The 137,441-nt window shown below is 50.7% G+C and overlaps 7 protein-coding genes across 13 annotated transcripts in view; 3 read left to right on the forward strand and 4 right to left on the reverse strand.

Moving 5' to 3' along the window:
• The first annotated feature begins 23,228 nt into the window (after positions 1–23,228).
• On the forward strand, positions 23,229–26,224 carry HYI (hydroxypyruvate isomerase (putative)). The gene is made up of 8 exons (XM_084787094.1): positions 23,229–23,489; positions 23,584–23,695; positions 24,892–25,006; positions 25,142–25,220; positions 25,343–25,392; positions 25,473–25,542; positions 25,823–25,957; positions 26,070–26,224. Exons 1-8 carry the CDS (start codon positions 23,291–23,293, stop codon positions 26,141–26,143), a joined length of 834 nt encoding a protein of 277 aa, XP_084643220.1. The 5' UTR covers positions 23,229–23,290; the 3' UTR covers positions 26,144–26,224.
• Positions 24,046–96,233, forward strand: ELOVL1 (ELOVL fatty acid elongase 1). 3 transcript variants are annotated; one of them, XM_084787092.1, is made up of 9 exons: positions 24,046–24,060; positions 93,499–93,561; positions 94,139–94,198; positions 94,439–94,629; positions 94,788–94,868; positions 94,957–95,013; positions 95,091–95,196; positions 95,277–95,413; positions 95,523–96,233. In XM_084787092.1, exons 3-9 carry the CDS (start codon positions 94,153–94,155, stop codon positions 95,742–95,744), a joined length of 840 nt encoding a protein of 279 aa, XP_084643218.1. In that variant the 5' UTR covers positions 24,046–24,060; positions 93,499–93,561; positions 94,139–94,152; the 3' UTR covers positions 95,745–96,233. The 3 variants fall into 3 exon arrangements, with proteins under 3 accessions (XP_084643218.1, XP_084643217.1, XP_084643219.1); XM_084787091.1 differs by lacking the exons at positions 24,046–24,060; positions 93,499–93,561 and adding an exon at positions 91,800–91,959; XM_084787093.1 differs by lacking the exon at positions 24,046–24,060 and having other exon boundaries at positions 93,431–93,561.
• On the reverse strand, positions 26,216–72,335 carry SZT2 (SZT2 subunit of KICSTOR complex). Of its 3 annotated transcripts, XM_084787079.1 has the most exons (72): positions 72,210–72,335; positions 68,183–68,308; positions 66,778–66,951; positions 66,272–66,442; positions 62,774–62,905; positions 61,874–62,015; positions 61,375–61,481; positions 57,254–57,464; positions 56,881–57,051; positions 56,304–56,538; positions 55,990–56,119; positions 55,088–55,230; positions 54,757–54,909; positions 54,513–54,627; positions 54,102–54,319; positions 53,806–54,021; positions 53,410–53,488; positions 53,131–53,225; positions 52,714–52,882; positions 52,462–52,576; positions 52,252–52,365; positions 51,865–52,035; positions 51,626–51,720; positions 51,281–51,404; positions 51,035–51,199; positions 50,742–50,946; positions 50,199–50,314; positions 49,829–50,075; positions 48,891–49,032; positions 48,629–48,721; positions 48,427–48,505; positions 48,032–48,325; positions 47,736–47,877; positions 47,517–47,624; positions 47,368–47,431; positions 47,010–47,195; positions 46,519–46,686; positions 46,356–46,443; positions 46,180–46,251; positions 45,791–45,992; positions 44,349–44,448; positions 43,079–43,208; positions 41,357–41,509; positions 41,174–41,276; positions 40,979–41,084; positions 40,783–40,894; positions 39,761–39,879; positions 39,489–39,653; positions 39,281–39,365; positions 38,969–39,133; positions 38,698–38,865; positions 38,200–38,333; positions 37,398–37,564; positions 37,015–37,112; positions 36,799–36,931; positions 36,495–36,625; positions 36,278–36,375; positions 36,026–36,202; positions 35,640–35,907; positions 35,468–35,547; positions 35,258–35,383; positions 34,955–35,154; positions 32,478–32,568; positions 32,222–32,302; positions 32,069–32,143; positions 29,751–29,964; positions 29,324–29,477; positions 29,053–29,175; positions 28,544–28,949; positions 28,283–28,399; positions 27,204–27,272; positions 26,216–27,053 (listed from the first exon to the last, which is right to left on the reverse strand). In XM_084787079.1, exons 1-72 carry the CDS (start codon positions 72,234–72,236, stop codon positions 26,910–26,912), a joined length of 10,296 nt encoding a protein of 3,431 aa, XP_084643205.1. In that variant the 5' UTR covers positions 72,237–72,335; the 3' UTR covers positions 26,216–26,909. The 3 variants fall into 3 exon arrangements, with proteins under 3 accessions (XP_084643205.1, XP_084643206.1, XP_084643207.1); XM_084787080.1 differs by lacking the exons at positions 61,375–61,481; positions 61,874–62,015; positions 62,774–62,905; ... (2 more) ...; positions 68,183–68,308; positions 72,210–72,335 and adding an exon at positions 61,232–61,357; XM_084787081.1 differs by lacking the exons at positions 61,375–61,481; positions 61,874–62,015; positions 62,774–62,905; ... (2 more) ...; positions 68,183–68,308; positions 72,210–72,335 and adding an exon at positions 61,232–61,357 and having other exon boundaries at positions 56,881–57,133.
• MED8 (mediator complex subunit 8) lies at positions 72,354–78,961 on the forward strand. 3 transcript variants are annotated; one of them, XM_084787098.1, is made up of 7 exons: positions 72,354–72,435; positions 74,126–74,244; positions 74,891–75,035; positions 75,711–75,851; positions 76,030–76,111; positions 77,585–77,833; positions 78,585–78,961. In XM_084787098.1, the coding sequence occupies exons 1-7, from the start codon at positions 72,430–72,432 to the stop codon at positions 78,647–78,649; spliced, it is 807 nt and encodes a 268-aa protein (XP_084643224.1). In that variant the 5' UTR covers positions 72,354–72,429; the 3' UTR covers positions 78,650–78,961. The 3 variants fall into 3 exon arrangements, with proteins under 3 accessions (XP_084643224.1, XP_084643223.1, XP_084643222.1); XM_084787097.1 differs by lacking the exon at positions 72,354–72,435 and adding an exon at positions 72,684–73,491; XM_084787096.1 differs by lacking the exon at positions 72,354–72,435 and having other exon boundaries at positions 74,103–74,244.
• A 309-nt stretch (positions 96,234–96,542) lies between the features above and the next one.
• CDC20 (cell division cycle 20) lies at positions 96,543–100,744 on the reverse strand. Its single transcript, XM_084787090.1, has 10 exons — positions 100,333–100,744; positions 100,077–100,225; positions 99,889–99,985; positions 99,621–99,749; positions 99,321–99,517; positions 98,919–99,013; positions 98,574–98,802; positions 98,287–98,412; positions 97,098–97,215; positions 96,543–96,788 (listed from the first exon to the last, which is right to left on the reverse strand). Exons 1-10 carry the CDS (start codon positions 100,511–100,513, stop codon positions 96,610–96,612), a joined length of 1,500 nt encoding a protein of 499 aa, XP_084643216.1. The 5' UTR covers positions 100,514–100,744; the 3' UTR covers positions 96,543–96,609.
• Positions 100,745–106,191: 5,447 nt separating this feature from the next.
• MPL (MPL proto-oncogene, thrombopoietin receptor) lies at positions 106,192–120,949 on the reverse strand (the record flags this gene model as incomplete). The annotated part of the gene is made up of 12 exons (XM_084786776.1): positions 106,192–107,467; positions 107,839–107,926; positions 110,392–110,488; positions 110,717–110,876; positions 113,128–113,270; positions 113,508–113,692; positions 118,074–118,200; positions 118,597–118,759; positions 119,281–119,579; positions 120,153–120,331; positions 120,591–120,723; positions 120,871–120,949. 12 exons carry the CDS (start codon positions 120,947–120,949, stop codon positions 107,216–107,218), a joined length of 1,905 nt encoding a protein of 634 aa, XP_084642902.1. The 3' UTR covers positions 106,192–107,215.
• Positions 120,950–130,705: 9,756 nt separating this feature from the next.
• TIE1 (tyrosine kinase with immunoglobulin like and EGF like domains 1) overlaps positions 130,706–137,441 on the reverse strand; it is a 19,915-nt gene continuing 13,179 nt past the window's right edge. Inside the window, exons 15-23 of the mRNA XM_084787827.1 lie at positions 136,733–136,943; positions 136,458–136,568; positions 136,058–136,248; positions 134,715–134,828; positions 134,535–134,605; positions 132,976–133,016; positions 132,792–132,888; positions 132,558–132,657; positions 130,706–131,303 (exon numbers count right to left, since the gene is read on the reverse strand). Coding sequence (XP_084643953.1) covers positions 131,232–131,303; positions 132,558–132,657; positions 132,792–132,888; positions 132,976–133,016; positions 134,535–134,605; positions 134,715–134,828; positions 136,058–136,248; positions 136,458–136,568; positions 136,733–136,943 — 1,008 coding nt within the window. The 3' untranslated portion in view covers positions 130,706–131,231. The remainder of the gene's footprint in view (positions 131,304–132,557; positions 132,658–132,791; positions 132,889–132,975; positions 133,017–134,534; positions 134,606–134,714; positions 134,829–136,057; positions 136,249–136,457; positions 136,569–136,732; positions 136,944–137,441) is intronic.

The following is a 137,441-nucleotide window of genomic DNA, read 5'->3' on the forward strand; positions in this document are numbered from 1 at the left end:
CCCCCAAAACTATTAAGGGAAGTTTCCCTCTGGGCATGGTGGCACATTCCTGTTGTCTCAGTTTGGTTTCTATTTCTGTGAAGAAGATGCCATGACCATACAATTTTTGGTTTGTTTGTTTGTTTGTTTGTTTGTTTTTCAAGACAGGCATTTCTCTGTGTAATAAGAGGCCTGGACTCTCTTTGTAGACCAGGCTGGCCTCGAACTCACAGAAATCCGCCTGCCTCCCGAGAACTGGGATTAAAGGCGTGTGCCATCACCGCCGGGCTAGCTACGGCAACTCTTAGGAAGGACAACATTTAATTGGGGCTGGCTTACGGTTTCCGCGGCTTAGTCCGTTATCCTCACGGCAAGAAGCACACAGGTGGACATGGCGCTGGAGAAGGAGCCGGAAGTTCTACATTTTATCCTGCAGGCTGCCGAAGGAAACTGGGTGCCACACTGGGCATAGCTTCACCGTCTAAGACCTCAAAGCCCACCTCTACAGTGACACACTTCCTTCAACAAGGCCACACCTACTCCAACAAGGCCACGCCTCCTAACAGCGCCACGCCCCCCCACGGGTCAAGCATTCACACACAGGAGTCTGTGGCCGCCATTCCTGTTCACACCACCACACTTAATGCTCTCATGCTATACAGAGGCTTAAGGCAGGGGGATTGCTTGAGCTCAGGAATTAGAGACAAATATAGTGAGGGGAGGGGAAAGGGGATGGGGAGACAGAGTGGGATGGGGGGGCAGGGGAGAGGAAAGGACAGAGACAGAGAGGAAAAGAGAGGGAGGGAAGCGGTGGAGGCTACTTAAGGTAAAGTAAAACAATCCTAGAATTCCCTGAGGGGAAAGCCTTCCCTGCTGAGGAGGAGCTCCAGGGGCCAGGCCAGGCTGCTTCAAGTTTTGCATCTCGGCATCCCCCTCCATCTTTCCCCGGGTAACCCTTCTTCGGTTCCCCTGGATGCCACCCCCTGTGGTCACTGAGAAGGGTGCTCAGATCTTCAGCCTCTCTGCGCCTCCCAACAGCAACACTTCAGGACTCCAGAGCAACACTGAGGCTGAATCTCCACAGCCCTGGGACCTGAGATCAGACACCTGGAGAAACTCAGCCGCTGAAGGCACGGAGAAAGCAGCAGCACCTCAAGTGATGGCAGCTGCTGACAGGGCACTCCGGGGGAGGGGGGAGGGGAGAGGGGGGAGGCGTGTGTAACCGGAGCTAGTCTGTGAGCTCCAGTACCATCTTTGTGGCAATAATGTATAAACCAGCCATTTCCCCTGAGGCAGGGAGCTTTACATGGTTGCACACTGCCAGCTGGGGGCCAGAACTAGAAACTGGACCCCTTAGTATGAGTTTTGTTAAGGAAAAGTGTTTTTTGTTTTGTTTGCTTGGGTTTCAGTTTCGGTTTCTGTCTGTAGCCTTGGCTGTCCTGGAACTCATTCTGTGTAGACTAGGCTGGCCCCCGACTCAAGAGATCTTGCCTGTGCCTCTGCCTTCCGAAAGTTGGTGTAAACCCCTTAGGGCATGAGCAGGCCCCTCCCCCACGCCTCTCTAACTGTCAAACTGGCAGTTCCAGCCTCTAACTGTCACAAAGCCTATCTCCAGCCCCTCAGTGGGACCCTTCCCAGATTTATGCTAATTTTAGGTGTCGGGCTGAACAAAAACCCACCAATCCCTAAGCTTCCCCCAAGCTCAGGACTTGAAATCCTGCCAATCCTCACTCTGGAAATCTCTGCCCTAGAAAGCGCCACCCCCTAAAAATTCCTATAGAAAGGTTGTGTTTGCCCAGTTCTCTGCTGTCTTCACATAGGAGCAGAGGGAGCCCTCCAATAAATCAATCTCTCTCTCTCTCTCTCTCTCTCTCTCTCTCTCTCTCTCTCTCTGATTTGAGACAGGGTTTCTCTGTGTAGCCTCGGCTGTCTCACTTTGTAGACCAAGTTGGCCTCAAACTCACAGCGATCCACCTGCCTCTGCCTCCCGAGTGCTGGGATTAAAGGTGTGCGCCACCACTGCCTGGCCCAATAAATCTCTTTTACAAGATTTACTGCCTGGAGAGACTCTCTCATCAGAAGCAGCCCAGGAGAGACATGAGGGAGGGGAGCTCCTCATCTCCTCAAAGTTTGGGGATACCCCTCCCCGGGAGGTGCAGTGTCTCTGCTCAGGAGGCTTCCCCTCATAGCTGTGTGGTTCCTGGGTTCTCATGTCTCAAGATACCCTTGTGACACTGACCCACACCAGATCTGTGTGGTTCCTGCACTCCTGTGTCTCAGAGTACCCTTCCCTGGGGACACTGTCCAACCCCAGAGCTGGTATACCTTCCCAGGCCTTGGAGTTGTGGATTTCCTGGACACCTTCCCACCAGATCAGGAAGGCCAACAAACTGTATACAGATAACTACTCTTACATTTATCACATATAATAAGTTTATGCACTCATTTAGTACATGTGTGTTTAAACAACTTTTTAAAAAAATATTTGTTTATTATGTATACAGTGTTTTTACCTGCCAAATCTCTTCTAGATGGCTGTGAGCCACCATGTGGTTGCTGGGAACTGAACTCAGAACCTCTGAAAGAGCAGACAGTGCTCTTAACCTCTGAGCCATCTCTCCAGCCCCATTAAACAACTTTTTAAATACAGCAAACTGAGGCTGAGGATGTAGCTCAGGCAGTCAAGTACTTACCAGGTAGGTATGAGGCCCCGCGTTTGATTCCCAGTAGTGCCTAAGCTGGTGGTCATGGTGCCTGACTATAATCTCAGTATGCAGGGGGTGAAGACAGGGGAATCCAAAGTTCAAGGTCATCCTTGGTACACAGTGAGTTCCAGGTCAGCTTGGGACACTTGAGACCCTATCTTGAAAACTCATGAAAACAACAAGGACTAAGCTGGGTGCAGTGATGCCCGTCTGTAAGCCCAGCACTCAGGAGGCAGAGGCAGGAGGATCACAAGTTCAAGGCCAGTTCAGTCTACATAAGGAGTTCCAGGCCAGCCAAGGCTACATCATGAGAAAAATCTCAGAAAAATCTAAACCGGGGCTGGCAAGGCCACTCAGTCGGTAAAGTGATGGCTGCGAGAGCCTTGGAACCCATGGAAAGATAGAAGGAGAGAAATGACTCCACAAAATTGTCACCCACAATAGTAATATACAAAATTAAAAAGAAAAAAAAAACCAACAAAACACACCAATAAATAGCGCTCTACGGAATTTAAAGTAGACACAGACATAAAACAGATGACAAGACTTCTACAGAGGGCAGTAGGGAGAAACAGAAGTGAACAGTTGTAAAGCCCTTTATTGTTTGAGACATAAACAAAAATGCTAATCTAAAGTCGTGAGTCCAGCAGTAATATATTTTTAAAATATTGTTTGAATTGCAGAAAAGTTGAGGCGACAGTATGGCGAGCTCCCATGGGTCCACACTGAGTTTTCCTCCGTCACCACCTTGCGCTTTACCACATGTCTGTCATGGATTAATGAGCCAACATCAGCTCTTTTGAGACAGCATCTCACTGTGTAGTCCTGGTAGGCCCGGAACTTTTTATGTAGACCAGGCTGGTCTTGAACTCACAGAGATCCAATGGTCTCTGCCTCCTGAGTGCTGGGATTAAAGGCATGAGCCACCACAATAAAAAGCTTCAATATTGGCCCTTTACAAATATGTGTTTTGGGGCTAGAGAGATAGCTCAGTGGTTAAGAGCACTGCCTGCTCTTCCAAAAGGACCTGGGTTCAATTCCCAGCACCCACATGGCAGCTCACAACTGTCTGTAACTCCAAGATCTGACACTCCCACACGAACGGACATAAATTAAAATTAAATAAAATATTTTTTAAAATATGTGTTTTATCATTTTTATTATTTGCATATGTGTGAGTATATGTACTGGAGGTCCTGTATCTTTGGAGGTCAGAGGCATCGGATCCCCTGGAGCTGGAGCTACAAGTGGTTTTGAGCCGCATGACATAGGTGTTAGAAGCTGAACCTGGATCCTCAACAAAATCAGCAAGTGTTCCTAAGCATTGAGCCATTAGGTAGCCCAGTCTAGTTTTGAACTTTCCATGCATTTAAGAATGACCTTGAATTTCTGATCCTCCTGCCTCAGCATTGAAATTATAGGCATTGATACACTGGGTCTTTTTGTTTGTTTGTTCGTTTTGTTTTTTGTTTTTCCAGACAGGGCCTCTCTGTGTAGCCTTGGCTGTCCTGGACTTGCTTTGTAGACCAGGCTGGCCTCGAACTCACAGCGATCCACCTGCCTCTGCCTCCCGAGTGCTGGGATTAAAGGCCTGCGCCACCATGCCCGGCTTGATACACTGTTAGGTGAGTATTTTATCTTTATTTAATTCTTACCTAAGGACATTTCCAGTTCAGGACCTGAGCTAAGGTCCTCTGGTACATTTCCTTTGGTTTTTCTTGGCTATGGTAGCTTTTCAAGCTCCCCTCACTTTTACATCCTTAGCAGTCCTGAGAGCACTGGCGCTGTCCCTCAGCTCGGATTTGTCTGATATTTTTGTCAAGACTAGATTGGAATCATATGGACGTTTTTCCCCTGTGTGCACCAGACCTGGGTGATCTGTTTCTGAGGGGAAGATCAGTGTGTTAAAGTCTGATTTCATCACCGGCCATCAGGGCAACGTTATCACCCCACTTATGTCTGTTGACACTCACCTTGGTCCGAGGCAGTATTTGCTGGGTTTCTTCACTGTGAAATTATTCCCCTTCCTCTTTCCCTTATGGTATTCCTTTGAAAGAGTCATGATGGTCAGGCCGTACTTCAGTAAGTAGAGAGTTACATTGTGGCTCCTTGGGGGCACAGCGTCTACATCCATCATTTGGACCTGATGTGCAAGAGATATTTCTTTCCCATCGATGGCTCTACGTTTTTTTGTGGGTTTTTTTTGTTGTTGTTGTTGGTTTTTTTTTTTTTTTCGAGACAGAGTTTCTCTCTGTAGCCTTAGCTGTCCTGGACTTGCTTTGTAGACCAGGCTGGCTTTGAATTCACAGCGATTCACCTGCCTCTGCCTCCTGAGTGCTGGGATTAAAGGCGTGAGTCACTGAGCCCAACTTCTGCTTACTCATTTCTATTGTGATGGTTTCTTTCTTTCTTTCTTTCTTTTATTTTATTTTTATATTTCGGGGGGGGGGGTTCGAGACAGGGTCTCTCTGTGTAGCCTTGGCTGTCCTGGACTCACTTTGCAGACCAGGCTGGCCTTGAACTCACAGTGATCAGCCTGCCTCTGCCTCCCGAGTGCTGGGATTAAAGGTGTGGGCCACCACTGCCTGGCATGATTGTCTCTTTTATACCTGGGCTTATAACTCTGCAGCCCAGGCTGGCCAGCCCTTTATCTCAGTGTCCCAAGTACTGAGATGAGAGGTGTGGAGAGCCATGTCTCTGTCCCTCCTCCCTTCCCCCCCACCCTGTTCCCTCCACCCCCCCACACCCCGAGTGCTGAGATTAGTACTAGGCAGCCTTCCACCCAGCACAGCTTTTCTTGTTTGTTTCTCTGCTTGTTCTTTTGAGTTTTGGAGACCGGGTCTCACATGTCCCAGGTCATCCATTATTGGCAGAGCCTTATTTCCTTTGAGAGTGGCACTAGATGTGGGCACTAACACTGATGTGCCATTTCTTCTAGATGCTTAGGTGACAGAATAAGAAAAAAATATATATATGTACTGTAGCTTATGTTTACACATATGAATGCATATGTCAGGTATGTGTGTTCATATATATAACCATCTATGTCTATAGAAACCACTGACTAGAGGCCGGGTGGTGGTGCATGCCTCCTTTAATCCCAGCACTTAGGAGGCAGTTGGATTTAGTTAATACCTGAGAAATCAAGCACCCTTTTGGGCACACCCAGAGATAGTTGCCGTGCTGGGCAGCAACTGGAAAGGAATGATCGCTCTGGAATGTGGGCAATACAGTCCAACAGCACGGGGCCAGGCTAGGACACAGGTAGATGCAGCGGCCCTCGGCACAGGCGTTTTCTCTCTCTCTCTCTCTCTCTCTCTCTCTCTCTCTCTCTGCTTCCCACTCACCACAAGGTGAACCCTTGGCTTCCCTGAATTCTTCTTCCATGATGTTCAGTCTCATCTCAGGCCCACAGTGTTGCCAGCTGACCAGCTACTGTAATATATGACCTCGCGAGCCAAAATAAACGTTCTCTAGAAAGCAGTTTCTCCCCCTACCCCCCCCCACCCCGCCACCACCCCCGCCCCCTGCAGCCATCTCAGGTTTTTGTCAGTGCAGTAAAAAGTTTGATTAACACAATAGAGGGATCAATGGAATAATGAAAACCAGCCTGTCCCAAAGAAGACAGGGGCAGAAAGTTGGACAAATAACTAGCAAAATTAGGCAAGACGAAAAGAAAGCAAAGAGCAAGGCGGTGGCAGTCCAAAATGTAAGAGGGATGAACAGTAAGTGTGTTAAAAAAAAAAAAAAGCCGGGCGTGGTGGTGTATGCCTTTAATCCCAGCACTCGGGAGGCAGAGGCAGGCGGATCGCTGTGAGTTCGAGGCCAGCCTGGTCTACAAAGTGAGTCCAGAATGGCCAAGGCTACACAGAGAAACCCTGTCTCGAAAAACCAAAAAAAACAAAAACAAAAAAACAAAAAAAAAAAAACCAAACAAACAACAAAAACAAACAAAGACAGTCCACGGCTCTCTATTTACCCTCTCCATCCAATTCTAGCCTCTTCCGTCTCCTGCTCTCTGCCTAGGCCTGTTGACCTGCATGGCCTGGGCCAAAGCCACTCCTTCCCTGGGACTCCTCTCTAGGCTCAGCCGTACAGATTCACACACACAGCCCACGTGGGCTGGCTGTGCCTTCTGACCAAACTCACTGCTTCCTTGTAATTGGTTGGCTCTACAGACATTTCCATGTTTATTTAAAAAAAACTGTTCACTCTCTTCATCCCTTCAGGCCTAGCAGTATTGACAGTGCTGTGGCTATTAGCTCCGAGTCACTGCGCTATCTCTTGTCGGTTCCCTGTGTCCTGTGCAAGCCTTCATAAACAGTCCCTGCAGAAAACCTTCCAGGAGTTGTTTTAATTTCTACGCTGTATCATCTTTCCTCCTGTTTGGACTCACACTGAGGTAAAACTTGTGGAATGTGGAAACAGTCCTTCAGGACCGGATTCTGGAACACGGTGGCTGCGTGTTTGAGGGAGGCGGCGCTACGGGTGGGCAACGGGTAGGAAGTGGGTCCCCTGCCGTGTGTATGTAGCACACCGCCACAACGCTGCTTAGCAGTGGTGGGCGCATGGGATGACAGGCAGCTGAGGGAGAGAGCCTCACAGGACCAGCACTCACCGGCTCTGGCAACCAGCGCGGTTATGGAACAATAGTACCTAAAGAATTCTTCTCATCCCCCTTTGACGTTTAACATGGGGGAAAGTTGCCATGGAAAGAAAGAAAAGAAAAGAAAAGAAAAGAAGAAGAAGTAAAGTCTAGAATGATCCAATGGCATCTCTAAAGGACGCCTTGGTTTCTGGTGATTGCAGGGTAGATACGTATGCCTGCAAACCAAAGGTAGGGGCTGATTGTCTGGGCTGTGGCTTTGCAGCGTCTGGTAAATAAATAGCCCCAGGAAGTCTCTTACATCATGACAAGGTTATTGTGGGAGGAGGAGTGGGACTCTGAGTTATGGGGAGGCAATACAGGATGCTCCCAAGAAAGATGTGAAGATGTAGTGGGGCTGAAGACTTTCTATTGATGGAACCAGCTCTCCTCGGGATAAGAGCCGTATGCTAACTGTACCCAACACAGTTCCTAAGACGCCGAGCCTTCCTCTCCTCATATTCCGTCCCTTTATTTCTTTTCACTCTCAGGACCACACTGAGGACCAAGTGTAGAACTACACGGTGTGTTTCAAAAGAGACTGACAGTGTACTTAAAGTGTTTCAATCCCGGGCCGAGGAGAGGCCTCCATTGGCTAAATGCCTGCACACAAACACGAAGACCTGAGTTTGGGTCTCCGCCACCCATGCTAGCACCCTGTGTCTGTAACCCCCGGGGCTTTGGGGGACAGAGACAGACAGGCCCCTGGGGTTTTTGGCCAGCCAGCTGGCTGACCAGATGAGCTCCAGGCTCAGTGAGAGAGACCTTGTCTCAAGCATAAGGTCAGTGAGAGGACTCATCAGGGAAAGATGCATTTGATGACCTGAGTCTGATTCCGTGAACCCAAGTGGTCAAAGGACAAACTCTATTTGTTTGTTTTTTGAGACAGGGTTTCTCTGTGTAGCCCTGGCTGTCCTGGACTCACTTTGTAGACCAGGCTGGCCTCGAACTCACAGCGATCAGCCTGCCTCTGCCTCCCGAGTGCTGGGATTAAAGGTGTGGGTCACCACTGCCTGGCTGAAAGGACAAACTTTTGCTGTTAGCTTAATTAATGTTTATTATTAGGCTTATAATTATTATGGTGGTAATATCTAACCTGCCATCATAATCAATAAGACACAGACACCTGCTGCATTTTAGAATAAGTCTTTTTTTACCTAGGGCTGGGCAGATACTAACCCCCTAAACTACCTGTCAGCATCGTCATCTTCTATCCCACGCCATCTGTTCTAACAAATCCTGTCTGGGCTACTTCCCATCCATAATCCCAAAACACTTGCTAAGGTTGTTCATCTGGGCCATTTCTTTCCATGTGGAACTTCAGAGTTCCTCCCCCTGGGCCCACATGGCTCTTTTTTTATTTTTATTTTTTAATCCCATGGTGATTCTCCTTTCTCCTCGGGTCCTGTCTGCTTTTCCTTCCCAAGATCCTCTCTGTCCTGAAAGCCTGAGAACCTTCACCACGCCTACTTTCCTCCCAACCCTGGCCGGGTTTTGGCTTTCTTTCTCAGTCAAACAGGGAGGCAAGGTTAAATGACAATACTTGGGGTACAGTCTGCAGTAAGAATCTGGGGAGGGGGCAACAATTAACAAATACAAAGCACCAGACCACTCTCCAACAACAAACCATTTCCTGTAAGTTTTCTTCTGACTTCCACATATGCCCCATGGCATGGACACACTCCACACTAAACCAAAAACTACATGCAATTTTAAAATGTGAGAGTGGGCTGGGTGTGGTGGCATACACCTTTTAATCCCAGATCTAGGAAAACAGAGGCAGGCAGATCACTGTGAGTTCGAGGCCAGCCTGGTCTACAAAAACGAGTCCAGGACAGCCAGGGCTGTTATACAGAAAAAGCCTGTCTCAACAAACAAACAAACAAACAAAAGTAAGAGTGACTGAGGAAGACATCCAACATCACCCTTTGGTCTTCACATATACACACATGCACATACACCACTCACAGGCACACAGACACACAGACACACAGACACACACAGGTACACATACACACACAGATAGAGACACACAGACACCAGGTGTATTATCAAGTACCTAATGCAAACACTGTGTGTGTGTGTGTGTGTGTGTGTGTGTGTGTGTGTGTGTGTGTGTGTGATGTTTGACAGCTGGCTCTCCACGTGTAGTCCCTGTCAAGTGTCAAGTGTCAAGTGTCACTTAAGATCTTTTATACGTGCAGAGTCTCAGGTCCTCATTGGTGCTATGGCCTCTGAAACTGAGGGAGTGGTGCCCAGAAATCTACATTTGAACAAACAGCTGATTCTGGTTCATACAAAACTTTGAGAACCACAGACACAATCGATTGATCTACTTTCTTTCCCATTTTCTCGAGTCTTTAGATATCACTTCTTCTCCCTCACTATGGAGCACATTGGCCCCCGCAGTCAGAAAGACTGACTAGAACTGGCTAGAAAAAGCAGAACTTTGGGTCCATCCTAGACTTGCTGAACAAATATTCTTTTAAAATATCTCCCCAGGGGATCCAAGCGTGTGTGTGTGTGTGTGTGTGTGTGTGTGTGTGTGTGTGTGTTTTCCAAAGTTGGAAAAGCCCTGCCCACCTGCAGTGGCCCGCAAACTTCAGGACGTGTTAGAACCACCACACTTTGGGAGCCACTGTGCTGGGTAAACCCACCCCAGCTCTCTCACCACAGCCCCAGGAGGAGGAGAAGGGCATGATCCCGGCACAAAAGCAGCCATTGGAAATGCAGGTGGGGAATCCTAGGATTCGGGGTGATCACTAACGTGGGCCCTGCTACAGCTCGGTGTCATTTTGTTGTTTACCTCTTGTATTAGTTTCTGATGTTATCTAATAAACAACCACACATCTAGCACTAAAGGCAACAGATGGCTGGGCATGGTGGCACATGCCTTTAATCCTGGCAGTGATGCGGCAGAGGCAGGTGGATCGCTGTGAGTGAGGCCAGCCTAATCTACAAAAGCGAGTCCAGGACAGCCAAGGTTACACAGAGAAATTCTATCTGGAAAAACAAACAAACAAACAAATAAAACAAAAATAAAAGCAGCAGGCAACTGCTATCTTCTAGTTGTGCACACCAGAAGACCAGATATGGCAGAGATGTCTGGATTCTCTGCCCAGGGTCTCAAAAGACCGAATAACCAGTCAATCGTCAACCAACCGATCAAGGCTGCGGGTGAGCTGCTCGCCCATTCTGAGCTCAGCATCTTCATCCAAGCTCAACCAGTGACGCTGGATTCAATTCCTTGTGCCTAAGAGGCTGAGTTCCTCGGTCTTGGCTGGTTCTGAGCCAGCACTTAGATTCTGCCCACATTCCTGGCTCCTCTGTCTTCACAGCCATCAACGATGGGAGACCTGTTCCTGGGGATGCTCCGGCTGCCTGGAGGGATTTACCTGTTTACCTTGGACGTGCCATGTTCATCTTCCTGAAACTGATTTGAGACCTTTCTTATGTTGGCAAAAGTCCCTTCCCTGAGGCTTCTTGGTTAGTGCTTGACTGAACAACTGAGAGGTGGTGCCGCCATTTGGGGGAGCAGAGGTTGGGGGATACACTCCCAGAGCCCTACCTGCCATATCTTTCCTCGCAGTTACACATGTCCTTGTTTGAGGATCAAGCATTTCTAGGTGAGGTTCCAGGAGTGGCTCTGCAATACTGAGGGTGTCTGCTAAAATGGTAGATGGGGGACATGTGGGTCTCTTTCAACGAAGGGTGCGTACAGACAGAGGTAAGAGGAAAACTCTGTGCACACCAGATACAGTCTGTCTAGGCCTCCAGAATTAAAAATATGCGGTCTAGACAGTGGTGGTGCACATCTTTAATCCTAGCACTAGGGAGGTAGGGAGGCAGAGGCAGGTGCATGTGTGTGAGTTTGAGGCCAGCTTGGTCTACAAAGAGAGTTCCAGGGCAGCTAGGGATGTTACACACACACACACACACACACACACACACACACACACACACACACACAAACACACACACCACCACCAAAACCAAAAAAACAAACCAACCAACCAAAACAAAGCAACAACCCTGTTTCAAACCCCTCCAAAACAAAAAACAAACAAAAAACAGGTGTGTGTGTGTGTGTGTGTGTGTGTGTGTGTGTGTGTGTGTGTGTGTGTGAACACATGTGAGTGCAGGTGCCTATGAAATCTAGAAGACAGTGTCAGATCCCCTTGGAGCTGGAGTTATAGGTGGTTGTGAGGGACACATCGTGGATGCTAGGAACAAAACTCAGGTCCTAGGCAAGATCAGAAAGTGCTTTACCGGGACCCATCTATGGGCTTTCTTTTCTTTTCTTTTCTTTTCTTTCTTTCTTTCTTTCTTTCTTTCTTCCTTTCTTCCTTTCTTTCCTTCTCTCAGTGGGCTTTCTTAACCTCTGCTCTATTTGGCTACCTAACTGGGAGCCAAGCCTGGGATCAGAGGAGAATGAAGGAACTAGTATAGTTCAGAGTCACACTCGAAAGGTCTGAGGCTTGGTGGTCTTGACATTATTGTCCTGTTAGCTTCTCACTGACTAGGATCTTTGAGAAAGAGAGGACCAGGACGTGTTTGGGACCTACTGTACAATAGTGACATAATTTCCCCTTAATAGGCAGGATCTGTGAGCCCAGGTCAGAACCATACTTTCTCTGTGTCCTTTCCCAGGTTTCCTCCCTGTAGGCTTGCCTTAAGCCACCTGTGTCCTTAGCCTGAGGGACTCTTGTCCTCTTTCCTATCCACAGAGGATTTTTTTTCTCCTGGATTTCAATACTGCCTTTGGCACCTTTTAGGCCTGGAGGCCCTAGGTTGCTACAGTATCTCCCGTATACTCCCTGCCTCCTGCCTAACCCTTCACAAATAGTCCCATTATGAAACCTCGGGAATGATCCTAATTTGAATATGCCATCTGTTTTCTGTTTGGGTTCTGACTGCTACCAGAACCGATCAGGAGATAGACACAGGGCCACGCCAGATGGAGATACAAATATTACTTTTATTACCATCAAAACTGACACTGGACAATATGGCTTAGGTCTGGTAGTAAACGTGCTTGCTGACATGTCACTCTGGGGTCAGCCCTGAGAGGCCTTGTCCCTGTGACACCTGTGGTGTGAAGAAATGACATAGGATTCACATTTCTCATTGGGGAAAGACTCAAGTGAGTGGCGCAACTATGCTCTCTGCAAAGATTTGCTTGTTTTATGTGTAGGAGTGTTTTGCCTGAATGTATATAGGGGTACCCACATACACTTATGTACCCACGGAGGCCAGAAGAGGACACTGGATCCCCCAGAACTGGAGATGGTTGTGAGCCACCATGTGGGTACTGGGAACGAACCTGGGTCCTCTGCGAGAACAACCAAGTCCTTGTGCCCATTGAGCCGTAGCTCCAGCCTTGCAACTCTACGCTGCAGTTACCCGCAGCCAGCTGAGTCAGCCCCAGGGAAGACCAAGGAAGGGACACGGGGACCAAGTTTTATTCTGGAAGGACTCTGCTAGATAGATAGTTTTATGTCAACTTGATACAAGCTAGAGTCACAGGAGAGGAGGGAGCCTCATTGAGAAAATGCCTCTTGGAAGATTGGGCTTTAGGGACTGGAGAGACGGCTCAGTGGTTAAGAGCCCTGTCTGCTCTTCCAAAGGACCCGGGTTCAATTCCCAGCTCCCACATGGCAGCTCACAACTGTCTGTAATTCCAGTTCCAAGGGATCTGACACTGATGCATATAAAATAAAGCTTAATAAATTATTATTTTTTTAAAAAAAAGATTGGGCTGTTGGCAAGCCTATAGAGCATTTTCTTAATTAATGATTGATGAAGGAGGGCTCAGCCCACTGTGGGTGGTGCCATTCCTAGGCTGGCTGTCCTGAATTCTATAGGAAAGCAGGCTGAGAAAATCAGGGAGAACAAGCCAGTAAGCAGCACCCCTCCCATAGCCTCTGCACCAGCCCCTGCCTCCAGGTTCCTGTCCTGCTTGAGGTCCTGTCCTGACTTCCTTCAGTGATGGACCACGATGTGGAAGTGTAAGCCAAGTAAATCCTCTTCTGCCCAAGTTGCTTTTGGTCATGATGTTTCACCACAGCAATAGAACCCAAACCATGACAGACTCTTTCCACAGAAGGACACGACAGCAGTAGCAGCAGCAGCAGCAGCAGCATCTTGAACAGTGCATGGCACTTCAAAAATTAAACAGCAGCCCTACTGTTGACGGTGGTTCCAGCGTGTGGGAGGCTGAGGGAGGACCATCAGGAGTTCAAGACCAGCTTGATTATTTATAACAAGACTCTGTCAGAAAACAAACAAGATGTGTGTTAGAAAAAGCAAAAACAGGGGCCGGAGAGATGGCTCAGTGGAGAAGAGCACTGTCTGCTTTTCCAGAGGCCCTGAGTTCAATTCCCAGCAACCAAATGGCTCACAACCATCTATTACTGGGATCTGATGCCCTCTTCTTCCACGCAGGTGCACACGCAGATAGAGCGCTCATATACATAAAACAAATAAGTAAATATTTTTTAAAAGGCTCTTAAATATTCAGATTCTCTATGACTTAGACAAGTGATTTGCTTAATTAGAACACGAAGAAAAGTAGACAAAAAACTAGAAGAGAATATTTCACATAAAAGGAATTAAGTTTGTTTGTTTTGTTTTGCAATTCTGGAAACAAACCCGGGGTCTTACACATGCTAGGCTAACACTCTACATTCAAGCCATGAAAATAAAACATTAGTGACTAAAAAAAAAAAAAAAAAAAAAAAAAAGTGGAATGGTGCAGTTATTCAACTGCAGTAATAGACAGAGACTTGACTTAAAAATTTTTTTGAGAAGAGGTGGGAGACGGTTCAGCCCGTAACCTAGCACCCACATAAAAGTTAGAACATCTATAGTCCCAGGGCTGGGGAGATGGAAACAGGAAGATCTCTGGGGCGTGTTAGCTACTAGCAGAATCTAGGAACTTCAAGTTTAGTGAGAGACTCTGTTTCAAAATACTCGGTGGAGGGGCCAGAGAGATGGCTCAGTGGTTAAGAGCACTGGCTGCTCTCCCAGAGGACCTAGGTTGGATTCCCAACACCCATATGAGAGCTCACAAACATCTGCAACTCTAGCACCAGGGGACCCTCTTCTGCTCATTGCAGGCTCCACAGACATACATGCAGGCAAAACACCCGTAAACATAAAATTAACACAATCTAATAGAAGACATGCCCCTTTAACCCAGCACTTAGGAGGCAGAGCAGACAGGTCTGAGTTGAAGGCTAGCCTGGTCTACAAAATGGGTTCTGGGACAGCCTGGCCTACATGGTCTTGAAAAACTAAACAAACAAACAAAAAAACTCAACCGACTTAAAAACATTATACCTGTATCTTTTATTTATTTATTTATTTTTTGGAGTTTGTTCTGGTCCTTTTTTTAAAAAAAAGATTTATTTATTATGTATACAGTATGCATCAGATCACATTATACATGGTTGTGAGCCACCATATGGTTGCTGGGAATTGAACTCAGGACCTCTCGAAGAACAGTCAGTGCTCTTAACCGCCGAGCCATCTCTCAGGGCCTATACCTGTATCTTATGTTAAAAACCATGTGTGCTCGGGAGGTATCGCTGAGTTTAGAGTTTGCAATTAGTTAACGATCCATTAGGCTGCCAAGAGCCTTTGTTTGTTATTGAGCATGCATATGCAAGAGAGGGAAGGAAGGCTTTGCTGGATGCGAGCCAGCCACCCAATAACAGATTAGAAAGCAAGGATAAAGGGGCAGTTACAGGAACCCCCCTTTGAAAGAGGAACATGTGCAACACGGAACAGCAAATATTGTACTATTCTTCCGAGAATATAGATAATTGCTTATGCAAGTGCAAATTTTGTAAAGTGATTCGATTCCGGTTTGTATAATGATGCTATTATTCAATGTACGGTGTGTGAGAGATTATTCTGTTTAAACGTGCTGACATTTTAGTTTACAGGGTCCCAAATGTAGATGTATCATGGATATTCCTGTATAAATGCTTACGTACAATAGCAGTCTATGAAAGAAAAAAAAATTTTTTTTTTTTACCCAAGATTTCCGTTCCTTTCTGACGGCCGCGACAAGCTGTCGTGAGCTCGTGTGATATGGACTATTGCTGGCAGAATTGAGTATAGTCAGAAAGTTAAATCCTGAGGAGTTAGAAATGCAGGCTCAATGGCTCAAAAAATAATAGCAGAGTGACAAGTGACGGGAGAGATTCTGAAACGGAGGCAGCTGTAACTGAACACATGGCTGGGCGTGGAAATCTACAGCATGATGTATAGGCCCTGGCTTGAGGATATCGTATAAAATGATAGGAAACCAACAGCTCAGATAAAGAAAGCTGAAGAGAAACGAAAATGTTCTTGTACAGGGCAAGATAATAAAAAACTTAATGAGGAGAGTGAACTAAACACCCTGACATCGTCTGTGACTTTGAAAGACAAAGATCCCCTGTTAGACACTGGCCTCTTTGCATCCCTGTGGGGCCATCCAGCCGTCCACTGCTAGTTAGGAGAACTATACCGATTCACGAAATGATATAAATACGTAACCCCAGTGCCCCAAGGTCAGGTCTTTACACATAGAAGAAAAAGCTTCCTTGGGGCTCACAGTTCCAGAGGGTTAGAGTCCACGCCCATCATGATGAGGAGCACAGAATAGGCAGGCATGGCGCTGGAGCAGTAGCTGAGGGTTCACATCTTTTTGTTGTTGTTGTTTTGTTTTGTTTTTCGAAACAAGGTCTCTCTGTGTAGCCTTGGCTGTCCTGAACTTGCTTTGTAGACCAGGCTGGCCTCGAACTCACAGCGATCTCCCTACCATTGCCTCCCGAGTACTGGGATCAAAGGCAGGCACCACAACACCTGGCTCCTTTTTTTTTTTTTAAAGATTTATTTATTTATTATGTATACAGTGGTTTGCTTGCATGTGTGCCTGCACGCCAGAAGAGAGTACCAGATCTCATTATAGATAGTTATGAGCCACCATGTGGTTGCTGGGAATTGAACTCAGGACCTTTGGAAGAGCAGCAAGTGCTCTTAACCTCTGAGCCGTCTCTCCAGCCCTGAGGGCTCTCACATCTTGATCCAAAAGAATGGGTCAGAGAGAGGGACACTGGGAATCCCTTGAATCTTTTGAAGCCTCAAAGCCAGTTTCCAGTGACACAGCTCCTCCAACAAGGCCACACCTCCTAATCCTTTCCAAACAGATCCACCAACTGGGGCCCATGTATTCAGATATATGGATCTACAGGGGGGGGGATGTGTGTGTGTGGGCGGGGGTTGGGGGAGAGATGGTGCTCATTCAAAACGCCATAATGTTGCTTTTTACTGAGAGACTCAATTTTTTTTTTTAATTGAAGTGTGCACAGTGCTGGAGGCTGGGAGGGTAAACAGCAGGTTAATTCTTGGAAATCTTGATTATTGTGGAAAACATTAAGAGGAAACAAAGGCAGCCTGGTTGGTTCCTTAGCAGAGGCGTTAGGTGACAAACATAGTACTTCTCTTTGTTTTTCTTTGCCTCTTCTCACTGACATCAGAGTTAGTCTCCTGGGCTGACTAATCTCCACAAGTGTAGTTTTTCTAAAAAGGAGACGAGAGGGAACAGAGTTTTGGATGGGCAACCAAATCTGTAACAGATATTATACTGGCCCAACCTGGGTCAGGAGAGTAAATTACTGCGACACCTATGCATGCCTTCGGGTGACAGATCAAAGTGATAGACAGTAGTAGTTCCCACAAAGACTCGAACTTGTCCTCCTAAATTCCTCTGCTACCTAGCAATTGCTGCTAACACGTTATCTCCAAACTCAGAGTTTCCTAGGGTGAGGAAACCAGGTTGTTAGGTGGCTCTCTCCCACCTAGTGTCTCTTAGAAGGCTCTCCTCTAGCTGTCAGCCATACTGTCACTCAAGGTTCACTAGGGGAGGCTCTGTTTTATGCTCATCCTTGTGGCTCTTGGCCACCTTTAGACCCTCGCCAGCTCTGAACCAGTGTGTTAGTTTGGACTGGGCCATGGTTTGTATTTTACATGTCTCCCCAAGGCCTATGGGGTGCATGCTTGTACCAGTGGCTCCATTGGGAGGTGGTGGAATCTTTAAGAGGTGGGGCCACATGAGAGGTCTTCAGAGACTGGGGGTGTGTGCTCTTAATGGTGATTATAGGACCCCCAACTCCTCCTCTCTCTTTCACTTGCTGGCTGTGGGGTGAACAGTTTTGTTCTGTTGTGAGCATCCACTAAAATTGTGCTGCTTTGCCACAAACCCTGTTAGGCACAACCAAGCATGGACCAATGCCTCTGAAACCATGAGCCATATGTGTGTGTAAGAGTGTGTGTGCATGTGTATATATGTGTCTGTGTGTCTGTCTGTATGTGTGTCTATGTGAGCGTGTCTGTGTTTGTGTGTGCATGTGTGTTGATGTGTGTGTGTTCTGAGACAGTGTTTCACTGTGTAGTTCTGGCTATCCTGGAACTCTGAGTAGACCAGGCTGGCCTGAAACTCTGAGATGTGCCTGCCTCTGCCTCCTGAGTTACGGGACTAAGGGCGTGCACTGCACACACATCTTCCTTCCTTGTATGCCTCTCTGTGCCTTGGCTTCCATGAGGTGAGCGGCCTTTGCTCTGCACTCCTGTTGTCATAATATTCTGCCTTGCCTCTAGCACAAAGCAATGGGTCTGGTTGACTTTAGACAGAAACCTTTGCAAGCGTGAGAACAAAGTCTTGTCTCCTTTCTGTTGCTTTGCTCAGGTGTTTGTCACACAGATAAAATATCTGACACAGAACTTCAACATGTGAAGGGGTGAAGGTGATATATTTATAGTTATAAATGACTATAGACATAATTATAAAGACTATAGACACCAGAGCTTCTTTTTTGTTGTTGTTGTTGTTTGTTTTTTTGTTTTTTGTTTTTTGTTTTTCGAGACAGGGTTTCTCTGTGTAGCCTTGGTTGCCCTGGACTCGCTTTGTAGACCAGGCTGGCCTCGAACTCACAGCGATCCGCCTGCCTCTGCCTCCCAAGTACTGGGATTAAAGGCGTGCGCCACCAAGCCCAGCTGTTTGTTTTTTGTGACGAGGTTTTTCTGTGTAGCCTTGGCTGTCCTGGACTAGCTCTGTAGACCAGGCTGGCCTCCAACTCACAGCGATCTGCCTGCCTCTGCCTCCCTAGTGCTGGGATTTAAGGTGTGCACCACCATGCCCAGCTGACATCAGAGTTTCTAACATGTACGTTTTTCTACAGGGCACTTCACAATATGGCAGCTGGTTTCCCTAAGAGCAAGTGAGCAAGACCCCAAGATAAAAGCCACAGCTCTTTTGTAAGTCACTTTCCAAGGTGTGTGCCATCATCCTAAGTTTTCAGAAGTGAGTCATGTATTCCAGGGGAAACGGGTACCCAGGCCTCTGGATACTTATGGGCATGGATCACGAGGGAGCATGCTGTAGGATGCTCACTATACCATCTGAGCAGATAACGTGCTAAAGGGCCACCGTGACCCTGAGCAGGAACGGTCTCAGAAACGGTAACTGTAGCCCAAACTATACAACCGTTGTAAGGAAGCCGAGCCTGCAGCAAAGCCTTGAGACTCTGACGCTCCCCACAATGACAGTGTTAGCGTAGTAGAATGTGCTAGCAGGTGGTAGGCATGCACGCAGAAGGCTTTAAAGTTCTGTTTTTATTAAATATGAAACTGATACGCAAAATTGGTGCCTATAAAACATATGTAAGTGATAAAGAAGCGGGTTATAATTAGCATTGGAAGATGCGCCATCCAGTCTCAGGGAAGGGATGACGACTTTCGAGGTCCCCAGTAGCCTCTGTTTCCCTCCCTCCCGACACAAGGATGCTGTGCTTTGTGATTGTTCTTCCCATCCTTAAAAAAAAAGTATTTATTTATGCATTTGTGTATATACGCATTCTACTGTATGTATGACTGCATGACCGAAGAGAACATCGGACAGAAAGAAGGCAACAGACTTCATTATAGATGGTTGGAAACTACCATGTGGTTGCTGGGAATTGAACTCAGGACCTCTGGAAGAGCAGCCAGTGCTCTTAACTGCTGAGCTGTCTCTCCAGCCCAACATGCTTTTTTTTTTAAGTGACAGAGATGTTTGTATCTCCTCACGTGCTAGCGGCTTTCCCTGTCTTTGCATAAGTGGCAGCAAGGCTGGTGAGGTGGCTTAGTGTGTAAGGTGCTTGTTGTACAAGCTTGCACCCAAGTTCAACCCCAGGAGCCCACCACAGAAGAAGAGAATCAAGTTAAGTTCCCAGCACCCATGTCCAAGTCCAGGGAATCTGAGACCACAGGCACCCATACTCACGTGCACACCTACACACTGACACACACACAGAAATCAGACAGAATCTTTAACAAAAATGGAAGCATACACAGTATACGTTTCTCTCAAAATTATGTTTCTGAGAGATTAAAAACAAAACAAAAAACCCATCCATCACATTAATGTTTTCCGTTTGAGCCAGACTTTATCAACTCCTCAGCGCCAACAGACTTCCCACTGCTCCAGCACTGGATCCAACTCCAATTCTCACCCGAGCCACCGGCTTCATCTTCTCTTTGTGCAACACCGCACCTCTGTGCTACAACGCAGGTCCATGTGCCTCAGTGGACGTTTGGCTCTCTTCATCCTTTTGCTGTGCAAACTGCACTGCTATGAATATCATCAGGCTTGTTCCTGCCACGGTTGAGCAAATGTTTCTTCAGGGAATACATGTGGAAAAGGACCTGCTGGGTCGAGGGCACGTCAGCTTTCCGAGATCACGCCAAATTGTTTTCCAAAGAGGTTAGAGTGAGTTACATCCCTACCAGCCAGGAGGAGGCGCCACAGTTGCTCCAGTTCCTACTGGGTATTGGTTCCTACCGGGCATTGGTACCGACTCTTATGTCTGCCCATCTGGATGGTGTCCAACGGGATCTCACGGAGGGTTTGACGTGGGGTGCGCACAGCACTGTGGCTGTCTCAAGATCACACGGGCAGATGCTATCACATGACCAGATGAGACTCTGGACCCTACCCTCGAGTTTTTAGCTATGATCCGTTAACTCTTTACAGGTTGTTGACGACATAATGAAACGTGTCTCCTGGGCAGACTCTCTGGATAAAAGTTAAATGCAGGGGCTGGAGAGATGGCTCAGTGGTTAAGGGCACCGCCTGCTCTTTCCAGAGGTCCTGAGTTCAATTCCCAGCAACCACATGGTGGCTCACAACTATGTACAATGTTATCTGATGCCCTCTTCTGCAGATAAAGCACTCATATACAATAAATAAATATTTTTTTAAAAAGTTAAATGCAAAGAGTGGAAACTTGGAATAATAACTTAGTATGATCCCTGTGCCGCAAAACAAAAAACAAAACAAAACAAAAAAAATCAATGCTCGACACTATAGATGATCAAGTTATGAGTGAGGAAAATAATTTGTAGGCTGGGGTGTAAGTCAGCGGAAAAAAGCACTGTGCTCCACATACAGTGTCCCGGTTCAATCTCTAGTGTGGAAAAAAGAAAAAAGGGAAAAGATCATGTTAATGGACCTTGTGCTCTGCCTATATTTATTTTATTGAAAGATGGAAGGGAATTAAAAGAAAGAGGGGGTCATGTCTAGCTGGCTCATATACTCTCTCTGGTGCCATAAAGTAACCTGAAGGTGGGGCACTGAGTTAGAACAGTTAGTTCTTGATTCAGAACTCAGGGTCCGGTGGTTCGGTTAGGATTTAAGTAGAATATTCCCTTGGTGCAGGTTAGGGATGTACAGCCGAGAGTTATCCTCCCTCGGGTGTCACTCTGGTGTCACTCTGGACTGGAAACCTGCTGACTGATTAACCAGCTAAACTTAGTTAAGAGGTCACTGGACTCTCGCCAAGAGACAGGCTCCAGGATGAGGCAAAGGTCCAACTGCCAATTCAACTGCAACTGGGAAAGAAATCAGGTGACCGGGTGGCCTGGCGGGTCTGTCCTTGAGGCAGAGCTGCAGAAGTGGAGCCTCCAAACACGTGGCTTAAGGACTGGCTGAGCCAGCCTGGGCCCTGGTGTTGGCTCTCAGGGAATAGGCTGAGATGAATTCTACTTACACGGGGGTGTGGTATAAGTTTACATTTTAAAACTCCGGTCTTCCTTCCTTTCTTTTCTTTCCCCCTTTTCTTTCTTTCTTGGCTGTCCTACAACTACCTCTGTAGACCAGGTTGGCTTCGAACTCAAGAGATCCGCCTACTGGGATTAACAGCTTATGCCGCCACAGGCTAGCTTCCTTTCTTTTTCTCAGACAAGGCCTTGCTCTGTTGCTTAGGCTGGCCTTGAACTCACAGCACCGCCTGTCTCAGTCCCTTAAGTATTTGGCGTTATAGATGCACTCGATCCTTATAAATTTTCCTTTCAGTAAGCACTATAGCATAGCTATCAAGAATTTAAACTAGGGGCTGGAGAGATGGCTCAGTGGTTTAAGAGCACTGGCTGCTCTTCCAGAGGTCCTGAGTTCAATTCCCAGCAACCACATGGTGGCTCACAACCATCCAGAATGAGATCTGGTGCCCTCTTCTGGTGTGCATGAAGACAGTGTACTCATAGACATAAAATAAGTAAATAAATCTTTGGGAAAAAAATTTACACTGCGTGGGGAAGAAGGCCCCCCAGTTAAGAGCACTGCCTGCGCTTTCGCAGGATCCAACCAAGTCTAGTTCCCAGCACCTATACGGCAGCTGGTTCCAGGAGATCCAATGCCCTCTTCTGGCCTTCGTCGGCACTGCACCAGTGTGCTCACCGACATAGGTAAAGCCAAACTAATTTTAAAAAAGAATTTAAGCCTGTTTCTACTTTTGGGCTATATAATTCTATGTGGCCAGTAAGTTGTGTTTTTACACGTGAAAGATTTGTTCAAAATTGTGTCAAGAAACAGAGGAAGCTTTACCGGCGAGGAAAGTACACAGCTGCCTTGGGACAGCGGGGATTCTCTGAGCTCTCTACCTTTGCTCTGTCTACCTATTTCCCACGGATCTGCCTGCGTGCGTATGTATGTATGTATGTATGTATGTATGTATGTGTGTGTGTGTGTGTATGTATGTATGTATGTATGTATGTATGTATGTGTGTGTGTGTGTATGTATGTATGTACCTATCTACCTATCATCTATCTATCTTTGCAAACCAAAGACCAGATAAAGAAATCCTGATTGGCTAGGTTAGCTACCCGTTGGGTACTCCCATGGCCAATCAGAGAAGGCGGAGGCCGCCCCGCCCCCAGCTGCTTCGGGCAGTAACACTGGTACAACAGTTTTTTTTTTAATGGACAACATCCAGGACTGGCAAGCACTGTGATGAACACCATTAAAAGGGAATCTAAGGAAAAGATTCAGAGATGGGGACCCAGAGGTGTTTTAAAGTACTCCTACAGCGCGCGTGCTCTCGCGCGTACACACGCCATCCACATCGATAAGCTAATAATTATGGGTTGTCTACGTGTGCAATGCAACAATAAGGAGCGATTGGCATGACTTTGAAGAATAATAAAGAACACGGGGGAATGCTAATCGATCGTCGTTGGAAAAAAGATAGGCCATAAAACTCTACAACATGATTCGAATTTTCTGAGGGGAAAAAAAAAGCTCACTTAGTGTAGGAAAAAAAAAAAAACCAATGGGCTAGCGATGTGATAGCTGCTGGCATAAAGATCCGAGTGTGGTGGAGGTAGGCTTGCAATCCCACTAGGGAAGCTGAGGCAGGAGCATGGCGGTGGGAGTCCTGGGCCAGTATTTGTGACAATTCGAGACTCTAGCTCAAATATAGCTATTTGTTCACAGCTTTCGCGGGTTAATGAACAGCTACCTTCTTTTCACTGGGCGATTAGTTCGGAGTCCACCTCCCTTTAATTGAACTGGGCTGGGGCGGCCTCGCTCCGCCCCCGGCCGGTGGCCTGCCTTCCTGACCCGAGGCCGCGCCCTCGCCGCCGCCTTCCGCCCGCATGGCTCCGCTCCGCTTCTCCGCCAATGTTTCCTGGCTGTTCCCGGAGCTCTCCGGGCTCCCCGAGCGGCTGCAGGCCGCGGGCCGTGCGGGCTTCGAGGCGGCCGAGGTGGCCTGGCCGTATGCCGAGCCGCCCCAGGTGCTGGCGAGCGCGGCGCGGGCCGCGGGCCTGCGGCTGGTGCTCATCAACACGCCGCGGGGTGCGCGCCCGGGGCGGGGAGCGGCGAGCGGCGAGAGGCGAGAGGCGAGGGTTGCGGGGAGCCAGGCCCGCACTGACGCTGGTTCTCTCCGCAGGAGACCAAGAGAAGGGGGAGATGGGGCTGGGGGCCGTCCCCGGGAGACAGGCGGCCTTTCGAGAGGGCCTGGAGCAGGCTGTGCTGTACGCCAAGGCTCTGGGCTGCCCCAGGTACCCTGCCCTGCCCTCCCTTGACCACACGGACGGGTTGGGAGAAGTTGTGATCCACGGTCTTTGTAGACTGTTGTTTTTTTTTTTTTTTTTTTTTTTAATTTCATGTTAGTGTCACTCAGTGTGCCACGTTGTAAAGCTCATCTCATATCGGGATCCCATGCTGGGAGCTAGGGTCTGGTTAGGGAGTTAACAAGGCCAAGAAAGAAGAGGGCAGGGGGTGGGGCAGGGCGGGCACCTAACCTTCACTAGAAGAAAGCTGTTTGTAGATGGAGGAACTGAATCTGGCAGGCCCACACATCCACTTTAGAGGGAGAGGCACGCTATTCAGGCAAGGAGGCTGTGGTTGGGGCAGGAGGAGGCTTGTATCCAGCTGAGTTAATGAAACTGGAGGTGGTGAATACTGACTTCCAAGGACCTGAACATCGGCCTGAAAGTGGGGCTGAGCGAATAGATGTCAGGCCCTACAGAGGCAAGTGGAAGTACTAGGAAGCTAGCGGCAGTAAGAGGCTCACTGCTGGTCAGCGTAGGGGCAGGAAGCTTTTGGGAAGAGGCTAAAATGTAAGGCGAGGAAGCAGGGTTAAGCAACATGGGCTGTCTGGAAGGGCCAGAGGCAAAACCATTTTTAAAAGTGGAGACTCCAGGGTACCGGGATTGGGTTGCCAGTTCCCACATGACAGCTCACAGCCATCTGTAGGTCCACTAACAGGGCACCCAACACCCTCTGGCCCCCTAGGGCACCAGGCACACACATACATACATACATGCAGGCAACACACTCATACACAAACACAGATTTTAAAAGTCTGGAGGAAAAAGTGAGCCTCAAGCATGACAAGGAAAGGGAAAGGTTAAAAGTGCAGGGGGGATAGCCTGGTCTACAAGGTTAAGAGTACAGGGAGGACAGCCTGGTCTACAAAGTAAGTTCCAGGGCAGCTAGGACTGTTCCACAGAGAGACCCTGTCTCAATAGACCAAATAAATAAGTATATACATAAGTAAAATGTAAAAAGTTCAGGAGGGGATACGTAATGGGCAAGGCCCGGATGGCACGCGGCTGCAGGGACGGCTGGGCATCGTGCCTCAGGTGGTCTGGACAGAAGACCTGGGAGAAGGGGTGAGGCTGGTATAGTGAGGGGGCATCTATAAAGAGATGCATAGGGTAGCATGAGCCCTGCCCGACCACCTTCTCCATAGGATCCACCTGATGGCTGGCCGGGTACCCCAGGGGGCTGACCGAGCTGCAGTCAGGGATGAGATGGAGGCAGTTTTCCTGGAGAACCTGAGGCACGCAGCTGGGGTTTTGGCTCAGGTGAGAGGTGGAAACACACCTGGTGTGTTGGGGAAGGAGGGGGTACACAGTGGGGACAGGAGATGAGGTACAAATCTGAGCAAGGATGGGTCAGACGTGGGGACGAACCCTTGACAGCCTCCAACATGGTTCTAGGAGAACCTCGTGGGACTGCTGGAGCCCATTAACACCCGCATCACAGACCCCCAGTACTTCCTGGACACCCCCCAGCAGGGTAGGAACCTAGTCCTAATGCCACCTCCTAGTCCTCTTTGACTCTCATGTTCCAAAGTCTCGTGGCTCATGGCTGTCTCCCTCGCTTCCCCACTCCATTCCCTTCCCCCCACTTCCCTGCAGCGGCAGCCATCTTGCAGAAGGTTGGAAGACCCAATCTTCAATTGCAAATGGTGAGTGGAAAATGAGTGCTTCTTCAGAAGGCCGTGCATGTCTTCCGGTCCAGGGTTCTGACTGGCACTCTCTTCCCCAGGACATTTTCCACTGGCAGATCATGGATGGAAATCTGACAGGAAACATCAGGGAGTTCCTGCCCATCGTCGGTGAGGCCCCCAGGCCAACTCCCTCCTGATCAATAATTTCCTTATTTTTAGTGCATTGGTGTTTTGCCTGCATGTATGTCTGTGTAAGGGTGTCATGCCATGGAGTTATAGACAGTTGTGAGCTGCCATGTGGGTGCTGGGAATTGAACCCGGGTCCTCTGGAAGAGCAGTGCTCTTAACCGCTGAGCCATCTCTCCAGCCCCTGATGCTCTTTCTTATCCTTGCCCCCCTTTCTATCCCTCCCTCCCCCACACCCATGTCTCTCCCCTTCTGTCCCTAGGGCATGTGCAGGTGGCACAGGTCCCAGGCCGAGGGGAGCCATGCAGCTCTGGGGAGCTGGACTTTTCTTACCTGTTCCAGCTGCTGGAGGATGAAGGCTACCAAGGATTTGTGGGCTGCGAGTATCGGCCTCAAGGTGAGGCTCTTAGTAACTGGGGGCAGGGACACCACACCGGAAGGACAGATGTTGGACAGGGGCTGACCTTTGCCTTATGGGTTGAGATGGAATTGCCTCTCTTTTACTACAGGAGACACGATGGAGGGTCTGAGTTGGCTACGTTCATACTGGGGCAGCAAGGGCCACCCACGGACTGGCCGGTGAGGTTCTGCTCAGCACCTGCATGCTGCTGGACAGGTGCCGTGAATTAAAGGCTCGCATGAATTAAAGTCACACTGAGCAGTTTCATATGTGTATGTTACAGGGGTGGGGGACACACAGTGTCTAATGCTTCAATGTCTCTGGTTACTTCCCTCCCACTGAGAAGGGACACACAGCTCACGCTCAAATGCTCCAGTAGGGACCAGGGTTGCTGTGAATACAGGAGGTTCTGAGCCCTCCTTATCCACAGATGAGGAACCCAAGGCCTGATGGGGGCGGGAGGAGGTAAATCCTGGCCACAGGTGCTTGGGAGGCAGAGCCAAGATCAGAACCAATGCCCTCTCTCAGTGGTAATGTCCAACAATGGTGGCCAAGTAGGAACAAAGACCAGAGGGCCAAGGATGCAGGTGGCAGACAGTGACAAGCTGTGAGGCAGTTCACCGGCAGAGCTCTAAGGGCCGAGTGCTTGCCAGTTCACTTGAAGTTCCCTGGCACACTCCAGCAGGTGTGCAGGAAGGAGGCATTCTCTTCTGGAAGGGCCCAGGGAGGGGCCTGAGGTGAGTCCAGGCCACTCAGCACCTATGTTTGGGAGAGGGCGGTCCCTGTTGGCAGGCTGCAGCAGCAGTTCCCCAGACACAGTTACAACGATCCTTTGGGGTCAGTTTGTGTCTGGGTTTGCCCTGGGGCTCATAAGTGCCAAGTCTGTCCTGCCTCAAGTGGGCGAGCTTTAGATCCATGATTCAACCAAGGAAGTCAGTGGTCCACTTTCTCAGAGGAGGCGGGTCCAGAGAGTGAAACAGGCCGTGTTGATGACAGACTCCAAGTGGTGGTAGGTAGAGACCAGCTGGGCAGGGGGGCTCTCACTGTCCTGGGGCTGCACTGGGAAGGGCTCTCGGAAAACCACCGTCAGAGACTGTGAGGAACACAATAGAGGTGCAATGGTGAGAGGGGCCGTGGAAGGACAGAGGGCTGGGTACAGAGATACGGCAGGCCCAACCTTAGAAGGCTGAGGGGGAGGACTTGAGGTGCAGTCTCCAGGAAACCCCTTGCCCTCTGTTCTCACCGTCTTTCCCAAGTGTGAGTCCAGAAACACTAACACAAAACAGTCGGTGAACTTCTGGTTCAGCACCACCTGAAGCAAGAGACGAAACAGAAGAGAAGTGAGGCTGGCCTCCCTGAGTGCGTGTGAGGCCTCCTCTAAGCTTCTTATGGGGGCGAGAGGGGAAGGTGAGGCCGCCTCCTGCCACTGTGTCTGACCTTATCTACAAGCCTGGCTCACTCAGGATGGGGTTGCCTCACTGGGCCTCAACCTGTCTGTCGGAGCCCTGTCAGAATCTTCTAGAAGCCATGAGAGGGAAGTCAATCAGTGAAGGGCAGGTCTACACCCTTGGGGCTATCCCTCCACCCTGCTCTAGCTTTCATACTGCCTCTTGACCTCAGCTGTTCCCTAGCACTCAGCTCTGGGGTCTACCATGGGCGATTTCTCCTCAGGGCTTCTGTACCGTGTACTAATGTAGCCGAGCCTACATCTCTCTCTTGATCCGGGACCTCCACATATCTCATGGACCACAGACTCAACCTGCCCCAAGAACCCATCACCCTTCCTCTGCTCACTTCAGCTATAGTGTTCCCATCACTGTTGCCCCAAATGCCCCTTGGCCGGCCCTCCTGCGGCCTTAGTGTCTCTGGATGACCTGTGGTACATCTTGTTCCAGGCTCAATGCCACGCTCGCAACTCCTACTCTCGCTTGAAGCCTCTTCCTAAGCACAGCTGTGCTCTTCAGTCTCTAGTTTCTCACACACATACTCATCACCCCATCACTGGCGCTTTCTCTTCCTGTCCTTCACCCAGTGTGCACAGGCCTTCTGGGGACACTGCTGAGACACAGATCCCGAGGCAGGGTAGTGGGTGAGAGGTCTGGGTGCCACACTTGGGGAGGCATGCCACTTCCTAGCAATCATGTACTTGGGCTCTCTACCCAGTGCTCAAAGGTGTCACAGGCTGTCGGTGTGGCCCAACTCCAGCAAGACAGCAACGTAAGGCGGAGCTCGTTTGGTAAGGCTGGGCCCCCTCAATGGTTCTGGTACGTCCAGTGAAGATTTCTGCTGGTTTTCCTTTAGAGTAGGGCCAATGAGACTCACCAAGTACTGGGTTCCCAAGTCCGGACTTTGAAAATGGCGGCAGCTCTGGGGGAATCGACTCAGGAGAACCTTGATGAGGCTCTGGTACCAGGAGACCGTCATGGACAGGAAGCAGTCCTGGGGGTGGGGGGCATAGCCCTGAACCTACTCACCCAGAGTCACCCAAAGATGCCTTTCCTCCAACCCAGCCACCCATGGAACTGCTGGAAGCAGTGCCAGCCCTTGGACACCGTGCTAGCCCTGTGGCGTCAGCTCTCTTACCAGCTGGGGGTCAATGTCGGCAATGGACTTGGCGTGGACTGCCTCTAAGAGCTCCTCCAGCTCGGCCAGCGCTAGGCGCCCTCCTAGCCGCAGCCGGTCAGGCCCTGGTGGCTCCAGCAAGAAGAGGCGCTTCCAGAGGGTATCCCGCCGGCAGTGCCCACCAGCCAACCTAACCAGCTGGCCCAGCCGTGCCCGGGCCATACCCACTTCAGCAGCCAGCGGTGGGAAGAGAGGAGCTGGCCCTGGGGCAAGCACAGTCCCTGAGGCCTCCCCAGGGCTACCAACCAGGCTCCCAGCAGCCTCTGGCTCAGGGGGAGGCCTGGATGGCTTTCGGAATCTGCGCATGTCAGCAGTGAGTCTTGGGAAGAGTTCTCGTTGGCTGGTGAGCACCACGAAGAACTGCAGCCTGGGGAGGGGGAGGGGCAGGAGAGGCGAGTGTCACAGCAACAGACTCAGGGTAGGAGTGGGGCAACCTGGGAAACGGGTACACTCAAGGAAAGAGATCCGACCTCAGAACATGTCGCTCAGCCTCTCCTTGCTCCTCAAAGGGTGCAGCAGAGTGACAGACAAGCAGAGACACATCGAAGTCATCCTGATGGCGAAGTCCTTCAGAGTCTAGATAGGCGCCAGAGCTGGGTAGTTAGGGTGAGAAAGATGCCAACTCTGAGGTAGGAACGAAACCAGTCCCGACCCTGTGCCCAAGAAAACATATATCTCCCTACTCCAAGTGCGGCCCCGAACTGCAGCCCTACTGTGCTGGAAGCTGCCTCCCAGCCTTACCTGTGCCATGCTGACACCAGAGCGTACTCGTTATGCTCTGGGCCACCGGGCCGGGCCATTCGCAGTGGCTTCATGTGGTAAGAGCTGGCGTGGTCAGCCACGTAGTTGTACAGCTGGTGGGCAGCAATGAGTGGGGTGGGGAGCTCCAGTGTCCCTGTGAGGCGAGTCACAGACAGACAGACACTGAGCAGGACAAGCAACCTGAGCTGGCGTGGCAGGACATGGGATTACTAAGGCTTTGCTTTCCGGGGGAGCCCCCAAGCTCCTGTGGAATGCTGCTGGGATGGAATAAAACACTCAGAACAGAGGCCAGGATATAGGGTCCTAATTCTGGTCTGCAACCGACTGTCCCAGATGGAAAGCATGTTCTACCGGACATGGTAGAAGCAAAGTGAGCGATTCATGGTATTACCAGGGCAGGCCTGACCTTGGTAAATGTGATTTCGGCCAAAGTGGGGTCCGTCAGGGTGGTGGGCCAGGAAGTGCTGCAGGAAGGTGGTGAGGTGGTAGCCATGCCGCAGGACCAGGTGGGCACCGAGCACATGCTGGTGCACCAGGCGCAGGTGGAAGTCATAGCTGAAGGAGTGCACGTGCATCAGATCACGGACCTTGTCGCATTCCTCTGTGAACAGCATGGACAGCTGGGGAGGAAGCGCAGGAGGCAGGGTTAGGCTGTGGGAACACGGGTTGCCTAACCAATATTTCCTTCCTTCTGGGCCGAGAGGCAGGTTGGCAGTGCTTCCTGCTGCGGGCCCAGCAGAAGCCCAGCACAGCTTCCATGGGGAACCTTCCTCTTACGCTTTCTAATACTGTGCCTCCCTGGTTATAGGGAGCTGGTGCCACTTGGGTGGCTAAGCTATTTTACTATTGCATTCGAGCCTGGCACACAAGGTCTACCATGGATTTACCGGTGACCGCTGTAAGGCAAGACACAATGCACTGCCATCAAGAAGCTTACAGTCTAGTAGCTGCATATGGGATGATAGACAACACAGGGGCCACTGGAAGACAATGACAGAAAATCGGGTAGAAGTCAAGAAGGCCGGCTGTCAACTACCACCAGAAAGCTTTCTCCTGCTTTTCCCAAGGACAACACTCGCTCCTCTGAACTTCACACCCGTGTGCCCCTGCCTAGAATGCTGATCTGCCTGACACCGAGCCTAAGTCCCACTGTTCATTATAAAGCTTCCTATGGAACCCCCAGGGCCAGGCCAGGGTGAGCCTCCTCTGTCTGAGCCTGTGTGACTTCCTGGTTGAATGAACTGACGGTAGAAGAACATGGGGGAGGGGAAGAGGCAGGGCTAGGGTATGCTCCACCAACAGTGTCAACAGCAGGGTGTGTGCTGCCGCCAGGCTCCATCTGGGAACCCCTGGAGCTGATGGAAAAGCAAACAAACACTAGAAGGGGCCAGAGTAGCTACCTGGCTTTGGTAACCAGCCTCTCTAGGCTACAGCTTCCTCATCCACCTTAGAGATACTACACAGATCTCAGGCAGGGGCAGTGCGATGAGCCAAAGTAGACCAGGGTGAGAGCAGTATCACAGAAACCTAGATTACAGCCATGTCTGCCACTGGCTAGCTTTGTGTCCCGGGACAAAGTACTTGTTTCTGTGACCTTCAGACTCATCACCTGCCTAGGAATAAACTGCTCTTCTCTCAGTAGGTCCACTGGCATTTAGTGGGCAGTGGTGTCCTGCAGGGTCAGCTCTTCCCACCTCCCAGCATGAAGTCCTAGCAGCTGGGAGGGGGAGGGGAGGGGGAGGCGGGAGGATAAGGCGTGAAAAGTCATCTTTGGCTACATGGTGAGTCAGGACAGGCTGGGCTATGAAGATCTCTCTCAGGGAACAACACTGAAACAAAAGCAAAGCCTGCGCAGGGTTAGAGACTTAGAGGAGGGACAAGGACAGCCTAGACAGACTTCAGAACTCAGAGGAAGCTGGGGGAAGCCCTCCAACCTCACAGAAAAGCCTGAGTGAGGACCTGCTCAACCACGGCTTCCTTTTGAGCGCTGTGGTCCAAGTCGTCCCCACACACGGAAGCCACTCTGTTTTGGGGTGTGTTATCCTAGGCACACTGTGACCACCTGTCTGTGCTCGATGTTCAAGCGAAGGCAGCTATGTGGAGCGAGGTTTGAGTCATCCAGGTATGGGGATTCCCCGCAATGGGGAGGAGGCGGTTTTGACTGCACTGGGTCCTACCAGATCCTCACTTTTCAGAGGCGCACGTGCGCTTACAACAAAGGCATAGGCACTGTTGTGACATTTCTGGCAACCCGAGGAGCCAAACCAAGCAAGCCAGGGCTTCAGGTTGCTGAACTTACTTGCTCCTTGACTAACTGCAGTCCTGAGTGCTTGGCCCTCTGGGGTATCAAGGGCCTGCCTTGAGGCAGACTGACAAGGACCTAATAATAATCAAGTGCCAGTGTTGGTAATTACACAGACAGTCATAATTGTCCCTAGTTTGCATCAGACCAGGTCTTGCATGGCACTGACCTGATGTATTACATTACACACTGTGCTGGCCCAGGGCAGGAGCCATTCTCTGTGCTGGCTATAGCTGAATGTATGTAGCTGTAGACCTCCCAGGGTCAGACAGGAGAATGATCCAGCCAGTACTTGATTCATCACGAGGCTGTAACACCTACTACATGGGTCATGAAACCATAGTGCCCACAGTATAATGGGGTGGCAATGATTGCATCTGAGCTCTCTGTCCACTCCATATTACCCTGTCCCCATCACATACCTGAGAGTTGACAGCCTGTCCCATTGGGATGCGGGAACATTCCAGAGCAAACTGTTTGACACAGAAGTAGCAGCCCTGAGGAGAGGGTGAGATGAGGTGAGGATGGTGTGAGAGGCGGGTGGAGCTCCTCCCACACGGTGTTCCCCGTCTCACCTGGAATGTCAGCTCCATGAGGATGATGCCACCGGGCAGTGCCCGCTGCAGGTGATAGGTGGTGACCTGAGTGCCCGTGCTCTGAGGAGAGGAGGAAGGAGCTGTGTGCTGAGGGCTCACCAGCCTTGACCCAACCCAGCAGAGGCTCTTCAGGCCCCTGGCTTTAGTAATGACAGCCGAGGACCAGCCAAGTCAGTATGGATGGGAACATAACTCAGGCCAGTGCTGACTTCATCATTATGTGACAACGTGTTACCTTAGGGCTCCCCTCAGTCTTGGCTTTAGGGCAGGAGAAGGAGCCTCGACCCTCTGTTCCAAGGACAGCCATAGCCCGTAGCCGGCTGGTGCTGTAGAGATGGAAGAGAGACAAGAGGCTCAAGGAAGCAGGCCAAGGGCAGAAGGGTTTCGGCACCAGGCCGTTTCACACGGGTTTGTTTTACAGGTAAGAGTGAGGCCTGAGGAAGGACGGGTCTGCTCAGGGTTCCCAGTGAGTGTGGCTGGGGCTGCAGTCCAGGCCTAGACTGCAGGGCAGCTGCTCCCGTCTGGTAAGGAGGCTGAGCTCAGGGATGGGTGGAGGGTGGCAAGGGACCAGGCATCTTTCTCTGTTCCCTGGGAGAGAGGAGGTCTGTGGAGGGGAGGGAGATAAGGCAGTCTGAAATCTTTTCAGATGCTCAATACCAAGTTAGGATAGTTCTCTAACAAGGAAAAGCAGTGTTCATTTAATTAGGGGATGGCAGCACCACTGTTCTTTTTTTTTTTTTTTAATATTTTATTTAACTTTAATCTATGTACACTGATGTGAGGGTGTCAGATCTTGAAGTTACAGACAGCTTTGAGCTGCCATGTGGGTGCTGGGAATTGAACCCAGGTCCTTCGGAAGAGCAGGCAGTGCTCTTAACCACTGAGCCACCTCTCCAGCCCCCAGCAACACTGTTTTTTATCTTCAAAATAAAAATTAACAAAAGTTTTTACTTATGTGTTTGTATGTGTCTATGTGAGTGTAAGTATGTAATGTGCTGTAGGTATTTGTGAAGGCTCTGGCATCAGAGGACATCAGATCCCCAAGAGTTAGAGGTGGCTGTAGGCTATCTGATGTGGTACTGGGAACTGAACCTGGGTCCTGTGGAAAGCAGCAAGCATTCCTAACCACTGAGCCATCTCTCCAGCCCTGTCTAGCTCTTAACTCAGGGCCAAGGAGAATGAGAAGCAGGGAAGGGCTCTGAAAAGCCTGAAAAGGATGGTGGGTCCCGTCTGGTCCATGAATGCTCAAATGCCAGGCTCGTGCTGGTAGGTGGCATGTGGAATGCCAATGCTTAAAGACAGGGACGAAGGGGCACACGTTGGGGGCTCACCAGCCTTGAACCAGCGTGTGTGGGGTCCTTTAGGTTCTTGACCTTAATGATGTCAGTCTGGGACCAGTGAACTCAGTACAGCACTCGGGGCACTGGCAACCCAGTCACCGCCTACCACGGCAGTGGGTACTGCTCTGGGTCACACAAGTGCCTTTCTGATAGACTAATGTTCCAATTAGCCCTCCCGGGAAGCACTGTTAGACTCAGATCACTAAAACTGGTGAGAAAAGAATGCTTGACTTTAAATCAAGTTCTACAAATAGTTTTTAAAAAATGAGTGTTGTTTTTCCTCATTGGCCATCTGAATGCAAGGTGGATCACCAACAGCTGTACTGAAGTCACTGTGTAAGTTCTGTCAGGGTTCTCACTTTTGCTTTGGCTACTCAAACTGCCAAGGTCTGATTTGGAAACAGTAGTTGAATGTGTGTAGTCATGCTCCTGTCAGTATTCAAGCTCATTAAGTTGGACTAAGCAGCCTTGAATGGACTACCAAGAAGGTCTGTCTACCTACTGAGAAGAGTTCACAGGCCATGTGGTGGTGGCGCATGCCTTTAATCCCAGCACTTGGGAGGCAGAGGCAGGTGGATCACTGTGAGTTCGAGGCCAGCCTGGTCTACAAAGTGAGTCCAGGACAGCCAGGGCTACACAGAAAAAACCTGTCTTGAACAACAAAAAAAACCCAAAACATAAAGAGTTCATGTTAGTCTTTGTACACACAACACACACACACACACAGAGAGAGAATGAGAGAGAGAGAGAGAGAGAGAGAGAGAGAGACAGACAGACAGACAGACAATGTAACTAAAAGCAAATACAGGCTCTGCATCTGGCCTAGGACAAGCAAGGCTTAGGGTTGATGGCATGTAGTGATAGAGGCCTGGCTTGTTCTGGGATTCAGGCTGCCAGTACTAGCCAGAGTCGCGTATGACCAAGAACAGGCCATGGTCAGGGGTACAAGTAGGACCAGTGCACAGCGCCTTGGTGAAAACAGACCAAGGTGACGAGGTCAACACAAAGAGCAAGAGAGAGATCAACAAGACCCAGATTTAAAAGCTCAGGAGCGTGTGTGACATCTCCATGAAAGGATGCATGCGGGCGTGTAAACAAATGGGGGATGGGCGGGCACAAGCTTGGTGAGAATGTCCAGCCCGTGCACACGCTTGCGAGGTCTGCAGAGTGCATGAGGCTCGTAGGACGTGCAGGAGTGCAGGAGCACCACATGGAAAGTGTCGAAGATCTTCATGTGTGTGTGCCAGCGTGGCGAGCTAAGGTGAACACGTACAATGAATGCCTGAGCGGGCGAAGCAGGAGCCGCGTGAAGAAAGGAGGGCTGGGGCCTCACTTGAGGTGGAGAAGCGGGTAGGGAGGGGAGTGCACTCACCTGCGGGCAGGCGACGGGGGCCGAAGCGGTACCAGCACGAAGCCGATGCTCTGTAGGTACTGCACATACTGCTGCAGGAAGGCCAAGCTCAGCTCCTTCAGCCACGGCTCCTCTCGGGCCCCTGGAGGAGGCACATCCAAGGACTCGCAGCTTGTGGGAACCTCTCGACCCCCAGGCCCCGAATCAGGACGATGTCGTCGCTGCAGGAGTGGAAATTAAGTCTCTTTCTCTCATGAGAACCTTGTAGGGGGGAAGCGCGGGCTACTGCTGGGTCCAGGTCTCTGAGAAAAGCTTGAGCCTCACCTGCCCCTCAGAGGGTGCAGAAGTCTCTGGGGGTCCGTGCAGCCAGGCAGCTGGGTCAAAGAGCAGCGCTGTGGCACAGTAGTGCACCAGGCGGGATGACTGCTTCAGGGTCTCCAACTCCCCAGCCTGGGGACACAGGGCAGTGAGCACTGGACAGTGGCCAAGGAAGGGTCAGGGATCTCTGTGGAGGATGCAGACGGGGCTACTCACACTGATGGGCATGCTGGCTGGTGCAGAACGCTGCTGCCAGGTAACAAACAGGTTCTCCATCTTCATCTGGCGCTCCAGTTCTGGGGGTAGGAGGCATCGGTAGCAGCCTTCGCATCTGACTCCTCTCTGTCCCTCACAGAACTGCCCTCCTTGCCCGGCCCACATTGCTCACCTCTTCGCTCTGTCATCTTGATCTCTAAGAACTGCTGCCCGTGGTAGGTGACAGGATCTGGAGGTCTGGGCACGGGGCCAACTGTGGAGCTGGGGCGAGCAGCTGTGATGTCCCTCAGGGCTTCATCAAAGGGAAATGTGTCCAAGGAAAGGGGACCTCCACCACGAGAGGACCCACTCAGCCGGCCCTGCTCGCGACTCAGCGGAGGGCTTGCGTTCCGGATGAGGGTCTCCACCTCCATGGTCGGCAGCAGGAATGGGTTTGGCTCCTGGGAGGGATGGAGGACCACGGTGGGCTCAAGCCCTTTGGCCCTTGTCTCGCACTCGGGCGTCCTCTGCCTGTCTCCCCTTCCTCCCTGATGTCAGTGGGAGCTAGGCGGCAGGTACCTTTCCATCTCGCACAGGGAAGTCCAACTGGCCGCAGTGGTGGAAGAGGCCCAGCTTCTGGCTGAGCAGGCAGAAGATGAGATGGGCCCGTGCATTCTGCCACTGTACAAGGCGGACCAGAGCTCGGCCCAGTGCTGCTCCCAGGTCTGGAGCCCAGTTATAAGTCAGCAGCTGTAGCTGGAGACCAGAGGCCAGGGTCAGTGAGGCCGTGGAACTCCTCCTCGCCGCCCCAGCCGTTGACCCCACACTCACCTTCTTGTCTACAACCTCCAGCAGCAGGAGCCTTTGCCGGGGAGCACCTCGCCCTGGGCTCCCATCTCCTGACTCAAAGCGCTGCACCGCTTTGGCAGCTACAGGGAAGGGAGGGAGACAGTGGGGGTGGGGAACTGTGGGCAGAGCCCCAGATCCCACCTTCTCCCTGCAGGGTCAGCGACTACCCAGCCCTCACTGGAGGCCACCATCTCCTCACCCTGCTGGGTTGGTCTCCTCCACTGTGCGAAGTTCCTACCCAGAAGAAGAAGGTGCCGCTCGGCTGCTGGGCAGGGAGCTGGGCCCAGCTGCCCAGGGGAGCAAGGGCTGAAGATATCTGGCTCGGAACCTCTGTTGGGAAGAAGGAGCAGGTAAAAAGGAAACAGTTCCTGGACCCACTTTCTGGCCCAACCTGCAGCTCCTGAGCAGCCTTGTGCCCACCTCTCCTAAGCCAGTCCCTACTGGTTTGCCAGCTTTTAAGACTCCGGGGAAGCCATTTCAATCCTATCAGATCGCAAACTCACGAATGCTGTTCAAAGATGCGGACACTGGTGTCTCCAGCCATTGAGATGACTAGCGTGGTGAACTCTGACAGGACGGATGGAAGGAGGAAGCGGGACACCATGTGCGTGGAGCTTCTGGACACTGAGGCACAACCTGAGAGGCAGAAGGATCACTGCAGGCTGCAGGGTGGGAAGCAGGGCAAGGGCTGAGGAGTGGGACAGGGACCAGAGTCTCACCAATCTGAACCATAAATCCCATCCAGCGCTGAATGACACGAGCAAACACGGGGTGCAGAGTCCCCACCTCACCCTCCTCTAGCAGTGCTGTCCTGCGTCTAAAGATGGAGGAGGAGTTAGAATGCCACCCTCATGAGACACAGTTAGGAAAAAGCTATCTGGTGCCCTAACACACTACCACACGCACACACACATACACACACACACACACACAGACACATACACACACAGACACACAGACACACAGACACACACACACACACACACACAGACACACCTTTGTTCTTAACACACTACCACACTACAGACACACACACACACACACACACACACACACACACACACACACACACACACACACACACACACACACACACACACACCTTTGTCTCTGGACTCCAGAATCTGGGCCAGGTGCCCGCTCAGATCCACCTGGGGTCCGAACATTCTCAGTTTTATGGCGTCTCCGACCCCGAGTATCTTCTGGCCGATCCAGGACAATGTCATCAGTTGTTTTGGGGGAACCCAAATCTCCACCTTCTGTTTTACTCTAGCAACGATGCAGAGAATGAGGAAGGGTGATTGGGGAAAGGAAAGGAGGGGTGACTGCAGCGAGGAGCAGACATGAGCCTAGAGACCCTGATAGCTCAGCCCTGGAGGCTACCCAGGCCCAGGCAAGTTACTTAACTTTACTGACCCTCATCTTCCTCATGGGTAAAGTGCTACTGTTTAGAGGGCTCTTGTTTAGAAACATGACGTGAAGGCAGTTGGTAAGCTGGGACTTGCTATACCAGCATTTCTCAACCTGTGGTCTCAACCCCTTTGTGGGGTCAAAGAACCCTTTCATAGGGGTCATCACCTAAGACCAACTAGAAGACACAGATATTTATATTACAAATTACAACAGTAGCAAAAGTATAATTTATAAAAGCAGCAATGAAAATCATTTTATGCTTGAGGGTCACCACAACATGAGGAACCGTATCAAAGCACTACAGCACTATGAAGGCTGAGAACCGCTGCTCTGTAGCAAGGATAGCTTGCTATGTTTGGAAACTCCTATTCAAAGGACAGAGCAGTTTCATCTCGGAAGACATGGGACAAGGGCTGCAGGGGGAGAGGGTTGGCGCAGCGAGGAGGCAGGCAGTTACGACAGCAGCCAGCTTCGCCACTTCCTTCCATTACCAGCATGTCCCAGAAGCTCCGGCGGCCAGCTTTGCTGGGTGGAGTCACAGGCTCCCCGGACACAGGGGCAGAGGGAAAGGCGCTGGCTCGGCAGGCAGGGCTCTTAGTTTCCAATGACCCACTCTTAAGACTTCCTGTGGACAGCGAACATTGCAGGCTGCCATCACTGATCCCCTTTACAGAAAAGTTCTCCCCAAGCCTGGTGCAAGTGTCTCAACACCTACTCTGCTGGCAAGTGTATGAAACTGACTGTGCACACCTGCACATGCTTGTGAGATGAATTCCTGAGGCTCTCTCTCCTCAGGTGTGTATGCTGGTGGCGGGGGAGGAGCCGAATGTATACATTTCTGGTACTTTGTCACCTTGATGCACAGACAAGGTGGTAGACAACCGAATGTGTGTTTCTGATGGGGCATCTGCTTCTGTCTCTGAACATCATGCCTGCACCCTTGCCCAGCCCAGGATGCCAGATTTCCTCTGGGTCCTTGATTGGCATACCTGGAGGTACATCTTCTGTGCACAGTGGAGCGGGCAGCAGCCGCAGCTCCATGATGGCGTCAGCCAGGGCCTGGCGAGCTGCGGCCCGGAGCTTCTCCTCCAGCTGTACAATGCTAATGTTCCCCTTTTCCCACACATCCAGTCGAAGCCGTGGGGACCCATCCGGAGCTGGAGGGGAAGATGGAGGTCACCTGAGGTTGCATGCCACCCTAGTTGACACCTCTGCCTCCACAGCATTGATGGAACATCCCGTCCTCACAGGTTGTCTTACCTGAAGAACTGTCCAACATGTCGGGGCAGCGAATGACCTGAGTCAGTTGCTCAAATTCCTCCTCTCGTAGTGGGTCTGGGGGTCCCGGAGAAGAGGGGGGCCACAATGCCAGGGGGATGGGGGCTCCTCCTTCTTCCACAAAGGCTAGAGTGATGCAGGCAACCCCTGTGTAGAAAGCCACAGGAAGGCTCAGAGGCAGCACTTGCACACAGCCTTTCTGGGGACCCTCCTCAGCAGCAAGGCTCTTGCCTGAAAGGGACAAAGCCTTTTTTGCACCTGATGTAGCACACAGGTTTATGCCCTGCAATTTACCTTTGCCACCAGTGCCCTGTCCACCAGGCTTGTTATACAAGTAGATGTCCAAGTCAGGGAGGCCGCCCTGTGGTGGCAGTGGATGCTGAGGAGAGAAGAGCCATGAGTACTAAGATGGAGGTGCACAGTGGGGAAGGGGGGTGCAGGTATACATGGGAGCTCGGGAAGACACAGGCCCACGGGCAAAGCCTGGCGAGGGCAATCTCACTTGGAAATGGTTCCGGCTATTGCTGTCTGTGTACTTGGGAGAGTGCAGGAAGGTGAGTAAGTTCTGCCGCAGGTACCAGGCCAGGGCGGGAAGCCAGGGTCTGCAGGACTGGGGCAGGGCCAGGTGCAGCACCTCTGAGGGGAGGCTCCCGGGGGGCTGGATGAACTGCAGTTAGAGACAGAGCTGAAGGCGTGCGCGCTCCACCGGCTCTCGCCAGCACCAGCTGTGGCTGAGCCTCAGCGGGGCAGAGAGGGGCTAGAGAGGCAGCTGACCTCTACATCAGCCGGAGTCAGCTTGCAATTCCGAACCAGCATGACCGTGATGACGTCCAAGGTGGCCTCATCGAGGCGCCGACGCAGAACCCTCACTAATTCATCTGTGATTTCAGGACCTTGATGGAGCCACGTTAGAGAGGTGGGAGATATTGTTAGAGGATTCAGCCATCTTCAGACCAGGCCTTGAGCCCCTGACTACAACAATGGGACTGCATCTAGCTAGCTAAGAAGCCACTGGAAAGGGAACCAGCACAGAGTTCTGGTTTTGTCAGGCCAGGTAACATGATTTTGGACACATGAATTTTACCTAACATCTCAGTCTTTATCAAAAGCAAAAAATAGGTAACTTTAATATCACCAATCTCAGAGTTGGGTTATAGCTATTAAAGAGAAGCTATGTGTCCTAATTAGCTTGGCAGAGCCTTGTGTCATCGGAGAATGGAGTTTCAAGTGAGGGACTGCCCAGGTCAGAGTGGTTTGTGCGCATATTTGTGGGAGTGTGTCTTGATCTACTATATTATTATATCAATTAGTAATGATATAGCAGACCCCAGGACACTGGGCAGCACCATTCCCTGGGCAGGTGGTCTCAGGCTGTCTAAGGATGCTAGTTATGCAGGAGCCCTAAGGGAGCCAGCGCCAGGCTCCTCCAAGGTGTCTGTTGAGCTCCTGCCCAGCCCTCCACTGGTGAGGTAACATGTCAGGTTTGATAGACTCTCTCCTAAGTTGATTTCGGTTAGTGTTTTATCACAGCAGAAGGAAACTAGGACGATGTGTCGTAGCTTTAGCCTGAGATCTGGCCAACATAACCCAGGTGCCTCCGGCTCAGTTAGCCCCACCAGCTTCACCTAGCCTCAGTGGGCCCAGCAGCTATGCCGCAACCGTCTGGCTCCTCTTCCCACACTACGCCTCCATCAGGCTGTCATGTCTCACGCCCCTCCTGCTCAAGCCAAACCCAGAGCACAGCAAGCCCAGAGCAGACCAGACGGCTGCAAGAGAAAGACCTCTCAGAACCTTACCTGCCTGTCCTACGCCATGTACCAGCAGCTGGATATGTCTGTCCACTTGGCCCACAGGGCGAACAGCATCTGAACTGCGGCTGGAAGCCATGTCCAGGGGAGAACGAGGACCCTACAGGGACAACAGTGGTCAGGCTCTAGCTCCAAGGAGCGTGAGGATGCGTGGTGCAACAGGAGGTGGAGAGGTGATACATGCCACAGCATCCTCAGGGCAGATGGGTTCTTGGCTTCGGGACAGAGCCAGGGATGGGGGCAGAGTGTCCCCTTCCCACGGTCGCTCACTGCAGGATGTCTCTAGAAGCCTAGAAAAGAAAGGCAAGGTCTTTGGATGTGTCTCCTCCAACGCCATCCCTGACTCAAGCTTTAAGCTGGCTTCTTGGGGTCCACCTACCGAAGGTAGTACACGGCCTTTGTTGCTCGCTCTTGGTAAACAAACATGTTTTTCCGGTTCACCACAGAGAAGGCATTGAGCACAGAGCGGAGGGCCTGAATTGCTGGAGAAGTAACACGAGGTGAGAAAATGTATTTTTCTAGACCTCCCACTCCCACCTGCCCTCTCATGCCAACCACATACCCCGAGAGACCCCCATGCTGGGTCCCATCTTGAGGCGCGAATGGACTCGGATCACAGTTCCCCATACGACATCACAGGAGAAATGGCCTGGGACAAATTGCATGGTGGCTGCGAGGTATCCTCGGGGACCACAGCTCTCATCAGCAGCGTAATCTGCAGAGGGGCAGCACAGTGACAAACAGAGTATCAGGACCTCTGCCTCCTTACCCCAGACTTCTTACTCCTGATTCATCAGCCGTGCCTGACGATGTCTTAAGGGAAGATGAGCACACTGGGTAGCATGGATGGGCTAGGCACGGGCACATTCTCGGGAGGCCAGTTATGGTACCGAGGCTTTTGGGAAGGTCTTAAGGAGACTCTGAAGGAGTTAAGGAGAGATATCAAGAAGGGCAATCCTAAAGACGATGTCAAGGGGTCTGGCTTATCATAACACATGCCAGACGCCCTGTGAGCTACTCTCTTCACCAAAGCTGTAGCAGTAGGAAATGAAAAGAAAGTGGCTATGGACGCCTGTGCACACTAGCTGCAGAGTGGGGGAGCTGTCCCAAATGCAGCTGTAGTAGCAATTAAGGGCTATGGGCACAGTCCAGTGCCCTGTTTGATCCTTGTCATGTTTCCCACTGAAGGAGAAAGTTCCCAGTGAACCTTCTGAAGGCTGAAGGCGCGGTCAGCAACATACCGGTGTCTGCCTAAGAGAAGCTACTCTTAAGGGCTTCAGAGAGAATGTACAGACTGTACAGACTAACAGAGGATGAGCCGTGCCTAGGCTCTGAGCGGCCACACGTCCAGGCTGCTGCAAGTCCTGATGTGGCAGTGCCTGCTTGTCCCGGCTCACTCTCAATGCGCAGAAACTACCTTCAGAACCACAGCAGGCTGCTAATTATGGGGTTTCTTCTTTTCTACAGGGAAACATCCCAGGATGAGTTGAGAGCAACACTCCTCTAACAATGGTAAAAAGGGTTGAGACTAGTGAAAACAAGGAGTCCCTGGTTTTACACTTGAACCAGAAGGGAGCAGCACAGAGGATCCTACTGGGCTTTCTTCTGGCACTGGCTGAGCAGTCATGGGTGCAGGAGAAGGGAGCCAAGGGCTGAGGCTTCAGTTACTATTACCCCATTAGATTAGTCTGTTTCTTTCCCATGACCAGAAACCCCAGCAGTTCCAGAGAGGCCAGTGTCTGCCTGTGTGGAGGGATAGTCAGAAGACCAACTTTGCTATAGTGTCTCAGGCTCCTCCCCTCTGGCTCCTCCCTGTGTGAACTGGCTGCCAACTTCTCAACCCCTAACACTCCTCACCTGTCTGTTCCCCTGCTGGGTTAATACCAACATTATGGGTGTCAAGGCAAGGAAAGGCCAGGCAAAGGCAAGCTTTAGGCAGCCGGGTCACAGCCTAGAGCTAAGCATTGCTTCTCCAGTCTTCATCCTCGCCTCCCTCACTGGCTGCCTCTACCGAGCAGAAGCATGCTCAGCTTGCACCTTCTTTTGAAGGGCTCTCCTTCCTCTACCTTCCTTTAGTCACTACATCCGCTCTCTCCGCCGACTCACTTCAAAGAGCAGCTGCTCTCTGCCCCAGCTACCTCTCTTCACTCTGTCCTCATCCGTCTCACCACTGAAACTGCTTTCCGTTAAGTCAATGAGGCGCGGGCAGTAGCCAAATGCTTCTCTCACAAGGAATGGATAAAAGGACAGGCTTTGTGACGGAGGCTGCTGGCTATGATCGTACCATCACTGGGCAGGGGTACCCGCTGACGGGAGTGGAAAGGCGTCTCGGTGCGCCACAGATCTTCTTCACTCTCGGCCACCAGAAGGGAGTTACACACATGACTGTCATGAAGGTCCTGAAGGAGCAGTCGCTAGGAGAAGGAGAAAACCAAAATGTTTCCTAGTAAGCGGGTGATGGTCAGGGCTGATGAGAGGCCACAGAGAATGATCACTATCACTGAGGTCCAAAGTCAAAGAGAATATCAGGAGCCTGGCCTGGACCACTGTATCGAAACCAAAAGGACACGGATGTACTGAGGATGATGAGACAGCCGAAGACAGTCTGCTGTAACACTGCATCAGCCTCGCACGCTATAACCTGGATCACATCCTATGTTGGTAGCATGTAAAGGTTACTTCTAGGTACTGTGATGTGAAAGCGAAGGAACAGGTTTCTTGTCAAGGGGACACAGAGCCCATGGTTTCAGACACTGTTCAGTCTGCATGGAGAAGGAGGTGGTCCAGGTTGTTTGGACTGGAGTGGGGAAGTCAACATGAAAAACATCGACACGAAAAACAAAGGGCCATGGTGGTGGGGCGAGGGGACAGGTAGCCTAGGGAGTCAGAAGTACAATTCTGAATTTCTAAAAGTGAAAAAACCAAACCAAACCAAGTAAGAACCATTCAAAACAAAACAAAAAAATCTACCGTCATCGAGGAAGGATGCCAGCAACCAGAGCATTAGTAACGAGAGACAGCAACCTATTTAACAGAGCTCAGGGCTCTGACAGCAAACCCGGCAAATCTCTGTTCCTCATCAGAATCTGGTCAGTGCCCTTCAGTTCACAACTTAAAACTGCTCCATCCAAGAAGTCTTCCCAGCTACCCCAGGGTCAGAGCCCTGTCAGGTGCTGTGCTAGCAGCCTCTGCTTTCCGCTGCAGAACTCTCCACGGCTGACACCGAAATCTTCCTTGTACGTCAGTTGTTCAATGTCTATCTGGTCTTTTCTACACAAGCAAGAGTCAGGGTGCCTGGGTCTGGATCTCACTGACATCTTGTGTAAGGACAGGAAACACTTCAAGAGTCACCGGGAGGGAATGAGAGCCCTCCAGTCTGTAGGTGGGGAAGTGGGGAGTAACCGCTTTCCAGAACTGGGGTGTCAAAGAAAAGGCCCCTGGCACTGTAAATCTGATATAGACCACTAGACTTTAAGGGGTCTGTCCCTAGACTCTCCTTCCTCTTCCTCTCTGCCTCAGCACCTGGGCCTGCCCTCTGTCCCTGCTTGACTCACCTGGTTGACCTCTCTGCAGATCTCTCCAACTCGCCGCACCAGGAGCTGCTGCAGGTGGCGACACTCAGAGCCGGGCCCGCCATCCTCCCTCATCAGGTTCCTAGGCAGGAAGGATGGACATTACAGAGAACCGCAGTGGGAGGCAGTTGTAGGGGTCCTAAGTTGGGGGTAAAGTTATGGAGCTGGGGACAGGGCACAAAAGGAAAGTAGATAAAGGAGGTAAAAATGTGCAAAGGTAGTGAATTTCATAGGAAAGGGGAAACAGACATTTTCAGCAGTTTTGGAGGCCTAGGCTTCATGCTTGCTTTGCCAGCTCCCTCATGACACTACACCGGGGCTCCCATCATGCAGTATGGCCCTTGTGTATTTTCTTTTCTTCTTCTTCTCCTCCTCCTTCTTTTTTTTTGAAAGACAGGGTTTCTCTGTGTAGCCCTAGCTGTCCTGGACTCACTTTGTAGACCCGGCTGGCCTCAAACTCACAGCGATCTGCCTGCCTCTGCCTCCCAAGTGCAGGGATTAAAAGAGTGCACCACTACGCCCGGCTGCCCTTGTGTATTTTTTTGTTTTGTTTTGTTTTTCGAGACAAGGTTTCTCTGTGTAGCCTTGCCTGTCCTGGACTAACTTTGTAGACCAGGCTGGCCTCAAACTCACAGCGATCCGCCTGCCTCTGTCTCCCGAGCGCTAGGATTAAAGGCGTGCGCCACCACCGCCCGGCTGCCCTTGTGTATTTTCAAAGCTTGGTCAAGATGTTGGCCTATTCTTGTGCCACCTCTGAGAACAGATGCCTAGCTGTGAGTCCTGGCTCTGGTTTGGGAAAATATTTAATTCCCTGCACTGAGTTTCTTCACCCACACTATTAGGGCAATGCCATATAGAACTTATGTAGATTCGATGAGCTGACCCTGCACACACTAGACAGGCACCTAATGTTATATGCACTTGTTAAATATCAGCCAGCACACTTACTTTTTAAATATCAGCCTCCAGAGCTTTTATGAACTTGATGCCCTTAAGGCTCAGGTTGAAGTCATAATCTGCATCGGCTTTTCAACCCCGCTAAGAAAGTCAAGAGTGCTGGGCATGGTGACATATGCCCTTATTCCCAGCACTCATGAGGCAGAGGCAGGAGGATCGCCACGGATTTGAAACCAGGTCTACGTAATGAGTTCCTGGCCAGCCCATCAAAAAAATAAAACAAAAACAAAGATAAAGAGTGATGTGCTTTTCCTAGAAGAGATCAGGAGGAGTCCTGGGCCTTAGAAGACTGCTACCAAAGCATTCAAGCTTCCCTCTCTCTGGGACAGGGTTTCTCCTGTAGCACTGGTGACCTGGGCTACGTACAACATAGGCCTTAGGTCCCGTCAGTAACCCTGGGGAGAGGTGCTGTGCGAGGACGCACAAGAAGCTGAGAGCACGGGCTGCAGGCCGTGGCTCCTTCATACCGGGCATGTGCATACACCTCCACACGATCCTGCAGTATCCTGACGATGAGCCAGAAATCAGGCAGGGAGGGCCCAGGAAGGCCGGACAGTGAAGGCTGTGCAGGCGCTGCTCCAGGTGGAGTCCGCAGTGTGAAGGGGGCTTTCTCGACAAGGGCCTCACTGGGACCCTCACTGTCTGAGCCACTGCTGCCACCATCATAACCTGTGCCAAATGTGCGGACATTTAACCCCATCCTTAGCTGAGCCTCAGTCACCTGAATCTTGAGTTCATCAGGCTTGACAGTCTCCCTTAAGCAGGCCCGCTCTGGTCCCCCTACCTAGACCTTTCCCTATGCAGCCTTAAGCCCAGCTGCCGGTAACATGGGGTCCCACCCCGACCCAGAGCTTACCAAGGTGGTCTGAGTCCACACTGCCTTGACTGGACATGAGGCTTAGCCCTCGGCTAGGCCCAGACTGACTTCCTGTATAGAGAAGAGAATGCCTAGTGTGTCTCTGGATCCTGCGTTTGGTCTGGCAGTAGAAATGAAAGCTGGGAGAGACAGCTATGCTGCCCATTTTCTCTTACCTCCGTGTGACAAGCTGGGCAGGCTGATGAGGGGGTTGCCTTCAGAATCCTCTAGGGAGCCAGGAACTTGGGGGCTGGCTGTCAGGGCCTGAGGAACAGAAATCAGAACTGGGGTTTGGCATGTGACAGCTGCCACACCTCTTGGTCCCCAGGTCAGACTTACCTCCCCTTCAGCATCTTCAGCCCTGTCTTCATGGCTGTGCCACGCCCAGGCTGCTGAGCGGGCCTCCCCATGGAGCCCATCAAGTTGTTGGCCAGCTGCCACAAAGAAGAAGCCACTGTGAGGGTCCTCAAGGAGAACATGGCCAGGGAGGTGGAGGCGTCGGAATTCCTAGGGAAGGAGACAAGATCGTGGGTTAGGTAGGTTCTCTCACTTGACACTTCAACTCCCCACAGAAGCAGATGGGAACACTACTACTGCTGAGGGAAGAAAAGGCTGAGTGACTTGCCAAACTTCAGCAGGCCGGACAACAAGGTGGGAAGCTGGCTACTGCCCACAGCCTCAGGTTGTCAGGACAACGGGGGAGGAGCAGATGATGTGGCAGGACAGAGAGGAGAGAGATGTCTACAGACTCAGATGAAGAGTGGACTTTCCTGGGGTTTGAGGAAGGATGGACCCCCAGGGAACCAGGGAGTGTTCTGAGGGCAACTTACCTCCTTGAATTGTGTGAGGGAGCGCTCTGGGCCAAACACAAAACTCAGAGGAGGGGTTTGGCGGAGACAGGTAGAGCGTCCTGACGAGCTGTGGATGTGGGCAGCTGCTCGGTGCAGGGCAGGGCTCTGGGGCATGCCCCCTCTGCGGAGTGCCCCTACCATCTCATCCTCTAACAGCCAGCGGATCTACAGGCAGAGTGTGGGTGCAAGCCCTTGCTTATTGGGGCATCCCCTCAACCCAAACCACAAGACACCAAAAGACGGTCGGCCTGCCTCGACCATCTCCTGTACCTGACTGAGCGGGTGTCAGTTACAGCACTCGGGGGCTGCCGCCTACACGGAAGGAGAGAAGGCTCACCTCGTTCATAGTGCTCTCAATAGCCAGCCTGTGGGGTGTGGCCAAGTTGGACAGTCCCGGATGCCTAAGCGGAAGAAAGGTTTTTAAACTAGTTTCCCAGGGATGAAGCTGAGGGGCAGTGAGAGACTGAGAGGGAGATAAGGATGTACCTCTCTTCTTCTGGGGGTGGTAGTGGGGGTCCTAGGCCGTCATCTGACCTTAAAGATGATGGCTGCCCTGGGGACCGTGGGAATGATGCACTGCTCTCGGATGTCGACCTAAACAGGATGGGAGCAAAAGTCAAAGTTCAGGAGGTATTACTGTCCTAGGGTCATCCAAGGTCTCCTTGCTCCCCCAAACCCTAGAACCTGTCACGCTTGCTGCCATACCTGTGGTGCTGAGGGGCTGAGGCTGGGGGTAAGTCTACTTCCAGGGGCAAGGTCAACACAAAGACATCAAGAGTGATACTGAGGTCCCTCCGGGGGACTCGGCCTCCAACTGGGGGTCCCTCCAGACTAGAAAGCACTTGGCCTGTATGAGAGAGGTAAAATTAGGGGTTCCTGGGAAAAGTATAGTTTCCCAAGTTCTAATTGATATACCAAGTCTCCTCTGTCCCCAAGGGCAGACAGGCAAACAAGCCATACGGGGGAACTTTGGCCTTCCTTTTTAGCTCCCCCAAACTCACCCAGGCAGGTGGGCAGGCTGTACACAGGCACTGAGCTGTGCTGGCCACGGAGCCGCACAGAGCATGTGAGATGTAGGAAGAGGGGTGGCAGGTCATGCATGAGGCTGTCAGGCCCGCTGGGTGAGTCACCCCCTAAGATACTGAAGGAGTCTTCATCGGGGTTCACAGTGTCTGCATCTGACAGTGATGCGGAGTCCAGCCCAGCAGGTCCTAGGTCTGGTTCTCGGCTCTCACGGTATTCCACCTCCAGCTCTGGGTCACTTTCAGTGACCACACAGCAGGCAGATGTGTCCCCTGGAGGCACAAGACATGTGGTTGACAGGAGAGGGCAGCAGTAGGGACCATTGGATCCTGGTTGAAACAGCCATCCCACCTTTACCCACTTGCTCACACACCTTCCTCTCCCACGAGCTCAGCCTCTGAAAACTCCAGGTCACTGATTTTTCTGTCTATGGTGTCTCGGGGTCCCTCATCCTGGGGGAGGGGAGAGGACATGCAGGCATTGGGGATGCGAGATTCAAAAGGATTCACCAGGCTAAGAGGTTCCTCTGGGGCTCTGGGTTGGGGCATGAGGAAGGGGAGGAAGAAGCTTCTCACCTCTCGCCTACCGGATGGAGGGCAATAGAAGAAGTAGTGGGGGTTGGAGGGCACTGTGCGGAAGTGGAGACGACTGATCTCCAGGAACTTCTCCTGCGGGGGGTGGGAGGGGTGGGTTAAGAAGAAGGCTGTGATGGCAGCTGCCCCTTAAAGGACGCTACTGCCTTCACTAGGCCAGGACGTGACCATCCTGAGCCCAGGGAAGACCCGCGGGGCGGCATTAGCAGGGCTCTGCTGCTTCTGCTCTCTTCCAAGTCCCCACCTGGATGAGGCCCTGAAGCGCATCATGCGCCTCTCCTTTGAGCTGGCAGACATCTGTGAGAGAAATCTCCGGACCAGGATCTGGATTCCCAGAGACACGGGCGCTCTGAAACTCGGGCTCACTCAGGTCCTCCGTCTCTACACTGGGGATGGTGGAAGGAGCACAGCAACGTTAACGACCACCAAGGCCTAGAGGAGCACACACCTGCCTTTCTCTACAGGTCTTTGGACAAGGTGGGAGGTGGTGAGGGGAGCAACCCCTTCTGCCCCTTTGGGCTCTAACCTCCACGTGTCTTAGAGTAAGAGTGGCCCCCTTTCTGACTCGCATCACTAGATGGAAGGTGGCATCACTCAGCATAAAAGGAGAACTGGACAGGAAACAAAGCTTGTTGGAGGAAAGTGTGCTCACTTGGAGAGGGGCATGGAAAGTGGGGGACCTGGGGCTCCAGAGCAGTCACTGGGGTGGAGTCCTCGGCACCCTCATTGTTCAAGATGTTGTTCCCTCAACAGCAACACACTGTAGAAGCTAGCAGAGCGTTTGCCTTCCTGCCTTTGTCCTTCCCTCTAGCCCCCATTCAGGACCGGCGGAGGCCCACTGTGGGGACTCAGCAGTGGACACAGCGTTGAGCTGGACTGACACACTCACAGTAGTGAGGGAGAGAACTACGATTAATATGGAAGACATGAGGAGAATTTCTGCTTCCGCTCCTGGGAATGGACTAGCCCTAACTCAGCTCATCAGAACATACTCAATCAGGAGAGGACAGAGACTGCTGTCAAAGCCAAGCGGACAAAGCAGCTGCACTGGGACAGAAGCCAGTGACAAGGCACCACGGCTTCTGGGGTGCACTTCTCAGGACTGGAAGGCCGTGCTTGTAGGGACTTGGTCCGTGTTGTCTCCTTTAACCCTGCTCAACAACTTTCAAGAACAATCCTAACCTGGACTCAGAAACTAGGATAGCTCGTTCCCGGGGTTCTGGTCCTTCTTCGATGCTACTGCTGAAGGGGCCTGGACTGAGAGGACCAGGGCTTGGGGGTGCGTGAGGCAGACCCAGAGTATGGCCACACAGTGCAAGCAGAAAAGAGGTGATGTCTACTTCCTGCAGTAGCTCCTCACAGGCATCCACGGCTGTCAGCAGATCCTGGCAGGTCACGCTCTGTGCTTGCTGCAAGCTTCGGAACAGCCCTAATGAAAGTGGAATGGGCCATGGGGGTCAGCACAGTGATTGTCCGCCCCATCCCCAAGCTTATAACCCCTGTAGTTACACCTCAGAGCCACATTCCTTCCTCGAATGATATCCCTGCTCACCACGGACATAGCACCGCTGTGCATGCTCCTGCAGCAAGGCACAGTGCGTGGCTGCCTCTTTGTTCCTGGGCTCCATCCACGCCGAAGATGAGGAGGGGTGGTCCAGGTACTGGGTCCTAGGTATGTGAGGAAACACAGAGCTTGGCACACTCCCCTGAGTGATACTTTTGCCTTATCAGCAGCTCACGATACAGAGCGCTGTCTGGACTTTTCTTTTTTTTTTTTTTTGTTTTTTCGAAACAGGGTTTGTCTGTGTAGCCTTGGCTGCCCTGGACTCACTTTGTAGACCAGGATGGCCTCGAACTCATAGCGATTCACCTGCTTCTGCCTCCTGAGTGATGGGATTAAAGGTGTGTGCCACCACTGCCCGGCTGGCTGTTTGGACTCTTAACAGATGCATTGATGATTAGGGGTGTCTGATGGTTTTCTGAAGGACACAGCTAGGAAGCTGAGTTCCTGACTGACCAACCTGTCTATCCTCACCTGAATGTGCACCCAAGCATTGGCTGGGAGAAGCTAAGAGTCAAAATGGAGCACACTCACCGGAATATGAGATCTCGTGGTGCTTGAGGAGGCTGCAAGCCAACCATTTGTTCCCTCAGTGCTTCCAGGGAACAGCTGTAGACATAGACAGGGCACCGGGCCCGGGGCCCGTCTGCACCCTCTGTGTGGGGAGCCTGGCGCCCACTGTTGGCTGGTACGTCTCGGCAGGAGGGTGGGCTTGGCTCTCCAGGATCCTGGGTACTGTCTGTGAGGAAAGGTGCTCATGTCTTCACCCTGTCTAGTGGTTTCCCAAGCCCACCCTGTGCTTAAACAGCTTCAGGCAGCAGCCTTACCACTAACAAGGGTCACACTGAGGATGGGCACTTGGGACTTTGTAGCCTTAGTCCCTGTTTCTCCCAGGTCTTTCAGGCTGACAACTCCACTCCAATCCCCAAACTTAGGTTTTGTTTCTTCTTGAAAGGAACCCTCCAGGCCATAAGCAGTCAGATGCTGGACATCTGAAGAGGAGAGGAGGGGCACCTATCAGGGCTCTCTGAGGGCTGAGGAGGGAGCTTGAGGGAGAGGTCAGCTACTGGTACCTGAGAAGGTCGCTGGCAGAAAAGTCAGAAACACATGCTGGGGGTTTAGGAGCCTTGCATAGCAGTGCCACTGAGGGGGCTGGGCAGACACGGAAGGCCTGGGGATCCCAGCAATACCTACACTCTGTAGGAGACAAACAGAAAATAAGAGCAATCTGCAAGGAAACATTCCGAGTCTCGTCCCCTTCTTCCACCCTGACCGCGATCCTCTTCGGCTAAGCATGAAGCGTTAAGAGCAAAGGGAAGTGACAGACTGTGCCAAGGGCGACGGGAACCTGGGCAGGGGTGTGTGCTGAGGGAGGATGCAAGTATGGTAAGCGCTCAGGGGAAAGCGGGAGTGCTGACCAGGGAAGGAAGGGTGGAGTCTCCAGCGGCCTGGGTGCTGCTGTCTGCCTGATCCTTTGGGACCACGTGGCCTCCCACTAGAGCACCTTCTGGACCTATAATGGGGTAGAGATGGCGGAATAGAGCAGGACCAGCAGAGGCAGGGTGGGGAAGGAGGCAGACCACAAAGATGGAAACCACCCTGGGGTAGGGCAGGGCAGGGCTGAAGTATAGGATCAGGAAAGCAGTGTGGAGCTCACCTGGCTCCCGGCGGCTTCTCCGTAGGACCTCACTCAGGAAGGCAGCCTGCTCAGCGGGGGTCAGTGGGATCTCTCGGTCACTTAGCTCCTGCCCCAGGCAGCTGTGCAGCAGGCACAGCACCATGTCGTTGGTGGGACAGGGCCCCTCGGCGAGAGGCACACCCTCTGGCTCTGCCCGACACACACTCTGCTCAGCAACAAGTCTGCTGCTGCCCAGGGCCCCCGGCTCCACCCCGAGCAGCAAAGCCCTTCCTTCAGCCTCAGTTTCTAACTGCCCTGTCCCTCACTCACTCACTCACAGTGCTGGCTGACCTGCTCTCTATCTTCTGAGATGCCCAGGTCTGCTGGCCCCTTAGGTGAGGGTAAGTGGCTTCCAAGTATACCCACCTCTGGAGAGCAGGAGGAAAAACATCTGCAGCTGCTGGCACTGTGGCAACAATCCTAGTAGGTCAAAATGGAAAGGGATCTCATGGACACAGGCGTCTCCTCCTTGGTCCAGTCCTAGGAGGAGGAAAGAACAGAACACGGTGAGACCCAGACTACCTGCCTGTGGCTGCTTCCCCCATCTTCCTACCCTGCAACACCTTCTCCACTGACCCTCTGAGAGCCGTGGCTCTGGCGGCAGAGGACCCCACTCCTTGCTCTGGCACAGCTGTATCAGGTATTCAAAGGTCAGCAGCGAGCCTATGCAGGCAGCATCCCGGGGATGGAGCTAGGGGAGAAATACCAGATGACAGGAGTCGATCTATCCCAGGTGCCACCTCTGGGCTCAAGGGAGTGCACAGGCTACAGTCTGCGAGCAAGGGATAAATCTGGTAGGAGGCAGGGTACAGCTCTGGGGTCACTCACAGCTTGAGGGATCTGAGAGTAGGTCAAATCCTGCAAGTGTTTCCAGCTTTCAGGGCCAGGCCCCACTCGTCCATACTGAGGCTCCACCCACACCTCTGTGACCAGATTGAGCTCCGAATCCCCCTCTAGGGCCTCCACCTCCACATCATTGTCATCATCTGTTGAGAAGCTAGAAGAGAAAGGGTTCTAAGCCTGGAAGAAGTCCAGTGACAGCTGTGGCAGGGAGGATGAGACGGCAGGCACCACAGACAGCCATGTGAGCCGTGCAGACCAGAACCACTCAACACGGATCATCTAACCAGCAGCCCCCTGCTCTGGTTTGGGACAGAGGTCACAGTAGACTATGGCAGCCAGACATCTAGGTGACCCTGAGGGAGGTGACCCTGCAGAGGTGGCTCCCGGAGGCCACAGCCTCACCTGTCTTTGGTGTTGGTGGAGTGTGGGGGGAAGAGGATGTACTGGACCACACACGTGTGCTTCTCCTCAGCTGCAGCCTGCCCCAGCGCTTCATTCTGTGGACAAATGGGAGAACCTGGCAAAACCCGGGCCGGGAAGCGGCCAGGCTGCTTCTCACTCTGGTCTGAGGCCTTGGTCCCTTGATCGGGTGAGGCAGTTTCTGGCAGTCACCACCCAGTGGAGAGGCAAGTGCCCCAAGGCTCCGCGGTCCCGGGGTCGTTTCTAGAGGGAAGGACACACCTGAACGGGAAGCTCCAAAACCATGTTGATGATTCCTTCCCCGCTACAGGCAAAGTGGAATCCTTCAGAGAGCCGGACCCTGAAGCCCCGAAAAGACACAACAGAACCAGAAGGATGAGGACAGAGAAATGTAGCTCAGTGCACCGACTGCCCACCTCCCAGACGCCATCACACAACCTAGTCCACTGGAGGCGAGCTCGAGCAAATTAGCAGTTCCCTGGAGTGTATCAGGTCTAAGTGGGGGGGGGGGGGAGTACGGAGTGGGAGGGTGACAGCGTGGCCTGACTTGACAATGGTGCTTGGAGACGGGAGGGTTTGGCTTAGGCCACTGTCCAAACCCCGAGCCTACACTTGTCCTCTCCCTGCCCTAGCTGCCCTGCAGGCCTGGAGACGTACTCAGTGAGAACAGAGAGGAGCTGGGCGATGGCGCTGAGTGGCAGTGTTGGGGCCAGGCCTGACGGGACACTCCACAGCCAGCGCTGGTGGTACAGGTAGCGTGACAGCGATGCGAGGCTAGATGAGGCAGAGCGGCCAGACACCAGGGGCAGTGGTCCTGGGGGCTCCAGTGTCAGCAAGAAGGGCGCCCTGTAGTCCAGGGGCAGCTTCTCATACCTGGGAAATGGGGCGGCCCCCCAGTTGATTTCTAGCCTTCTCTCATGTACCGAGGCCTCCTCCCCATCCTCTACACCAACCTGATGAGGAGCTTGTCCAGTGGCTTATGAAGAACCACAAGGCAGGGCCGGTCAGACAAGGCCTGCTGCGCTCCCAGCGTGGGAGGCGACTTGGAGGGAGAGTTGCTCCCACCAACGCCCCCTAACCCTTTTCGTTTCACTTTGGGTGTCGGCTCCTTACTTTGCACCCGGTGAGGGAAACGAAGGCGCAGGATCTCTTCCTGCAGGCCTGACACAATCTGTGGGGGGAAGTGTAGTTAGGCTTCCTCACTCCCAACTCCTCCAGGGCTAAGAGGAGGGATTTACTGTCAAGGAGAGAACTCTCCCTCTCATGGTCCTCTGGGGGTGCCTCTTCTTACTGAGCCAGGAGGCTACACCTCACAATTCCTCAGTCAGTCAGTCAGTCAGTCAGTCAGTCAGTGCCTAGCTTACCTTATGCCGGGCCTGGGCTGCCGTGCCAATTGGAAAGCCTAGGCGAAGAACCATGCACGGGGTCTTGGAAATGATGCGGACCATGTAGAAGGAGGATGGGGGCTGGTCTGGGGCACTGAGGAGAAATGAACTGAGTGAGCAGTCCTGGGCCGAAAACAAATGGGCTTCAGCAACAGGGATGAGGTCTAGGGCTAGAGGGAGAGACAGGGCTGAGGTGTGGAGAGCTGATGAACACTCTGCCCACCTGGAGAGCAGCTTGACGTAGGAATAGCCTTCGACCAGCACAAAGCTGCTCCAGTCTCGGAGCAGAGACGTCAGGGAGGAGTGTGAGATCCTGCACTGGATGGTGCTGTAGCGCCCGTTGCTGCCTGGGGTGTGCAGGTGCTTAGGGAGTGGCCTGCGGACAGGGAGGGAGACCGAGAGCGAGATCAGACCTGCTAGCCCCAGTCGCTTCTGGACCCCGAGGTCATGGGAGCTGACCACAAGCTCAGCTATGGTTGGCGCTTTTCCCCTTAGCCCCGCTCCCCAGCCTGTTCCTCCATCAGCGCCATGGCCCTGGGCCTGAGGGTACCCACGTGTCATGCTCCAGGATTAGCACCAGGCGATGCATGTGCAGCCATCTCTGCCATGAATTAGCATCCATGGACAGCACTGGCTTCCAGTAGGCAGCAAACTGGGCATGGGACGAGTCGGAACCACTGTGCTGAAGGGAGAGCACCTGGGGGCGGAAAAGGCCAGCCCTCTGTAAACGTTTGTGGAGAGGTCGCAAACAGCCATGGCAGACTCAGTTCCAGGGGGGTCAGCCTGTGTCCAGGGGGACACAGGCCAGCCTGGGATAAAGGCAAAATCTGGTTTTTCAGCATGAAGGATATGCTTGGATGACTGAGTCGGGACGGAAGCTGCCCGGCTTATACTGACTTTAAAGGAAAGTGGCTGGGCGCTGGCGAGATCTAATGATGAGGCACTGCACACTTCCACGGGCCATGTGCTCACACTGTACCAGGTTATCAGTTGTAGACTAGGTGAAAGGAGCACAGAACTCTGAAGTTATGGTCTTCAGAAGTATCCAGTCCACATGGCTGGTGGTGGCTGGAAACAGGGCGTGGGTAGAAGGGGGAGGCCCTATGGCAATGATGGGCAGGAGCAATGGCAGCCTGCCAGGTACCATCACCCAGACAACCTGCTAGGTACCATCACCCAGACAGCCTACTAGATACCATTACCCAGGCAGCCTGCAAACAATGGCAGCCTGCTAGGTACCATCACTCAGGCAGCCTACAAATTGTCATCTGTTAAGTGGTCTGCTTGGGTGGCGTCTTTTTCTATTAATAGTTTTCCCAGGCCTTAGGATGCAGGAGGAAGGGATGGGTTCAAGGCTGAAGCTGGTTTGGGTGCCTCAGACTTGAGAGAGGACAGTGCTGGCCTTGGCCTCCACTCTAGGAAAGCACGGAAGGGCTGCAGCTTCAGGACCACTCACCGGGGTGGTGGAGCCAGGAGGGATGTAGAAGAGCGGCACTCCACTCTTGGTGCTGTCCGGGAGTGTGAAGTGCTCCGGCACTGAGGAGAAGGACTGCAGGTGGGCAAGCATCTGATCTGTCTGGTTAATGCTGTGGAACAAGGGCCAAGCTTCAGCTATAGCGCACTGCTGGGGGCAGCTGGAGGGAACTCAGGAGTACAAGGAACCCCAGACAGGAGCCTGGCGTGCTGGGTCACTCCCCCCAGCTCCCAGACTCACGAACCTGTCCCTCTGCACAAATGGGGTGTTGCTCATCAAGTGGTGATCTTACTTACCTCTGTAGTGTGTTCCAGAAACGGCGGATGACGTGAGTGCGATACAGTGAGCGAATAGGCTGTCTTAGCGCACAGGACACATCATGTAAAATGTCATAGCCGCCTTCCATCGTCACTTCTACCCGTGTCATTCGAGGGCCCTCGGGCTCTAGGGGCCAGGGGGCCACAGCCACATACTCAATGCGCATATTGTGTTTCCACAGCAGGACCAGCTTCACCTCCAACTGGGACCCTCCTTCAGGAGAGCAGGAGGGCAAGTGAGGTTAGAAGAAGCAAGACGCCAGGCCTGAGCCCTACTCAGAGCCTCACCTACATCGTGGAACTCGAGCCTGGCCAGAGTGCCAAACACAGTTCCGGACATTTCAGACCCACAGCCTACCAACCAATGTAGAGAGAAGCTTGCAGGAGGAGTCTGAAAGCATCCCAAAGTCCACTTGTCTTAAATGACAGGTAGAGCCTCTTACAGGGACACTTTTAAATGTGTTGTAAGCCGGGGTCCCCCGTTTATCTGGTAGGTCTGCACACACATAAGCTACCAGCAACCTGTGACACTGCAGTGGGGTCTAGTGACGCTCACCTTTGGCTAGCGTAACTTCTCGGACACTGTAGCCCTCTCGCAGGCGGACAGACACAGTGCTGACCAGGTCGGCTGGCACCTCTTTCTCAGTGTGCTTCTTTCTGCGCAAGGCCAGGGCAGGGTTGCTGCTTGCCGAGACCAGGTGCTCATTAAACAATCGGTGCTGAGAGCCTGGAGGACCCATGAGGATGGAGAAGGAGAAAGTGGTGATCTGTCAGCTGATGGATACGGGGGAGGGGCTAAGCTGAAATCACTATGAGAGGAAGTACCAGAGAAGCCAGTTAGGCTACCAGTCCTCCCAAAGCCAAGGCCATGCCATCTCCAAGGCCATCCTATATCCACCCTTCCCCCACCTATAGGGCCTGCCTCTTACCACAGTAGTATTCGGGATTCAGGGCTTCCCCACTGCGCAGGAAGGAGTAGAGCAGAAACGCCCGGTGGTAGACAGTCAGACCCAGGTTGCCTGGCTCAGGCTCAGGACAAGTGGACAGGTAGGAACCAAATGTCGCCATGGCAATGAACTTCATCAATTCCACATTGGGCACATGGCCAAAACTACAATCGTAAGAGTAAACTCCTCCCACCTGGAGAGAGAGAGGTGGGGAAAGGGGGAGAGAGAGAGGGCGGGCAAGTGAAGGCCCTATTCCACCGGAGGACCAGGAAGAACAGGAGAGGGAACTATTGTTCCCACATTCCCAAGCACTGAGGGGAAGTGGCCACAGTGCTCCCAGGACAGACCACTACCTGTACCTATCCTTTAGCCTTCCTATCTAAAACCCATGCCCGCTGGCTACACCACCTCTGACCTCCTTCTCCAGGTCAAAGACACCCTTTTCCCTTCTCTACAGATTTTGCTAACTGTTCCACTGGCTTCTTGTCATTATATGTCTAACAAAGTGTTTCTTAAACTTTGAGGTGCATTAAAAACAAACAAACAAACAAACAAACAAAAACACCTTGGGGATTTAGTTGCAGTGTATGTCTGGTGTGGGGCCTGAGAGCCTGCACTGAAAGTAAGCTTTTGTACTATAATACCAACACCAAGGCTGTAGATCAAACCACTTCTGATCTATAGGCCAATCAGTCCATATCCATTTTTTGTCAGTGAGGTTTTGTGGGGCAGCCACACCTATTCACTTTGCATTTGGTGTATGGCTGCTTTCAGACTACCCCAGCAAAGCTGTGACACTAAGGGCCTGGAAAGCTCACATACTTACTGCCTGACCTCTGCAGAAAATGTTCCCAGGCCTGCTCAACACGATTCACTTAACTTCCTAAAGGAGTTAGGAACTGAGTGGTTGGTTCCTGAGCCGCTCCTCTAGTCACACACCTGCAGCTGGCTCTACCCTGGCCCTTGGCTTCACTTGGAGTGAATTCATCTTTGCAATTCCAGATCGCCACACCCCACAGTCCAATCTCCCTTTAGCTTCCTTCCAGCTCTCCCTGCTGTGCTGGGACCTCACTAGGGTGCTCTGCCAGGCCTCACTGAGGTGCTCTGCCAGGCCTCTGGCCTCTGCTGTCTCTAAGTCTGTCTGCATCATCCTGACTCTCAGTTCCCAACCCAACCTGGACCGTCCAATCAAGCAACCCTGAAAACATCACTGTCAAATATCTGGCCCTTTCATTTCTTCTGTTCCTGTCTCAAAACCCCAAGCAGGGTCACAATGTCTCCATCGGTGGCTAATGAAGGGAACCAGCAGGCTGCTCCACACCAAAACACAACCCCCACCCAACCTCAGAGCACGTTCCCAGGGCTGCCCTGCCTCCTTAGGTGTCACCTTCCACTTCTGAGAGGAATCAGAAACCTTTGGCAGAACTTTACTTTCTAAGTTTCAGTCTCAGAGAAAGAACGAGGCTTGTTCAAAAAGAACTGCCCCATCTGTTTCTGGAGCCAATGCTTTCCTGTCAGTTTAGGATCCCACACTATCAGGCCATTTTTCTAGTTTTTGTTTAGTTTAGTTTTTTTTTTCCCCTAACAAAAAAGGAAATTAAAACCACACAGAGATACCATCTCCCAGTTAGAATGCCTATCATAAAGAAAACCTCAAATGCTAGTAGGGATGCTGGAAGAAGCAGACCTTTTCACACTGCTGACAGGGATGTAAATTAATCTAGCCACTAGGCAAATCAGTACGGTGCATCCTCAGAAGACTAACTTCCATACGACCCAACTAGACAGCTCCTGGATATGTGCCCAAAGGACTCTAAGCCAACATGCCATAGAGACACTTACATATCCTACGTTTACGACAGCCATATTCACAAAAGCCAAGTTAGACAATCAGCCTAGATGTCCAACAAAAGATGAATAAAGAAAATGTGGTCTATATACACAAGGGAGTTTTTTGTTTGTTTGGTTTTGGTTTTTTGAGATGGATGTCCTGAACTAGCTTTGTAGACCAGGCTGGCCTCGAACTCACAGAAATCCACCTGCCCCTGCCTCCAGAGTGCTGGGATTAGAGGTGTGTGCCACCATGGTCTGTTTGTTTGTTTTTTAACTGTGCACTGGTATTTTGCCTATGTGTATGTCTGTGTGAGGGTGTCAGATCCCCTTGAACTGGAGCTAAAGGACCCTGGTGAGCTGCCCTGTGGCTTCAAGGAATTGAAGCTGGGCGCCTGAGCACTGAGCCATCTCTCTTGTCTACAGTGGAGCCTCACCCAGGCAGTGAATTACGCTGCCTGTGGAAGGACGCAGACGTGAAGGGGATCACGTTAAGTGAGATACAAGCCAGACTCCGAAAGACAAATTTGTGGATCCCAGATTTAATCAGATAAATAAAAGCATTTGCATATCTTTAATAACATCAAGGAGAAGTGACCCTGGAGTACAGAGGACAAGTGAGAGGTGGGAGAAAGGTGAGGGTATAGGAATAAATGTGGCCACGGCATAGGAAATATCTACTTGTGTGACGATGTCTATGAAACCTATCACTATGCAATGAATATAGCCAATTAAATAAATTAAAAGAACCATGCCTAAGTGTCTACCTTAACCAGCAAACTAAACCAAACTAAAAAAAAAAAAAGCTTTCTTTTACCTTTTACTTCTTTCTGGCTACTATTCACTCCTGTTTCTCACTTTAGCTGATTCCCCTCCCCTCCCCCCTCCCGAGACATGGATTCTCTGTACAGCCTTGGCTGTCCTGGAACCCTCATTGTAGCCAAGGCTGGCCTTGAACTCACAGCCATCTGACTGCCTCTGCCTCCCAAGGGATTAAAGGCGTGTGTGTGTGTGTGTGTGTGTGTGTGTGTGTGTGTGTGTGTGTGTGAGAGAGAGAGAGAGAGAGAGAGAGAGAGAGAGAGAGAGAGAGAGAGAGAGCGAGCGAGCACGCCTGGCCTCAGCCGACTTCTTGTGTCAACATCTGCCTTCACTGCTTTCTCTTCTGTGCCCCCTGCAGTGCACATTTCCTGCACCACCTCTTCACTGAGTGGCTCTAAAACACTTCCATGTGACTTCCTAGCCAACAAGCCTAAAGGGCGCTTTTCAGTCCTCAAGTACTCAGCCTGCTGTTCTCACTAAGTTAACTGCTCCTTCCTTGCAAACCTCGGCTCCTGACACTGCATGCTGCAGACCAGCGGCCTCCATCGCTTGCTGGTGTTTCCTGGGGCTCTTCCCAGACCCTCCCCTCTTCTCAGTGTGTGTAGCCTGATAAATCTAAAATGTCTACCTCTAGATTACTGCCACTTCCTGAGTATAAAGATCTGTGGATCCAACTGCCAACCACCAGGAAGAACAGCCAATTACTAGCCAGGGATGCACACCCATGCACTTCAAACGCATCATCTCGCCCACTGTAGGATGCCTGCTATCTCCTTTGACAGATGAATCCCACTTAGAGAAAGTCCGTGTCACGGAGCTAAGAAGCACAAGCTTAACTCTAAAGGCGACTTACGACACAGCTCTGCAGGATGGAACCACAGGAACCTCAATTTGTCATCTTGCCTTTACTCGGCCAAGCAGTAAAAACTTCCCTATAAAGCATAAGCCCAACTTCCCTTCCACAAACCTTCATCACTCAGTGATTGCGCTTAGACTCAGGTCTTGACGCCCTGGTCTTGCCTACCCTCAGGCCTTGCTTCCCAAAGCTCTTGCTCCCTGCCCTGCAGTCCATCCGTGCAAAGCAGTGGCAGTGTCCTGAACAAGCCTTCCTTCCTACGTTGGTTAAGCTGGACTGAGCTAGGTTTTCTGACCCTTGCAACTAAAGCAGTAACGAGGTTGGGGGCAGATGGGATTAGAACTGACTCAGATGGCAAAGTTTCCATTCTTTCCCCCACAACATGCTAAGAAAAGGGGACAAATCCTGAGGAAAAGCGACAACAACGCGAGTCCTCTCCCACCACTGTCACCTACCCTGCTCTACACCTGGCACCTTCTCCCCAGGAAACCATGTCACCATCTTCACTTGGGAAATCTCGCCTGTAAGAAAGCAACCAGCCATTCCTGACATTGTGAGATTCCTCATTTCCCACTGCTCCTTCCTGGGGAGCCCTCACCTGCACAAAGGAACAAGCCACAGTGCCACTGCGCAGCTGGTTCAGGAGTGTCTCACACACAGCAACATCAGGGACACTGGTTACCCCATCCGTGATCACGATGATTCCTGAGGCAGGAAATAAGGTAGATGGCCCTGGTGACCATGGCAATACCAAAGTCACAGGGAGGCCCAACCCACAGTGCCCCAAGACCGCCGTGCCTGCCCACTAGCACAGTTTACAAACTCCCTGCAACTGCCTTCTCTCCTCCCCCGCCTCTCCCTCCCTAGGTGCTCCTAGCCCAGCTTTCCTAGGTGATGTCCTTCCCATTGGGGGCTCTGAGGGCGACTGGGGCCGAGACACTGGGAACATGCATCAGGAAGGACTTGCAGTTTGCAAACAAGAAACACAATCTCTTTCCTGAGGCCCATTAGTCCTGGGGAAGCCTCAGTCTTTGCTAAATACCCCCTACCCTTTCTGAACCCATTTCCCCATTTATACCAATGTATCTTCTACTGACCTGCACTAGAATTTGAGGGCAGTAGCTGCAGTGCCAAGATGCCCTGACGAATCATACTGACCAGCCCAAGATCAGCTGTCACCATGGAGACTCCCACCTTCCGGCCTGAGGACTCCCCTGATTCTGGGGACTGGTCTTCTGCCTGGCCCAAAATTGCAGAAAAGAAGGAATGAGACAGAGAGCAATGCTGTCTCATCTACAGCAAAGTCAGAGTTCCCTCTGTCTGCCTCTCTTGCTTGGCTCAGGAGACTGCACCTAGGGTCCCTCATGTGCTGGGTACATACACGGTCTGCCACCGAGTCTACACTCAGCCCTCAAACTGCAACTCGGAGCCTGGTATACCCAGGCCAGACATGTGTGGCTGCCAACTTCCCAGGTGAGTTCTGCTATGTGCTCACGCCCAGCAACGTGCTGAGATGCTGAGCGTCAGATGGGAAGGGAGCAAAGCAGGAGATGCAGTGTCAGACTGTGCCGAGGCAGTCTCTCCACCTTTGCCAAGGCAGGCCCCTTCCTACATCCCCATCGCTGCTCTGAAGGACTTCATAAGTAGTCACCACATAGTATTTGCACAGCCACTTTGACACTCTCCAAAATAACAAGGCGGAACACTCCAGCAAACTAAACAGCTTTATCCTGGTTGTGCAAAATGCTAAAGAGATCAAAGCGGCCCATGCTCACTCTCAGATCCAGGAGTGGAGACAAAACAAGCACCCCTCAGACAAATGGCCTTCCCGCTTTCTCCTGGCATGAAGCTGTGCGCCTGTCTTGACTGTTCACTAGCACGCTGTCCTTGGTTCACTTTGCCCCTTGCTCTTTCCCTTTCCTGTTCTCTCTCTCCTCTCTAGTGGGCTGACGGCTGCCCTTTAACCTCTGCCTTCTGCCCTCTCTCTTCCCACGTACCTGGCCCTGGGGCTCATACTGCTGTTGCAGCATAGCGGCCACCTTATCCTCAAAGAGGCAGAGCTGCTCATACACCTGTTGCAGGAAGGCCTCCCGCTGCGAAGGGTCCAAAAGGCAGCCTTGCACCAGAACCTGAGAAGCACAGGGAAGGATGAGGTGGGGCAAGCAGAGCACGGGACATCACATCTCGAGTCTGCACAGGGACTCCCCACTTCTCACCCAACAGGAACCCCGAGTCTGACTCCACATCCAGTCCCCACCTTCTCAGAGAGTCTGCTGCTGCCCCAAACCCAGGGGCACTGCAATCCTGCTCAGGAGCTTCAGGTCACTCCTCATCTTAGTCTAGGGTCACAATGTCCCTGTGTTTCTAGTCCTCCACCCTGGGCTTCTCACCCCACACCCCTTCCTTTAAGGCAGCGATGGGATCTTCTAGCATCTTCCACATTGGACTGTGGAATGCTATGTGTAAACCTCTACTCCCCTGGCTAGAAAAGCCTCTAAACATACTTCATATACAAGCTACTCTGGACCCTTTCTCTGCTTGAAGTCAAAAGTCCCATCTCCCCAGTGAAGACACTCTCCTTCCCTTCCCCCTGAGCAGATAGCTCCCACTCCTCTTTGGGGAGCAGTAGGTCAGCCATTAAGCATTCACAACTGACCTAGAGGATGGGCGACCCTCCGCGCCTCTGACAATCACCCTGGAAGCTGCTACCTGTGTACAGGCGCCTGTGCTCTCGTGTTTTCTTCCTCAAGGCTCTGTGGGCCCTCTCCTCCTACTGCAGCCATGGGTGAGTGTCTGCTGCACATGGGCCTACAGTCCTGTGGTGGCTCAGGGTCCCTTCTGGCCTCCCCCTTCCCCGCCCTCCTGCAGACAACTACTTCTGCTTCTTTGCTCCCTGTTCTGGACTGGGGAAGGCATGAGGGGTGACCATCCTCCAGGCCTGTGGGTGGCACACAGAAGGAGAAACGTCAGGGACAGGAATACGAGAGTGTGCTGCTATTGTTTAGGACACAGGGGACTGAAACACAGCGGGATAAAACAGCAAGTTTTCATAGCTGGAAGCAGCGGTGCACACCTATAATTCCAGCAGGAAGGCAAAGGCAAACTGATCAAGAGTTCGAGGCCAGCCTGGGCTACATATTGAGTACTGGGCCACCTTGAGCTGAGGACTTATTGAAAAGAATCACAAAAAAAGAAAGCTGTCATTAAAAATCCTATTTTTTTTTTTACATGAAACAATGCTCATATTATAAAAAGACAGGACATGAGCCATGTATTTGGAATATACCTGGCGTTTTCCTCTTCTTTTGGATGAAGAAGGGAGGATTAACCCACTTACTAGACTACAAAGAAATTCTATAAAACATTAACAATGCCCTTTGGAAGACTGAGGCAGAAAGGGCATAAGGTCAAAGGTATAGGTCAAAGGCAACATGGGCAATCTGGTCAGACTATCTCAAACAAAGTATAAAAAGAGAGCTGGAGAGCCAGGCGTGGTGGCGCATGCCTTTCATCCCAGCACTTAGGGAGGCAGAGGTAGGTGGATTGCTGTGAGTTCGAGGCCAGCCTGGTCTATGAAGTGAGTCCAGGACAGCCAAGGTTACACAGAGAAACTCTGTCTTAGAAAAATATTTTTAAAATAAAAAATAAAGAGAGCTGGGGATATAACATAAGGGTGCACCACTTGTTCAGCATGCACAAGGCCCTAAGTTCAATTCTTAGTACTAACAAAGAAACAAGCGAGCTAGGTATGACGGCACATGCATATAAGCTTAGCATTTGGAAAGCTGAGGCAGAAAATAAGAGTGCCAGGCTAGCCAGGTCTGTTTAGCAAGGTCCTGTCTTAAGAAAGACTCAGTTTACATGTGCCTGTCACTGGTGGGTTTTATTGGACGGTGCCTACTGGTGTTCTCACAGTTTCGATGTCAGAACCTGTGAGTGCCCTCACCGTACTCGATTGGCATTATCTCCTTTGGTATCTGTCTCCCTTCCTAAGCTTGTAACTATCTGTGCCCCTAGGACTCGGCCTGGACACGGCGCGGGTGAGTGCTCACCAGGGGGAATAGTATTGAGTGATTACCTAACAGCTCCGCTCTTCCTGACTTGGCTATGGAGCCTGCAAAGCCAGGCCTGTCTGGAGATATGGCCTACAACCACCATGGCTGGGTTGGGAGACACCTAAACTTGGGCAGAGGGCTGGCAGTCCTCCCTGGAGACCTGGCAAGTACCAACTGCTCTGTTATACACTTCAGACCTTTAGGTGCTGTTCTTGGCATCTAGCTCTCAAAATAAACAAACAAACAAACAAGCAAACAAACAAACAAATTGACTGCTGAGGGTGACACTATAGCCACAAGGGACAGCTTCAATGAGTTGAGGGTGGCTAAGAGTGGATGGGGTGGGGGTGGGGGGTGGGGAACTGGGACAACGCTCATCTAAGCCAAAATCAATTATTTCAGTAACAGACTTGAACCTTTTCCAAAAGGAGTGCTCTGTGATAGGCTGCTCTGGCAGGAGAGAAACCTTTTAATTACTTCCGCAGTCAGCATTATCGCTGACAGTGCACAGGGCGCTAACAAATGACCCTTCTCTGTCTTGAAAAGAAATTATGTTTCTGGAGATTGAAATAGCTCAAATGCCACAAAAGTATCCTAAAAGACTGTGTCCTGGGCTCCGGACAGGAGTCAGCACAACAGAAAACATGTCACAGAACTAAAGGAGTTATATAGGGATGAGGGTGGGCGTGGGGAGGGGGGCGGGGGTGAGGGCACAGACAACAGTCAGGGGCCAGGCACCAAAGACTCCATAGGGTGGGTAGAGAAGCATGCGCCTAACGCCAGCTAACCAGAGGAAAGCTCTTCTAAGACGCGAAGAGCAAGTCCTTCTCAAGGGGAGAGACTTGATGGAGTAAACACCACGCATACTCCAGAAGCTGGCAGAGGCTTGGCTGTAGCTCAGCTGAGCGTTCCTGCAGCCCAGGGGAGCTCACACCTGTAGTTCCGGCATTTGAGAGTGGAAGCAGCAGGATCAAGTTCAAGGTCATCTTTGGCTACACAGCAAGCTCAAGGTCAGCCTGAGCTACATGGGAGTCTGTAAAGTGTGTGTATGTGTGTGTGTGTGTGTGTGTAGGGGCAGGGTGTGTGACATAGGGATGGACACCAGGATAGGACGGACAGACAGTTAGAAGGCTCCAGCAGGTTGACATGTGCCACCAAATCTGATGACCTGAGTTCCATCCCTGGAACCCACATGGCAGAAGGAGAGAACTGACGCCCACAAGCTGTCCTTCGACTTTCACCAGCAAGGCGCACACATACACACACAGATACACACAGACAGACAGACACAGACCCACTGAATGTAATGGTGGGGGTGGGGAGGACAGAAAAACTGACCTGGTACCTGGGTACAAACAGTGGAGACAGGATAAGGGTTTGGCTCAACAGGCTATCAGAAATTCGGTCTGCAGACACAAGCTTGGAGAGAAGATGCACTACCTGGTGGGACTGCAGGCCAATGATGGAGGAGTAGGCCTGGATTGTTACGTAGATCTCAGGCTGGAAGTCGATACAGGACCCAGGCACTCGGAAGGGCCGAAGCAGCCCGCCCAGACAACGGGACAGAGCATGGAAAACTTCATCAAACAGGATTTCCCCTGTAGAATCGTCCTGAGGGCAATGAAGAGAGAGAGAGAGAGAGAGAGAGAGAGAGAGAGAGAGAGAGAGAGAGAGAGAGAGCGCTCACAGTGGTGTCCAAAGCAGCTATAAGCAGAGAACAGAAACATGCAGGTTTCCTGGGGCAGCAGGGCCTCCTGCTATGGTCAACTGTGTCCCCATGGACATGGACTAAGATCTGTCTTTGAAGTTCACCCATAAGGCTGAGATTGTTTTTACTTCTCCCAGACCTCTCTCCTTCTCACCCCCTGCCCCCCTACACCCCCCCCTCCCGCACAGAGCCCACACTCACACCCCCTCTTTGTTACTATCTCCCTCAGGGCGCTTACCACAATGCCAGTAGATGGGCTGAGGTCCAGCTCAATAACAAAACGATACTGCCAAGCCAGGAAGGTGACCCGAGTGGAAGGGACAAGAAGGAATGGCCTTGGGACCACTGGTTCATCTGGCTGCCATCCAGGGGGCAAAACACTGAGGATTTCCAACTCTTCCTCAGACTGAAGCTGGCAAGATAAAAGACAAAAAGGGCCGTGGCAGGAGAGATGCTGGACCGTGGTTAGGAAGGCTTGTGTTTTCAGAAAACCCACGAAATCAACTCACCTGGGCTCACAGGGGCTGACAGAGACTGAACTGACAATCGGGGAACTGCATGGGTCTGACCTAGGTCCTCTGCATATGTTATGGTTGTGTAGCTTGGTCTCCTAACAGTGCAAACACGGCTGTCTCTGACTCTTTTGCCAGCTTTTGGGACCCTTTTCCTCCTGGTGGGATGCCTTATTCAGTTGTAGTACGAGGGGAGGTGCTAGCGTATTGCAACTTGATATGCCATTTTTGGTTGGTATCTCTAGGAGGCCTGCTCTTTTCTGAAGGGAAACAGAGGACTAGATCTAGGGGAGAAGGGAGCTTGGGGGAGGGAGTGGGAGGAAGAGGAAACTGTGGTTGAAATATAATACAAGAGAAAAATAAATTTTATTTATTTATTTGCTTGATCATTTAATTTGGTTTTTTTTGAGACAAGTTCTCTCTGTGTAGCTTTGGCTGTCCTGGAATGCACTCTGTACATCAGGCTAGCCTTGAACTCAGAGATCCACCTACCTCTGCCTCCTGAGTGCTGCGATTAAAGGTGTGTGACAATACCTTCTGGCTAAAAAAAAGCTGTTTTGTTTGTTTGTTTTTTAAATAAAAAAAAAAAAGAAAGACAGAAAAGAAAGAGAGAGCTTATGCTCTCAAAGAGGGCCCTGTGTCAGAGGCTCACACTTACCTGAGTCAGCTCCAGGGCATCCAATGCCCTCTTTTGACCTCTATAGGCACCTACACACAGGAGATACACACTCACACAGACATGTTTTTATAAAGTTGAACTAAGGTGAAAGGAATTCTTTTCTTTTCTGAATCCCAGTATCTGTGAGGCTGCAGAAAAAGCACTTCACTTCTTTAAGCCTCCTGGTCCACCTCTGTGAAACAAACCCAATCCTAACACCAAGCTGACGAGCTGCTATTCCGTCAAGGGAACTCTGCAGACGCGCTCCCTAGACCTGCCTTCTGTCTCCACTGTGGCCCTCCACCGGCACACATCGTTTGCCTCACTAGCTGGAAAAAGAATGAACAAATCTCCCTTAAGAAAGTACTTTGCAGGCAAAGCCACTGGCCCTTCCAGCCTTAGGCCCTAAAAGAGAGAGAGAGAGAGGCCCTTGTGGGCCAGGCCCTCGTCTCCCACCTGTCACTGGAACATACCAGGAACTCTTGGGGTGTGGCCTGAACAGTTTGATGCAGATGATTAAGGAACCAAGCCAGGCGAACATTTCGGGAGATTCGATAATCTTTCTTCATTAACAGAAACACCTGCCCAGCTTCTTCCACCTAATGAGATAAAAGGAGAAAATCAGAACACAGAGTTCCCACTATATCCACACCCCATGCAAGTGACCTGTCCAAGGAGCCCACACAGTGAGGGGACGCCCACTTCTTACCATCACGTCAGGTGTTCCCAACCCAGACCTTCACACGGATGAAGCGAACTTACCTTTTTACAGCACGTTCCTATAAACCACAAGCCCCTGAAGGTAGGAGAGGGGCTCTGCCCTGTTTCTGTGCCCTTGTGCTTGGCAAAGATTTGTATGAGACCCAGGAAGTCTCCAGTTTGCTACCTGAGTGTTCGCCAGTTACTGCCCCGGGTCCTGCCCACAGCAGACACTATAGAAACCTTCACTGAGTAAATGTAAGGCTCCTGAGGGAATGAAGCCGTGCAAATCAAGGCCCTGTGGGGTCCCGCTCTCCACTCACGTGCCTGTCCATGTCAGTGCTTTAGTTTCTTTCCCCCATGCCGCCAGTCCAGCAGCGCAGCAGCATCCTTACTTTTCTGCTATACAAACCCCTGCCGCCAAAGATGACTGGAGGCCTATTATCCTCTGTCCACACATACACCGTGGCAGCTGTCCTCTCACAGGAAGAAGCCTGTCACTTTGTCAATGTGGTAAAACTTAATAGGCTTGACTTCTTGGTCAGCAGCCTTTCTGGTTCCCACCAGGTTTTTTCTGACCAGCTCCCACGCCTGTATTCCCAGCAAACCGACTTGCCCATCATTCACAAAAACTGAATTTATCACCTTAGTAATGGCATCACTACAAACTGAATAACCATGCTAAGGGCTACAAATGTGGTTTTATGATAGCCAAAAACAAAGAAACCCGATCCTGTTGAAGGTCTTGGAAGGATGGGATGCAGAAGGTCCAGCAGAGCTGGGCCCGAGATGACCCAGATGGAGGGCAGACACCAGCTACTGCACTACTCAAAGCGCATCTGGGCGCTCAGTGTCGCAACCTAAGGCTTCCATTTCTTTACTGTTCTCTTGCTTTCAAGGCTGCTTTGAATGACTGACTGATTTCTCCAAGGCCAAACTGAGGTCTGGGTCACCCGTCAGTTCTTACGGACTCCATCTTGAAACCAGGGTTACTTGCCTGGCTTCCTCAGAAAACTCCCCTTTATCTGTGGCTCTTTGATGGGAACGTTTCCAAAACCTAAGTTGCCTTACATTCAAGATGCTCTTTATCAGAACCAGAAGGCTGGCTTAATGTAACGTAAGCAGCTGGAACGGTTTTTAAAAGTGGGATCCAAGCACCAGCTGCATCAGAATCACCTGAGTTGTTTATTAAAATGCACATTTAGTTCCTGGGTACCATCAGAGAGCACCTGAATTAAGAGCTGACAGAGCTCAAGCGTCTACATCTTAACCAGCTCCCCTGAGGTTTTTCTCCACGTTACTGTTTTGAGATTTTTTTTTTTAATTAGTTGTCTCATAGCATTCACATTCATACGGAGACCTCAATTCTAACCTCCCTTGAGTCTGATGTGCCCGACTTTTGAAGCAGTCTGATAAATAAGACAAAGCAGGTTTCTGGAATCAGAGGCCTGATTCTAATGTGTTTTATTACATGTTATGCATGTTATCTTGCGAGTTACTGTGTTGTCCTCCCCACCCCACCCCCAGGCTTCAAGCTCTTTATTGAAATAGGTAGATAAGGATATCTTTGTAGAGCTATTGCAGTTAAGCAAGGGAGGACGGACAATGGCCGAGGAAGGCTGTCACTGCTTATGACATACACTGAGGCGTATGTACTATTTCTGCCAAGACATATAAAGTGTTGCCAGACACCATGCTTCCCTTTTCTGGGTTTTGTTCTTTCTTCTTTGAGACCAAGGGCAAAATTATTATCTGAGCCTTTTCTAAGCCATGTGCCTTCTTCCCACAAAATAATGTAGACACCGCCCTTCCCCCCATCTGAAGCCCCTCCCCATTATAAGCCTGAGCCACCAGCATGACCTCAAGTTGAGCCCTCTCTCTCCTCAGTCTCAGGCCCCTCACCCACCAAAAAGCACCTTGGACCAGATGCTGGCTCTGTGAGTTTCTTCATGTGTGAACACAGATAACAAGAGTTATCATTTTATGAGGGCTGTATCTGTATTAGATACTTTGAGGACTTCCTGAGTCCCACCCAACGGCTTGCAGAAGAAGGCTAAATGCCCCCATTAAACACTATACGCCTCATTTGCTCCTCTGCAGCACCTATTATAACCAGTGTTCATTTGGTCCACAAAGCTAAGGGGTCCATCTGTCTTACAGTCTGCGGCCAGAGCAGCACTCGTTTTTCTCTTCTGGGAGCCTAACATCTCTAAACATCACTTTTTCCTCTTGGTATTCTGTTTCTACACTATTCACTCATAGGGTTTTCACATGAGTAGTTTCTTTCTTTCTTTCTTTCTTTTTTAGTTTTTCGAAACAGGGTTTCTTTGTGTAGCCTTGGCTGTCCTAGACTCGCTTTGTAGACCAGGCTGGCATCGAACTCATAGCAATCCGCCTGCCTCTGCCTCTGCCTCTGGGATTAAAGGTGTGAGCCACCACGCCTGGCCTTTCTTTAAAAAAAAAAAAAAAGAAAGAAAGAAAAGAAAAGAAAAAAAAGATTTTATTTACTTTATGTATGAGAGCTCTATCTGCCTTGTACACCTGACAAATCAGAAGGCATCAGATCCCAGGAGAGATGGTTGTGAGCCACCATGTAGTTGCTGGGAATTGAACTCAGGACCTCTGGAAGAGCATCCACTGAGCATCCCTTCAGCCCACATGTGTAGTTTTTGGTTTTTGTTTTTTTTTTTTTAAATCACATCTCCACACACATATATACATGTACTTTGTGTGTTGCAGGCACACACGGACACCTGTGTCATAACGCACACGTGCAGGTCAGAGGACAACCTGTAGATGTGGAGCTAGATCACCTACTCGGGAGTTCTAGCCCTAATAGCGGCTGGGCAACTGCCTTTATTTTAATAGCTGCGCCTCAGCTGCCTGAAAAGGGGGATGAAGATGGTGTTTACTTTAGAGGGTTGAAAGGACTGGTAAGAACAAAAAAACAAGCAAGCAAACGAACAAAAACACCCTTAGCTTTGTGGAATAAATGAACATTGAGCTATTAAAGGTGTTGCAAAGGAGCTCCGAACGTCAAAGTGCTCCGCATGGTGGCCGGCACGCAGGAGGACTCCAACCCGCAGCCATGGCTATCTGTACCATTACACACATCCACCACCCTCCCTTCCTACTGAAGAACTCTTCTGCGGATCTGGATATTCGAGCCACATCTAAGGTTATGTTTCCTTCTCGGATCCTCTAGTTCGGTTCGAATGAGTAGTCCCCAAGGCATCTGAGCATGATAAGGCATCTCCCCTGCTCTGGCTGCAGCTTTCCGCTCTGTACATGAGACTAAATACAGCCAGGTTCCCTGCACGAAGTCTGAATGTCAAAACATAGAGGCACGGCTCTTCTAGGGGGAGGGAGGTGCCTCATCTGCCCTTCCTGACTTAACTTGTGATTCCCCAAGCTACATCACAGGACACATGTTTTTATAAAAAGACGGAAACAAGATCTGGGAAGTTAAGACTGCCCCAGAGGGTTGCAGGGATTTTCCATTTGCAAAAAGCACGGACATTGGAGCGGAATCAGCTCATGCCATTGATTGCATTCCAGCTGATGAGATGCAAAACCCCCGCAACAGTCGGTCAGCTTCGGAGCGGCCCAACGAAAACCCGCAACTAATACCCCAAACACGAGTTTTTATCAGCACCACCATCTCTAGGTCTGTGGGCGTGCGACGTGAATAGGATGGCATCTGAGTCAACAAAACAGCAACGGCCTCTCGAGGCTCCGGAGGGTGTAGGCCTGCGACACGCCTGCCCTCCGGCCTCGGCCCCGCGCCCGCCGGTCCCTCACCTCTGGCTCCGGGCGCTCCGAGGCCATCACACACAGCCCTCCCGCGCCGGCCCGGGCCAGGGAGGACGCTCCACTCCTGACCTCTGACCCGGCTAGCTCTGCACCCCGGAGGAACCGGAAGTTGTTGGGATGGACGCATTCTGAGTTTTCTGATTGGTGGGCGGAGAGGGCGGTGCGAGAAACCGGAAGCGGAAGTGGTTTCGCCAGCCAGGCCGGAGCAATGCAGGTGAGAAGCGGGTTGGGCCTTCCAGCCGCTACCCACCGGCCGGAGGGTGGGCGGGAAAAGGATGCTAGGAAGTTGGGGCTGTGGAGAGAGGCCTAGGGCCTCGGCTGTTTGCGGGGTGGCTGCGGAACAGGAGAGGGCGAACACAGCTGCGGGAGGTGCGGAGATTGAGCCCGCAGATGCGACAGGGTCGGAGGCCTGGGCGGGGGAGGAGGGTGGCTAGACAGCCTTGCTTGATTAAGTGTGGGAAGGAATCAAGAAAGTCGTGGGCTGCCCCAGGCCTCGATCCAGGCTCTTGGACACAGGCCTAACAACACTTCAGAAGGCTGAAGGGGTTGTGAGCCGCCAAGGACGAAAACTAAGCCGTTTGTAATCCGAGCCTGTGGGTGGAACCCAGTATTCAATCCCATCAGTCATATTGTCAGGACTGCAAATCAGCTTTGCATCATTCTTCCCGCCTTGTGCCCAGTGGCTAAGGGCGGCAGAGTGGAGTAAAGAGTCCACAGACGGTCAAACGGAAACCCTCAGCCGGTTTAGTATTTAAAATTGTCTGGCCCTCAGAAACAACGTGCAGGTTTCCTCGCCTTTGCTTTTCGTTACTCATTTGGTTTGTTGCTCCTGGTAGTTCTACCGTGTTTATAAGTCACCCGAGTTTATGAAAGAAACGCTGGAAAATTGGCACAGAGATACACTCAGCAAGAAGATGGATAAATGACCAGTTGGGGCCCTGGAGTGGGGGGCGGAGGATTGCAGAGCTGGTATTCAGGGAAAGCCTTGCATATAGGCAATGTGTGAGACTCTGCAGCTTGTCTTGTTGACAGGAGCTGCCCTCACAAGACAGAGGGTGATGGTGCGTGGGTCTACTGCAGGGGCACCCATGGAGATAATGAACTTCAGGGATTCCTTCTGGCTTTATGAGCCGATAACGCCTCTGCTATCATGGCACATCTTTCTAAGATGTACTGAACTTTCTGAAAGAAATGTGGCAATGCCAACCCCACAGTGTGACACAATACAGGAAAGATTCTCCATCTGCCCAAGGAAAACAGCATTATGACAGTAAGCAGTAGTCTAGGGGAGGACAGACTGTCTAGTTTCCAGAGAAGGGCTAGACCTACAGAAGAGAGTGTGCTGCAGCTTGAGCATGTTCCTTTTTTGTTTGTTTGTTTGTTTGTTTTTGTTTGTTTTTCTCCCGAGACAGAATTTCTCTCTGTAGCCCTCACTGTCCTGGACTCGCTTTGTAGCCCAGGCTGGCCTCGAACTCACAGAGATCTGCCTGCCTCTGTCTCCCGAGTGCTGGGATTAAAGGCGTGCGCCACCACGCCTGGCCCGAGCATGTTCTTGTTAACCCTACTGCAGCTCTAAGAATGTTGGCTATTGAGAGAGGGCAAGCATTTTGAGCTGGGAATTGAAGAGAATGGAAGTGAAAAGATAAAAAGCTAAGTGATACAGTTCTAAGCCAGTCTCGGTACAAAGACAATAAAATGAGGAGGTCACAAGCCCAAGAGAATTAGGTCTGGTGCAATGCTCTCATTGAAGGACCACAGTGTGGGAGGACTTCAGGCCAGGTGAACAGGTTGAAAGGTCTAAGGGATGCTATTTTCCGTAACCCAAATACCAAGATGGACGATAATTTAGCTCTTCTCTGTGTGTCCCACTTGTATCTGAGTAACCAAACATGCTGTTGATGCAGCGGGAGGAGAAGCAGCTTGAGGCGTCATTGGATGCACTGCTGAGTCAAGTGGCCGATCTGAAGAACTCACTGGGGAGTTTCATTTACAAGTTGGAAAACGAGTATGACCGGCTGACCTGGTAAGGAGTTGTCAAGACAAGCTGGGGAGGGACCCATGGGTGGTGGGGGCCAAGCCCCCTGGCTGACAGGACATCTCCCGTGATGTAACTATTTATCAGTTTGCAAATATCCCTTTTGATTTGGAAAGAACTAGGTTGCCCAACATTGACAAGTATAGTTTGGCTTCAGGCCTCCGTGGCAAGGAAGTAGACATATGCCAAGTTTCCCAACCTCGGCTGTTTCTAGGTTTTAATTCTTTCACTTTGACTTCTTTGGTAAGGCGGCATTTCCTCAGCGGAAGACCCATTATGGCCACGTTCACACCAGATCTCCTTCCACAGCTGTGGCTGAGTCTGAGATCCAGCCTACCCTAGAATGATGGAATCGGTCACTACCCTAGAGAGGAGAGCTTTACCCACGTCCACAGCGCAACCACAGTGTCTGCCTTCTACCACCCCTGAGCTGCCTTTTTTCTACATCCATGTCAAAAATTGAAAGTGTTCCTCTTTCCCAACTCCATCATTTCTGCTAGCAAATCTGGTCCTTGCCTAGGCTAGTCCTAGGGCCGTGCATCTCCTGGGGTTGAGTCTGAGTGTTCCAGCATTGGGGACTTGTAGAGATTACTTTATAGGCAAGAGTAACCCTGATGGCTTCCTCCACCACCAGGCCCTCTGTTCTGGACAGCTTTGCATTGCTCTCTGGCCAGCTGAACACTCTGAACAAGGTCTTGAAACATGAGAAGACACCACTGTTCCGGAACCAGGTCATCATCCCTCTGGTGCTGTCCCCAGACCGAGATGAAGACCTCATGGTAAGAAGCACAGTTGTTAGCCGGGCGTGGTGGCACACGCCTTTAATCTCAGCACTTGGGAGGCAGAGGCAGGCGGAGCGCTGTGAGTTCAAGGCCAGCCTGGTCTACAAATCGAGTCCAGGACAGCCAGGGCTAACAGAGAGACCCTGCCTCGAAACCCCCCTTCCCCCCCAAAAAAGAAGCACAGTTGTTGACAAGATCCTCAGTGGAGCAGTGAAAAGTCAGGGCTGCTGTCTGCAAGACTTGCTTTTCTTATCCTCCTGCAGGCAGGAGAGTCACTCTTAAATAACTCTGAAAACCAAGGCCTGTGTCACCAAGCCCAACATCTATATTGGTCAAAAAGAAAAAGTCTGTTCTGCCCGCCTGTGACTTTGTCCGTTCCAGTCTTTAAAATATGGGGCTGGGAATTTAGCTCAGTGGTAGAACAAACATAAAAGTCCTGGGTTTGGTCCCCAGAATGGGGGTGGGGTGGGAAGTCACACATAAAAAAGACCAAAACAACAAAAAGACAATTACAGTGTGGTAGTCTTAGTTCTGATAGAGTGTGTCACAAAAAGCTGCGTTTGTTCCTCAGATTGTGCTGTCTCTGAAAATGCAGTTTCCTGTGGAAGTGAAATGGGGTTAGAATCACCTTACTTGGACAGCACTCTAGGGTCAACACACTCTGTGTTACAGCGTCAAACTGAAGGACGAGTGCCTGTTTTCAGCCATGAGGTCGTCCCTGACCATTTGAGAACCAAGCCCGACCCTGAAGTTGAAGAGCAGGAGAAGCAGCTGACAACAGATGCTGCCAGAATTGGTGCTGATGCAGCTCAGGTTGGACCAAGTTACTGCTCTGCTGCCCCATCCCCATTCTTTATAAGAGGCGAGGCTTTACCAGGCCTGCGTAGTAGGGCCGTGGGGTTGCCTTCAGCCAGGCCTCTCTGGAGGAGCACAGGGAAGAAGCTTCCCCAGCACCGTTACTAATCACTACACCAATCCGTGTGCATTACAGAAGCAGATCCAGAGCCTGAATAAAATGTGCTCAAACCTTTTGGAGAAAATCAGCAAAGAGGAACGAGAATCAGAGAGTGGAGGTAAGGAGGGGTGTGCAGCAGAACGAGGAAAGCTGTGGAGGATCACCAGGTAGGAGTGGTGGTCTGCCTGTAGGGAAGTAGAGGATCACCAGGTAGGAGTGGTGGTCTGCCTATAGGGAAGTAGAGGATCACCAGGTAGGAGTGGTGGTCTGCCTGTAGGGAAGTAGAGGATCACCAGGTAGGAGTGGTGGTCTGCCTGTAGGGAAGTAGAGGATCACCAGGTAGGAGTGGTGGTCTGCCTGTAGGGAAGTAGAGACTGAAGAATGAACTACTGGGCCGGGCGTGGTGGTGCACAGCTTTAATCCCAGCACCTGGGAGGCAGAGGCAAGCGGATCACCTGGTCAAGGCCAGCCTGGTCTACAAAGTGAGTCCAGGATAGTCAAGGCTACCCAGAGAGACCCTGTCTGGAAAAACAAAAACAAAAAACAAAAAAAGAATGAACTACTAAAGCCAGGCTGTGGTGGCGCACGCTTTTAATCCTAGTACTCGGGAGGCAGAGGCAGAATACTTGGGATCATTGCGAGTTCGAGGCCAGCCTGGTTACAAAGCAAGTCAAGGCTACACAGAGAAACCCTGTTTTTAAAAACTAGAAAAAACAAAAACAAAAAACAAGGAATAAACTACTGGGGGCTGGAGAGATGGCTCAGAAGTTAAGAGCACTGGCTGCTCTTCCAGAGGTCCTGAGTTCAATTCCCAGCAACCACATGGTGGCTCACAACCATCTATAATGTGATCTGGTGCCCTCTTCTCTAGTGTAAGCAAGCACACATGCACACATGTAGGCAAAACATTGTATACATAATAAATAAACAAATCTTAAGAAGAAGAAGGAGGAGGAGGAGAATGAACTCAGCGTGTTGCCAGGTCGGACCTAAGTTTGATCCCTGGGACCTACACGGTTGAGGGGAAGAACAACAAGTTGTCCCCTGACCCTGACCACCACACATGAAATAAGTAGATGTGATTTCAAAAAAGAAGCAGAGGCAGCCACTCTCTTGTGCCTTTCCCAATAAATGTCTTGTGTGAGGTTTGTTGTGCACTGTGACTTTGTGGTATACCTTGGCTTCTGACCACCAGGATGCCTTTCCCCTCAGAGCTGTAACACACTGGTGCCAGGACGTGGACAGGCTCTCCTGGTGCCTGGGCTCCGCCATAGGGTCTGAGCCACACTGGGGGCAGGGAGGGGGAGAAGAGTGAACTGGTAAGAAAAGGATCTGTATCCGGTCAGTGTTTTGTGTTCAAGACTAGCCTCAAGGCACATGGTAGATTTGGACAAAGTGAAAATAAAAGCGAAGTTTGTGGACTTTTAGCTATTTGTTGGGGCTGGGGGGAGGGGCCGCCTTCTAGATGGTGCTGCAGTCAGGACTGTAAGCCCCAGTGGCTGTCAGTGGCATCCCAGCTACTGGGTTCAGTGCAGAGCTGGACACACGCTTGAGAGTTCTTGATTTTGTTGTTGTTGTTGTTTTTCTTCAGGTCTTCGTCCAAACAAGCAGACTTTCAACCCTGCAGACACCAATGCCTTAGTGGCAGCTGTTGCCTTTGGGAAGGGGCTGTCTAACTGGAGACCTTCAGGTAGCAGTGGTCCTGGCCAACCCGGCCAGCCAGGAGCTGGTACAATCCTTGCAGGGGCCTCGGGATTACAGCAAGTGCAGATGGCAGGTACTCCCAGCCAGCAGCAGCCGATGCTCAGTGGAGTCCAGATGGCTCAAGCAGGTCAACCAGGTGAGGTGACATCACACAGGAGTGTGGGGTAAGCTAGAGCATCCAAGCCTCCTTCATCTGCATCCTCCCCCCAAACCTGGAGACTTTCCTCCTTTGCATTGTCACTCAGAAAACAGTTGGAAGCATCACAACAGGTGCCAAAATCAAAGAAGGGCCTTGAATAGCAGTAACTAGTTGTCCGTTTAGTGCCCTCAGACTTTTATCTATCTCTTAGGTAGAGAACTAAGTGGCCATACCTTCATCAAGACCACTTGGTATAGTCAGTGATTAGCAGGCTGGCCTTTGGCCAGTCCTTCATGGGCTCTTTTTCCCACCTCGCCCCTTGGTCTTGGCTCCCTGCCTTCTCTCATGTTCCCTTTACGGACTGTAAGAGTGGTCTGGAGGGTTCACGGAAGCAGCTGCAAAGCTGTCTGTGCAGGTTGTCTAGGAAAAAGGACAACTCTTTACCTGTGATGTTAAACACAGGCCACATAGACTTCCCTGTCTTTCTGGAAGTTGATGAGCGGGAGCCCATTCTTGGGGAGAGAGCTGTTCAGACCCTCCTCTCTTCTCAAACAACCCCTTCTCCCTGGATATCTTCAGTGAGGGAGCTGGCTGAAGAGCCCCAACCTGTAATCGCTGCCATCCAGAGTCAGAGGCCACAGAGGTTCTGAGGTACAGGAGATGACAGGAAGGAGTCCGAGAGGCTGCGTTTCTGATTTATTGTGAAAGTTTACCTTGCTTCAGATATGTTTCTTTGTGTTCTTTTTAGGGAAAATGCCAAGTGGAATAAAAACCAACATCAAGTCAGCGTCAATGCATCCCTACCAGCGGTGAGTGTGGACAGCAGCCTCCGCTCTCAGGTGATCTGTGCTGAGTTGAGCAATGAAAGTATCTTTTGCTCAGGGCTTACACGGATGGGTACAATCAAAAAGGACACAGGCTTTCAGCAAGAGACAGCTCTCAGCGCCATTGTGAATAGCCATGCAACTTTGGGAGAGTGACCTAATTTTTCTGAGCCCATGTTCTCATCTGTAAATGGTGATGACACCTACCTCATAGGGTTGTTGTGAGGATTAAAATGAGTGTACCGCACTTAGCATGGCATATGGAACACTGCGTCTTGAATAAATGATTGCTTCTTACTTTTCCCTGCTGCCATTCACTGTCCTGCATCCCGAACTTACTGTGATTTGATACAGCTCATAACAGTGGCGAGCTAGTGGACACAGGATCAAGTAATCCAGGTACCATGGCAGCCTGTATGTCTTGGAGGCAGGTCATCTCTGTAGGTCCTCCTGCCCGGATTCCATCCTGCTGGCCCTAGAAGCTACAGATGAAGAGGTTTCTGGGGACACTGTTCCCTGCTAGGTGTGATGCAGCCAGCTCAGCTTTTACCTGGGAAATAGGTGAAAGTCACCTTCTTTTACCCCCGTCTGCTTAGGAAGGAATCTAGGGACCAGCAGTGGGAGAGTTCTTAGGAAGTGGCCCTGTCAGGCCACAGCACAGAGAAAATACTGTCTTCCTCCTTCGAGGGGACATTCATCAGGGTTGATGTGTCCTCACAGTAACCACATTTCTGTCCTCTTCCGTTTCACTAAACGTGTGGCTCAGATATGATCTAGATTGAAAGTGGGAAGGGTAAGAGCACCGTTCATCTTGCTTGCTTTTGTAGAGTTCATGAACAGTGGGTTTTTGGACAGCCAACCATGTTGCCTTTCTCAGCGTTCTTTTGTGGGCAAGAGCAGGGACTGAGTCAGCAAAAGTGGGCCAGACGGTTTCTTTATTCAATAAAGATGTTTACATTGATATTCACCGGCTCAGGGTTGTCTGACTGAAATTTATCAGCTATCTACCAGGCAATTCTAATTTGTTCTCCTTAAAGTATTCCCTTTTCTTGAATTTACTTTTCTTTACTGTAAAACCCCTAAGATTTTCAGCTGCACTGTCCGTGCTCTCTTGTGTTACACACTAGAGCCCTGGCCCCTGGTCTGTGACAGACAGCATTCTACCAGGCTGTGGCAGCAAAGGCCTGGAAAAGTAGTTCTCTGTCGCTGGTCTGTGGAGACATGGATGGTGCTGACAAAGCTAATTGACCACAATGCACTGCACCAGGGGGGTCCTGTCATCTGCTCTGAGGCAATGCCAAACCTTCCCCCACTTAACCAGGCTGGCCCGTCAGCCCAGCCAGGTACTGGGTATATTCCCATCGTTTTCCTTTCCCACTAAATGTCAAAGCTAACTGGGGTCCCGAACAGAGCTCTAGCTGGACTTTTCCAGATTGTCCAAGTGTCTCTCAGTGACTGCTGTCCTTTACGCCCACCTGCTACCAACCCTGAGCATCTGTTGTCGCGGCTGAACTGACTTCATTCCCATCATACTATTGAAATGGGTTCCTTGTCCTCCAAGAACAGGAATGCCTTCGTGCTGCGGGAGGTGCGCACTTGGGCCCTCACCTACAGCTCGTGCCCTTAAGCAACACTCCAGTGCTGGCGGCACCCACACCTAACTTAGCCGCTCTGGTAACACACGCTGTCCTTTCCACCACCTCCTCCCTCTAGAGCCTTAGCATGCAGATCTGTTGCCCTCCCACCGTGGGGCTCATATACCAGTTCACCCCACAATGTAAAGAATGTCTGGAACCCCAACTGCTTGGTCCCTCGAGAGGAATGTAGCTGGAGTTGGTCGTGAGGACAGAACTGCTTACTTGTTCCCTCTCGGCGTTTGTAAAAGATGACGTGCAGCACTCCTGTTTCTGACTGTCTTCTGCTTGGGGATTGTCCTTCCTGCAGTTGGGGACCCTTGGGCAAGGGGATTAGATGGGCGAAGGTGTTCTCCATTGTCTCCCAGGTGTGTTTCTGGGATGGAGAAAGCAGCAGCAGGTGTGAAACCTCAAATACTTCCCACAGTGGTTCATCCCACTGAAGGTGGGAGCTTATGGGATCACTGTCAAGTCCAGCAGGGTTGCCTAAGACCTCCCCCTCCAGTCCTGTCCTGAGGCGGGGATTCAGTCATTACTGATTGCCCTGGTCACCTCCTTCTTTCTCTTCTTCCAGTGTGAACTGCTGTCCTACTTTAGCTGGCTCACCACACTCAACTGTGCCTTTTGGGGGCAACAGCTAAGGTAGGTAGTTGTAGCCAAATGTTCCCTGTAGCTCTGTAGAGCACCAGCCGGCACTGGGTGCAGGCCAGAGGGGATGTGCTTGCCCACCTCTTAGCCTGCTGCTAAAAGGAAGAAGCTGAACTCCACAGGAATGCCCCAATGTGAGGCTGAGGCCTTTGCCACCCCCTCCACACCTCCCCCCAAGCAGCTGGAAACAACCTCCCCCTTTGTCTGAGTTTCTTGTACAGAATAATCCTCCTTCTGGACAATGTATTCTCTGTGTCCTGGGGACACAGGAGCCGTGTGAGCTGATCCCTCCCAGCACTAGGCAGGACGGAGGCTGAACCCTTCCAAACGCCCACCCTGGTCAGCTCCTGATCCTTGTCCAGCGCACCTACTAAGGGTTGGTCATTTTTTTTCCTGTTTCCTCCAGATTTGAGTGGCAAGAGAGCCTCTTGGGGTCTAGCCCTGGCCAGTAGGAAGAGCAGGAGCTGTATTCCCTTTTCTGGCTTGCCCCAAGCGCGCAAGCGCAAGATCGAAGTTTGGTATGATTCCTTCTTCAGGACCGCACAGGGGCTACCGTTTGGAAATGATAGAAACAGAAGTGGCTTGCCTGGCAGGTCACGGTGTGCCATCATGTCACACAGATGTGAACGTGTACTCTACTCCACAAGACAGACTTCTCTCATTAACAGTCTGTCTCTCTTATTCCTGACTCCCATGTGTCACTTAGGTAGAGCCTGGCTTCCTCTAATGTCTCTTGTTAAAGGTCACGTGTCTTCTCAGAAAGCAGGGAATGTTCCAAGTACCTTCCTTGGGCCTCTCTTACCGCACACCTGAATGACCCCAGTGGTCTCTCTATTGTGACTGGTCCGACAGTGAGTGCCAAGCAGGCTTTCTTGTTTGCTTCCTTTTCCTTACCGCACAGCTCTGTTAGTTGAACGGGGTAGGTTTCCTAAATTCCTCTACCCTCTGACAGCTCTTTCTCCCATTCTTTGTCAGGAGTCTTCATCTAGACCATGTCCCTGGCACTGTTTCATGCCACTGTCAGGAAGATGAGTCAGACAGGTGGTGAGGTGGCTGCAGATTAGAAGTCACCTCCCACTCTCAAACATCTGTTTCCTCTGCAAGAGATACATGTATGCAAAGATTTCCCCCACCCACCCACCCCAGACAGGATTCTCTGTGTCGCCTTGGCTGTCCTAGAACCCACTTTGTAGACTGGGCTGGCCTTGAACTCACAGAGATCCACCTGCCTCTGCTTCCAAAGTGCTGGGATTAAAGGCATGAGCCACCATGCCCTGGAAAAGATTATTTTAGTTCAGAAAATTGTATGTGGTAGAATTGTGCTATCCCTGTCTATTTGGGATATAGTTACCATAGGTTCTGGGTGTCCAAACTCAGCCATTCTTCCCTGCGTTCTGTCTTCTAACTTGCCTGGGAATGCTCTAAGACAGGCATATGGAAGCATCCTAAACTATTTTTCTTACATGTTCCCGCCTGCATCCCTGGTAAGATAGTAACCTTACATACGGAACCAAATACCAAGTACCCTGAGTGACTGCCCCTTCTGCTCTGTGCCTCTCCACCGCCTCCCTTGCTCTCACCCTCATTTCCTAGCTGGGGTCCTTTAGGTTGCTGTGCTTGGCTCATACCCCACATGGAGGTCATCATTTATTTTTTATGCTAATTTCTCTGGAGTACACATGTTTTCATGGCCTGGTGCATGATGTTTTAAGAGTTCCATAGTAGAAGTCTTTCTTCCTTGGCTCCACCCCCCCCCCCCCCAAGACAGGGTTTCTCTGTATAACAGCTCTGGCTGTCCTGGACTCACTCTGTAACTCTGTAGATCAGGCTGGCCTTGAACTCACATCGATCCACTGGGATTAAAGGCGTGCGCCACCACGCCCCACCTCATCTTCCTTGGCTCTTATATCCGTCTGTTATTTAACCTCTCCGTAGCACAGCTCGGCAGGCAACACTGACCAGTTTCCTTCAAGGCTCTTTCCCTGCAGTGGCTTCTGGTGCCGTTCCCATCATCCCTCGGCCGCACGGGCTGTTCCTTGTCTGCAGCTTTGGGCTTTTGAACCGTTGCCGTCTTGAGGGCTGGTCCTCTCAGCTTGTCCTTGTCCGCCTCTGAAGCCACCTGCCCTCTGTATGAACCATTCTCGTGTGCACAACTCAACACAAGCTGGGTCCTCAGCTCAGCTCTCTGCTGAATTGCAAGTCGGTGTTACCACAGATTCCAGCTGTTCAAATCCAGCCATCCGTCTCTCTCCACGCTTGTTTTTCCTGGCCATTAATTACCTAAACCAGGGTCATGGGAGTACCCTAAACTATTTCTCCCCCAGGTCCCCAGCTACCTCCCCTAATACCAGTTCAACACCAAATTTAGTCAGCTTGTTCCCCCAACACCCAACCCACCCATAGCTCAGCTCTCTGAGCTGCTCTCAGTGAAAAGATTATTCCTACAGATGCCCTATCTCCACGCCTGGAAACTCCAGCATCCCTTCCAAAAGTCTGCTGGTTCCTTCTAGACTACAGAGCTGATCTGATTTACTCGCTTACAATCTTTTGGACAGTTCACCCCGCCCCCTCTCTCTTTAACTTGGGTTCTCACATCTAGGAGGTTGGTAGGGACAGTGTTCCAGGCATAAAAACCACAGGATAAAAATCATTCTGGGATTTTTGTTTTACTTGAGGGTGATTTAAAATGAAATGCAAATCCAATGTGCGTGTGTGGGGGTGGGTGGGGGACGTGAGGGAGTGAGACAGAGAGAAAGGCAGAGACAGAAGCACTAGGGATCGAGCCCGGGGCCTCCTGCATGACAGGCAACTGTTCTGTCCTGGGCTCCGTTCCCAGCTCTCTTCACTTTCATTTTGAGACAGGGTCTCGCTAAGTTGCCCAGGATGGCCTTGATACTCATTATAGCCAAGGCTGGCCTTGAATTGGGGATCCTCTTGCCTTAACCTCCCAAGCAGCTGGGATAACCAACCTGTGCTAACAGGCCCCACCATGCCATCAGTATTAGGAGAAAATAGATTCCATGGACATCTGGACTGAAGGGCTTCATCCTGAGAGTCTGTGAAGCTATTTTAAACATAGCTCACATTTTGTGGAAAGACAAGTAATTTTTTGACCTAGTTGCCTGCCTTCTGGCTTATCTACTATATTGATTAGCTAACTACCTAATTCCAAAAACCTGTCTAGTATGACCAGTTTTTTCAGGTCTCCATTTTTTTCAACTGTGCTTTATCATTCTGTCTGATAGTCAAGCATATTACTTTTGGGAGAAAGAGTTAACTGCCTCAGCTTCCTAATACCCATGCCAAACTCCCAATCAACATAAAAAAAGATTTATTTATGTATATGAGTGCCTTGCTTCCTGTATACCTACATGGCAAAGAGGGCATCAGATCACATTATAGGTCGTTCTGAGTCGCCATGTGGTCTCTGGGAATTGAATTCAGGAAGAGCAATTAGTGCTCTTAACCACTGAGCCATCTTTCCAGCCCTGCAATCGGCTTTTAAAACTGGGCTCTCATGTCATTTCTCTGTAAGGCCTTCCAGTATCCCAGCCTGTCCACAATTCAGTGCCACTCCTGTCAAGAAAGGTCAGTTACCTCCTTTTATGGTCCACATCTGTACCTTGTACAAATGTCTTCTAGCTCCTCCTGCACTTTATTGTTTTTCAAGTTCAAGCACCCTGACCTGTCAGAGTTTGGCCACGGTTTTTCCACCTGAGAATGGCGTGGTCTTTGGGAAAGTAATGTGTTCTTGGTATCCCATATCATGTGGCCCATCATAAACACTACCTACAGAAGTGTTGCTGTTATTTTTATGATGATTTCATTTTTGTAGTGGTAGTGTGAAATAACTGGGGTGCATGGTGGTTCACACCAAAAATTACAGCACTTGGGAGGCAGAGGCAGGAGAATTGCTGCGAGTTCAAGGCCAGCCAGGGCTACACAGCAAGACTGTCTTAAACAAACAAATAGAGTGTGTGTGTGTGTGTGTGTGTGTGTGTGTGTGTGTGTGTGTGTGTGTGTTTGTAGTGTCATGCTGCTTGGATTTAAATCCTAGCTGAGCTGCTTACTAGCTATATGATGCTGGAACAGCAAAATATTTTTGCCTCATTTCCTTATTCCTGTGGCTGTTCTAGAGTGTTGCTTAAAACAGTGCCTGACAGTAGGAGAGCCTCAATGCATCTTAGCTATCCCTAGCTAGAAAATCTGTTCCCAGTAGTTACCTGAATAAATGATTGACCAATTCCTCTAAGAGGCTTCCTCCTCCTGCTACTCCCCTATGCTTATGCCTCATGAACTGCCCTCAGAGACCCCTTCCATGGGTTTCATTCTCAGGGTCTCCCTAGCAACAGTACAGAGCTGGCAACGGAACATTTTTACCTCAGGTGCCTGATACTGTCAGTCAGTTTTGTATCTAGTTTTGTGACTTACTTCTCCCACTTAGCTGTTTCTCCTTCTTCTTCTTCTTCTTCTTCTTCTTCTTCTTCTTCTTCTTCTTCTTCTTCTTCTTCTTCTTCTTCCTTCTTCTTCTTCTTCTTCTTCTTCTTCTTCTTCTTCTTCTTCTTCTTCTTCTTCTTCTTCTTCTTCTTCTTCTTCTTCTTCTTCTTCTTCTTCTTCTTCTTTTTTTGGTTTTTCGAGACAGGGTTTCTCTATGTAGCCTTGGCTGTCCTGGACTCCCTTTGTAGACCAGACTGGCCTCGAACTCACAGCATCTTTGTGTGGTGCCACCTCTACGGAGACATCATCCGGTCTCATCCTCTCTTCACAGCCCTGGATGTCTGAATTCAGATGGCCTTTGATGTGTGTCTTCTCACCTTGGCCTTGGGGTATCCCAGACGGAATTCGTGCTCTCCGTGTACTCCACCCATGTTACAGAGCTTGCATCAGGCCTGGGTTCTCTCTGTTCTCTCCACCCCTGATGTAGGTCAGACATGTGCCACATCTGTGCCTCTGAATGGGTCGCTGTCTGGTCTCACTCCCTTCTGCTTACTTCTTGATTATACACTTCCGGTGGAAGGGTTTTTGTCAAAGTACAAGATGGATCATGTCAGCCTTCTACTCAGAGATCTTCAACAGCATCCCTACACAAACAACTCATTTTATTTTTTTGAAATCTCAAATACCTCATGGCTTCAGGTCAACCTCCTTCCCAACCTCCTGTCACCTGAAGACCTTTCATTCACCGTATCTTTTAGACAGAACATTCCTTGCACCCTCTATGCCTGTGCTGTGCTTTGCTGAGTCTGTTCCTTCCTCTCTGTTTTCCTTATCCTTGCTCACTACACTACACAGCCTTGAGCTGTGTCTTCAGCCTCTCTTAAGTCCCCATTGCCACCTGCTGATGACATTGCTAACATTACAGGATTCAACCATAATAGCACAAGAAAATGACCTGGCTTCCGGCTGTCCAGAGAAAGCACTGAATAAAAAGGAAACTTCTCTTTGCTGTTCTGGATCCTTCTCACAAGTCTTGCTAATCCTTTTTCTTCCATCCAAATAGCATAGTCTAGTTTGTTCTGTAAGCAAAAGCCTCTCCTTCCTCCTCAGTGTTCTCCTCCTCCCAAGTCTCCTCAGTTCCCATGGTGCCTGGCACTGGCATCCCACCTGGAGATCCGCCCTCAGCTCTGACCATTCAGGTCTTCAAGCATACCTTCAGATTACAGATGAAGATGGTGACTGCAGGCAGTCTCTCCTTCCTAGTGTCAGCCACCTCGGCCATGGTTCTAGCCTCAAGAAGGAACCGGACATGTGGCTGGGCCCAGGGGTCCACAAGATGAGTAACTGGAACCCTCTTCATCCACATCTTTGCTCCCTGTGTCCTCATGCATGTAACCCCGACTCCACTTCTCCGTCTGGTGCTCTGTAAGAAGTGCTCCTTGTCTTTCACAAGTTGGGGCAGGGAGGAGCTTGACACAGCTCTCAAGAGGCCGCCTTAGAGACCCTCAGTGCCCGTCCCTCATAGGTGGGTGCCCCATGAGCCCCCCAGTTTTCCCACCATTGCATTCACTCCTGCTTCTCTCATCCTCCTCGTGTTTTATTTTTGTGCCCAGTTTCAGCCAGGTACTAGAGTTGGTAGAATTCATACAGGAGGTGGCTCTCAGGTTGAGCCATGGGGGAAAACATCACTGGTTCCCAACCTTCCTAATCCCATGACCCTTTAATACAGTTCCTCATCTTGCAGTGACTCCAACCATAACATTATCTTTGTTGCTACACCATAATTGTCATTTGCTACTGTTATGAATAATAATGCAAATATCTGACATGCAGGATATCTGATATGTAACCCCCTAAAGGGCTCTCAGTCCACAGGTTGGGAACCGTTGATTTAGGGAAAGGGACCATCCCCTTCAAGAACTGTGAATAAGGAGTGAGTCAGTCAGGGTGGGACTGCAGGGAAGCTGTCATTTCACTTCCTGTTTGTGAGGAAGGCTTCTTTAAGGAAAAGGGATTTTAGCCATTAGACTGGGCAGTTTTCCCTATTCTGTTGGGATTTCACTCTTATCTAGTTTGTAGAGTCAGTTCCTCCAATTTGTTAGCCTGTTCTGTTTTGGTTTTCTTTCCCTTTCACCTCCACGGCCTTCCGCGTAGCTTGCTTGCAGATCCCAGCCTGGCTTGTTTATATCCACTCTCCTAACCTAAAAGCTCCAGTGGACCCAGGAGTGCTCATATAGACCTGTAGTTTTAACATTCAGCCGGATGAGGCAGGAAAATAGAGAATTCCAGGCTAGCCTGACCAATAAAGTGAGATCCTGCCTTTAAAGGGGGTGAGGTGGAGGCAGCACTAGGAAGATGCCTTAGCTGGTAAAATACCTGTCACTCAAACAGGTCTTGAGGTTGATTCCTAACACCAATGGAAAATTTAGGTGCTGTTAACTTACATGCAGACTGTCTCACACACACACACACACACGCATGCACACACGCACACAAACACACACACATTTATAAAAGAAACAAATAAAACAAAACCCCTAAACTCAAATCTCTGATGAAGACCACCACCCTGCATGGCTAAAGAAATGGCTCAGTGGTTAAGAGGTCTTCCAGGGGACCCAGGTTCGAATCCCAGCACCCACATAGCAGCTTCCAACTGTCTGTAACTACAATACCTGACACCCACAGACACACATGCAGGCAAAATACCAATGCACATAAAATAAAATAAATTTTTAAAAAGAACACCAACCTGCATGGTCTCCAATGGGTGGGGCCATCATCCGTGCCCAGGAAGCCTGCCCAGTGCTTGCCATCAGTTTTACCAGACTTTTATCATCTCCTAAAGCCTCTAATCCGATTGCCGTTCATGCTTACTGCTTGCCTCACCTTCTGCTGCAGGGAAAATAGTCTCCTTTATCAAACTCCTTCAGTTTTGTCCTAACCTACTAACAGATGTCATTTCTACCCATTTCAGGTTATGAGGTGTTTTCCTTAGCCAAAAGCCAGTCTGTGTGTGTGTGTGTGTGTGTGTGTGTGTGTGTGTGTGTGTGTGTGTGTGTGTGAGAGAGAGAGAGAGAGAGAGAGAGAGAGAGAGAGAGAGAGAGAGAGAGTGTGTGTGTGTGTGTGTGTGTGTGTGTGTGTGTGTGTGTTTCTGGTGGGTCCCATTGTGTTTTTCCATACAGCCTATAAACAAACTCCAGCCCTTTCCTATTAACCACCATTACTATCAATTTAGAAGTGAGAGGCAGACACTGGTACTAAAAGCTCCCCCAGGTGATTCCTGTGTGCCTCCAGAGCCAAAAAATATAAACAGGCTGTGTATGGTCACACATGCCCATAATATCTCCCTCCCTCTCCCTCCCTCCCTCTCCCTCTCTCTCTCTCTCTCTCTCTCACACACACACACACACACACACACACACACACACACACACACACGGAGTGGGGGTGGGGAGGCTGGGGTAGCTCTCTGAGCTGGAGCCATACGTAAGAGTTTCCAACATTTGCCACATCTTTTAGGCTGTTACATGCTTCTGTGTCTCAGAGGCCTCTCCCTGACTGCTAGAAAGTGCTCCTGAGTGTCAGGTATTATTTCTGAGAAGTCTTTTAAGACCTAACTCCCACTTCTGATTATGTTCCCCACTTTTCTTTCATAAGTCGCTGGGTTTCTCTTTAGGAAAATTCACCACATGCTACCATGTGCCGTCCATTTATATGTATGTCTGCTCTCCTAGGCTGGGTGCTTTGGAAGAATTTCATGGCCAAGATGCCATTTGGCAGACTTGGGCTTTACCAGATATTGAAAGTCAGGACCAGGTTAAGACGTGAGCCATGTAGTCAGCCAGCATTTATTGAAGGCTCACCATGGGCACTTATCAGTTTGACCCAGATGAACGCACACATACTTGAAGCTTCCTGTTTGACATTAGAACAATGTCATCTTTCCAGTGTGCTTTCATAATGGATATGTAGGCCCACTTCTTGTAGTAGGGCTTTCAGAGAAGTCTATATGTTTGCACATTGCTTAGCGAAGATTTGTTAAAAGAGCACTCATTGATTCATATACAAACGTGTGTGATGGCTTGCTTCTTACCTCGTCTGTTAATGTTGAGACTGAGAATACTAAACACTTTACATGGCTTATTGCCTTTAACCTTCACAATGATTCTATAAGCGAGGTACCTTTTGCTTTCATTTTTACGAGGTTCCACAATATCACGATCACGCACATATTAACTGGAAGATTTAAACTCAGAATTTTAGAGTCAGATGTGGCCTCAAAGCTGTCTGAATATACATTAAAGGCATCAGGACCACAATAAGTGTTGGTTAACTCAATAAGCACTGCTCTCAAGGGAAATATAAAGCCATTCTGTTCTCCCCACTTGACTCTGGGTCTCAGTTTTTTCTATCCTTCCAGTGTCCTATTTATTCTAACATCTAAGCAGCAAACATGTATAGCGTCAACTGAATGACAGATAACGGGCAGTTATAGAAAGAAAGATATGTCTAAAATGTTTCCTGTTGAAAGGACCGTGGACTTAGGAGAGGCAGACAATTGGATGTTAGTCAGCAGAGGCTGGCTGGACATCTGACTGCATCTTGTGCTGAACCAAGGGGAAGGCCTGAAAGTTGGAGGCAGCCCCATAGGTAGATATGTTTGTATATAAATTCATGAATATCCATCTAACGAGTCTTTTCTAAACATATGTGCAAAGAACCATTATGAATGCTGTACTGAGAGGCTGTGGATCTGGCATAGGTGGTCACTGGGAAGATGCTGACATTATTTGATGGCTAAAGAGCAGGCTGTGCCTTGAGAACGACACAGAATGGGATCAGGGAGATCAGGGGCCTAGTGTACAATGATAAAAAAAAAAAAACTGGGTTTGGAAGTAAATTCTTTGCTGTTTTTTGTCAAGAGTAGGTGCTACCAGGCGTGATGGTGCACGCCTTTAATCCCAGTACTTGAGAGGCAATGGCAGGCAGATTTATGTGAGTTTGAGACCAGCCTGGTCTACAGAACAAGTTCCAGGACAGCCAGGTGTACATAGAGAAACCCTGTCTTGAAAAAACGAGAAAGAGAGAGAGAGAGAGAGAGAGAGAGAGAGAGAGAGAGAGAGAGAGAACGAGAACAAACAGATAAGCTCAAAATTGTATTCTGGCTTTCATCTCTTCCCAATGCTAAGGTAGCTACATCCACCAGTTGTGAACTTTTTTTTTTCTTTGAGGCAGAATTTCTCTATGTTATCTTCTCTGTCTTGGACTCACTTTGTAGACCAGGCTGGCCTCAAACTCACAGAGATCCACCTGCCTCTGCCTCCCGAGTGCTGGGATTAAAGGCAAGTGCCACCACACCCGGCTTAGTTGTGAACTTATTATCCCTCTTAGCCACTGCCTCTTCTGAATTCCCCAGCTCTATACATATTTACATCATCCAGTTATCTAAACTGTTATTGGCGTATTATAGGCAAGACAGATAGATTTCATGTCATCCAATAATTTGGACTCCCTGGTGTGGGAGAGGGCAGATAGTATTGAATTGACAATAGACGAACGTGCCCCCCTCCCCCCCAAGCACACACACACACACACATCCACATTGTCTTTCCCAATCTCATCAGTTTCCTCTTCAGGCCCAGCTGTTTTCTCTCACCTGATCTCTCTCTAGTACCGTGCACAGAGCTTAATGTGGTTCTGCACACTGTAGATGGCTAGTAAATGTCTGATGAATGAGATGAGCCGCCTCAAAAATCTTTTCTTCTCTTTCTAGAATAAAAGTCAGAGTGCCTCATTTGGCCCTCAAGATCTACCACACTGAATGAACCATAGCCGGTTTCACTTGACCCCCCCTCCCCCTTTTACTACCTTGAAGGCCAGTTTAGACAGTGATTCACAGCTCTTGCCTGGGGCCACTTGTATTCTCCCATCTCCATTCCAGGAAATCCTCTCCAAGGCTCCTAAAGCTAGGACTCATCCAAGTTTATAGGCTCTGAGAGGCATGGTGGTGGCCAGCTGCTGCCTCCCGCTTAGGCCTCCCGCCACCCCAATCAGCCCTTAGCAGGCACAGCTGGCCACCTCTGCCCTTCCTGGAAAAGCCTTGAGGGAATGGTTGAACCCTGGAATTTTCCGGGAGTCTTAAGCAGCGCCTGTCGCAGAGCAGACAGCAGCATATGAGTGGGTCCTCATGCTGGACTGGACAGAGGACCACGAATGGGGCCATGCAGGCTGAACGTCAAGAAGCAGCTGGGTGCGGGCCAAGCCATAGTCATCGGCGGGACAGGCTGAGAGATGCGAAGGAAGGGGTGGAGAGCTGGGGCTGGGTGTGCTTCCTGCCCGGGGAATCTGGCGACCCGCCCCTGCTCCCGCCCTGGCGGCCAAGCGGGCGCTGGACGGCCCCTCCTGCCTCGGCCAGCCGCCCAATCAGCAGGCGCCCCCCGCCCGGCCCGCCCCCTCCCCCTCTGGTGACAGAAAGTCGGCCCAGCAGATGAGGAAGTGGCCGGCAGGCGGTCCTGGGGACTTCTCTCCGGCCCTGATCCCTCCGAGCCCTCCACTGCTGCCCGCCTGGCTCCCACTGGTGAGTTTGGACCTTCCATGTCTTCCCACATGCCAGCGCCCCCTGCCTGGCTGGCCGGGCTAGCCCTGCTCTGCCCTGCCCTGCGCAGGCTGTGGGCGAGGCTGTTCCTGGGGCGAGTGGGTGGGAGGTCCCAGCTACTGGGGTTGGGCCTGCCCAGCACGCTCCCTCCCCAGCACCTTGGCCCCTGACCCCCATTTGCTCACACCTAGTTCTTTTCCACTACCTCCTGGCCTTGTCCCTTGCTCTCCTTTCTCTTCTTTCCCATTCCCAGAGCCCCTTTCCCTTTCCATCCATCTTAAGGGAACTGGTCCTGTTCCACCGCGGGGTACACACCCGGGTTTCCCCCGCAAGCTTCTCAGAAGTCCAGGCCTCAGGGTACCTGTGTGTTTACCGGTGTATGTGGGGGTGAAGGGGGAGAGAATTGGAGGTGCTGGGTGAAGGAGATAAGGAGCCGGCAAGCTCACATGTGCCAGAGAGGAACTGTGTGTGAGAGCACATGCTTAACTGCTAGGCCCCACTCCAACATAAATCACCAACAAAAGTGACTGCGAGGAAATGAGGGATGCCACTCACACTCACCAAGAGCGCTGTGTGAAGGAAGGGGGGAGGTGGGAGTGAGGAGAGCTTCCCTCACCTCTCCCGTCACCATGCCGGCTGAAGTGTGAGCCGCACTGTGAATGCAGGGCAGGTGTGAGGTTTAGGAGCTTGGCAGGTCAGGGTCCGGTAGGGAGGTCTGTTTTGGTGATGTGGTCTGCAAGGTATGGATGGACTGTCCTTGGGTGTGTGCTGGCCCCTGGTATGGAATGCATGTCTCGGGGTGGTTGAGAGCTGTGTGAGGGAGGTGTGTGTGTGTGTGTGTGTGTGTGTGTGTGTGTGTGTGTGTGTGTGCAGATGTGCATGATAGAGCTGGGGCCCTGAGGAGGGGCAGTGATGGAGAGCACCTGGAGCGCTTAGGTTGCTGGGTGATTGTCTGAGCCCTGTAGGGCAGAGTCCTAGGCCATCCTGGGTTAAGTTTTTTTGTATCTCTGTAAGCTTTCCTCCGACATTCCTTTCAACTTTGAGGGGGAGGGAAAGATTCCTGAGACCTCCCAGACTCCCCACCTCCTCACATACCACTGGTGTCCCTACCCCTCCCTGGTCGGGAAGGGTGATGCCCATTCTGAAGTAGGACAAACTGAGAATTCATGGCTGGTTTGGGAGAAAATGCTGGGTGTGGACTTTCAGCAAATTCTCTGGCTTTGGCCAGAGGTCCTGGCCAGAAGTCTCTGGAGAGCCTACAACCTTATCTGGCTTGTTTAAGAGTTTGGGGCCTTGCTTGGCTTTCTCAATTCTGGTGGGTCCTGCTCCTCTAGGCACTGACCTGTGGCCTGGACCCACCCTCCACCCCGTGCCCAATGTAGCGGGGGCGGGCGGAGGGCGGAGCTGCTGCAAGATCTAGTCAGACAGGTGGAGCCGCCAGGGCAGGAGTCTCAAAGAGCCAGGCTCCTGGTGTGGAAGAGAGGAGAGCTTGCCTGAGAGAGGAGGGCAGGAGAGAGGCAGGAGGTGAGAGCCCGGGAAGACTTGTGTTTAGCCAGAGACAAGTGGAACCCTCGGTTTGCTCAGGTACTGGAAGGGACAGGTGGGAGTCCTGGCCTGACACAGAGGGGAGATGGGAGTCTTGGGATAAAAGCAGAGGGACTTTACTTGGGAGAAAAGGGGGAAGAGCAGGAGAGGAGTGGCTGAAGGGAGAATCTCCGAAGAGTGACTTTTCAAAGCTGAGGAGACTGCCTGCCAGGAGGGTGAGGAAGGTCGCTGGGAGATGAACTCTGTTGTGAGGAGAAAGGCTCCAGGAGGAGACGCGAGTTCAGAGTTCTCTCACAGAGGAAGGGAGGGAGACCGGGATGGGAAACTCTGCTCCGGAGGGGAGCAGACGGGAGGGGAAGGGTGGGACAGCTCTCTCCAGGCAGGCAGGATGCTTGGGGAGCAGATGCTCCATCCAAACTGCCTTTTCTCCTGCACCCCATGGTCAGGATTAAACCTGGGGCCTTGCCCGTGATAAGAAAACATTTTCACCACGGCCTATCCTTTCAACAGTGAGGGCGTCAGGTTGTGTGATCCTGTATCTTGTCTCTGTGGGCCAGGTGTGGGGTGAGGGCACGCAGTGGTCCCTATCTGATGTGCACTCTCCATCCCTCCTCAGAGTCCTTAGCCAGGATGGAGGCTGTTGTGAACGTGTACCAGGAATTGATGAAGCATGCGGGTAAGCTGCTGTCCACAGCCAGCCTTCCCTTCTTCCGTGGGATCCCAGGATCTAGGGCTGTGCCCTAATGAAGAGTCATATGAACTGCTTCACTTTTTATGTTTTTGGTTGTGAGCCTTTAACGGCTGAGCCACCTCTCCAGCCCTACTTAACTTTTTTTAAATGACCTGATCTCATGTCTAGACCTAGGAAGGTATCTTGAACCCTGTGACCCTAACTCCTTTGACATCCTATTCACAGATCCCCGGATCCAGAACTACCCTCTCATGGGGTCCCCCTTGCTAATAACATCCATTCTTCTGACCTATGTGTACTTCGTGCTATCACTTGGGCCTCGAATCATGGCTAATCGGAAGCCCTTCCAACTTCGTGGCTTCATGGTTTTCTACAATTTCTCACTGGTGACACTCTCCCTCTACATTGTCTATGAGGTAGGCTGGAATGCCTAGGCTGTAGTTTCTGTGTGCAGGTTAAGAGTTAGGGCATAGGGCATGGGCTGGAGCATGGCAGATCTACTTTCCAGAGGTTGTTAGTGAACGGGAGGGGGTGCTGGGAGAGGGAAAATCTGGTCTAATCCACGTTTTCTTAGTTCCTGATGTCTGGTTGGCTGAGTACCTATACCTGGCGCTGTGACCCAGTAGACTTTTCCAATAGCCCCGAGGCACTTCGGGTAAGTAGAGCCTTAGGTAAACCATCAGCAACCTAGATAAGGGATTGGCAGGTTAGCAGAGCACTAAGGCGGATCTGACTTCTTACAGATGGTTCGAGTGGCCTGGTTCTTCATGCTTTCCAAGGTCATCGAGCTGATGGACACAGTGAGTAGTGATAGATGTTAGGACTGGGAGTGGACAGGAAGGCACTGGCACTTAACCTTTCCCTCATTCTTCTTCAGGTGATATTTATTCTCCGGAAGAAAGATGGCCAGGTGACCTTCCTACATGTCTTCCATCACTCGGTGCTCCCCTGGAGTTGGTGGTGGGGCATAAAAGTTGCTCCAGGTGAGCAGTGAAGGCAACTGGAGAGGGTGGCCACTGGAGCAGAGGCTTAGCTCCTGACCTTGTTTTCTTCCCCGTCTTAGGAGGAATGGGCTCCTTCCACGCCATGATAAACTCCTGTGTACATGTCGTCATGTACCTGTACTATGGGCTGTCTGCCCTTGGCCCTGTGGCTCAGCCCTACCTTTGGTGGAAGAAACATATGACAGCCATACAGCTGGTGAGGAGCCACATATTCTTAATGTTGTCCCTTCTATCCAACCAGTCTCACCTCTGACCTCATCCGTCCTCCCAAGCCAACTTCTCACCCTTGTCTTTCTCTATCCCAGATCCAGTTTGTCCTGGTTTCACTGCACATCAGCCAATACTACTTCATGCCCAGCTGCGACTACCAGTACCCGATCATTATCCACCTCATATGGATGTACGGCACCATCTTCTTCATGCTCTTCTCCAATTTCTGGTATCACTCTTACACCAAAGGAAAGCGGCTGCCCCGTGCAGTGCAGCAGAACGGAGCTCCAGCTTCTACCAAGGTCAAGGCCAACTGAGGAGCATGGCCTCATCCCCACCTAAGTGCCTCAGGACTGCACCTTGGGCAGCAGCGACCAGTGTCCTCTCCACCTACACCTATGACCAGGATTCTCGTGGTCAGGACTAAGTAGGAGGACTGGCTCTCCCCTCCCCACAGCAGGTCTACAGGGACCACTGCTTCTATTCCTTCTCCCAGCCAGCTCCAGGGATGTGGCCTCACTGCTGTCCGCCACCAGAACTGGAGGCTGAAGGGCTGGACACTCACCTCCCCCTCCCTGCCTTAAACTTGGGAGAGGAACACTCAGGGCTGGCCCCAACCAGGGTCTTGTGGCCTTTCTCCTCACATTGAAGAGGTCAGCAATAATCTGTCACTATGGACTCAGGCTCCCTTTTTCACTCCACACTGAAGCACGAGCTTCTGGGCCAAAGGTCAGGATGGGCAGCGGGCCTGGAAATACAGGCTGTGTACTCACTTATGTCTTAATTAAAGTGACAGAGGAAACCACTGAGACTGTGTGTGTATAAGTGGAGGCGGGGCATGCAGCTTTAGCCCCGGCTTATTTATAAGCAGAAGAGACGGATGGTGGTGCAGGCACTAAGTCTAGCTATACTGGGGAGGAGGCTGAAGTGGGAAGCTCATAAATTCAAGGTTAGTCTGGACCTGTCTCAAAATAAAAATGAAGCTCAGTGGGTAAGGCTGAGGTTCAGTCACCAAAACAAATATACATAATAAAAACGGTGGCCAGAAGTTCCCACAAGACTTACAGCTCTAGGCAAGGGTAGGGGCAACTTCAGGAAGGATTCAGGGACACAAGAAAGGAATATACAACTTTATTAGAAAAAATAAACAAAAAACCAAGAAGAGGGGTAACGGGTTTGTTTTCAACGGATGCCCTGGTGGATAAGGCTACTTTTAGCTGCACTGGCTTTTTCCCGCTCCCGCCGCAAGGCAGGGTCCAACTCAAAGCAGCGCCACAGCCGTAGAGTCTCATCAGCTGCTGCTGATGCCACTGTGGCCCCATCTGGACTCATGGTAAGACTCAGGACCCGGGCTGTGTGACCTAGGGTAAGAGCAGTGCATTTGAGTGTACACAGCCCTCTAATTTTGGTAGTTACCTTGAAATAAAACTTGAATACCATAAACTTACCCTCTTAAATAAGTCAGTGGTTTTAGTGTATTTACAGAGCTGTGTGTGCACTGTTAAAACTAGTACCACAGCATTATAAACCATACCTCCCTTCATCTTAGCCAAAGCCCCTAGCACGCCATTCCTCTGCTTGTTTAGTCTAGTTTACCTAGTTTCAGCATTTCCCATAAATGGAATCATATACTATGTGGCCCTTCTACCTGGCTTCCTTTTGCCACCTACCTTTGAGCTCAGCCACCTTGGCCATGGTTGGGTATTTCCAAATAACCAGCTGGTTTTGGGCAAAGCCATGACCCGAGATAAGTTCCTTATAGTGGGGAGACCAGAGGATGGAACACACCTGTGGAAAAGAGTTATCATGGGCATGACACAGAGCCAGAGCTACTCAGAACTGAGTTCATGCTAGTATTAGGAACCCTATCGGGTGCTACAAATTTAAACTTAATTGTCACAGTCCTTACTGAAGCCCCTTAAGTGTCTGTGTTGTGGAAGATGAGTCCATCAGAAGGAAGCCCTGTAAGGTGCCCAAAGTAATGCAATAGATGAGCACTTTGTGTAACTCTAGCCATTTGGCCTCAGAGCCCACGCCTGCAGTGAAGGCTGAGTGAGAGGAATGAACAGGCAAAGTGGAGGGTTTACAGAAAGGTGCACCAAAGAGCTGCAAACGGTCTGTGTATTTGTATCATACACTGCAGGTTGTGGGAGGCTAAAGGACACTGAAGACGCTGCTCAGACTGTGAAGTATAGAGGAAAGATGACGAATGTGTGGGAGGAGACTGGGCATGGTGGTGCACACTTGCAATCTCAGCACTTGAGATGCTGAGGATCTCTTTAGGATCACTGCAAGTCTGAAGCCAGCAAAAAGACTGAGAACCCGGTGACAAGGAGGGGACAGATAGGATTGATATTTCAAGGTAAAAGTGAAATATCTCGAGGATGAAAAGATTTTAGGAGGCTTTTCAGATTTCTTTCTTTTTTGAGACAGGGTTTTCTCTGTGTATTCTTGGTTGTCCTAGAACTCGCTCTGTAGACCAGGCTGGCTTTGAACTCAGAGATCCACCTGCCTCTGCCTCCTCAGTGCTGGGGTTAAAGGCGTGCGCCACCACTGCCCACCCTGGCTTTTCTACCAGGTTCTGCCCTCTTGAATCAGTACAAGAGGAACAACACATTTCAGGAAGCAAGGTGAAGTGACAAGCTTCACTGAGACATATAAAGGTGACACTTACAGCACCTGGGGTTAGAGATAAGCCAAACTTGGAAATGGGAAACTTGTGAATGAGGCACAGTCAGAAGTTTAGAAATTACTAGGTGGTGTTAGGAGTTGATTGGTTGTTCAAAAGGTCACATAGAATAACACATCTGGCCGGGATAGGCTAAAACCTGCATCACCACTAACAGTCACAGGAACTACCTGGGAATGGGCATCCACAGCACTCAGACAAGCCCCAGAGCAGACGTTCCAAATGCGAATGTGTCGGTCACTGGTACCTCCTCCTGTTGCCAGAATATTGGACTGCCAGGGACACCATGCTACAGCCTAGGCGGGATAGATAAACGGCTGGGTCAGGCCAGCAGACAGTAGAGATAGACAAGAAGCCCTTAGCGTTAGACCCAGTACAATCCCGCCATGTCTTCCCCCCATACTGTCCCTAGTTTATAGCTGAGTCTGCAAACGCCTCAGCTCAAATGCTTTCTCACCTTGACAGCACCTTGATGTTGAGTGAATGTTTGCAGGGGAGCCCAGCCACTTTCCCCAGGACCACTAGGCCACACATTGACCACATTGTCATTGCCGCCGCTTGCCAGATGTCGCCCATCTGGGGCCCAGCGCAGCCCACAGACTTCTTGGCTATGGCCACTCAGTGTGGCCACATGGTGTTCTGCCACCCGAACATCATGGTGGTGGATGTGTCCCGAGCGGGAACCACTGAGAGGACAAAGCAGATTTAGTGATGAGGCCACACAAAACCCAGGCAGAACACTTCAGTTCTGGATAGCAGAAAACAAGACTGACTTTGCTATAGATCAGCAGAAACCACAGACCTGGACAGGATATAGCTGTTCCAGCTTAGGGAGCTTACTCGAGCCGTGTGACTGGTCATGTTTCGAAGTCGTTTCTGCTGTTGCACATCCCACAGCTACAGAGGCAAGACCACAGGGTCAGAGACGGGGCTGGGCATGAACATCCTTCAAGCTAGGCAAGCTCCTCCCGTAAGACTGATGACCAGGCCAGGCGTGGTGGCACACACCTTTAATCCCAGCACCCGGGAGGTGGATCTCTGTGAGTTCGAGGCCAGCCTGGTCTACAGAGTGAGTCCCAGGACAGCCAAGGAAGGCTACACAGAGAAACCCGGTCTCAAAAACCAAAAAAAAAACCAAAAAACAAAAAACAAAAACAAACAAAGCCTGATGACCACAGAGCCACAATAGAGGGACTAGGCTCACCTGCACCTCAGCATTACTGGTGCCCACAGCTAGGTAGTTGCCCTCTTTGATCCAGGCCACAGAGGATATGTAGTCCCCAGGCTGCTCCATTTGCAGTAGCTGCAGAATGTCACCGGAACCAGCATTCCATAAGTACACACTGTTGTCCAGTGCCACAGCCAATACATTTCCAGAGCTCCAGTCCACAAGGTTCAGGTCTGCCAGAAGCAGAAAAAAAGCATGAGGTGGTCCTTTGTTGGACTGGTCCATTCCCAGGCCACGTTTCTCCACCCAAAGAGGAGAAGACAATAACACACTTACAGTAGTCATTTCGGATTTCGGGGGCATCGAGAATTCTGTCTGGCAGGGAAGGGATGTATCTGCACGCTTTCCGGCTGGAGCCAGGCGTGGCTTTCTGGCTGTAGAGGACTTTCAGTCTGTTCTGGTAGCCTGTGGCAAGAGAATGGGGTCTGGACCTTGAAGCTGGTGCCACCCTTGCTGTCAGCTTTAGATGGGGAACAGCAGCCGCATGTCTCTCCTCAGGAAGGGCCTCCGACACCCACCAACCCCGATGAGTGTCAGTTCTTACCTTCTGGGGCATTCTGAGGTTTTCCACTGAGCCTGAGGATCTTGGCTTCCTCCACATCAAAACCGTTCAGATTCAGAGCCCAGGCCTTCTGATGTTCCTGGCATAGACGGGAGACAGTGAGGGCGCATGACATCAGGCCAAGGGACACGTCAAAGTCTCAAGCCTCACGACGCCTGTGGAATTCATACCTTTTTGGTGGGCGTCTCCCCATCTTCCGGCTGGTTCTCTTTGCTTAGGAGGAAATTGGCCACCTCCATTTGGTGAGCGCTGCGGTGGGGGATGTAGCGGTCACCTCCAGGCTTGCTAGGGGTGGTCTGAGCCTTGGAACTCGATTTGCCTGGGGACAAGGAAAGAGAGAAGCCAAGACAGTCTGACGAGTCTCTGCGATCCCATCTCCTTCCCCGACCCCACTCCCCGGCCCCCCGGGCCCCCCCCCCCACTCACCAGGAGTTCGGCCCGGAGTCCGGCCGGCGCTGTGTGATCTGTTAGCGGCCCGCATGGGCGAGGGGGCTGGGCCCGAGGCTTCCTTTGCTTTGCGTTGCCAGCGCGCAACGGGTGCATTGGGGATGGGCGCGTCCAGCTGAAGCAGAGAGTGCAAGTCGCTCTCGAACACGAACTGCGCCATGGCAGCGCCTACGGGGGCGAGAGGCTGAGGTTACCAAACTCGGGACCCCGCCGGCCTCCTGGGCTCCGCCAGCCACAGCTCGCACCTGCCCGTCCTCAGCCCTCCGAAACACAAATCCCGGGCTCCGCACAGCGCGTCCACAAACGGGCAGAATGGGTTCGTTCCTGCACCAGCTAAGGGCACGCCGGGCTGTTCAACTTAAACTCTCCGCTGCTAGCGCTCATTGGCTCCTTCAAACCCCAACCGTCTTAACCGTCGTTCTTGCCGATTGGTCGCTACGCTGGAAAGGGGCGGGTCTTCCGGGAGCAAATCGCAGATCTCACGAGAGTGTAGCCGCCAGAGTGTTTGAAGCCAAGCCCCAAACCCACCTCCCGGAGCCAGAGCCCGAGCGCAGGGGCGGGGCCCGCGCTGCCTGTCTGTCCCCGGCGTCAGCTCCCGGGTCCCGGCTTCTCTCCGGGTGCGACTGCGGCAGTTGGGAGAAGGGGATCTGAGAGGTCACTTCCGAGTATGTGGGTGGTGCTTAGGTTACTATATACACACACAGGTAAACTCGATCCCGAGGACCCGAGTGGTTAGGTTAGGTCTGAATGGGGAGGGCCGGGGTTTGCGGGAAGCCAGCCAGCCAGAAACCCAGCTGGGAAGGAAATTTGCGAGCTTGCGTTAAAGTGATGCCGGGCGGGGGGGTGGTGGTGGGGGGTGGCGCACGCCTTTAATCCCAGCACTCGGGAGGCAGAGGCAGGTGGATCGTGTGAGTTCGAGTCCAGGACAGCCAAAGCTACACAGAGAAACCCTGTCTCGAAAAACTAAAAAAAAGCCGGACGTGCTGGTGCACGCCTTTAATCCCAGCACTCAGCAGGCGGATCGCTGTGAGTTCGAGCCCAGCCTGGTCTACAAAGCGAGTCCAGGACAGCCAAGGCTGCACAGAGAAACCCTGTCTCAAAAAACCAGTACAAACAAACAAAAAAAAACCCAAAGTGAGGCTGTAGAGGGGAAGCAGGGAGGTCAAAACAAGGATTAGAATTCCGGTCTTTCTGTGGTGAAGATTAGGTTAGGATGCTCTTGCGGACATCCTGTGGCTGACCCTTGTGGGTCTTTGGATCCCTGAGAATCCTTACCTGGGTTGCATGTAACCTGCCCCAGCAATCACCCTTTTGTTTGTTTGAGACAAGAGTCTAACGCGCTAGCCTGGAGCTCTCTTTGTAGACCGGACTGGCCTGGAACAAGGAGAACCGCTGAGATTTAAGGTGTGCGTCACCACACCCGGCCCAGAATTAGGTTGTGTTGATGGAAAGACTAAGGCACAATGCAAGGAGTTTGCTCACGGTCATAAAAAGTTGGTAAGAATCCAGGTCTGGGGCCTGGAGAGATTGCTCCATGGTTAGGAGCCACTTGCTGCTCTTGTTCTTTCTTCCTTTTCTTTTTCGAAACAGGGTTTCTCTGTGTGTAGCCTTGGCTGCTCTGGCCTTGTGATGTAGTCCAGGCTGGCCTCGAACCCACAAAGATCTGCTTGCCTCTGCCTCCCCAACAGCTGGGATTAAAGACGTGGGCAACCACACCTGGCCATTTGCTTGCCCTTTCTAAGGACCAGAATTTGATTTGTCAGGCAGCACATAACTACCTGTAATTCCAGCTCCAGGGCATTGATGCCCTCTTCTGTGCCCTCTGCAGAAACCAGGTGGCATGTTTTCCCTTCTCTTTTTATTTTACATGCATTGGTATTTTGTCTGCATGTATGTCTGGGGGGGGGGCGGGGCGTTGAATCTTCTGCAACCGTAGTTACAGACAATTGTAATCTGTCATATGGGTGCAGGGAATTGAACCCAGGTCCTCTGGAAAAGCAGCCTGTGCTTTTAACCTCGCGCCAAACACACCAGGATTAAAATCTTTTAAAGGGGAAAGGAGGCTGGAGAGATGGCTTAGCTGATAATACGGATGCTCTTGCAGTGGACCCAGGATTCAGTTCCCAGCACCCATGCGGAGATTCTCAAACATCTACACTCTAGTCGCAGTGGGTGCCAGGCCTTCTTCTGACCTCCACCTGCACGAGGTGTGCATGAGGTGCAGACATACCCTCTGATCTCCACAGCCAGGCCACAGGGCACCTCCTCCTTCCAGTGCTACTAATAGAGAACCTAGGATCTAGGTCTGGCTCCCACTTAGTCCAGGTCTTTAATGACTTGAATGAATATGTTCCGAGGTAAAACAGCATAAATCTTAATGGATGCCACTAATTGACCATCTGCTGGTTACTGCATTAAAACCACTTACAAACATTTTTTTTGAAAACACTTTCTCAAGTAGGCCAGGCTGGCCTTGAACTCCATGTAACTAAGGATGACCTTGGACCCCCCCCCCTCCTCCAATCCCCTACTGCACCCCCAGGGAAGGTTTTTCTGTAGCCCTGGTTGTTCTGAAACTCACTCTGTAAACCAGGCTGGTCTTGAACTCAGATACCTCTGCCTCCAGGGTACTAGGATTAAAGGTGTGTCACCACACATAGAGTTTACTAACCTCTTAAGGCAGATAAATAAACTGTCTTAGTTTTACATTTAAAAAAAAAAAAAAAAAGCTAGCTCAGAGAGCCAGGCATGGTGGTGAACACTTTGTATCTTTAATCCCAACACTTAGGAGGCAGAGGCAGTTGGTTCTCTGTGAGTTCCAAGACAGGTAGGGCTTTGTAATAGACCTATTTCAAAAAAAAAACCAAAAGAAATCAGATCAGAATGAGGTAAGAGGTGTTTACAAAGGCACACCTTTGTAATCCCAACAGTGTGCTGTCTATGGAGTTGGAAAAGACCGAGTTGAGTCCTTAGCCTCAGATCATGTTGATGACGATGGCAGGAAAGGCTTCAGCTGCTAGTCTGAACTCAGTGTGGTCTGTAGCTCCAAGGCACTTGGCTTTCTCTTTCTAATTACCTTGGAAACTAGAGATTTAATGTCCTAGAGTTCTGAGTGGCATGTTCCTGAACCTTAGGAAACAGAAGAGGGTAGTCTGGTGTCAAGCTTATATGTTAAGCTAAGGAGTTTGGCTTTTATCTGCCAGGAATTGTGGGAACAGTGGAGGTGAAGCATTGACAAGCAGTTTGCTTCGTCTGGACTGCGGTAGCTATTACAGCGAAGGGAAGAACAGCCGCAGCGGATGTGTCCATTGGGAAGTAAATGTGCACATCTGAAGCCCCAGCACTCAGGCAGAGAAGTATAGAGTGAGGTTGGCTCTGTTTCTTAACAATTAAACTTTATTATACAACCCAACTAGCTTACACAAGAAGGAAAAAAGGTTAAAGGGACAAAAGAGTGAACCTTCCGGTATCCGTTCCACAGGACGGTCCTTAGGTGTCTCTCTGGCCCTCGTGATGGTCCAGCCTGTTAGCTGCTCCACACGCGCTCAAGCCGGGGCTGAACCTATTGTTCTCTCCTCCCCACCAGCCTGAGTCAAGTGGGAAGGCAGTCTCCTTCTCCCGTTGAGGGTCAATTAGAAAAACAACAGTCCAGGTGGGGTTCCCAGGTCTGCTTCCTGAATTCCAGGCCCAGGATAGCTCCACTCAGTCTGTCACAAGGTATTCATGGGGTGCCCCAAAGGTAAAGCCCGCCAAGATTGCTTCCACCTGTGACAAAGCTTAATCTTTCCCACACCTTGCCTCTTTAAAAAACAAAAAAACAAAAAGCCAGGCGTGGTGGTGCACACCTTTAATCCCAGCACTTGGGAGGCAGAGGCAGATGGATCTCTGAGTTTGAGGCTAGCCTGGTCTACATAGTGAGTCCAGGACAGCCAAGGATACACAGAGAAACCCTGTATTGAAAAAACAAAGAGCTTGCAAGCTAGGTGGTGGTAGTGCACACCTTTAATCCCAGCACTTGGGAGAGAGAGGCAGGTGGATTTCTGAGTTGAGGCCAGCCTGGTCTACAAGAAGAGATCCAGGACAGCCAAGGCCACACAGAGAAACCCTTATCAAATAGATAGCTTTAAAATGAATGAATGAATGAATGAATGATAAATAAGCAAGCTCGCGGAATGCAAGCCAGACTGTGGAGTCTACTAGCTCAGCTGTGAGCCCAGCCTCCGAGCTCCTATTTTAGTGTGCTAGAGCTGCCATAACAAAGTACCACACACTGGGAGTCTTAGAGGACAGATACTTAGATGCCATACAGTTCTGAGGCTAGAAGTGCCAGACCAAAATGTTGGCCGGGACAGTTCTTTTGGAGAACTCTAGAGGAAGAATCTATTCCATGCATCCCCTGGCTTCTGGTAGTTTGATGGTATTTCTTGGATTCCTTACCATCTTCACTTGACTTTTTCCTTCCACCATCTATGTCTAAAATTACTTTTTTCCCTAAGAGTACCAGTCATACTGACTCATTTAAACTAATTTTGTGTGTATTAGCCCTGTTTTTGTTGTTGTTGTTTTGTTTTTTGTTTTTTGTGGCTGTGTGTGTATGTGTGTGTGTGTGTGTGTGTGTGTGTGTGTGTGTGTGTGTGTGTGTGTGTTTTAAGATCACATTTGAGGTACTTAGGTTTGAGACTTCACTATCTGGATTTTGGAAATGAGGGACACAATTTAACAATATCCTCCCTGTGGTAGTTTGAATAGGTTTGGGCCCAAAGACTCATGTGTTTGAACGCTTTGCCATAGGGACTGGCACTATTAGGTGTGGCCTTGTTAAACAAAGTGTGTCACTGTGAGGGTGGGCTTTGAGGTCTCCTATGCTCAAGCTATGCCCAGTGTGGCATATAGTCCCCTTCTGCTGCCTGTGGATCCAGATGTAGAGCTCTCAGCTCCTTCTCCAGCACCATGCCAGCCTGCGCACGGCCATGCTTCTTGCCATGAGGATAATAAACTAAACCTCTGAAACTGTAACCCAGCCCCAATTAAATGCTCTCCTTTGTAAAAGTTGCTCTGGGGACTGGAGAGATGGCTCAGTGGTTAAGAACATTGGCTGCTCTTCCAGAGGACCTAGGTTCAATGCCCAGCATCCACATGGCTCATAACTCCAGGGGGTCTGATGGTCTCACACCAATGCCCATGAAATAAAATTAAATTATTAAAAGAAAGTTGCCCTGGTCATGGTGTCTCTTCACAGTAATAAAATCCTAAGATACTCCAGAGAACCTAAGCAGAAACTACAGCTCTAGGGAATCCTCTGGGATAGACCCTGTGAATCAACCCTGTACATCAAGGTAGAGAAGGGTGAAATGGGTCTGGTTGTGGCAAACAGACGGCATATGGTATAGTCACAATTCATCCCCCGCCATTTAAAAATCTCTAGTCCAAGAGACTCAAAACTAAGCATTTGAACTATATATTCCTCTGTTCCCTCCTACGAAAGGTGGAACTGTCTTCTCTTTCCCTCCAGGACTGCTGGCTCTTCCTTACTCTTGATGCCTTAAGGTTGATGGCCGCTTTGTTATTAGTTCTTTGGTGTCTCTTCAAAATCTCACCTTCACTTCTGTCAGTGTGTCCTGTATCAAGCTTGTCAAGCTGCCCAAATTGTGCCATCTACGTCTGCCAAGACCCTGACTAAGAAAGTGACAAACATGGTAACATTTGATTGACAATTTGCCTGGCTTAGAGGAACCCATAACTCGAGTGGTTTGAGTTTATTTACCATTACATAGGAGTGGGTTAAGTATGAAGGAACTTGGCATGGAATTAAGACAACATCATTCAGAAAGATTTCACTTATTTAGACAATATTTATTGAAAGTCTTCTACCTCTCATGCACCAAGTCGTAGTCAAAGTGCTGGGGGAAAGGGCATGTCCTAACCCTTGACCTCTCAGCTCACCACCCGGTAGCAAAAACCACACATGTAAAAAGTCACACAAAGCATCATGGACACTGTAGTAAAAGTCTAGGCTGGAGATAGGAACTTTCTAATGGTCATCATAAAGTAAAGGCCAGAATAGGAAAAGAAGAAATAATTAGGTCACTAGCTGAGGTACACTAAGCATTTACTATAGATGTGCTCTCAATTGTTTCCACAGCTCTGTGGGCTATTTGCCCACATTTGCACAGCTGGAAGGTGTGAAGGACAGGACCAGACCTGGCTCTAGCTCCAGAGCTGGTGCTTCTGCTGCTATGCTCAGAGAGAGAGAGAGAGAGAGAGAGAGAGAGAGAGAGAGAGAGAGAGAGAGAGAACTAAGAAGGAAGGCAATGCCGTGGGAGCCAGGATGGAGGAAAATGCCGAGAGTGAATAAATAGATGATGAATCTCACATAATTAGACAGATCTCACATAATTATAAGGCTTGAAGTGAACTTGGTTGCACAGTTTCATTAGCAGCATGATAGTAGGGGAATTCACTGACATACTCTTAAAGGACAGTGGGAGTGGGGAGGTAGAGGTCACACACACACACACACACACACACACACACACACACACACACACACACTCACACACAAGTTTGGCACTCAAAAGGAAGTACAGGACATGGCACCTTCAGTTCCAGAAGGCAGATCCCTGTGAGTTCCGAGGCCAGCCTTTTCTACACAGCAAGTTATAAGCCATAGGGCTATATAGTGAAACCTTGTCAAAAAGCCAGAGAGGAGCCTAGTCCAGTGGCTGTGGAGGAAGTGCTCTGGATTTGTGAGCAGTCACATGGAGAGATCAGTGTTAGGAAGCCCAAGGAGCTGGGTAAAAAGAATGGATGGTGTTGGTGTTAAGGACGGAGAAGGTAATATGCAGTAAGTGGGGGGCTGCCCTCAGGGCTGCTGCCAATAGCTGAGTGGTAGGTAGGAGTGGTTGGCGATGTGTGTAGTGCAGCAGGTGCCCTGCTCAGCCACAGGTGGACAGACAGGCAGGGGCGTGGTCCTCAGGCAAGGTTGCAGTCCTCGGTAGTCCATCTGAGGCTGGGGGGCGCACAGGGGCAAAGGCGTCCTCTCTGAGGGTTTAGGGAGGATTTCCAAGAGGCTGGGTTCCACTTCTTCGCCGCTGTCAGTAACGGTGGCCTTAGGCTGAGAGGGATGAGTGGAAGGAGCTAGATTAGCCAGGCGTGGCTCAGGCCTTTAATGCCAGCACTCGGGAGGCAGAGGCAGGCGGATCTCTGTGAGTTCGAGGCCAGCCTGGTCTACAGAGTGAGTCCAGGACAGCCAGGGCTACACAGAGAAACCCTGTCTCAAAACAAAACAACAAAACTGCGGCAAAACAAAAAGAGTTAAGTTAGAGCAGATCTTAGAGTATGGGGTAGCTGGATTAGATAATAAGACTTAGGCTTGGGAGTAAGACCTAGGGATAGTCAAAGAGCATGAGCACGTTTCACTGTGGGAACAGGCGTCATTGGTGGTGAGGTAGCTGGAGCAGGAGGGGAGGGTTGGGGTGTACTCACAGGATCTAGAGCTGCAGTGTTTCTAAGGTACTGGCCTAGGACCCGCTGTAGGTCTGGAAGTGAGGGCCACAAAGCATGCCTCAGTCTTCTAGCAGAGAAGGAAGAGAGAGGAATCTGACTCAGGATTCAGCTGGGAGTGATGATGGGGGGGGGAGGGGGGAGGGCAAAGTCGGGCAGCAGGGGAGACACTGAGGCAGAGAAGTTTGAGGAGACACGGGCAGAGTCAAGGTATGTTGGCCTTCCCTGACCACTCTGCCAAAAACATACCCTCTTCCTTTCCTATCACGCTCCCTAGTTTTTCTGGAATTTTCTTAACAGCATATTCATTGTACTGTTACATTCGATTTTTTGGATTGCTTTTGTTTTTGTTTTTGTTTTTGTTTCTGAAACAGAGTTTCTCTGTATAACAGTCCTGGCTGTCCTAGTGTCCTGGAACTCACTTTGTAGACATAGACCAGACTGGCCTTGAACTCATGAAGATCTACCTGCCTCTGCCTTCCGAGTGCTGGGGTTAAAGGTGTGTGCCAACAAACCCAGCTGTACGTTAGTTTGTTTTTATCCTACTCCACCAGGACACAAGCTCCATGCGTGCTTGAAGGTTTGTCTGTTTCCCCACTCCACCACACCCAGCGTAGAGCCCACAGAAATTACATGCGTGACGGGAGAAAACCAGTACAGCTTCTTGCTGCATTACTGTAGAGGGCTGTCAGGGAAGAGTACAGATTAAGGTGTATTGGGGAGACTTCCAATGCTCTGGCCCCAGATATCCATGTTGAAGGACTTCAGCCAAGGGTCTGGCCTCTCCCGTGACCTTCTCCCCCACCACCAGAAAGGAGAAGTAGCTTTCTGACTGAGTGCAACAGTACTTCCCTCATCTCTGTCAATATTTTTTTAGGGTGGGGGGCAGGGGTTCAGATGTGGCTACCTTGAATATAGAGGCTCCATTCTAGTCTGCTCTTACACAAAGGCAGATTTTAAAAGTTCAAAGAAAGTCAGGTGTGATGGCAGGTGGAGCAGGTGGGGGAAGAAAGTCAGGTGTGATGGCAGATGGAGCAGGTGGGGGAAGAAAGTCAGGTGTGATGGCAGATGGAGCAGGTGAGGTGTGATGGCAGATGGAGTAGGTGGGGGAAGAAAATCAGGTGTGATGACAGGTGGAGCAGGTGGGGAAAGAAAGTCAGGTGTGATGGCAGGTGGAGCAGGTGGGGGAAGAAAGTCAGGTGTGATGGCAGGTGGAGCAGGTGGGGGTGGGGCGCTGAGGCTTGAGGGACTGCAGTGAGATTGAAGTCACTCTGGACTATGCAATGAGTTCTAGGTCAGCCTGGGCTACCAGTAAGATTCTATCTTAAAAAAAAAAAAATAATAAAGGCACATTCAAAGTGAGGTGCGGAAGCCAGGAGAGGGGCACCCGGTTCAGCCTATAACCTGAACACACACTTCTATACTTCTGTTTAATATCAACAGATAAGCTGGGTGTGGTGGCACACACCTTTAATCCCAGCACTCGGGAGGCAGAGGCATATGGATCGCTGTGAGTTCGAGGCCAGCCTGGTATACAAAATAAGTTCAGGACAGCCAAGGCTAACACAGAGAGACCCTGTCTCGAAAAACAAAACAAAGCAAAAAAGAACCAGCAGATAGTGCCAAGCGAATGACAGATGTGATGTGGATATTATCCTCGGCTTTATAATTTCTCGTTAACCCTCACGTAAGTGGATCATTCATCACAACATTTATTTAAGGGCCTTCTACTTGGCAGACACTATGCTGAGGATTTTAAAATGACCGAGTAAGGTGTGATGAGAAAAACATCAAAAGGAATAAATGCTGTGACGCAGGACAGTGTGAGCGCTGAGTTCACACCCTGCACCAAATACATATACAAATGCAGGAAAGCACTATGGGAACACGAAAGAGCAGCCAATGAGAGGAGGCCAGGAAAGGTTAAGAGTTAGCGAAGAGAGTTAGTTATTTGAAGGTGAATGGGCAGTCAGCCCAAGAGACTAGCTAGGCAACAAGGTCATGACGCGCAAAGGCGTTGAGCAGTACAACAGCCTGCGAGGCAGCTCAAGGCTTTGAGAAGGCTGAAATTTTGTAGAGCCTTGTGGGTTCTATCCTGGGGAGCCACTGGAGGAGCCAGGAGAGTCACCAAAGGCTCATGTGCTTTTTAGAGACTTTTGTGAGGAAAGAGGGAGAAGGAGCGTTGTTTTCGGTGAGTCTGGTAGTTTGCCGGGCCAGAGAAAGAAAGCATTGTGAGATCAGTTTCCTGAGGCGGAATGACCAGACCTCAGGGCCAAGGTTGGACTGTAGCCCTGTCACTAAATGAGCAGCCAGGAGGGTGGGGCCGTGAGAGGTGTCCAGAGAGAGGAAGCAGGCTAGACTGTAAGGAGAAGCCGCCACTCCCAGAGGACTGCAGGAAGCAGCTGAAGCGGCAAGGTGTGTGGGTTTGTTCCGTGGTCCAGGGAGCGGTGTCAGCAAGTGACCCTAGAACGCTTGTTGGGAGGCCACTGGCCTCACAGGGACCACGCCCCACCGCCCTCTTTGCTGGGGCGGTACCTGTAGTGCGCAGGAAACTGCCACTTCATCAGCAGCAGGCACAAGAGGGCACTGAGGCTCAGCACCAGCAGCAGAGCGGTCACCAAGGAGATCCAAGCTAGGGGACAAAAAGCGACTGACCTTGGCCGACCCCGGGCCCCGCCCAGGGGCGTGCTGGCCCCACCCTTCGCATTCGGAGCACTCAGCACAGCTCTGCGGTTGAACTGAGGCTTGCCTGTAGCCCCGCCCACAGTATAACCACGAACAACCGCCCCCCCCAACCCTCCCCACCAACAACCCCACCCCCATCCCGCGGTAGACCAGCTTTGGCCCTGTGGGTCCTCACCAGTCTCTGAACCGGTGGACACTCTAGCTGGGGGAGACCAGGCGCTCCAGGGGCCTTGGTAGGTGGGGCCATTGAGCCTGGCGCGCAGCTGTAAACTGTAGCGAGCTCGGGGACGCAGTTCTAGGGTCCCTCCCCGGGCTCCGAGAGATGGCTCCAGCACCTGAGAGGAGAAGCGTTGAGGGGGGGGGGGGGTCTGAGACTCCACAGAGTCTCACCGGCAGATGGGAGCAGGAGCGAAAGCCCTGCCTGAGATCACGCCTAGGAACACACACCCGTTCATCCTGCCACAAGATGTGAGGATCCTGCTACTAAGCGCAAACAACCCCCACTAGTCCGGCTTTGCTCATTCTCAGAGACAAGCTCTGACCCTCAGAACCACACAGACCGTACCATAAGTACTATACAGCAGAGGACGTCAGATTTGCTCTAGGTGCCAGGCCACAAGCACTATTTGAGCAAGCAGGGATACTGTTACACACTTAGCAAACATTTGAGTTGCTTAGGATATGCCAAACATTGAGCTAGGGGCTAGACACCAGGTAAGTTAAATACACGTTCATCTAAAGAAGTAGGCTGAGAATTACATAGTGCAAAGCACCATGGAGTACAATGCAACAACGCTGCCTGGTTTCGTGTGCTAAGAGAACAGAGGGTCAAAGAGGGAAGACTAGGAGTGTGTGTGTGGGTGTCCAAAGCATTATTCAGATTACTCAATAAATAGGAGAAGACAGGAAAGGAAGAATAAAGGATATTTCTAGGCTCAGGTCTGGGGTAAGTGGTGGTGCCAACTGACAGCTGAGAGGAGTAAGCTTGAAAAAAAAAAAACCACCATATGAGTGTACTTGATAAAGTTTAACTACAGTGAGACGAATCAATAGTAATACCAAGATACTGGCCAGCCTTGGTTACTATATGCAGGGCAGCTGTAAGGGGCATAAAGAGCTAGTGGAGTTTTGTATATGTTATATATATACATCTGGGTAATTGACAAACTGGCTACACGTATGGTCTACACATGAAAAATTAATACTATTTTTAAGGCTCGTCTATATGATTGTACATGAGCTATATCTAATAAAAAGCAAAGCACAACTCGGGAGGAAAAAATAATTTGGCTTCGGATACATTGCTTCTGATCTGTCTGGGCATGAAGTTGTTTGCTAGCATTGTCTGGCAGGAAGCAACACATACACCTGTTAACTGAGCATAAAAACAGTGTCTGGTTGTGTATTGAGCACCTTTCTAAATGCCAGGAGCTAGGTTAGGAATTCATAGATTTATTTTTTCATAGATTCACTTACTTCATGTGTATGAGTGTTTTGTCTGCATATACATATGTGCACCAGGTGTGAGTTTGGTGCCCTCAGATCCCCTGAAACTGCAGTTATGGATGGTTGTAAGCTACCATGTGGATGCTGAGAACTGACCCTGGATCCTCTATAGAGCAACAGGTACTGTTAAAACTGCCGAACCATCTCTCTAGCCCCTATATTTAATTTTTATCAAACTACAGAGCAGGTAACTTTTCAATTCACCAATGAGGAGACTTTAAAATTTTTAGGTAATTTGCATATAGATCACCCCCCCCCCCCAGACAAGGTTTCTCTATGTTGTCTTGGCTGTCCTGGATTCATTTTGTAGACCAGGCTGGCCTCGAACTCACAGCAATCCACCTGCCTCTGCCTCCTGAGTGCTGGGATTAAAGGTGTGCACCACCATGCCCGGCTTGCATATAGTTCTTAACACTCCCCCATGTGTGGGCCAGAATGATAAAATTGGGGTTGTTAATATATAGTTAATGTATAGTCATTAAAATCCTAGGGTTGAGCCACACTCACCTAGGCAAAGCAGACATATCCAGGAGAGAGCGTTTTAGATGGTGTGCTAGCAACAAGAACATCTCATGAAAGAGAGGAGGAGGAGGAACCCAGGAAGAAGAAATAAAACTCAGTCAGAGAGGTAGGAAGGAGGCCACCATCCCATAGGCAAAAGGGAAGACTTTTTTTTTCCTCCCCCCAGACAGGGTCTCTCTGTGTAGCCTTGGCTGTCCTGGACTTGCTTTGTAGACCACACTGATCTTGAACTCACAGGGATCTGCCTGCCTCTGCCTCCCAAGTGCTTGGATTAAAGGCATGCGCCACCACACCTGGCAGGAAAGACTTTTTTATTTAATGGTTCTGGGATGGAACCCAGGACCTCTTGCATGCTAGGTGAGTGCTCTGCCGGTAAGCTACACCTCCAGCACGGGGAGAGGACAGGTCAAGAGAGTCATCAGCGGTGCTGCATGCCCAAGAGGGGTTCAGACACCAGCTGAGTCAGATAGGCATAGATGTACAAGGCCAGCTAACTGATACAGAGGCAGTGTGGGCGTGGGGAGTGCCGAGCGTGGCCTTCTGTTGTCTTACGGTTACCTTCCAGTCCTCATGGCCTTCTCCCGTGTATCGGAGCTGGTAGCAAGTCTCTTGAGCTGCCCAGGATGACTGATGCTGCCACTCCAGTTGCAGCCTCCCACTGGAGACCTCCCTCCAGCGCAGGCTCGGGGTGGGGAGGAGCACTAGAGGGGATTCCAACAGGGACTTCTCTAAGCCCTTCTGTGTGTCAGGCAACGTGCCACCAGGGCCGTGAGTCAGAAATGTCAGGGTGGATGATGGTAGTAATTGATGGTGATGGTGACGATAATAATAAAACATGAACAAAGATGGAAAGAACATATAGAGTTTAACTCCCAGCCTACCAGTTAGATATGGTGAAGGCGGGACTTATGTGGGGGATACGGAAGGAAGGTTCTTACCAGCCTGGTGGATCCAGAAAGGGGAGCCCAGGTAGCTGTGAATGACACCTTGGTCTGTGGTCACCTCCACAAGGATGTGAATAAGGCTGTCATTTCGTGACTTGAAGTGGCAGCGGGAGAACAGAGCTGGCTGTGATCCTGGGTCTGTTTCCTCCTCCGCTTCACACTTCTCCCAGGTGGGAGTCCTAAGAAGCAACCGGAGAGCGTCACTGAATCAGGCTGGTCCCTGACGCAAGGGTCCTGTGTCCTGCATGGATCATAACTAAACTCCTCCTCCCTCCATGCCCTGGGCCTCTTAAGGCTTTCTTCCTCTGCCTTTATGCCATGAGGGCTAGCCTCGTTCCCTTGAAGAAAGGGCAGGCATCGTATGTTAAAAACAAACAAACAAACAAACAAAAAACCAAACCCGTGGTTATATGATGGAAGCTGTTACTTTGTGTGCTAACAATCATCATCATCATCAATGCTAAAAGAACATAGTCTATAGAGTTCCGATCTCAGCTTCACCCGTGCATCCCTTGGGTCAGCAGTGGGGGGGGTGGGGGTGGGGGGGTGGAGGGAGGGGGTGGGGGGGGTGTCGTCCCTGCTCTAGTCCTCTTCCTATGAAAAGATGGTTTGACACTTACTTGCAGACTTTTTCCAAGATGAAAGAGACTTTATTTTTATTTTTTATTTTTAGAAGCAAACACCTTTATATTTTAAAATTTGTTCTTATTTGGTAGCCCTGCTACATTGCTTCCAGAATTTGCTTCCAAGGAGACTGACCTGGTAATACTATCCAGAATATATCACAACCTATTTTGATCCTTGTCATTGCCACATAAAGGGAAAACAACATTATTGCTTGCTCGGTTAAAGTTGATTCCAACTGATTTGCTTGTTACTAGCCCCTCCTCTTTTTTTTTTTCTCCTTCCCTTAAAAGACATGGTCTTGTTATGTAGCTCTGGCTGGCCTGGAACTTGCTATACAGACCAGACTAGCCTTGAATTTGAGATGCATTTACCTCTGATTTTGGGGATTAAAGGTGTGCACCTCTACTGTGTCCACTTCTTGAGGCAGTCTCAGGTAGCTCAGGCTGGTTTCAAGATAATCCCTTGATGACTTACCATCCCTAAAATGATCACTCTTGTATTTATATGTCCACCAGATGAAAAATAATCCTGAAGGAGTCTTGTGTCAATAGGCAAGTCTCTCTCTCTCTCTCTCTGTCTCTCTCTGTCTCTCTTTCTCTCTCTGTCTCTCTCTCTGACTCTCTCTGTCTCTCTGTCTCTCTCTCTCTCTCTCTCTCTCACACACACACACACACACACACACACACACACACGTTTTTCTGTGTTGTGCACGGGCTCACGGGGAGATCATAGCAGCATCTAACCCAGAGGGAGGGTCAAGGAATGCCTCCTGGCTGAGACAAGTGTTTATGCTGAGGCTCAGACTATAAATAGATTGGGGGGATGGGGGCGGGAGCAACTGGCTGTTCCAGGCACACGTTGTGCAGACATAGAGGGAGCATTGTGCTTCAGGGGGAATTCTAAATGGTTCAGTATGGAGAATGGCTTTTGGACCGAGGGCCTGTTAGCAAATGGTAAACTTGACTGCAGTGGACAGCCTCTTGAATGAGCTTTTTGGGCTGAGAAGGAGAGAAAGGTTCCCCTGCTACCTAGCCCTGGTATGCCTAGAACTAGAGATGATCCTCCTGCCTCAGCCTCCTAAATATAGGGATTACAAGCTCAAAATTAGAAAAATTACAAATATCTTTTTTTTTTTCAGAGCTAAGGACCGAACCCAGAGCCTTGTGCTTGCTAGGCAAGCACTCTACCACTGAGCTAAATCTCTAACCCCATATCTTTTTTTTTTTTTTTAAAGACAGGGTTTCTCTGTGTAGCCTTGGCTATTCTGGACTCGATTTGTAGACCAGGCTAGCTGCGATCTGCCTGTCTCTGCCTCCTGAATGCTGGGATTACAGGCGTGCGCCACTGTGCCCAGCTAATTTACAAGTATCTTAAACAGGGACAGGACATAATTACACTGTACTTCAGAAGACTCTTCTTTTTTTTTTTTTTTTTTTTTGGTTTTTTGAGACAGGGTCTCTCTGTGTAACCTTGGCTGTCCTGGACTCGCTTTGTAGACCAGGCTGGCCTCGAACTCACAGCGATCCGCCTGCCTCTGCCTCCCGAGTGCTGGGATTAAAGGCCTGCGCCACCACCACCCGGCTCAGAAGACTCTTCTAATTGCTGTTTGTAGAGAGGATTTGGGAGAGGAGGGGAGAAACAGAGAAATCCATTAGGACATTGTTGGGATTTTCATGTGCAAAGTAATAAAGTGGGAAAATGGTGGGATAGAGTGAAAGAGATGAAGCATGAAATTTTTTGTTTTTGTTTTGAGACACTTTGTCACTATGTAGCCTTAGCTGGCTTGGAACTCACTGTGCAGGCCAGGCTGCCTCTGACCTGCCTCCCCAGCTCTACCCCCACCATGCTAGGTGAGGATGTATTGGTGAGTAAAACCAAATCCTGATTTTTGTCATCCTGAGTCACGAATGGTGCTTCTCAACTGGAGATTTGAGAGAGAACCTTGTGTTTTTTTGTTTTTGTTTTTTGATTTTTTTTGGGGGGGGGGCAGGGTTTCTCTGTGTAGCCTTGGCTGTCCTGGACTCCTTTTGTAGACCAGGCTGGCCTTAAACTCACAGTGATCCTCCTGCTTCTGCCTCCCGAGTGCTGGGATTATAGGCATGTGCCACCATGCCCAGGCTGAGAACCTTTTGCTTTACTTTGCTTTGAGACTTAGTCTCATATAGCCTAGACTGTCCTTAAACTCAGTAGATAGCTAGGGTTGACCTGTGTTCCACCTGCCTCTACTTCCCTAGTCCTGGGACTATAGGTATGTCCATCCATACTTAAGGCCTCTAATTAAATAATCACATGAAGTGTAAATGTTAAATTGCATCTGAGATTAGTGAGTTATATAGTACACCAAACGCATAAAATCCTAGCAAGATGGCTGGGCTGCCAAGCTTGACAACCCAAGTCCAACCAGCATGGTGGAATAACAGAAGCAACTCCCTCAAGCTGCCCTCTGACCTCCACACTCATGCTATAGCACAGTGTACCCCTGACCATGGTTTTTGTTTTTCAAGACAGTGTTTTTCTATGTAGTCCTGGCTGTCTTGGAACTCACTCTGTCGACCAGGCTGGCTCCCAAACTCAGAGATCTGCCTGCCTCTGCCTCACAAGTGCTGGGATTAAAAGTGTGTACCACCACAGCCGGCTCTAACTTTAAAAAAAAATGCATAAGGATGCTATTGGATCAAATAAGGAAGAGCAGGAGAGGTTTTCTGAGGTCTGAAGGATAAATGAAAGTAAAGATGAGAAAGCCAGGTCAGCTGCACATCCAAGCGCAGGCAGAGCAAGAAAAGGGGTGAATGTGGGGTGACAGAGCCCGTGCTGGAAGAGAGAAATCAATGGAGTGTGACATAGATGAAGGCAGAAGTCACATATAAGTCAGATGTTGTAGACCTCACAATGCTACAGCAGACTTCTTTAGGGTCGGCAGGAAGTAATCAAGGATTTTTCTTTTGTTTTTCCTTTTTGGTTTTTTGAGACGGGGTTTCTCTGTGTAGCCTTTGGCTGTCCTGTAGACCAGGCTGGCCTCGGACTAACAGCGATCCACGTGATGGGGTTAAAGGCCTGTGCCACCACGCCCAGCATAAATCAAGGACTTTAAAGTAGAAAATGTTCTGTTAGTCTTTGAACTTCTAGATCACTCCAGTTCCTATATAGAGAACCCTCTTCGCTGCACAAGTGGGAGGTAACTTTCCCCCAGCACTGGGGATTGAACCTGGGGCCTTATGCATGTCAGGCAAGCCCTTTACCAAATATTCTATCTCCCCAATCTGATAGATGGTACCTTTGGGGCAGATTCTAGGCATATTTAGTACGTAAAACCAACAACATGCTAGCAGATTGAGTTCAGAATGGGTGAAGGATCAGAGAGGCGTTTTGTAAGACATCCTTGAATGGCAGGTTGAGTTTTATAAAGATTTTACTGGAGCACAGGACTTTGCAGCACCTACTTGAGTAGTAGACGGTCATGACCAACAGCTTTCACAAAGATCTAGCAGCATGGGGGGTTAGCATCATGGGGAATCAATTGAAGGTGAGTAGAACTGCCAGGGGTGTCTGACCTTTTGATATTGTGAAAGGACCTCGTTTCATATAAAGTCCAAACTTAAGAACCAGGCAGCTGGGCTTTAAAACTGCGTGTTTTAAGTAAGTTTATGGTTTTACGTTGGGCCACAGTCGTAGCTGTCTTGGTTACATGTGGCCTTCGAGCCCTATGTTGGACATGTCTCCTAGGCTGTCTGAAAGGTCCAGATGAGGCGATGCAGTCTGATGAAACCAAGTCATTCCCGACAGCAACAAAGAGAGGATGAGACACTCAGAGCGGAGCACTCATCAGAGCATGAGGGGACAGGGGACAGCATCTGGAGAGGACAAGCGAGGCGAGGGGAGAGGCCCCACAGCAATGCAGACCTTCAGAAAGGCTCAGGCCCAGTCATCGGTTACCTGTCTGTGGGGCAGCAGCGTGTCCTGCTGTGCTGGAAGAAGCCTCGGGAGCTAGTGTGTTCCTGCTGCTGCCACTGGCAGGTGACCTTCTTTAGGTCCAAGGTAAAGCACTGGAGTCCGATTGCCACTGCGGTCAGAGAAGGCCATGCATTCTTACTCGGCAAAGTCCCTAAATTGTCTCTACACTACCCCCCCTCCCGCTGTGGAAAATTCTCACCTATTCTTTTCCTGTAGCTGTCCTGTGCAATGACAAGTGTGAGGTCATCAGGAATGACCAGTGCTCTGGATCCCGCCTAAGTCTCCGTGTAGGTTCTTTTTTTTTTTTTTAATCTCCTCATTCTATCACCGACCCACCTGCATGACCCACGTGTGTGACCCACATGAATGACCCACCTGCATGACCCACCTGCATGACTCACCTGAATGACCCACCTGCATGACCCACCTGCATGACTCACCTGAATGACCCACCTGCATGATCCACCTGCATGACCCACCTGAATGACCCACCTGCATGACCCACCTGCATCTCCTGGAAGGTCCACAGTCACAGGGAAGGACCAGGGTCCCCAGGAGCCACGAAAGGAGACTTGATCAGGCTGGGTGCGTAGTTGAAGCCAGTAGGACTTGCCAGCCTGGAGCCCCGAGATGAGACAGCTTCTACCTTTCACCGTCAGAGATGGAGCCTGGGGAAGGGGAGACAATTCCCAGAATCTAGACTTGCTTCCCAGGCAGGATAGCCCACATATCTAGGGTTCAAACCACTGTGCAAAACTCAGCTCCATGCTGGATAGATAGATACGCACATAGACCGAGGAGAGCTGTGTTGACCGGTTTCAAGTTGTGCTTAGGGAGTTTTGCAAAGTCTCAATTTGGAAGCTTGAATGCTCCAAAGGGGGAGAGACATAAAAAGAGCTCCTGGGCTGGGCGTGGTGGTGAACACCTTTAATCCCCAGAACTCAGGAGGCAGAGGCAGGTCAATCGCTGTGAGCTGGGGGCCAGCCTGGTCTACAGAGCGAGTCCAGGACACCCAAGATAACACAGAGAGACCTTGTCTCAAAAAACCAAAGGAAAAAAAAGCTCCTGAGAGCTAGTCAGACTCTACACTGACTCTTCAAAGACTGACCAAGTCCAGGGTCCCCTAAGTATGACCTTTCTTTTCCAGGGACATATTGGGATAAGAAATAGGAGTAGAAGGTTAGGATACTTCTCCAGCTGGGGAGGTCCTCATTGGTCCATACAGTTGGGGCACAGTTGGCTGAACACATGGAGGCTGGCCGAGAACAGGGACTGGGTTCAGCATCTGCAGCGTGGGACAGCAGGTTTCAGTGGAGCGCAGCTGCATGACTGAGGGGCCGGTGGAGTTGCTGGGGTCCGTGGAGCCGTAGCGGAGCTCATGACTCAGGAAATCACTGAATTCAGGAACAGAGGACTCCCAGTGGATCTGAAGTTCCCCTGGTTGGCTTCCACTTCTGGCCTTGATGGCACTGGGGGGAGCAGGCAGGCCTGAGGGCAAGACAAGGCACATCAAACTCACCGAATGCCAGACCGAAGTGCCAGAGCTGAAGGCAGAACAGAGCAACTCAGAATTAAAAAAGATGCTGGTTCCCCCCTCCCTTCAGACAGGGTTTCTCCATGTAGCCTTGGCTATCCTGGACTCACTTTGTAGACAAGGCTGGCCTCGAACTCACAGAGATCTGCCTGCCTCTGCCTCCCGAGTGCTGAGATTAAAAGCGTGTGCCACCACCGCCTGACTCTAGACTTGTTTCTTAAAGCGGGGACTTCTTTTCATCTCCTTGTTGCCTGGCTCGCACCAGCCATAAGACTGTTGAGTGGGTGAGTCAATGTAGATGTTAATGAGAGGCCCAAGCTATCCTTGATGTGAAACGCTCTACGGGAGAAGTCTAGTTCTGGATGCCAAGGCTGGGAGGAATGATAACGGGGCGTGGGTCCTGAGAGACCTCTGGGAATCCGATAGAGAAGAGTGCCCACGTTGTCCTGAAAGACTACAGGCAAGCCCGACTCTGGAAGCTGGAGCAGGCAGCAGACGGAGAGGCAGTGTGCCAGGGACGGCCTTACCCACGCTATCCACAAACAGCACCCGCTGCGTCAGAGTCTGGTTGAGGAACATATTCTTCACCCAGAGGTGCAGCGGGAAGAAGAGACGAACTTCATCCTGGGCTGGAAACCGGCACACATAGCGGGTCCCAAAGGTGGGCACCCTCTGGGAATGCAGGGGGCAGGCGCGAGGCTTCTCTCTGTTGGCACGGGGAGAAATTCTACCTACACAGTCATCGTGCTTGGCCCTGAGGACCCAGGTGGAACCCAGACCCAATTTCTGTCTTCATCGTCGCCTCTTTCTGCTCGCTGGCTTGAGGTAGGGCCTTGAGGCGAGCCATTTAGAGAGTGGTTTTTGTATTGGGCATGCATTTGGATAGGGGCTCTGATAGGGCCAAAGACAGGAAAGCTATATATAGGCACAGATAAATGAGGGCTGGGGCACAATCCAGAACCTACCCTGGGTAGGCATACAGCAGCTGGTATATCTCGCTGGGCGCTGCCTCTTCCTCATCCCAGAAGCAAGTGAGGTCCTCAAATGTCTGGGAGAAACAGTGCAGGGGCTCTGTGCCCAAGGCCAGCAAGAAGACATCTGAGAAACAGTTGGTGAGTTGGGCTCTAGGTTCTCTCATGTTTATGGCTTAAGAGTAGGGGACCAAAGGGAGTCTCTGACCCTATATCCCCTCCCAGGGCTCCCTTGGCCCCGGCAGAGGTAACACCCACCCTCCACCCACCTCACCTTGGCTGGTGACTTGGGCCTGGCTTGGAGGGGCCAAGAGTAGGCAGGAGGTGACCATGAAGAGGACCCAAGAGGGCATCTTCTCCGGCACTGTGTGCCTGCTCTAGCCCATCCTCCCTTCAGGAAGCTGGGCCCCAGTCCCCTCCCGGGCCCAGCCCCTCAGGTTCCTGTCAGATACAGCCCCACGTCCTGTCCCTGTCTCTGCCCCTCTGGGGGCCCATCCAGACCACACTGGGGCAAGGGGGCCAGAGAAGGGGGAGTGGGCAGGAGGGTGAGAGGAATTCAAAGGGGGAAGACATGAGCCTTCTTTTGTTAGGGACATAGTGGTATGTATTTGTCTGTGAATGAAGAGGAATCACCCTGTGGTGCTTAAACTACTGTGGAAGAGCATATGGCCACCAGAACAGGCTTAACTGAACCACGCTACATGTGTTGCCTCAACGTCCATACAGGAGTCTTATTTCCATTGGGAAGATGAGAAAGATGCAGGGACGTTAAAAGGTCGCTCAAGTCACATCCCCAGTAAGATGGAAGGCACAGGAGATCAGACTTCAGAACCGGAGGGCTCAACAGTCATGCCACATTCCTGGGATGATCCGCTGTGAAGTGCTTGTCTCCCTCACAGATGTGCCTGATGGTGGCACCCTGTCCATCATAGGTGGCGTTCACAGTAACCTTAGTGTGTGCTCGCTCCATAGACGGAGGTGACAGAGATACTGGGAATGATTTAAGAATGTAGAATTCCAGGCCCTTCCCAGATCTTACTCACACAAACCCATTTACCAAAATCCCCAGGTGAGTCAGTACACAGTCAAGTTCAAAAGACATGGCAAGAGATCACATTCAAAGACCTTCTAGGTCTGTGTGATCCAGCTGGAAATACAGACGTGCCTTTAATCCCAGGAGACAGAGGCAAGCAGATTTCTGAGTTCAAGACCAGCCTGGTATAGAGAAAGTTTCAGGTAAAGAAAAGCTTAGGTCCTGGAGTGTTGGTACACACCTTTAATCCTAGCACTCAGGAGACAGAGGCATGCAGGTCTCTGAGTTCTAGTCAGTTCTGTTCAGGCAGTTTGGTTGAGAGGCAGTGCAGTGGAGTTGAGTTTGTGGCAGTTCAGTTCATGAAATTCAGAGACAGTTTTTGCAAGGAGAGTTTTTGAGAGAGAGAGAGAGAGAGAGAGAGAGAGAGAGAGAGAGAGAGAGGGGAGAGAGAGAGAGAACGAACTAGACACAGGTGAAGAGAAGACAGAAGGAGCCAGAGAACGAGGAGTCAGAAGATTAGAGCAGATGACTGGAGTTAAATTGAAGCCAAGCAGAGAAATTCAGTGAGGAACTGAGAGAAGCCAGATTGAATCAATCAGCTTGGAGAGGCGTTTGAGCCAGAACAGCTGAAGTGAACCAGCCAGCCAGAGTTCAGAAAGAACTAGGGAGGGTGAGCTTATTCAGCAGTCAGTCTCTAGAAGCTGAAAACATTCTAGGCCTAGGTTAGATTGTCCAGACACAAGAAGCTTCCAGAACTAGGCCTAGGTCAACAGACAGAGGCAGGAAGCCTGGAGACAGCAATTAAGCAGATAAAAGGTGCTTGTTCGGCCTCTTCTCTGCTTGTGTGTCTAATATTTATGATGCCCAAGTTGCATCGCATGCCCATATGTCCCCCTCACAGAAGGCAGAAGGAGGAAGATTGTGAGTTCAAGGCCAGCCTAGACTGCATAAGGAATTCCAGAGAAGTCTTGGCTGCACAGGGAGACCCTCTTAAAAGGCAAACACATAAGCAAATGGCCAGGGCCTGTGTGCTTGCTTGGCTACGATCTCAGCTACTTGGGAGACTAAAGAGGGGAGACCACTTAGGCCCATGAATTTGAGACTAGCCTTGCAATGCAGTAAAAAGAACCCGTATCCCTTTATTTTTTTAAATTTTTGTTGTTTGGTTTTTCGATAAAGGGTTTCTCTGTGTAACAGCCCTGGCTGTCCTGGGCTCGCTTTGTAGACCAAGCTGGCCTCGAAGATCCGCCTGCTTCTGCCTCCCCGAGTGCTGGGATCAGAGTCATGTGGACTCTTATTAAGGGGGAAATAGCCTGGTGTCGTAGCCCACACCTTTAATCCCAGGTGCATCTCTGTCAGTTGAAGACTAGCCAGTCCTACAAGCAAGTTTTAAGCCAGCCAGGGCTACATAGAGAGACCCTGTCTTGAAAGAAAAAGAAAGAAAGGGAAGAAAGATTGATTGATTTTGTTCCTGTCCCTAATCCTGTGCCTTTTGTTTTCCATCTTATCACTTTGTTTCTGTTGTTTGTTTATTTGGTTTTGGTTTTTTGAGACAGGGTTTGCTCTGTGTAGCCTTGGCTGTCCTGGACTCACTTTATAGACCAGACTGGCCTCGAACTCACAGCGATCTGCCTGCCTCTGCCACCCAAGTGCTGGGATTACAGGCGTGCGCCACCATGCCCAGCTGTGTTCTTGCTCTTTATCTCCCTATCAGTCCAGATTTCCCAACATCTGTCAGTTTAACAAATCAGAAAGTCTAAGTTCAGGTAGCTCTAGGCTCTAGTATTGGCTATCTCTCCATCTCTTTCTCAACATTGTCAAACCTCCTTCTGAAATGATTCCATGTGTATTAGCGTATCAGAACATTGTAGTTCCCCTCTCCTCGATCAGTGTCGTTTTGTTTATTTCAAGTTGTTGTTTGCATGCGTGTGTGTGTGTGTGTGTGTGTGTGTGTGTGTGCGCGCGCACACACACACGCGTCTTTTGTGCATATGTGTGTGCATGTTGCTATATGTATGGTTATGTATGTGTGCATGTAAAGACTAAAACTTGATGTTGGGCATCTACCTTGGTCACCCTCCATTTTATTTATTTAGGCGGGATCTCTAGATAAACTCAGCTTGTCCAGCTGGCCAGCTTTCCCCAGGGATCCCTTGTCTCTGTTTCATAAATGCTGGGATGACAACAGCCACATCTGCGCAGACTCTTACACGGGTTCTGGAGATCCGAATTCTGGTCCTCAGCAAGGGTCTTATCCACTGAGCCATCTCCTTAGCCCTGTCAACATCAGTGTAAGTTTGCCATTTTGATCATCTATAAATGCTATCTTCTTACACTGTGTCTTTTTGTTTGTTTTTTGAAACAGGGTTTCCTCTGTGTAGCCTTGCTTGTCCTGGACTCAGTTTATAGACCAGGCTGGCCTCGAACTCACAGCGATCCGCCTGCCTCTGCCTCTCAGAGTGCTGGGATTAAAGGCGTGTGCCACCACCACACCCTGTGTACCGTGTCTTTTCTAAGCCTCAAATATCCTTTCATTCTTTCCTTGCTTAAAAATCTTTCCACTCTCCCCACAGTCTTTAGACTTGTCTTTCCACGGTAGAACCCAGGGGCGTTTTCACTCCCGTACATGAGATCTCTCCCTCCCTATGCGCTATTTTCCAGTCCCCACTGAGTCCAAACTGAGGACTTCCCTCCCACCCATTGTGACGGCCTCCCCAGCACAGAACCTTCCCAACTGAACAGCCACTTGAGACTGTCTTTGTGTTTCTAGACTGTTCTCAAGTCCTGCTTCTTGGGATTCTTTTCTTATGTTCCAGCTGCATGTAGCGAGGGGACAGGCTGACTAAAACGGAGAGCTAGGGAGATGGCTCAATTAATGGCACTTGCCACCAAGCCAGAGGTTCTGAAATGGATCCTCAGGACTCACACGGCGGAAGTGAGAGAACAGACGCCCACAAATTGTTCTCTGACTTCCACATGCCTGCTATGACTCCCAAACACACACACACACACACACACACACACACACACACATACACACACACACACACACACACACACACAGACACACACACACAAATAAATAAATACATATTTTTCTTTTCCTTTAAAGGATGTGTGTGAGGAAAGATGGCTCAGCAGTTAAGGGCCCTTCCTGCCCTTGCAGAGGACCAGGGTTCGGATCCCACTATCAACAGTGATGGTTCATCAGCCATTTGTAGTTCCAGAGGATCTGATACCCTCTTCTGGCCGCTGAGAGCAACCCTCCTCCATGAGTAAAAAAGAAAATCTTTCTAGAAACAGAAATTCAAGCTCACATCCCTTTTAGAGGTCCCACTTTCTGTGTGATCAGAAGCAATGTGATGGGTCTTGTTTTAAAATGAGGTGGGGGGGGCAGTGAGATTTTGATAAGAGGCAGAAGTGATAGGAGAGATAAATGTACCAAACCGGGGGACAGAGGAGAGCAAAGCCAGACTGGGGAGGAAGGCCAGCAGCAAGGCATTCCAGTAGAAGCCCTGCCCTTCAGAACAGTGGTGACCACTCCTCCAATGTAAGCCCACTCTCTATTCTGTCACTACTAGCGTCACTGCAGCGTGTCCAGTGAGAGAACCTTCTGCTCAAAATCTTACATCCTCGGCAGCGTGGGAACAACAGACACGCAGGACCTCACACGTGTCGTCATCCTGGGTCTCAGGAGAGCCAAACATCCAAGGACATCTTGAGTTTGGAGGCCAGTCTGGATTACATAGCATGTTTGGGGCTAGCCTGTCTATAGAATATGATATACATTTTTGTAAAAATTTAAAAAATTTAAATTTCTGTGTGCGTGTGTGCCCAAGATATCCAGAAGAGAGTGTCAGATCCCGAGGAAGTAGAGTTACAGGCAGGTGAACAGTCACCTGATGTGGGGTGCTGGGAACTGAGCTCGGGTCATCCTCTGTAAGAGCAGTGAGTGCTTTTAAGCCCAGAGCCACCACTACAGCCCTAGGTATAATGTTAAAAGTGGCCCCGAAGAACTGCAAGCTTTGGGCGCTTTGGGTTGAACACGCACACCTTTCTCATTTCTGTGCCCTGCTAGCGCTATGGTAACTCACGTGTTACACCATGGCTCTATTTCGCACCCTCATCCCTCTCTTTCCGGAAGAGAAGCGTGGCTTGGAAGAAGCGAAGGAAACTTCTAGAGTCACCCTGAAGGGGAGAACTGAGACTTGATTTGAGATCTCTTTGTTTCTAAAGGCTGATTTAAAAAAATGTTTTTTTTCTAATTATGTGTAGGTGTGCGTGTCGGCATGTGGATATGTGTGTGTGTGTGGGGGGGGTGCAGGTGCCTAGGGAGGCCAGAGGCATGGGATCCCCTGGAACTGGAGTTGTGAACTGCCTGACACGGATGCTAGGGAACAGAATTCTGGTCTTATAGAAGTGCAGCAAGTGCTTTTAACTGCTGAGCCACCTCCCTGATCCCTAATGGCTATTAAAAAACAAAACAAAAAACCCCCCCAAAAGACTCCTACACGTACACCTTGGCCAAAGATCACCTCGTAGCTCTTTCCTCCGCTATGTCTGTTTATCTAGAATCATCTGCTGGGCATGGGGGCTTCTTGAAGTTGGTGGCTGAGTCTAAAAACCTGCCTCAGAAGGAGTAAAACGCCAGGAAGCAGAAAGAGGACCAGCGGCTCCCGGGAAGCATCCCCCAGGGAGAAGGCTGGAGGGGTGCAACCGGGACAGTCCTCTGTGCTCTGTGTCCTGTCCTCCGCGAGACAGCTTGGCTCCTGAGCCGCCCTACTTAAGCGACGGCTCTCTCTCTCACCACTGACTCAAAGGCCCAAATCCAAAGACAGAGGAGCGTGCCTCACTACAGCAGCGTTGGGTTGCCAATGGAAGAAGGACTGGATGAGATAAGAGATACACTCCCTGCGGAGGGAGCCGGAGCTGCCCAGAAGGCCTTGCAGGAAATCGCCCCCTTCCTTGAGGGCCGGAGGGAGCGAATGACTCAGGGCAAAGTTGGTGTGACTTCCGTATTTTACAGCCAGGACTGTGGTGAGGCCCCCTCGGACCAGGTGCCCACCAGCTTCGCCTTTCCCAGGGCTCTGCCTAACAAGGCGCTCTCCCTCTGGCTTTTTTCCATTGCGTCTATGGAATCGAGTTAGCACCCTTGGGATGGGTTCTTGTTCCAACTCCTGCCCAGCCCGTGTTCTGTTAAAAAAAACAACAACAACAACAAAAAAAAAACAGGGCCAGGAGTGAAGCCGAGGGGAATGAAGCTGGGTTTTGGGTGAGGCAGGGGAGACTGAGAATTGATTGGCGGCGCGCACTCCGTGTTTGTGGTTCACAGGAGGGGCTGACGTCCTCAGCGCCCATCGTGGTGATGTGGGACTCTGCTATTGGAGAAACGTGCCTACTTGCCACCTTAACGCGTACCATGGGCTCAGTGCACTTGCGGTAAGTTGTAAATGTACTGGGCCCACGACAGTTCTCTCCTGCTATGCCAGAGGCGAGGCGCTGCCCTGTGGTTAAGGGGCACTCTGGAGCCAGGGCATCCGGGTTGGAGTGCCAGCCTTGCCACTTACTGTCAAGGCTTTATGCCGAGTTTACTTAGCCCCTCTGAGAGCTTTCTCTTCTCTATGAGGATAATGATAGTACCCGCCCAGCAGGGGTGTTGGCTATAGGAAGACTTAATGTGTGCAAAGTGCTAGGCACAGCGTTTGGCATTAAAGCGCGTAACCATTACGTTTTCATTCTTTTAGTGGTCAACACTGATCCGGTCGTAGCGATAATGGCTTGGCAGCAGTCCTGACCTATTCCCTCTGCCTCTACCCCCACGTGCAGCCCCCTCCCAGCCTCCTCCGTAGGGACGGCTTCCAGCTCATTACCACAACACCGTGTCACCTGCACGCTTGGTACAGACTCACACTCATCTCCTTGCCTTCACTCTAACCTTTTCTTTCTTTCTTTCTTTCTTTTTTTAATATTTTATTTAATTTTAATTTATGTGTGTTGGTGTGAGGGTGTCAGATCTTGGAGTCACAGACAGTTGTGAGCTGCCATGTGGGTGCCGGGAATTGAACTCGGGTCCTTTGGAAGAGCAGGCAGTGCTCTTAACCACGGAGCCATCTCTCCAGCCCCCACTCTAACTTTTTCTTAATTACATTTATTTAGCTACTTATTTGTTATGTGTGTGTGTGCGCACGAGCACATATAGTAGTTAGAGGACAACTATTGGGAGTTGTTTCTCTCCACCATGTGAGAGCCAGAAATTGATCCCGGGTTGCCAGGCTTTAGTGGCAAGCGCCTTTACCCACGGAGACATCTTACTGGTCCTCTCTACCTTATTATTTGAGACAGCCTCTCTGACTGGACCTAGTGCTCACCAACAAGAGCAGCCTGGCTCGCCATCAAGTCCCAGGGATCATCCTGTTTCTGCCTCTCCGGCAGTGGGATTATGGGAGTACCCCACCACACCCGGGCTTTTATGTGGGTGCTGAGTATTGAACTCAGGTCCTCAAGCCTGTGCAGCAAGCTCCCCGTTTTTAAAATTGGAAGTACTTTGCTCTTCAAATTTTCTTTTTTTTTTAATGGTGCTAGGGATGCTGGGAAGCACCTCAGATCCTCCGGGAAGTGTCTTCATTACTAATGAAATCCAATTATTTGTTATAAGCCTGTGGTTTATATCTTCCTAGAAACTCTCTCATTTCATTTATGGGCATGTGCTTCACTTTCGCTTTTTATTTGTTTTTGTTTTTGTTTTTTTTGTTTTTGTTTTGAGCCTTGGCTGTCCTGAACTCACTTTGTAGACCAGGCTGGCCTTGAACTCACAGAGATCCTCCTGCCTCTGCCTCCCTGAGTGCTGGGATTAAAGGTGTGTGCCACCATGCCCAGCCAGGAATCATTTCATTGACTTTCTTTCTTTCTTTTCTTTTTTTTTTTTTTCTTTTGCCAATCATGCTTGGGTCTCTCCTGGGTCTCTGGGCTGCCCTGCCTGTGGCTCCTGGTCATCCAGTGACCGGCATGGGCCTCACACTGGACAAGTCATTGGCCGCCCACTCCCACATGTTCTGTGCCACCTTTACCCCCAGCACATCTTACAGACAGGACAGACTGTAGGTCGAAGGTTTGCTGGCTGGGTTGGTGTCCTAGTCCCATTGCTGGGAGCCTTGCCTGCTTACAGAAGATGGCCAGTTCAGGCTCTGTGTCCCCCACTAGGAGGCTTCGTGAGAGTTGCTCTCATAGATTCCAGGAAATTTCCACAGCACTAGGTTTGTACATTACCTCCCCAAAGCCCCTCAATTCTAAGCATCTGTCCCTCTAGCCCCACCCCTGGCCTGACCCCTCCGGTTCCTGTTGTCACTTGTCCTCAGTCCACCTGCAAAAGTCTATTCTAATTCCCTTTCTCAGCGAGATCCATGCATCCCCACCTGGGCCCTCCTTTCTACTTAGCCTTTCTTGGCCTGTGAACTGTAGCACGGTTAACAGCTAATGTCCACTTATGAGTGTTTACACACCATGCTTGTCTTTCTGGGTATGGGTTACCTCACTCAAAACTTACACCCAAGTGGATCAAAGACCCCAACATAAAATCAGAAACACTGAACTTAACAAGAGAAAGTGAGGAATAGCCTAGAACATATTGGCCCAGGAGACAACTTCCTGAACAGAGCACCAACAACTCCGACACTAAGATAAACAACCTATAAAATGGGGACCTCACGAAACTGAAAAGCTTCTGTAAGGCAAAGGACACGGTCAATAGGACAAAGCAACCCCACATCTGACAGAGGGCTAATTATTTTTATTGTTGTTAGGCAGGGTTTCTATGAAGCCCAGGATGACCTCTGACCCCCAGAATGACCTTGAACTTTTTTTTACTCTCCTGCCTCCACCTCTCCAGTGCTCAAACTGCAGGCCTCTAATACAATGCCCAGTTTCTACAGTGCTGGGACCTGGACCCAGGGCTTTGTGCATGCTAGGCTAGTACTCTGTTAACTGAATTACACTCTCAGCATTGAACAACTTAAAAAAAAATGTCTTTGATTTTTAAAAGTATGTATATGTGTGTGTGTGGGGGGGGGGTGTCATAGCTGCCTGTGGAGACTAGAAGAGGGTGTTGGATCCTCTGGAGCGAGAATTAGAGGCAGTGGTGATGTGGGTGCTGGGATCCAAACTCAGATCCTTGGGGAAAGTAGTGCATGCTCTTAAGCATTGCGCCATCTCTCCAGCCCCAGGACAGCTTCTTCCTTCCTTCCTTCCTTCCTTCCCTCCTTCCTTCCTTCCTTCCTTAGATAGGGGTTCTCTGTACAGCCTTGGCTGTCTTAGACTCCATTTGTAGACCAGGCTGGCCTCAAACTCACATCCATCTGCCTGCCTCTGCCTCCTCCCTGAATGCTGGGTGTACAGCTGGGATCCCAGGGAGTGGGGCTGGGGGTGAGGGGTGGGACTTCCCTTTCAGCTAGGAGAGGAGGACCTCCCCCAGCACCAGTCCAAAGGAATCCACCTCACCTGGCTGAAGTTGGAAAGGGCATCTGCCCCCTCCCCCCCAACCCCCCACCCTCCTTTTAGGCCAGTTTAGCTGGCTGTAGGCTGGTGACCTGCCAGGGAAGGCTGCCTAGAAGCCAAGCGTGAGAGGGGCCACAAAGACGCCAAGTCCAGCCACCATCCATCTGGGCCAGAAGGCCGCTCCAAGCTGAGCTGGGCTTCAGCCAGTCCTGGCATCGACTGTATTTGGGCAGGAAAAAAAAAAAAAAGACTATGAGGCTGTGGAGACTCCCGAGAGACTCGCCACACAAGCTGGGAAGGAGGCTGGGAAGCAGGAAGGGGACGGGACTAAGAGGAAGTTGTAATGTGAGTGTTGCAGAGGTGGTAGTATACGGTGTGTGTGTGGCCAATGGGCCTTCCACCTCGCACCACGCCGGAAGAGCGGAGTTTAGGCAGTACTCCAGGACCGAGCTTCCTCCCCGCCCCCACCCCGCCCCCAGCCCCCACCCCCACCACCCCCATCCCCACCGCCCAAGTCCAGTTTGGTTTTTGGGATTAACTCTCCCACCTTGGACCTACGGTCTGTAAAATGTAGACACAGCCATACAACTGCTCAGGGCATTTATTTTTTTTTTCTGAGTACAAGTAGAGAGAAATGGGAGTCGCTAAACAGGGTGTTAGTAGCATGTGCAGAAGATCAGAAGTGGGGTTAGGGTTTGGAGGAGGAAGGATGTGAAGGGAAAGCTACTGCCAAGAATTGGGGATCCCTGTTTCCCTCAGCTCATGTTTCCTGGATCTTTTCTTTCTTTCTTTCTTTCTTTTTTTAATTAAAAGACTTTCTTGAGCCAGTTGCGGTGGTGCACGTCTTTAATCCCAGCACTTAGGAAGCAGAGGCAGGCGGATCGCTGTGAGTTCAAATCCAGCCTGGTCTACAAAGCGAGTCCAGGACAGCCAAGGCTACACAGAGAGACCCTGTCTCAAAAAACCAAAAAAAAAAAAAAAAAAAAAAAAAAAAAAAAACTTTCTTGAGACAGCCTGGGTCGGAGGTTACAAGCGTCCTAACTCACAGATGGAAGCGGTTCGCTCCGGCCAGCAGAGCCAGATTCGGGGTGTATGTGTGTGTAGGGAACAGCTCAGGCCTCCTCAGCTGTGGCGTCGATGCCAGCGTAGGTAAAGTTCTCAAACAGCGACATGTTCACGTAGGCCTGTGGGAAGAAGGAGTTTTAGTGCAGCAGAAACAGGCAGATCTCTGTGAGGTGTGGGGCAGCCCCAGGCCAGCCACAGCCATGTAGTGAGACACTGTAAAAAGAAAACTCACTTACTCATCACTCATAGGCTGCTGTGGAAGAGCCAGTCATCTGTATATATGATTATTTGATCCTTCCCCTTCCCATCCTATCCCCCTACCTCCTTTTTTTTTTTAACCGGGTTTTTCTGGGGAATATAGCCCTGTCTTTCCTGGAGCTTCATCTCCTGCAGACCAGGCTGGCCTTGAACTCAGAGATCCACCCATCTTTGCCTCCCAAGTATTGGGATTAAAGGTGTGCACTACCACCATCAAGCTAAGAAAATGGTTTTCATATTTTGCTATATTTCTTCTTTCTTTGCTTTATTTATTTATTTATTTATTTATTTATTTATTTATATTTGGTTTGTCAAGTCAGGGTCTCTCTGTGTAGCCTTGGCTGTCCTGGACTTGCTTTGTAGACCAGGCTGTCCTCGAACTCACAGCGATCTGCCTGCCTCTGCCTCCCTGAATGCTCATTCCTTTCCTTTTTCTTTCTTTTGTTTTTTTGTTTTTTGTTTTTCGAGACAGGGTTTCTCTCTGTAGCCTTGGCTGTCCGAGACTCACTTTGTAGACCAGGCTGGCCTTGAACTCACAGAGATCCGCCTGCCTCTGCCTCCCGAGTGCTGGGATTAAAGGCGCATGCGCCACCACCGCCCGGCTCTTTCATCTCTATCTGATAATTCATCTGTTCACATGGTTATTTGATGCAGATATTGTATTTATTCGTATGATTAATGCATCTCTCATTCGGCTTGTTTATTCAGCCCTTCCTGTATCATGCGTTCGCCCACGCCTCCATTTTGGGTGACCATTTATGCCTTTTGTCTGGCTTTGGACCAGGTGAGGAGGCGGGGTCCCAGGAGAGAACGGGTTGATGTCTTGAAGGAAGACAGACAAGCAGTCTGGAGTTGAGGGGAGGGATTCGATGTTGACAGCAACAGTACGGAAGTACGGAAGTAACATATTGGAAGAGTATATACGGGGCCTAGGGTCTACACCCAACATGGGCTGCGTCCTAAGCCCAACCCAGATGGTGGCAGCGCCAGCTGAGGGAGTTTGCGTAACTGTGGTGAGAGGGTGGGAGACACAGTGGCCTCCTGTGTGGCATCCATGAGATGGAGCTTCCTGTGGGTTTAGAGGGTGCCCATCCCCACCTCGTCCGGTCTCTTACCTTCCTGGCTTCCAGCATGCGGCCCAACTGTAGTGCGATCTGGGCGAAGGGGGGGCGCTCATAGGGACGGTCCCGCCAGCATTGCCGCATCAGCTCGTACCTGCGGATGGGAGTGGGGGTGCTGTAAGGTGTGTTGGGGGGCGGGGAGTGACTGGGGGACAGGCCACACATTAAAAGGCCAAGGGCACTCGTCTCGGAGGGGAGTCCCCAGAACTCAAGGGGAAGTGAACTCACACTTCGTCATCACAGTTTCGAGGCTGCTCCATGCGATAGCCCTGAGGCAGCTTCTCGTAGAGCTCAGCACAGGTCATGCCACAGTAGGGCGTGCCTCCTGCAGGGGGTACAAGGCTCCCTCAGTCTACACAGGAAGGGACCCACAAGAAGATAGGGTGCTCTGGAGAACCGGGCGTGGGCTTACCAAGGCTTACTATCTCCCAGAGGAGGACCCCAAAGGACCAGCTGAAATGAGAAGGACGCACTTAGTTACCTTGTGGGAGACACAGTTTAATCTCTGCCTAACCAAGCTGTGCAGCTGCTCCCAGACCCTGCATGTGTCTTCTCTGTCAGCATCTGGCCTTGGCCGGATACTGTGCCCATCCTACTGAAGCTCTTTCATAGCTCCTGGTCCCCAGACTCAACTAATTATAGTAACATTTTGTGTATTTCTCGTGTGTGTGTGTGTGTGTGTGTGTGTGTGTGTGTGTGTGTGTGTGTGTAGTTCATAGGTGGACATTTGGCTTCTTTATAAATTAGGGTTTTTTTTCTTCTTTCTTTCTTTCTTTCTTTCTTTTTTTTTTTTTTTTTTTTTTGTTTTGTTTTTTGTTTTCGAGACAGGGTTTCTTGTATAATAGTCCTGGATGTCCTGGACTCACTTTGTAGATCAGGCTGGAACTCACAGAGATCCACCTGCCTCTGCCTCCCAAGTGCTGAGATTAAAGGCATGGGCCACCACTGCCTGGCTTTTAACTGACATTTTTTTTTTATTGAGACTCGTGCACTGAGTAACCTTCATGTCAGTTGCCTGACCCCCAGCAGCCCTGTGATTCAGCCTTTACTACCCTCATTTTGCAGATAACAACACTGAGGTCTGAAAGGTTAACTTTTGTGCCGCAGTTGCACCGCTGAGAGCAGGGATCCAAATCCCGGCTTTAAAGCTCTCGCTCTGTGCATTTTGGATGCTAAGAGGCTCTGCGCAGCTGCATGTCAGGCTAAGGCCAGGCAGAAAGTTCTAAGTGTGGGTGGGGGAAGGCTCTAGGGAGTCTTAGGGCAGGAACAGGAAGTAGGTTGTGGTCAGAGGGGCAGTTAGTGAGATGAGGTCAGCCACAGGGTTCAGGGCTGGTACAGAACAGCTCAGGAGACAGGGATGACCGACATGGACATATCTAGAGATAGGGGAAGTGTGCTAAGATGGTCACTCTGTGTGTGTGTGTGTGTGTGTGTGTGTGTGTGTGTGTGTGTGTGTGTGTATGTGCGTATATGTGGGTATATGTGCATGTGTGTGTGTGTGCATGTATGCCTATGTAGCACAGAGGGGTCTGAAGGGTCACATTATGACCTTACCCTTCAGAAAGGAAGGTGGTCATGCTCCTTGAGGGTTCTCTCTCGTCACCTTGTGACTACCCAGTTTTTCCCGATCTCATCGAGGAATCCCCTCATCTCTTACACAAAGAAAACTCTATAAACACTTCCTACCCCAACCCTGTCACTGAAGTGATTTTCTTCAGTGAAGGGAGCTCAAAATCCTTCCGGACAGCCCTCCAAGTAGCTTCCCTATAGAACTCTAGAACCTTCCAAAGTATTCTTAGGATACACTGTCACGCACCTGGATTCTACCTGTTGACACCCAAGCCGTGCCTTGGATAACCCAAGACATTGCTGAGGTGCATCTAGACTATGCCGGAGTGTTCTGCGGGGGTGGGGTGGGGGTGGGGCAGCGAGACAAGCGATCTGCCTCTTCCCACCCCTCGCCATACTCACACGTCACTCTTGGTGGTGTAGACGCTATAGTTGAGGGACTCAATGGCCATCCAGCGCACAGGGAGACGGCCCTGTGAAGGAAAGGGTCAGAGGGCCAGGCTGGCAGAAAGGGCTTTGTGAGGGGTTTGAGGGGCAGACACGGGCGTTGGCCCTAAGTGGAGAAGGCTGAGTGAGACTTGCCATCGTCTTCTTCACATACACCTCCTCCCCGCGAGACAGGCCAAAGTCTGCAATCTTGGAGGCCAGGTTTTCTCCAACCAGCACGTTTCGGGCGGCCAGGTCCCTGTGAATAAACTGCAGGCAACGTCAGAAGTCAGGGGCCCCGGGGCATGGGGCCAGTGGGAGCCCCTGCGTCTTCCCACCCACATACGCCTCAGCCGTGGGTCGGCTGAGAAGGCTCTGAGAAAAAGTCAGGACCGGCCCTCACCCAGTCTTTCCCCTGACGTGGAACAACACACTCTAGTTTGGGTAGCATCTCCTTTTCTGGGATGGGGTGATCAACTTATTTGCCTTCATCTCCTTCCCCTCCTTCTTCTCCCTTCTTCTTTTTCTCCTCTCGCACCCCCTTCCCCTCATCTTTTTTTTTTTTTTTTTTTTTTAGTTTTTCGAGACAGGGTCTCTCTGTGTAGCCCTGGCTGTCCTGGACTCACTTTGTAGACCAGGCTGGCCTCGAACTCACAGCGATCCACCTGCCTCTGCCTCCCGAGTGCTGGGATTAAAGGCGTGCGCCACCACCGCCTGCCCGGCTCCCCTCATCTTTTGAAACGGAGTCTTGCTATGTAGTCTTGGCTGCCCTGGTACTTATTATATAACCCAGGTTGGCCTTGAACTCTTGATCCTCTCACCCCTGTCTCTTAAGATCTGGGATCACAGGCACCTGCCACTACTCCATCCTCTGTTCTCCACCCCCCCCCCCTTGCTGATGAAAATCCATCAGTGACCGCCATGTTCCAGGTCCTTTCCTTATCCCATCCTCCTCCTCCTCAGACACATCTGTTCATCAGCTTCTCCCTGACGCCCCTCTCCCTCCAAAGACTCACAATTTTGCCGCCTGTGAAATGCCTTCCTTCAGGCTCGAGTGCCCTTTTGGCAGTTTTCCTTTCCTCACCTCACTCAGGCTCCCACCGCACCCTCCACGTCCTCCCTGCTGAAGTCACTGTGCTGCGGTGGCAGCGCCACGCCGTCTCCAGCCTAGGACTGTCCCTTGAGTGCTAGTTTAATATTTACAACTTGTCCACTCGACACCTCCAACTCAGGATGCCCCCGCAGGGGCTTCAAATCCAACACCACCGGCTCCCCATTTGCCTCCTGTCCTCTTCTCCCTCCCTGTGGCATTCACAGCCGCCCAGGGCCTGAACCTATGGTTGTGTCCTTCCGGCTCACTGCGCGTACCCTCCCCCCCCCCTGTCCCCAGCCCCCCCCCCCTCGTACCCAGTCAGAGCCTGCGCACTGACCGCCTGACCAGGTCTGTGCAGCGACCTCCCCTCTCCCTGCTGTCGCCCACCTCACTCCCTCGCACACACCTGCTTCTCACTCAGGTACTGCATGCCGTTGGCTGCATCGCTGGCAAAGCGCAGCAGCTGCCGGGAGCTGAGCGTGGAGGCCGTTCCATGCTCTCGAGCAAATGCCGGGTCAGTCTCCAGGACCCTGCTTTTTCTCAGGAAATCTAGCAGGTTTCCATAGGGCGCGTATTCAATAGCGATATACAGGTAACCTGGGAGGTAAGGAGGCACACGGCGATGGTTCATATACAGGCCACGTGCTGTTATGAACGGTACCCGATGGCGAGAGGCAGGCTTCAGGGTGCAGGAGAAGCCTGCGATGAGCAGGGGACCTAGGCATCCCCCACAAGCTGCTTACATGATACAGGTGTTAGCTGATGACTGAGGTCTAGAAGGAATAGGAAATGAACTCAGGGCTCACCTCGGTTCTCACAGGCACCCAAGAGGTTGATAATGTTGGGGTGGTGTCCTAGCTTGCACAGAACTTCTAGTTCGCCGGCAAAGTCGCGGTGGTCATTTTCAGAAGCATATTCTGTGTAGAAAAGTCAGTGTTAGCTTCTGCCATGGATAAACCGGAGTTAGTGGGGGGGGGGCAGGGAGGAGGAGTCAGCTGCTGGTGGGAGCTGGGTAAGGCCTGGTGCTTGTGGGAACGAAGGGAGAGCAAGACCCTGGGGTCTAGAGTTAATGGCTGAGGACCTTTTAGCATCTTAATGGCTGCGTTCATCTTGAGCCCGTCCTTCTTGATCATGGCCCGGATGACTTGGCCGAAGTTCCCCTCCCCGATGAGGTCCTCAAAGGTGATGTCCTCCCACTCCAGCACAGGGTAACTCAGGGGCTCGGGCTGTGGCTTTGGCCGCCGGGTCAATGTCAAGGTCCCCGAGCTGAACTGCAGGATTGTCTCTTCACCCTTCATGGAATGGGGGAGGGGGGGAGGATGGATATGTGGCCAGTCCACACGAGAGATGTGGGGGCAAATGGAGGAGCCGAGAGGTGTACAGAGAGAGGACCCAGTGGTTAGACTGACGGACAGAGCCAGACAGACGGCACCCTGGTGGTTAGCCTGGGCCACACCTACAGAGACGGACATTGCATAGAATCACAGGTGACAGCCACAGGTGGGTTTCAGGTGGACAGGTGTCTAGGAAAACAAAGGCAGAGGCATCAGCCTGGGGGGTCCAGGGGATGGGGTTTGTGGCAAAGTGGAGCCAGGGCTCATGGGTGAGCCAATGAACCAAAAATATTCTAATATTTAAATAGAGAATTGAAATGTGATGTGATGGGGAAAAGTAAGCTTCCACTATTGTGCCAGCCTCACTACTGGGCTTTGCTTATTTATTTACTTATTCATAGATGGATTTCTTTTTCTTTTTTCTTTTTTTGTTTTATTGAGACAGGGTTTCCTTGT

Source organism: Acomys minous (genome assembly GCF_964271855.1).
Source record: "Acomys minous genome assembly, chromosome: 6".
Lineage (NCBI taxonomy): Eukaryota > Metazoa > Chordata > Mammalia > Rodentia > Muridae > Acomys > Acomys minous.

What these genes read in the sequence shown, in the direction of transcription:
- HYI (XM_084787094.1), top strand. Translation starts at nt 23,291, where the DNA reads ATGGCTCCGCTCCGCTTCTCCGCCAATGTTTCCTGGCTGTTCCCGGAG. An exon ending in CAGCTGGGGTTTTGGCTCAG is followed by an intron (nt 25,007 to 25,141) that starts GTGAGAGGTGGA and finishes ACATGGTTCTAG; the next exon opens with GAGAACCTCGTGGGACTGCT. An exon ending in GGAGTTCCTGCCCATCGTCG is followed by an intron (nt 25,543 to 25,822) that starts GTGAGGCCCCCA and finishes TTCTGTCCCTAG; the next exon opens with GGCATGTGCAGGTGGCACAG.
- SZT2 (XM_084787079.1), bottom strand. Translation starts at nt 72,236, where the DNA reads ATGGCCTCGGAGCGCCCGGAGCCAGAG. An exon ending in CGGAGCGCCCGGAGCCAGAG is followed by an intron (nt 68,309 to 72,209) that starts GTGAGGGACCGG and finishes TTATCTCATTAG; the next exon opens with GTGGAAGAAGCTGGGCAGGT. An exon ending in CAGCATGGGGGTCTCTCGGG is followed by an intron (nt 41,277 to 41,356) that starts GTATGTGGTTGG and finishes TTACTTCTCCAG; the next exon opens with CAATTCAGGCCCTCCGCTCT.
- MED8 (XM_084787096.1), top strand. Translation starts at nt 74,111, where the DNA reads ATGCTGTTGATGCAGCGGGAGGAGAAGCAGCTTGAGGCGTCATTGGAT. An exon ending in ACCGAGATGAAGACCTCATG is followed by an intron (nt 75,036 to 75,710) that starts GTAAGAAGCACA and finishes TCTGTGTTACAG; the next exon opens with CGTCAAACTGAAGGACGAGT. An exon ending in GGCTCAAGCAGGTCAACCAG is followed by an intron (nt 77,834 to 78,584) that starts GTGAGGTGACAT and finishes TGTTCTTTTTAG; the next exon opens with GGAAAATGCCAAGTGGAATA.
- ELOVL1 (XM_084787092.1), top strand. Translation starts at nt 94,153, where the DNA reads ATGGAGGCTGTTGTGAACGTGTACCAGGAATTGATGAAGCATGCGG. An exon ending in GGGCATAAAAGTTGCTCCAG is followed by an intron (nt 95,197 to 95,276) that starts GTGAGCAGTGAA and finishes TCCCCGTCTTAG; the next exon opens with GAGGAATGGGCTCCTTCCAC. An exon ending in ATATGACAGCCATACAGCTG is followed by an intron (nt 95,414 to 95,522) that starts GTGAGGAGCCAC and finishes TCTCTATCCCAG; the next exon opens with ATCCAGTTTGTCCTGGTTTC.
- CDC20 (XM_084787090.1), bottom strand. Translation starts at nt 100,513, where the DNA reads ATGGCGCAGTTCGTGTTCGAGAGCGACTTGCACTCTCTGCTTCAGCTG. An exon ending in CGAAATCCGAAATGACTACT is followed by an intron (nt 99,518 to 99,620) that starts GTAAGTGTGTTA and finishes TGCTTCTGGCAG; the next exon opens with ACCTGAACCTTGTGGACTGG. An exon ending in AACATCAAGGTGCTGTCAAG is followed by an intron (nt 98,413 to 98,573) that starts GTGAGAAAGCAT and finishes TATCCCGCCTAG; the next exon opens with GCTGTAGCATGGTGTCCCTG.